Source organism: Squalius cephalus (genome assembly GCF_949319135.1).
Source record: "Squalius cephalus genome assembly, contig: scaffold_83, whole genome shotgun sequence".
NCBI classification, from domain to species: Eukaryota; Metazoa; Chordata; class Actinopteri; order Cypriniformes; family Leuciscidae; genus Squalius; species Squalius cephalus.
Window position 1 is genome coordinate 1 of NW_027645857.1, and position 137,448 is coordinate 137,448.

General features: G+C 40.4%; 2 protein-coding genes and 1 long non-coding RNA gene across 3 annotated transcripts; 2 read left to right on the top strand and 1 right to left on the bottom strand.

Annotated features, from left to right (window-relative positions):
* LOC307154079 (complement C3-like) lies at nucleotides 1-75,113 on the bottom strand. The gene is made up of 40 exons (XM_079898859.1): nucleotides 74,979-75,113; nucleotides 74,699-74,894; nucleotides 74,424-74,592; nucleotides 74,161-74,234; nucleotides 73,866-73,954; nucleotides 73,587-73,669; nucleotides 73,156-73,243; nucleotides 72,772-72,874; nucleotides 72,543-72,663; nucleotides 72,327-72,442; nucleotides 71,160-71,306; nucleotides 69,529-69,735; nucleotides 69,205-69,396; nucleotides 68,275-68,430; nucleotides 68,049-68,178; nucleotides 66,114-66,185; nucleotides 65,724-65,921; nucleotides 58,398-58,500; nucleotides 58,105-58,193; nucleotides 57,858-58,000; nucleotides 57,363-57,569; nucleotides 57,150-57,210; nucleotides 56,962-57,045; nucleotides 50,377-50,580; nucleotides 47,968-48,043; nucleotides 47,664-47,823; nucleotides 45,792-45,887; nucleotides 45,472-45,628; nucleotides 40,603-40,763; nucleotides 22,640-22,798; nucleotides 17,336-17,395; nucleotides 17,162-17,252; nucleotides 16,717-16,762; nucleotides 14,701-14,791; nucleotides 14,473-14,562; nucleotides 11,534-11,639; nucleotides 10,217-10,306; nucleotides 9,942-10,022; nucleotides 776-859; nucleotides 1-623 (listed from the first exon to the last, which is right to left on the bottom strand). Exons 1-40 carry the CDS (start codon nucleotides 75,047-75,049, stop codon nucleotides 484-486), a joined length of 4,791 nt encoding a protein of 1,596 aa, XP_079754985.1. The 5' UTR covers nucleotides 75,050-75,113; the 3' UTR covers nucleotides 1-483.
* A 16,044-nt stretch (nucleotides 75,114-91,157) lies between these two features.
* On the top strand, nucleotides 91,158-91,633 carry LOC307154081. Its single transcript, XR_013820266.1, has 3 exons — nucleotides 91,158-91,233; nucleotides 91,327-91,410; nucleotides 91,535-91,633. It is a non-coding gene; the product is annotated as an uncharacterized lncRNA (long non-coding RNA).
* A 16,998-nt stretch (nucleotides 91,634-108,631) lies between these two features.
* LOC307154080 (complement C3-like) lies at nucleotides 108,632-135,033 on the top strand (the record flags this gene model as incomplete). The annotated part of the gene is made up of 23 exons (XM_079898860.1): nucleotides 108,632-108,726; nucleotides 108,811-109,006; nucleotides 109,425-109,593; nucleotides 110,061-110,134; nucleotides 110,279-110,367; nucleotides 110,552-110,634; nucleotides 110,732-110,819; nucleotides 129,100-129,202; nucleotides 129,333-129,453; nucleotides 129,606-129,721; nucleotides 129,954-130,100; nucleotides 130,234-130,440; nucleotides 130,572-130,763; nucleotides 130,838-130,990; nucleotides 131,060-131,189; nucleotides 131,414-131,458; nucleotides 131,888-131,984; nucleotides 132,170-132,258; nucleotides 132,387-132,526; nucleotides 132,736-132,942; nucleotides 133,186-133,246; nucleotides 133,514-133,597; nucleotides 134,810-135,033. Coding segments are annotated over exons 1-23 (2,886 nt in total), but the record flags the coding sequence as incomplete, so codon positions are not given.
* Nucleotides 135,034-137,448: the final 2,415 nt, after the last annotated feature.

Genomic DNA, 137,448 nt, shown 5'->3' on the forward strand with positions numbered 1-137,448 from the left:
AAAAAAAATCGCTTTGGCGGGCGCTAAAACAAGTTCAATGCAGGAAAAACCCTGTTGTTGCTGAAGTAGTTATCCTTGAAGTGCGTTCGCGCACACAAAAATGACTTTATGGGTACATTTCCGTTAAAAATAAAACTCAACCAGGCACTTCGAGGAGGTTCTGATGCTGGGAGACGGTGTAATGAAGCGTGTGGGTTACTACATCCAACAACCGAACATTTTTTGTTTATATATATTGCATGTTCAGATATTTATTCAACAAAATATTCTGGGGGCATGAAATGTTTGTGAAAATGATCAAAAATGCTCGAGGGAACAGCCAACTTAAAAATTAAATAAATAAATAAAAACTGGAGGGGAAAGAGATAATTGTATGTCTTTATTTATTCAAGTTTATTGAAGTCTTACTTTGTTCCAAGTCTATTCTAGGTTATATAAAATGCATTTTGACAAAAAACAACTGTCCCAACACAGAGTGGACACTTACGTTCCTCCGAGCCTTGGCAGGTCTTCGGATTTGCCCATGATGAGGTACGACTTGCCTTCTACCAATCCCAAATGATCTCTGCAACCAGGACGACCCAAAAATTGTCTGACTTCCCCCTCAACATCATCGTCAGTGCCTACAGGGCAGAACAGTGTTTAGGACACACTTTCTCTGCAATTCAAATTAGCCTCATGCTGAATATGTATCTGAGAGAAAGAAATGCATTTAACAAGAATCAGACACATTTCATATGCATTTCATGAGCATGGAGAGAACATTGAACTGTACCTTCTTTCAGCACTTGCTCCACCTTCAAGTGATAGATGTCAGAGTCATGTTCCAGATCCATCTTATCCACTTTCACTTTATAAACTGTCAAGCATAAGTGTAATATTGTTACTGGCATAATAACTGATTAGAATGGATTTTGGTGCCAGAAATCAAACATTTTTTTTTTAAATTAATTTACACAGGGGTTAAATGAATAGTTCACTCAGGTAGGCACATTGTCATCATTTACATCATGTTGTTCCAGATATATTATAAGATATATTATAAGATATTTCCCATTTGAAAAAGAAAAACTCCATGTGATCAGACTGCTCACTGGATGAATTGGCTCCAATGGTTCTTGAGATAACAACTCACTTGAAGAGAATACTTACAGTGATTTAAAAGTGAAATTTGGGTCTGTTGCTCTCACAGAGTTTGCCATTTTTGGATCTTAACAGAAATTATCACTATGAAAAGTGAACACATCACATCTTTTTTGGTTAACTTGTTTGTGAGCAACAGTGTGCCGACTTTTTTTTACAAAAAATTCTGTCATTACTTATCCTCACACGTTACAAACCCGTAAGACTTTCGTTCATCATCGGAAGACAAATTAAGATATTTTTGATTAAATCTGAGAGCTTTCTGTCCCTCTGTTGACAGGCTACACAACTACCACTTGACGCTTAAAATTCATAAATAGATTGTAAAACTAATCCATATTAAATGAGCGGTTTAGTCCAAATTTTCTGAAGAGACTCAATCACTTTATATGCTGAAAAGATTTGAGTTAGGCTTTTATTCACATATAAACATCAATCAACACACACATTGCTACTGCCAATACACTCACAGACATTCCTGTGAGCATGTAAGACATAATACTGCTGCTGCACATGTAACATACATGAATGAACCCTCATAGTAGATCTGGAGAAGTGGAGCTGGGGAGGGTGGAGGGTTTCTGAAAGCGGGCTCTAGACTGGTAACAGCACCACAACCAGTATTTGTTTAAATGTTGAGCCACAGTTTAATGGCTACTGATGCAACAGCAACCAATCAGCTGCGCTATGTAGATAATGATGTGATTGCTACCAAATTAGTTAAAGATCTATTAGCCTGCGCCATCTATTGTTTAATGATGGAACTAGGTAATTTGTTATAATTAATTATACATATTTTCCTCTTGAGCTAATGTGCTACACGCAGCGGTCAATGGATGGACAGAAATCTCTCAGACTTTATTACAAATATTTTCATTTGTGTTCTGAAGATGAACAAGTCGTATGTGTTTGGAACAACATGATGGAGAGTAATTAATGACAGAATTTTTGGGTGAACTGACCCTTTGCTAGCCTGGCAAGCCAGACCTACATCAAGATGTTAGGTCTGGCAACTCACCATAGATGCGGCTCAATCCGAGGGGCGGGATAAACGGCTGTCTTTCAAATTCCCTCTGCACGCAATAGGACACCGCTTCAACCAACCAGAGCGTTTTCCCAACAGCGAAGCTAACGTTAGATGATACATCATTCAACTTTTGAATCTGGCCGGCAAAACTACGAACACATCTTCCTCTTTTTAATAATGACTTAAGTGCCGTTCTATGCTCTTTTCTCAAAGAAAAACCTAACTCCAAGTCCTCCAGAGTCGCGGCCAAAGCCGATTCGAAAGACTGTTCTCCAGCAGCAGCCATTCTTTGTTTTCAAGTAACGTTAGCAGGGACCGTCGCAACTCTGTCATCATTATGTTAAGCCCGCCCCACCTACTCTATACACGATGTGATTGGCCTGACCCAATTTAGGTTTTTGCAGCTCGAAAGTCAACGGAGAGTTGCTAGACTACCCTGGCTGCAAAATAATTTTTGCTGCCGCTAGGGTGCGTCTAGATTTCTAGGCTAACCCTTTGTAGTTGTTCACTATAAAAAGAGCAGAGTGGAAAACAATTCCCCATATAGCAACATTGTGTCGGCCCAGATCCGGCCCACATCTGGCACATGTGGAAAGATGATCTGGCCCACATGCAGCGTGGAATTACGCCACTTGGGTGGGCCGCTCCTGTTTGCCAGATCTGGGCCACAAGCAGGCCATAGCAATGCCACATCTCAGCCGAGAGCAAAGAAATAAACCAGAACTGGATCTTATCTGAGCCACAGATTCTGTGTATATTAAATATGGAGTCATCTCAGCCTTAATAAGCCTGTTAACAAGCAGAATCAAAGAAAGAAGAGAACAGAAAAAGAGACGAGCAGAAACACAAGAACTACAACTGACTTCAGACACTTGGATTGTTGGATCGCTGATCGATTGCTCCTGTCTGCCTCGCTGCCTGCTGTGAGTGTGTTTGTGTGCTTCAGTGCTGTAAGCTCCGTCTTAGCCTTATATTTCTTTGTTTTGAACCATCATTTTACTACCATTTCTAGTTGTTTATACTACTACATTTTACCCAACATCTCAGATTAACCTGACATCGCTAGCTTTTGTTATTAGTACTACTAGCACAAAACGCTAGTAATTCGCTAGCTTGTTAACGCGCCACCCGTGTGCTCAGCTATTTTTATTTATTTATTTTTCTCTCGCGCGTCCGCGCCTTTGAGTTCATAAAAAGCTCAGGTGAGTAAGAATCAGTCAACAAACACGGTGAGTAATGTCTTGTCCTGTTATTGTCAGCTGCACTTCATGTCACATGTTTAGCATAGCCTTCTCTGTCGACAATATAGGATTTATATGTGATAAATGTAAGGAGACAGTTAGGTTGACAGAGAAGATTTCAGAATTAGAAACACGCAATCCAAACTTTAATTGAGGATAGTAAGAGTGCTAGTGCTTTAGATGTTTTGGATGCGCATAGTATAGTGAACACTTTACATGGCGCGGTTCCGGCTGAAGTAGAGCCTGCGCAGCCGGGCAAATGGGTGACAGTGAGGGATCGCTCTAGTCGCGGATCTAAAAACCACTCTTCCGTTCCGATTACCATAGCAAATCGATTTGCCCCGCTCAGTGAAACACCCACTGAGAATGATTGTGCCCTAGTTATTGGCGATTCTATTACACGGAACGTGAAAATAGAGACACCAACCACCATAGTCACATGTTTGCCGGGAGCCAGAGCGCCTGACATCAAAGCAAATTTAAAAGTGCTGGCTAATGCTAATCGTAAATTCTCTAAGATCATTATTCATGTCGGCACTAATGATGTTCGACTCCGCCAGTCGGAGATCACCAAAATTAATATTAAAGAGGTGTGTGAACTTGCAAGTACGATGTCAAGGACTGTAATTTGCTCTGGCCCCCTTCCTGTTCGCAGGAGTGATGAGATAGTTAGTAGATTGTGTTCGCTTAACGGTTGGCTGTCTAGGTGGTGTCCGCTTAATAATATAGAATTCATAGACAATTGGAAAAGTTTTTGGGGCAAACCTGACCTGTTGAAAAGAGATGGTATTCATCCCTCCTGGGATGGTGCTGCTCTTCTCTCTAGTAATATGGCTCATAGTCTTAGAGCTCAAACATGACAATCTGGGGCTCAGGTCAGGAAGCAGACAGACTGGCTAAACCGACCGTCTGCTAGCGGCCTCGCGTCACCAAGGTCAGATAAATCCTATCACATAGAGCCTCTTTCACCTAGCGATCATCATATAGAGACTGTGTCTGTTCCCCGAATTTGGAAATCCAAAAAACGTTTAAACCCATCTAAGGTTAAAAATTTACTTGATGTTCAACAAATAAAAAACAGCTATATTACAGATGAGAAAATGCTAAAGCTTGGGTTGCTGAATATTCGATCGCTTACTTCAAAAGCACTCGTTGTTAACGATATGATTTCAGATAATAACCTAGATGTGTTGTGTTTGACAGAAACCTGGCTAAAACCAAACGATTACATTACTTTAAATGAATCAACCCCGCAAGATTACTGTTATAAACATGAGCCTCGTCTGAAACGCAAAGGGGGTGGTGTTGCTGTAATTTATAGTAATAGTTTCAAAACCACTAAGAAATCAAGTTTTAAATATAATTCTTTTGAAGCATTGGTGCTTAATGTAAAAATATATAGTGTAAACGATAAATCACGTTTGAGATTTGTGCTGGCTACTGTATACAGGCCACCAGGGCACCATACAGACTTTATCAAAGAATTTGCAGACTTTCTATCAGAATTAATATTGACTGCAGATAAAGTACTAATTGTTGGTGATTTTAATATACACATCGATAATGAAAAAGATGCATTGGGATTGGCATTTAAAGACATTGTAAATTCAATTGGAGTTAGACAACACGTGTCAGGACCTACTCATCGTCGTAATCATACTCTAGATCTAATATTATCACATGAAATAGATGTTGATGCCGTTGAAATTCTGCAGCAGAGCGATGACATCTCAGATCATTACCTAGTCTCGTGTAATTTGCATTTAGCCAAGGCTGCAAAGCCGACTCCGTGTTTCAAATATGTGAGACCTATCACTTCTGCTACTAAAGATTGCTTTATTAATAATCTTCCTAATCAGTTTCATCATCTCAGCATCTCAGATAGCTTAGAAGAACTAGATATTACAACAGAAACGTTTAACTCTCTCTTTTCCAGCACTTTAGACACAGTTGCTCCGTTGCGCTTAAAGAAGATTAAAGAAAATAGTCCAACGCCGTGGTACAATGAGCACACTCAGGCCCTTAAGAGAGCAGCTAGAAAAATGGAGCGCAACTGGAAGAAAACAAAACTAGAGGTATTTCGCATTTCATGGAAGGAGAGCTCTATTGCTTACAGAGAGGCTTTAAAAGCTGCTAGATCTGCTTATTTTTCAACCCTATTAGAAGAAAATAAACATAATCCTAGGTATTTATTTGAAACGGTGGCTAAACTAACGAAAAATAAAGCTTCAAGCCCAGAAGTTTCCAAGCAACACAGCAGTAATGACTTTATGAACTTCTTCAATTATAAGATTGATAATATCAGGGACAAAATTATAACTATGCAACCGTCTACTACAGTATCACATCAGGCAGTGCATTGTAGTCTCCCTGAGGAAAAATTTGATTAATTCGTTGCTATAGGAGAGGAAGAATTTACTAAACTCATTAAATCATCTAAATCTACAACATGTATGTTAGACCCTATACCGACTAAGCTACTGAAAGAAATACTTCCAGAGGTCATAGATCCTCTTCTTAATATCATTAATTCATCTTTGTCTCTAGGATACGTACCAAAAAACTTTAAGCTGCCTATGATTAAACCGCTTGTTAAAAAAACGCAACTTGATCCTACAGAATTAGTCAATTACAGGCCGATCTCGAATCTACCTTTTCTGTCAAAGATATTAGAAAAGGCAGTATCCTCACAACTGTGTTCCTTTCTTGAAAGAAATGATATCTGCGAGGATTTCCAGTCAGGATTTAGACCGTACCATAGTACCGAGACAGCTCTCGTTAGAGTCACAAATGATTTGCTCTTATCATCCGATCGTGGTTGTATCTCTCTATTAGTGTTACTCGATCTTAGTGCTGCATTTGACACCATTGACCACAACGTTCTTTTAAATAGATTAGAACATTATGTTGGCATTACGGGAAATGCACTAGCATGGTTTAAATCATACTTATCTGACCGTTATCCGTTTGTAGCAGTAAATGATGAGATGTCTCATCGATCACAAGTTCAGTATGGCGTACCACAAGGCTCAGTACTAGGACCGTTGCTGTTCACTCTGTACATGCTACCCTTAGGAGATATCATTAGGAAACATGGCATTAGCTTTCACTGTTATGCCGATGATACTCAGCTCTATATTTCTTCAAAACCTAACGAAACTTATCAATTCACAAAATTAACGGAATGCATAGCGGATATAAAAAATTGGATGACTTGTTGTCGCAAAGGACTGTCTTTGTGACTGCCCAAAGCCAGGTGTTGTAGTCCGAGAGTTAGAGAGGAGTTAGGAAGGTATTGCATGACAAGATGGTTTTCGGTGGAAAATAGGTAATTTATTAATTATCCAAGGATAATCCGTGCAAAGTACAAATTAATAATAAAAAAAAGAAAAAAAAATACATGATGAATGCTAATGAAGCAGCACTATAACCTCTGCACATTAAAGACAAAGGAAAATTGCTGAAACAGCGCTCTATCAACAATAGACCATAATGTTGTACTCTAGTAACAGAGCAAACCACCAACCCTCCTTCAGTAAAGGAACACTCTGGTTAAATACACAAACTTCCCGCCAAACGGAAATGGGAAGTACCATTTGCACAGGGTAACCTTTGTTTCAATAATGTCCATTACAACAATGACATTAAAACAACCTCATCTTACTCAGCCGAATAAATACAATTAGTGCAGCTTAAGCACAGTAACGTTACAAACATACATTAAACATTAAACAGAACAAACATCACAATCCCCACCTAGGTTGCCTCCCCCCAGCTGTGAAACATGGTATGACCGCTGCTATTATAAGCGCGTTCCGGGTTACGCGCGCTACCGGAACGAGCAGAGCAGAAATCAACGGGTAAGCACAAACAATACCACAGAGCTGTAACGTTTAACTTACTAATAAACCGTCTGTAAAAATCATTAGACTCCTTGTGATTTATTACACTTCAGCAAGCGCTAACAGTAAACAAAGAAATTGAACTTGCATGATGTTACTGAATATATGAACTGTGGCGTTGCAAACGTCCCTAGCTAATTATACGGGATGAAGAAATAAAATGTAAATAAAGCGCTTAAACAATGTACTTAACAGACTAAATATAGCAACATTTAACACTCACAGATACTGAAATGGTGATGACTTCAATCACATAGGTTCGTCATCACACTTGTAATTTCCTACTTCTAAATTCTGAAAAAACAGAGTTTCTAATTATTGGACAAAAAACTTCCTCACGTAATAACTTAGAATACTGTCTAACACTCGATGGCTGCTCTGTTAAGTCTTCGTCGTCGGTTAGGAACCTGGGTGTGCTCTTTGATACCAATCTTTCATTTGAAAGTCACGTGTCTAGTATCTGTAAAACTGCATTTTTCCATCTTAAAAATATATCTAAATTACGCCATATGCTCTCATTGACAAATGCGGAACAATTAGTTCATGCGTTCATGACCTCAAGGCTAGATTATTGTAATGCTCTACTGGGTGGTTGCCCTGCATGCTTAATAAACAAACTACAGCTGGTTCAAAACGCAGCAGCTCGAGTTCTTACCAGAACCAGGAAGTATGACCATATTAGCCCGGTTCTGTCAAAACTGCACTGGCTCCCTATTAAACATCGCATCAATTTTAAAATATTGCTGATCACTTACAAAGCACTAAATGGTTTAGCTCCGCAGTACTTGAGCGAGCTCTTAACGCATTATAGTCCGTCACGTCTATTGCGATCTCAAAATTCCGGCCAGTTGATAATACCTAGAATATCAAAATCGACTGCTGGCGGTAGATCCTTTTCCTATTTAGCACCAAAACTCTGGAACAGTCTTCCTACCATTGTCCGGGAAGCAGACACACTCTGTCAGTTCAAAGCCAGATTAAAGACACATCTCTTTGACCTAGCTTTCACATAATACATTATAGACTTCTATAATTTAATGTTAGGCTGCATATATTAGGTCAGCCGAAACCGGGAACACTTCCCAAAAATCCTGATGTACTCGTTACATCATGAGAAGAATGGCATCTACGCTAATTTTAGTGTCTGTGTTTATCCCGAGGTTTTCCTGCAGCCTGCTGGATCCAGGCCGTATCCAGATCTGACGAAGGACCTTCGCCTGGACTGATGACAACGCAGTGCTGAAGTGCCAACTAGTCTCTCCCTATGGAGGATCCCACTACCACTCTACAGATAAGGCTTTGTCGGGAAAATTCGTTTCGCGTTCCTACCCCAAAGCAACTAAATAAAATAAAATTCTTTATCAAAATTTATAAAGAAAGACAAGTACATTGTTTAGGCTTGGCTTGTAGGGAATTCCAAACCTGCGTATATTCAAACGCACATAACCATAGAACCCATTCTAAATGCTCATGTGAACGCCATCAGTGTTTCTCACAGGTTCGCGTTTAAAGTCTGTGTAGAGGGAATGGTGTCGTCTTAGCGGCCCCTAATTTAATAACAAATGATCATTGCGACGGAAGCAAATCAATCAAAACTAACTTTAGATGGAAATAACTTAACTCTGCTGTAAAGCCGAAACAATCTCTGTTACCTTAAATTATACGCTTATCTCTGTAAAGCTGCTTTGAAACAATCTACATTGTTAAAAGCGCTATATAAATGAAGATGACTTGACTTGACTTGACACAGTCTTAGATGAAATCAACTGAAGAGAAAAGAAGACATTAAATCTGTGAAGATCTCAGCAGAGGAGGATTAAACAACTCCACAAACAGCATTACCAGCTTCACTTATTACTAACCAGACTGACTTTATTTCTGTCAGACGTCTACAGCAGTTTTATTGAGAATTAACAGAGGTTTAACTCTAATGTGTTTAATTTGAAGTCACCATAACAGTGAATAGTGTTTCCATTAGTTGGGCTTTTAACTCTTCTAATTTCTTATGTCTTTTTTGGCCGCTGTGACAGTGTGTTTGTCAAATACATTTGCAGTAGCAAAGAACGTTAAAGTGTGATGATGGTTACCTGTTATGGTGACTTCAAATGAAATGCAGAGTTAAACCTCTGTTAATTCTCAATAACAACTTTTGTAGATTTAAGTCTTCTTTTCTCTTCAGTTGATTTCATCTGAGGCTGTGTCTGAAGTCAGTTGTAGTTCTTGTGTTTCTGCTCGTCTCTTTTTTCTGTCCTCTTCTTTCTTTCAGTGATTCTGCTTGTTAACAGGCTTATTAAGGCTGAGATGACTTCATATTTAATATACACAGATTTTGTGGCTCAGATAAGGTCCAGTTCTGGTTTATTTATTTGCTCTTGGCTGACATGTGGCATTGCTATGGCCTGCTTCTGGCCCAGATCTGGCAAACAGGAGTGAGCCGCCCAAGTGCCGTCATTCCACGCTGCATGTGGGCCAGATCATTTTTTCACGTGTGCCAGATGTGGGCCGGATCTGGGCCGACACAATGTTGCTATGTGGGACCTTTTGAGTTCCACTGAACAACATGGGGGGTGTAAATAATGAACTCTTGATTTATGAAAGTATAACAGTCATGACAATGAAGTAACCTACCATAATCCATGCCAGCTTCACAGGATTTATTCATACGAGCATTTTCATCGACTTGGTTTTTCTTCTGGAAAGTGCAGCTTTCTGCGTTCAGAGAAGTTATTAATGCACACTTGTAATCACACACACACATCAATAAATTGTTTTTTCATCGTTCACATACAAGAATAAAAAAAACATAACAATGTTTAAAATTACAAGTAGACTGAAGGTAACCAAATCAAATACTACAAAAGTTCAGGATATGGTCACCATACACTATTTGTGTGTGATTATACCTTCTGCACAAATGCACATGTCTCCCTTACACAGTCTGTATATAGCGCCATCTGCCCTTTCAGGGTGGTAGAACTTCATACAGCGTGCATCTGAGAGAGAGAGAGAGAGAGAGAGAGAGAGAGAGAGAGAGAGATTGATTTAATGCAGTGAGGTAAATTAATTAAAAATGCTAATTTCAAGAAATATTGGAAAGTCCAGGGGTCATAAAGTAAAAGTCCTGCCATATGTTTATTCCACCCATGAACTCACACAGCAAAAACTCCAGTGTTGAATGAACTCTCCTGGGAGTTTATTTGGCTCCAGACTCAAGAGTGTTAAAGTTAATGAGATAATTTAGTGATTGATTGAGTGATGATTGACCATTATTGAAGACACCTGATGTTAACAAGCAGAATTACTGAAGGAGAAAATCTCATTTTTAAAGTCACCATTATGGTGATCGGTGTTGGCTTTACTTGGGCTCTTGACCCTTAAACTAATAACGTTAGATTTTGTTTGGCTGTTGTATCTGAGTTATAACTGCCAGATGAATAAAGAGAAAAGTTGATCAAGTGGTGTTGGTTATGTTTTGACAAAATCATCATTTGACTTGAATCACAAAACTCATTTAGAGAGTTAGGTTTACCTTGTTGATTACAGCAGCCTGTGATTCTACAGTATACTATTTTCAGCATTTTCAATATAATCAAAATGATTTCTTTAAAGTTGTTCTGATCAAAAGACTTACATCAAGAATCAGCCTGTGAATCTCAACAATGGTGACAATAATAAAGCATGTTGCAGTGCATTCTGGGTGCCACCAATCAAAACTCATTCATGGCTCCCATCATGCATTGCGGTATGAATAAAGTATGATCTGAATTGTCGTAGTAATTTCCTTGTCCTAAGTGAATATTCTTTTTGTCACCATTGTTGAGATTCATACACTGAATAATGATGTGTGTGTGTGCCTTCAACAAATATTTCTTTCTATCTATCTATCTATCTATCTATCTATCTATCTATCTATCTATCTATCTATCTATCTATCTATCTATCTATCTATCTATCTATCTATCTATCTATCTATCTATCTATCTATCTATCTATCTATCGGATTATGTTGAAAAACATTATACCTTTTAAAACACGTTCCTCTAACGTCAAGAAAACGGCTTGTTCTGAGACAGTGCTTATGATTTATGGGGATTTTAAAAAAAAAGCACTGAGTGGATTTTTATCATTATAGCGCGGTTGTGTACACTACCAACACACATTTATTTTTAAACACCATGTAAAAGTGAATTTTGCATAATAGGTGGTCTTTAATATCTCACCTGGAGAGTAATATTCATATATTGTGACTGGAACAGGTTGAAGCAGACCCACATTAAACATCTTGTGCATTTTGAAGGCAATTCTTTCTGTCTCTTTATGAGAAACCTGATAAGCAAAAAAAAAATGATATTAAATTAGCCACATTAAAATTTGCACAGGTGACAAATAATAATAAGTAAGAACCAAATAAATAAAAATTGCACTCAAAATGATTAATTATTATGTTTCTTATGAATTGTGGTTGGTGTTTCTATCTTGCAGTCATTTGCAGTCGTTTTGAATAGCAGAAAACAAAATGCACATAAATTTTATAGTCATCGGCTCAATTTACAAATTCAATTAGCACATTTTCTTTTGCATAAATTTCTGCAAAATTCTAATATGCTGTCTGTAATGTACAAACAGGTGAATATCCAGGTACACAAAACTCCAGTGTTAAATTAACTCTCCTGGGAGTTTATTTGACTCCACACTCAAGAGTGTTAAATGAACACTGAAGCGGTGTTAAAGTTAATGAGTGATTGATTGACACCTGATGTTATTAAAGACATTCATCTGTCAACCAGACATTTCATTTTGAAACATGTGTCAACCAATCAGAATAAAAATAAATAAATCAACAAATGAGTGCACTAGGTTCCAGAATTATTATTTTTTTTTTTCATTATTTTCATTCGTTTAAGCGTTATAAGCAATGAACCAAGCCAACAAGCTACAAGGTGAATCAAACATTCATTAATAACAACTTTGATTTGAAAATCGGACAAAAATATATTTTAATATATTTTAAGTTTATTGCAAAATATGCAAATATATTTAAATATTTAAAGAGATCGTTTACTCAAAAATGAAAATTTGCCTATGATTTACTCCCTCTGAAGTCATCCTAGGTGTATATGACATTCTTCTTTCAGACGAATACAATAAGAGTTATATTAAAATATGTCCTGGCTCTTCCAAGCTTTATAATGGGAGTGAATGGGATTATTTTTTTGGAAGTCCATTAAAGCACATCCATCATAAAAGTGCTCCACACAGCTCTGGGGGTGAATAAAGGCCTTCTAAAGTGAAGTGATGCATTTGTGTAAAAAAAATATCCATATTTAAAACTTTATCGACTAAAATAACTAGCTTCCAGCAGACGGCCGTACGCAAGTCGACTTACGCCAAAAGAGTAACACTTGACAACAATCGAGTAAAAACGATTATTTTGCTCTTATTTTGTCTTGTGTTCTGAATGACACGCACACGTCCGCCCCTCCCGAAGCCGTAAACTCTTTCAGCTTGAATGTTTAAACTGATAAGACTTAAAGAAGTGAAAATGATCAACTTTAGTTACGATGCAATACTGGCCCGATTGTGCAAGTCACAATTCCGTCATGTCCCGACTCGTAAACACGAGAGTGCAGTTTCGACGCTTGCCTTATCAACCCATTTTGAGAGACAGAGAGAGAGAAGACGCAGCACTGCTGAACATTCACGCGGTTTGTGAAATTGCATCTTTGCAAAAGTTTTGAAATTATAGATTTGATTTTATAATCTGTGTGGCTTAATTTAGGCTACTCATACAATCTACTTGCTAAAGTGAATCAATGTTTGTGGGGGAATTTCCCGCATTATAAGTGGTAGACCTGCGGGAAAATTAAAATACTTGCTGAAGTATTATATGTTATATCATTTATTTTTATAGTTCAAAAAGTACAATAAATGTTCAAATTTCATTTTTTTAAGAATTGTTGAAAGGTGTCTTTTTAATAAATGCAACACATTCCCAAAGTCATGTGAAATAATCGTGTTACATAATCATGATTTCAATACTGACCAAAATAATCGTGATTATGATTTTTTCCATAATCGAGCAGCCCTAACGTAGATGTAGGAGTAGCGTAAGCTTTGACGCCTCTCGCGGTCCAAACAAACAGGGCTGGGCAACAAACTCAAGCTCCTCCCACATTTCTCTTTAAAAATTGTCATTTAGACTTTTAATTTGTGACTGGTGTTTTGTTTTGCTCTATCCTCTGCGCTTCCGCGTTCATCATTAAGTTGTGCGTCAAGGTCAAGGGTCACTCTGTAAGCACTAGTTTCCCATTCATGGTAGCTGTATTATGTAATATATCGCATTATATTTTGCAATATATTCCCATATATTTTTGTTCCGTAAGAGTTGTTAACCCTACTGTGGTGACACCACAGTAGGTACAGTGACTAGTACAGATTACTGGTCTGGATTGGTACAGATTACACTAATCAGATGGGCTCAGATAATCCACGGTACAGTAGTAGTGGGGGAAACCCAGATGGTCCTGATGACCAAATTTTTGCTCACCTTCTTCAATTGAGGTGAAAATTGTTATAAATGAAAATCCACAGAAGAATACTGACCATCATGGGGAAATCTATTATTTTGACTCTACACCAGTGTTTTGCCAGATGAGAAGTCATCTTAGATTAAAATCAGCTTTTCACTATTTTAATTCATTTTACTCTAATTAATTTTATAACTGTAACATTTATCTCTTTTAATTCCTTTTATAACTGTTTTAATTTCCCCTGCTTTTACTTTGTGTCTAATTTCTATGCAAAGCTCTATGAATTGCTATAGTGTGATTATTTTAATTCCTTTCTATGTAAATCTTAAGAATAACTGTTTGAATTTCCCTTGCTTTTATTTTGTGATTATTTGTATTCCTCTCTATGTAAAGCACTTTGAATTGCCATAGTGTATGAAATGTGCTATATAAATAAACTTGCCTTGCCTTAAAGGTTTATTAAAAGTTATTGTTAAAATTTAGTTTCCCTATGGAGAAATTGAATGGAGTTTTACTTCTGGAAGCCGACTGTGCACTCTATACTGTGATAAGCAAAACACATGGTTTCATGATAAAAAGAAAACAAATTTGTTTTTGACATCATCAGGCAACACAGTCTGCTGAAATACCTTATCCAAGTAGAGGATGAGGGATCCTCGCTCTGACAGCACTTTATTCTTTTCATATTTCTGAATGTATCTCTCCTTCCCCGTGGACAACTGAGGGCAAGAAAATGAGAAAAAATCTCAATGCATCACATGATGATCAACATGTTTTATGGCCTATCTGCAGATGTGTGAATTCCTCTTCTAAATACCAAAGTGAGGCATCACTGCATCAGTTTATCATCATAATACCTCTTTAAGATCATTTTCTTCAACATCAAATCCTGTCGGTATGCCAATATCCAGAATAGTCATAGTGGCATCGGTTTTATCACTTTTGTAGCTGTAAAGATGGAGATAAAGAGCAGATTTTATTAACAGGCTTCGTAGGCCTACTCAGGCTGCATTTAAGGCTGCTTTCATGAAGAGCTTTTGGTTTAAACCCGAGTCCGTTTGATGTCAAATCTCCAATATTGTTGTATAACACAGAGCTGCTCATCTCTGAATAAACAGTCTTTGAAGAGCAAGTTACATTGTCAGATGCAGTGAAACTGCATGTGAATGCAGTCACATTGGTAACCAGCTGTCACTAGTACTCACATTCATGAAGCAAACATACAACAGTCAACACGTTGATCTCTAATGTCACTATGTGGTCACACCGTCAGCAATCTGAGTTCACAGTGATCTAAAAGTGTAACCTCACAGCGCTCTCACTGTATGCATAAACTATGGCCACAATATGAGCTCATCCCAGCTAGAAATGTTGAGTGAGCATTATCTTATGGTCTTGTATTGTTTTCTGTATTGTTACCAGAATGTTCTCCTAAAAGGTAAGATAACACTCTCTAAAAACATTTTAAACATGTTTAGTGATAACATTGATAGAACATTATCCCCTAACAATCTTAAGTTTTAGCGGGAAGTTTCCCAGGACCGAACCTCTTAAAAGAGTTTGTTTGAAAGTAATAGTTTGGTTTGGTCATTGTGGAGGCAGTGTTTGCTTTAATTGGACTCTTTGGCCTTGACTATTTGATTTTAGTTTTTCACTAGATGCTATAAGTGTTTGTTGTAGCAAGAGAAAAGATCAAGTACATTGGCTACTAGTTGATAATAAAGATATTATCGTAATGTAGTGGCCTGAAAATCTGAAACATTCAATATAAAAAACTAAGTCTGTGTACATTAAGTTATAAACTACTTCATTGAGATAAACACAAACCTCAAGAATCAGAGCGTGAATCTCAATAATGGTGACATGTTGCAATGCATTCTGGGTGCATTATACAAAACTTATCAGTGACTCCCAGAATGCATTGCGGCATGAAGCATGTCACTATTATTGAGATTCACGCATTGATTCTTGAGGTTTGAGTGTGTCTAAGTGAAACAAGTTCAAAATGTGTTTTATATATATATATATATATATATATATATATATATATATATATATATACATATATATATACAGATTTTCTTTTTTATACATAGTTGAATGTCATGCTGTAAAAACATTACTAAAATCAATTAAATTAATAACACACATGACTGCCTAGAAGCTGATCAGGGCATTACATGATGATTATATCATTGTCGTTATCAACAAGTAGCTGACATCATTTGATCATATGTTCTCTTACTGTTTTTTGCCATAACAAACATTTAAAGCAGCCAGAGAAAAACTAACATTAGAACATTAGGAGTCAAACTGCCCAACTAAAACAAACACTGATCACCATAATGGTGACATCAAACCCAACTATTAATTTCAATAAACCATCAACATCTAAACCTCTGATAATCTCAATAAAGTATTTTGTGACAGAAATAAGGTCTGATTAGTAATAAGTGAAGCTGGTAATGCTGTTTGTGGAGTTGTTCAATGAAGTTGGAGCCTGACATCAGACGTTAAGACGTCAAACAAATTTTCATTTTAAACCAAAATTTGACGTCTGAGCGATGTTGAAGTCCATGTCCAATAACATTTCTAGCTGGGGTGATTAACATTGTGGCCATAATATGAGCACACAGTGAGTGCGCTGTGCGGTTACACGTTTAGCTCACTGTGAACTCACATTGTGATCATATGGAGAGATCATTGTGACATCAACGTGTTGACTGGGACAGCAACTGTGGGAAAATGTGGGGTGGGATCGAACTTAAGAAAACAAACCAAGTGTGAAAACAGCCTAAATGAGCACATGTTGATTAATTACAAATAAAATGTTTTCTTGACATAAAAATAAATGAGGGTATTTGTTCACATACAAGAAATCCATAATGAAGTTGTAACTTTCAGTGGCTCCTTGTTTTGCTAAAGGGAAACAAAAGTATTTGGTGGTTTTAGTTCAGGTCAGGTCTTCCCCTTCTAAAGGGAACATAAAAATTGAATTATAGTCATTTAAATGAAAAAGTAATAAAGCTTTTCACACTTTAACTAGTTAACCCTGGGTCATTCGAAACCCTGAGTAAACAGAATCCTGGGTTATCTTGTTTCATGTTTCACACTGCTCATAATGTAACAGGGGATAACAATTAATCCTGGGTATTCATTCGCTGGCGTTTCACACTGCAGTGTGAAACGCCAGCGAATGAATACCCAGGATTAATTGTTACCCATGGGGTTAAAAACAGGGTTTAGAGTGAAGATAACCCGGGGTTAAGCACAGTGTGAAAAGTGTTACAGAAATGCTCTGAACTCAGTCAGTCTTACTTTCAGGGGCTTTTTCCATTTTAACAGTCAGATCAAAGAGTGTACAGTCAGACTTCTTCTCAACAGGTCTGGCGTAGTACAGCGTCAGAACCTGAAAAGAGCAGCACGTCTCAAATTAGATGTTCAAACGCTTTAATCTTGCTGTTGACCGTATAAACGCTCATGAACACTCACTGAGAGAGTGGCTGTTCCAGTTCCTCTAGCCGTCACATTGAAGTCCTTGTTGATCTCCACCTGTTGAGTGAACACAGATATTATCAGAATAATCAAATCCATGATAGTAGAGATACCTGAAGGTTTCATTGACCAAACACAACACTTAGACATTCAATTTGACATAGACAATTAAAAATTATGTATGACAAACAAAAAAATCTCCCATAATACAACAAAAACCTATTGAAAAATTGAGCAGGAACCATTTGAACAATCTTAAAGGGGTCATATAATGGTACATGCACTTTTACAAGTTGATTGTACTGAAATGTGTGTTGGCAGTGCCTGTACACAACCATCATAAACTGATAAAAATCCATCCAGTGTTTTTTTTTTTTAACTCTTCTTATATGTTTTCCTCTCTCTCAAATCAAGCAGTTCGATTTTGTGACGTCACACAGTCAGACGCCCCTCCCACGATTGTTGATTGACAGCACCGTTTCAACACAGACCCGCCCTCGCTCGTGATCGAGCTGTCAATCATAGTCTGCGCGTCATTGTTGATACGCTGGAGCACTGTCTATGAGCAGAATGGCGTCTAAGCGATTGTGGTGTTCTGTTCTTGGGTGTAATAAGGAACACAGCAGTCATTTTGATGAACCGCTGAAGACGCAGTGGCTGAGTTTTGTTTTCGAAGGGAATATTCCCCACGATCAACGTCAGTGCTTTCATGTTTGCGCAAATCATTTCACACACCAGACTGCTTTACAAATGAGGGTCAGTAAAGCTGGTTTTGATAAGAAGCTGCTCCTGAAAAAAGGATCGGTACCAACTATTCGTGTTCCTGCTGCACCTCCAGAGAAGAAGTGAGTGTAACGTTTTATTAACCTTTATTTTAATATTTATATTAATCTTTGCAAATCGCTTGCTGCACGCTTCACGATGAATGCGGCTATTTACACTCAGGGTACATTACGGCATGTTTTCTATGTACGACGTTCTCAATATAATTCATAATCCCAAGTTTATATTTCCAGTAATTTTTCATTATTGCAGTAAACGAGCCTGTTTTAATACGTGCACGCCTGCAATCAAACGCCGTCACAAGACAAGATGAGGCTATCCGCTACCATTCTCCATGGCGCTCTCGCTCTGCTGGCCACCGCCTCCCTCCGCGTGAGCCCCGGCCTGAGATTGAGGTAAAGCCTGAGGCAAAGCCTTCCTAGCCCGCCTAGGAAAACGATGGTGTTCAAGTCCCGCTGCGGCCAGACTTCCACCAAAACTTCTCGCTCGTTCAGTTACAGAAAATGCGACCAGTGTATTTTGCAGAAAACAAGCCGGTTCCACAGCCCATTTGCCTGCACACAAACGCCGTTTTCACGTTGGCCCGGATAAATCTCATAAAGAGTGTATTTCTGGTATTCCGGCCATGGCCGATGGTGTTATGAGTGTAGTAAAATGCCCACGCCCAGTGCTCATTCCTACACACAAGCACAGCCCGCCACATTTCAGGGCTCGCACACATGAAATCGACTCATATCGATTGTGCATTAAATGTAGTGAATGTGCCCACGACCCAGTGCCCACAAACACTGCACACTGCATGTCTCACGGTTTCTGTAAAAACGAAACCAACGCACATACAGTCGGCTCAAGCCGACGGCGTCCTCAGTGTAGTAAATGTGCCCGCTGTCCCGCACCCACATTCACTCACAGACATGACAAGCCCAGGGCTCGTACAAATAAAATCGGCTCATGTCGATTGTGCATTAAATGTCCGGCCACGGCCGATGGTGTTATGAGTGTAGTAAAAATGCCCACTGCCCAGTGCTCATTTCTACACACAGGGACAGCCCGTCCCACAGGGCTCGTGCACATAAAATCGACTCATGTCGATTGTGCATTAAATGTAGTGAATGTGCCCACGACCCAGTGCCCACAAACACTACACACTGTGTGTCTCTCGGTTTCTGTAAAAACGAAACCAACACACATACAGTCAGCTCAAGCTGACGGTGTTTTCAGTGTAGTAAATGTGCCCGCTGTTCCGCGCCCACATTCACTCACAGACATGACAAGCCCCACGGGGTCCCCCCCGCTCGATCAGTGCGCCCCCCGCCTCGAACACTGCAAGCGCGGCGTCTATATTACAGCATACCGAAGCTCTCCGGCCGCCACTATGTCACGGCCAGAGCCCAGATCTCATTCAACCCCTAGTATTCATGCAAATGCGTGGGTAAAGCTTCCCGGGGTATCAGAATGGGTGCTGAACATCATAGAAAGAGGCTATTCACTACAGTTCGCTCGACGCCCCCGCCGTTGCGCGGCGCGAATCGAAACTACGGTAAAAAAGGAAGTAGCACATCTACTTCAAACCGAAATTGCGAAACTGTTGAGCAAATGGGCCATAGAGCCTTTATCTCAAGCTCAGAGCGAAGGGGGTCTGTACAGCAGATATTTTCTGGTACCGAAAAAAGACCGGGGTCTCAGACCCTTTCTAGATCTGAGATGGCTGAACAGAGCGCTTTCGAAACGCCTGTTCAGAATGCTCACAACCAGGAAAATCCTCTCGCAAATTCGCCAAGGGGACTGGTTTGTGTCAATAGATCTGAAGGACGCGTATTTCCAAATACAAATAGCGTCACATCACAGGTGATTTTTGATATTCGCCTTCGAGGGCCAGGCATATCAATACACAGTCCTACCGTTTGGCCTGTCCCTAGCACCCCGTACATTCACGATGTGCATGGACGTGGCCCTCGCTCCCCTGAAACTTCGGGGAATGCGAGTTTTGAACTGCTTGGACGATTGGCTGGTTCTAGCTCAGTCACACTCAGAGCTCATAGAACACAGGACCATATTACTCAAGCATCTCGAGAATCTGGGTCTCAAAGTCAATTGGGCGAAAAGTTCACTGTCTCCCAGTCAGAGAATATCTTTTCTGGGCACAGAACTGGACTCGCTGTCTATGACAGCTCAGCTATCGCCACAGCGCAGACTGGATATTCAGCGCATGACGGAAACCTTCCGCTGCGACGCTATAGTCCCGCTCAGAAAGTTTCAAAGGATGCTGGGTCTCATGGCCTCAGCATCATCAGTACTTCAGTTGGGTCTGCTTCTCTTGCGCCCACTGCAGTTCTGGCTAAAAGCGCGAGTACCGCACCGAGCGTGGACCTCCGGTCTTTTTCGCCTCAAGGCCGATCAGAAATGCATCTCAGCTCTGAAACCTTGGAAAGCGATCGACTGGTACCAGTCAGGTGTAAGCCTGGGGACTTCCTTGAGTGTGAAGGTGGTGTCGAGCGCTGCTCGAGGGCAGACCGTTCTTCAGCCAGTGGTCAGAACGGGAAAAGCTTCTACACATAAACTGCTTGGAAATGATGGCAGTCGACAACGCGCTGAAGCGCTTTTGTCCCCAGATGACAGGACACCACGTCTTGGTCCGTTCGGACAACATGTCAGTGGTGGCCTATATAAATCGCCTGGGAGGTATCAGGTTCCGAAACCTTTACAGGCTGACGGAACGCCTCCTGGTCTGGGCTCAGCACATCTTGCGCTCTTTGAGAACAGCGCACGTGCCTGGCCACTTGAATGTGGGACCAGACAGACTGTCCAGGAACTATGTTCCAGCAGGAGAATGGTCTCTACACCCGCAGACAGTCCAGCTGCTGTGGGAGACATTCAGCAGAGCGCAAGTAGACCTGTTTGCGTCTCAAGAAAACGCTCACTGTCCTGAGTTTTTCTCCAAAGAGCAGGGATGCGCTGGCCCACGTCTGGCCCCGCTGCCCGCTCTATGCTTTTCCCCCCGTCACGCTCCTACCTCAGGTGTTAGAGCGGATCAGGGAAGACGGATGCTCAGTGCTGCTAGTGGCTCCGTTCTGGAAGAACCACGCTTGGTTCCCAGTTCTGATGCAGCTAACAAGAACTGCCCCATGGCCGATACCAGTGAGGAGGGACCTCCTCTCTCAGGCCAAGGGCTCGATCTGGCATCCTCGCCTGGAGCTTTGGTCCCTAGATGCGTGGGCCATCAATGGGTACCTGTTAAACACGATCATGCAGGCTAGGGCCCCCTCTACGAGACGGCTCTATTCCTCAAAATGGTCTGTGTTCTCTAGCTGGTACACAGCCCGTGGCATATCACCCCAAATTGTGGGGTGACGGAGGTTTCTCCTTCCTGCAAGAGCTACTGGATAAGGGCAGAACCCCATCCACGCTCAAGGTTTACGTGGCGGCCATAGCAGCGTTTACTAAACCGACGCTTGGCCAGTCACTTGGAAGGAACGATCTGGTCATTCGCTTCCTTAGAGGAGCTAAGAGGTTAAATCCTCCCAGACCTCCCTCAGTTCCCATGTGGGACCTTTCTATGGTCTTGGAGGCCATGAAAGGTGCCCCATTCGAGCCGATCCAATCAATAGATATCAAACACTTGTCTTTCAAGACAGTGTTTCTTCTGGCTCTCGCTTCAGTAAAGCGTATAGGGGACTTACAAGCGCACTCAGTGAGCGCGACATGTATGGAGTTTGGGCCAAATGACTCGACAGTCATACTCAAACCGAGGCACGGATACGTTGGAACACTAGCTATATAATTATATAGACACTATCTATATAATAGTGTGGAACACTATCTATATAATTGCTCCTTATAGGATGCTATTTATTACAGGAATGATGCTATTCTAGCCTCTCTTCCTGGACTCTCTGTGAGTCCCTGATGATCGTGTACTATATGAGCCCTGGGCACTTCCCCTTGGGACTTTGGTATTGGATCTCAGCATGCACGGCGTTTTAAACTGTGTTGCCCATAGCGTAGGATATTACGCAGTACAAGAGAACCTCTCGTAAGAGAACGTACTCTGTTACTAACGTAACCTCGGTTCTCTCTGGTTCGCTTCGGCGATTAAAAACCAGTGGAATCAGCCTGTCGAGCTATGTTATAGGCTCACGCCATGTGAGTTTCGGCGGGACGTGACGCAGTGGCAGCGAAGCGCCCTCACTGGATCTGACGTCACGGGGGCCTCTCTCGATAGGCTGCTGCAGAGCCGTCTTGCCTATGCCTGCATGCTGCCGCAACGCGTTTTACATTATTTCAAAATTAAGGATAATTTTTGGTTTAAATATCTCGCGGAAAAGAGATTTCCCCATAGCTTAAGATATTACGCAGTACTTGTTCCCTCTTCTAGAGAGAACCGAGTACGTTTTCTTACAATACTAATGAGAATTTTTAATTAAAGTATATTACAAACTTTTAATTTAGACCCTAAAGAATCATATTAGCTTGTACAAAAATGGCATTAGATGACCCCTTTAATGAGTTTCTCCTCACCTTGTCTGACCGTGTAAGATGCACATTGTCTCTTTTAATGGTCCATTTGACAGGTTTGCTTCTTCCTGCCACTGACAGCTCCACGTCCAGATTGAAGTTTTGTCGGTCCTTCACCTGCGTGCGATACTCTGCCACGGCCTGGAACACCATGATGGTCGCCTGGAAAGTGCAGAACAGAATTCAAAGACAGAGCTCTGGACTGTGACTAAAATGTAATGATGGCAGAAACAAAGCTTTTAGAAACTTTGAATCAATTGCTTCGTAAAATGATTTGCTCTATCAAAGCACTCAAAACACGACACTGGTCAGAATGGTGTTAATGCAAAGATATCCCCAAACATGCATAAAAACATGCACATTTTTTATTGAAAGTGTTTTTAAGAAATCATCTAATACCATTAAATATTACCTGTCTTTATAATGTTATTTCATTTATTTGTAGGCCTTGTTTTGTTTGTTCCCTTTCAAGTTCGGTTTCACTCAACTCACTCAACTCAACTCTCCTTCTCAGAGAAATCCTAAAACCTTTTAGAATCACGCCAGTGCATTGACCAATGGCATTCAACTGCGTGAAATAAGGATGGTCTCGTTCGCTATAGGCACAGCTGAACGTAATTGCCTTTGAATCTTTCTCTACAGACAGCTACGTTGTCTTAGCCATCTACAGCTCGCCGTTGAATACGCCTTTTTCAGAGGATGCCGCTCAGCCAGCACTCCCCTGTAGCGCTCTGGTGAGTATGACATTTTTCTTCTAGAATTATGACATCTCTTTGATGCCCTCCTGCAACGGATGGACACAGCCGCTGAGCCACGCCCACACAGAAGAGGTTTTGCATGAGTCCGTCTGCCATTAATCAGAATGGCTAAGGTGACAAGCTAATGCCCGCATGTCCCTCTCTTCCCCCGAACCTACAAAGGATTGCTGTAAATAGTCCCACCCCTCTTATAGGCTACACTGTAAAAAAAAAGTGTAATTTTACAGGTAATTGTCTGTATTTTTTTACAGAATTTTACCTTTTTGTCATTATACAGCAAATATCTGTAAAATAAAAGGCATTTGCTGTAATTTAAAGGTCCATTGTTAAATTTACAGGTAATTGCTTGTATTTTGGTTTTACAGCAATTTTACGTTTTTTAAAAGGAACTTGTCTGTATTTTTACAGAGTTATGTGTAATTTTACAGAAATTATAAAGTAATATTTTACAGATTTTTTCTGTGAAATTAGAAAACAAAGAAAAGAAGGTATAACTATATAGGAAATCAGCATCTATTCAATATGTTTTCCTTACAGATTATTAAGCATGTGGGGGTTAATGTGAGCTTTTCAAAGGTTAAATAATAGTATTTGTACATACAGTACCCTACATAGGCTACAGTAGGCCTGTATTGAATTATTTTTTATTTCACATTTTATTTTATACTCATTTTGATCATTATTTCATTGTCTTATTCTCCCATAATTTCATGTATATTTTATGAATATTTTTCCAAATCTCCGTTGCTTCACATTCAGGGCTTTGTGTGTGTGAGTGCGCGCGCGCGCGATGACGCAGATTCAAATTCATTTCCGCTGTTTACTCCCGTCCACAACGGTTAACGTTAGCTGTAGCTGATCAGTCGAGTTTGGGCAAGCGGGAGATTTGAATTCAGTCTACTCTCGTGAAGTGGATTGTGAGATCAATAGTGGTTCAAAGCAATCGTATTCATCAAGAGCAGCCGTGGGCAGGAGCTGTTGTGAGTCAGTCCGTTTGGATTCTTCGGAAATAAACGCCCTTTTCAGTGAGCCTTTTTCGTCACGGCGGACATCATGCCAACCGATCACCGGCTGAGGTAAGAGTCTCATTATACTAAGTTACATATTTTACATTTGTGTTACGTTTACAGTTTTCAAGCTAACGTTAGCATTCTTAAATTATGTTCAGTTAACTGGCGAAAGCTGGAGGGCAAAACACTGAAAATGTAGCATGCGTCTTTACATTTTCCATCTGTTTTAAGAAAGATCAGTTGAACCCCACACCTCAAAAGACCTAAAACGAGCTTTCGTTGACTTGTTAGCAGTATACATATCAAAGTCCGTTTAATACAATCTTCGTTAATACGCGATAGTAGCCTAAGTTATCTGTCAGTAAATCAATCTCTTAAATGGCGGGACATTTTGAAAAACTGTCTGGAAGCTGAAAACTCTTCTCTTAAAAAATATCCTTGGTTTTAATTATAAAGTTAGTAAAATTATAGTAACCACGTTTTTGGCGGATTTTTATTACCATTTTTAATAACCACAGTTATACTACAAATAGGCCTACCATTTTTTTTTTTTTTTTTTTATTTATTTTTTTTCCTTCTTTGTGGTTAAACCATAGTTAATTTTCGTAAGGGTTAACGTGGCTATCAAGACTGTTAAGAAAACGAATTCAGTAAATACTGTACTTGATGATACAGGAATAGGGCTGAAACGATTAGTCGACATTGTCGACAAATATCTTTGTTGTCGAGTAGTCGTTTGATCCCACGTGACCTAATGTAAGGGCCTGCAATATCGCGATTTGACCGCTACGACGCTGTAGCGCTAGAGTGTAATGCAGCCGTTACAAATGCTATTGCGGTAGAAGAAAACACAGCGCGAATTATGACGGAGTGCAAACGAATCGAACTAGCAAGGTGTGTGAAAGTTTCACAAAACTTCAAACCAAGAATGCTGTCGTGTGCAATACATGCAAGGCGTAACTTGCTTTTCACGGGAGCACAACATGCATGTTAAAGCACTTAAAGAGGAAAAACCCGGCACGAGACGAGCCGGTGAGAGGTGAATGTTCTCCAGCTGGAGCTAACGTAAATAACTAGCAGTAAATCTCTTTTTAGAGAATGCAATACTACTAATAATAGCAATAATATTAACAATAATAATATAATTACAGTAATGTGATGGTTATTTTTGCATAGAATAAAGCTTGATCGAGCTTAGGAGTCAGGGCTGTTTTTATTATTGTAACTATTAGTTATTACAGTCTTATCACTTGCCTGTATTTTGTTCCATTTTCATGAAGACTTACAAAAAGATATGTTATGAAGAATATCATGTCAGTTATTTTTTTATACTGTAAATTAAAAGGTGAATGAGAATGTCTCTGTCAGCTCAGCTGTCAATTTTTTTTAAATTGTGTTCTTATAATAATTGTTTGCAGTTTAAGTTTGTCTGTAATGCAGCTGATAATTTTTTTTGTTTATTTTTTTCTATTGAAAGAGAACCGAATATTTAACCAATGCTTTTTGCATTTGTGTGTGATTTGAGTTGGACAGAAATCTGAAAACTTAAAGAGAATGACCGGTTTAGTTGGCTCAAAGTTCATTAAAACAACCATTTCAAAAGCTGAAGTGATTTTCTTTTTTTATATTATAGTTAGAATATGTATAACTCAGTGTTTTAACTAATTGAAAAGGCTGAATAATCGTTCCAAACTTAGTGATTAGTCGGCGAAATAATCGACGATTAGTCGATTAATCGTTCTAATAATCGTTAGATTAATCGATTATCAAAATAATCGTTTGTTGCAGCCCTATACAGGAAAGCACATGAGACTAGAATATGAACACATCATGATAAATTGCAAATTCTGGCTGCATCTGCTTGCCAACACGTAACGTTAACGTTAGCTATAGAATGCATGTGCATATATTAGGCTTATAAAATAAAAGTTGATAGAATGTTTGTGTTCTGATGAAGAAATGAACTTATCTACATTTTGGATGACCTGGGGTCATCATAGTAGCCTTTTTCATAGGATATTTTTGATCATTGGTTCTGAAAATTGCATTGATCCAGATCCAGAACATAAAGTTACACCCCTAGGTGTCTCAGCTCAAAACTTCACTGTTAGCCTTTCCTGCTCAGCTTCCAGATCATAGTCAGTTGAGGTTTTGCATTGTCTCAGTGGAACATATTCTGATATGTGTAAATGTAATACTGAGTTGTTAAAAAATATATATTTATATATTTTTTTGTGTGTGTGTGTGATTTCAGGTCAAGTGGAAAGCAGAATGATCATGGCAAACAAGGTATGGGAAAAAGTAATTTAAAATATTGTAATGGCAGAGTCTTCTGATTCCATATGATTGCACTAAAAGTGGCAGAAAATGTAATTTGTTTTACACTATATTTTCCCATGTGAATATTCATTTGATCCTTGTGAGGCCACTGGAGCTGCACAAGGTTTGGTTTTGCTACAGTAACTGTGCGTTCACACCGCCGGCGGCGAGAGCGTCAAAGTGGCCGGAAGCCATTTATTTTCAATGAGAGCTGGCGGCGAGCTCCGGCGAAGGCACCGCGTCTTGGACGGCAAGAGCGGCGAGAGGAGTTGAAATCAAGTCAACTCTATGGTAATAAGCTATGACGCGGTTCGGCGGCAACCAATCGGAATATAGAAGTCCTCCGGCTGAGAGGAAAATAATCACGCATTCTAATCTACGTTAGAGCGTCCCCGAATCTTTCTACAGCATCGGTGGCAGGGTGGCGAGAGCGAATTTTGCCGCTCTCGCCGGCGGCGGTGTGAACGTACAGTAAGACCACAATTGTGTTAGATTCCACCCATCTATGTACAATATTTTTTTTTTTTTTTTTTTTTGTAGTGTAACTAAGCTCTGTCATTTAGAAACATGACTTTCACTTAATGACACATATCTCTACCTTTCATTCCAGCCAGAGGATCTGACGTTTATCTCAGCCTACCTGATGGAAAATTCTTGCTGGATGAATGACCTTCACCTTTAAATCAACCTTGCCAAGACAGAACTGCTTATGGTTTCAGCTAAACCATCCTTGCTGTGTGATCCTGCTGATTTGCCTTCTACAACATCAGACATCATCACACCCTTCCTATCGGAGCCACACAACTCCTTGTCTAAGCTCTTGTTCTTTCCAGACTGGACTATTGTAATGCTCTCCAAGCAGGCCTTCCAGCATCAGTCAAACCTCTGCAACTGATCCAGATGCTGCAGCATGACCTAAACTTACTGCTTCAGATCTATGTGTCTCCAGAAGCTTGTGTTCTGCAAGTGAACGGCGCCTTGTGGTGCCATCATCCCAAAGAGATACAAAATCACTTTCACTGACCTTTCCCTGGACTGTTCCCTGCTGGTGGGATGACCTGCCCAACTCAACACATTTTCAAGAAACTGCTAAAGATCCATCTTTTCATAAACACTTGACCCAATAATACTAAATCTTTGTTTTAATAAAAAAAAGAAAAATTGTGCACTGTGCTACACTAACTGGGACTTGTCACTGCACTTGTTGCTTCTATTGTTCTCTTAATTTTAAGTCACTTTGGATAAAATGTAATTGTAAATGTTTAAAATAAGTTATATTAGAGTATAAAGGCATACAGCAATTGTCTTTTAATGTGGATATTTTTACTTGTTCTATTTTACATGTTCCTATCATTCACGTATCTTGATGTTCAGTGTTTAATGAGTAATACTGTAAATGTGCAGGAATTCCGTACTTGTACATTTAGTTATTTTAACAGAAACTGACTGTACATTTGCTATTATTAAGTACTTAATTAGAGATTGGTCAAAGTTGTGAAACTGGATCTGCAAAAAATAAAACTGTAAATATACAAACTTTGTATTTGAATTTATGTACTTATTACATTTTTATACATATATTCATAGTTATTTTACACAGAAAAACTATATATTAAAAGATAATTACTGTAGATAGACAGAGCATTATTATAAAATAACTTTATAAAACCCTAAATTTACAGTTTAACCTTAAAGTTAAATGTTCTTTTTATGTTATTTGACATAATTTATCTGTTTTTCCACGGTTTAATAAGCCATTATTAACAGTAATGTACTGTAATTTAATTAATTTTGACCGTAAAGTCAATTCTGTATTTTTACGGTTTTTGCCTGTAATTTTGTGAAATGGTTATTTGCTGTAATTTAACAGAACCCGTCTGGAAACTTTGCTGCCAGAGATTTACCGTTTTTTTACGGGATTTTTTTTTACAGTGTAGGCTACTATGTAGGCCTATAAAAATGTGAGTCAAATCTGTATCTTCCCCATGTTAAAATGCCCAACTTTACAACAGAAAAAAACATGTTTACAGCCTGGAGCAAAAAGTGGCTTTGGTCTATATAGCTAATTTTGCCCTTCATGATAACTGTGAGGGGGGTGAATTTTTTTATAACTCATCCGTTTAAATTATAAATTAAATTTCTGCATAATTAAGGGTGTTTTGAGTGACAGGTGGATTCCCGCTGCTGTGGTAATTAGTCATCATTAGCTCTTTGTCTGCTGTCTGTTAGCCATCACGTTACCTCAGTTCATTGTCTGACTGTAAAAATCAAGCGTGCCGCACAAGCCCTGAAAAGTGAAGCCAAAACGTCTCGATCGCCCCCCGGTGACTGGTCCTAGTATAGGTCATAAACCCCATCTCCCCGTGTTATTCAACGGGATGTGAGACCAACTAAACAATTAAATTACACTTCAAATATCTTTTTCCAAAGGTGGTTTCTTTCATTTGCTGTCATTTTTATCACGCTGATGTAAGTTCAAGTGTCTATAAGTTGGTTTTTAGTTAGTTACGTGATGCGGTGGTGTAACGTCATGATTGACAGCTGTGATTGACAGGTTCTCTCGAGCGAAGTAGTCACTGAAGCACCAACGGACATTTTTTTTCGGGATCTTCGGAGGACTGAGGAGATTGTATTTACTTTATTTTAACAAGACTCTTGTCGTACTGCAATCAATTTTTAAAAAAGTGTGCAGAATGCACTTTCCCTGCGAGAGTGAGGGCGGAGCGTTGATTTCGCGGCTTTACTTCCTGCTCACGACTGCGCAGGTCTTGTCCCGAGATCGCTACTGCGCAGACTCAAGTTCCAATATGTCAGCGCCATATCGGGACTCTGGCGGCTTCAGTTCTCACCAATGGAAGAGAGCGAAGGGGCGTCGTCCATCTTTTTTTACAGTCTATGGTAAAAATAAATAAATTCGGGAGTGACGCGCTACCAAGATGGTGACGGTCGGCCACGCCCACTTTAGGCTTCAAAAATAGTGTCACGGACAGTATATATGTCCATATTTTTTTATAGTCTATGGTCCCATCATGCGTTTTGACGGTTAAGACATAACCGACTGTGTTTAGTCGAAATCCGCGAAAAATAACTTTTGTTACTCGCGAGCTGTTTGTGAGCGCGTCGAGTATAAACGCCTCGTCCGTTTGGGGAGGTGTGTGCGCAGGCAGCGGAGACTCACGCTGCGGAGCCAGGCGAAAATATAAACAAGGCTTCACGCTCTTTGTGAAATTGCGTCTCGCAGAAAGTTTTAAAATGACTGATCTGATATATAGTCTGTGTGGATTAATTTACTCATACAATATACATGCTAAAGTGCAGGAATGATTAAAATTATGCGCAATACCCGCAATCCCGCACCGAAATTCGAGCCCTGAATTGGCTCATGACGATGTATCGTTGTATTTATTTTCTGAGCACAGCCCTGGTTCCCAGCATGCATTGCAGCAAGGTACTTTTGATTGTCACCATTGTTGAGATTCATAGACTGATTGTTGATGTCTGTGTGTGTCATATTAAATCGGACTTTTTCGTGCCCATGTTTGTTAAAGTCTTCTAACTTACTGTTATAATATTGCTGGATCTCATGCTGCAGTAACACAGGGTTTGTGTTGTGAATATATTAATGGATCAACACAATGGTTATATTCAAAATATATCAGTGAATCAGTTTATTTCATGATGATTATAAAACCATCAAGAGATAACCATCATCACCTGATCTCATTTCACTTTAGCTTTCTTTGCAGCTGCAAATGTGTTTGACTAACACACTGTCACAGCGGCCAAAGACGACAAAAGATTGAATAAGAGTTAAGAGCCCAACTAATGGAAACACTAATCACTCTTATGGTGACTTCAAATGAAACACATTATAGTTAAACCTCTGTTAATTCTCAATAAAAACTTTTGTAGACGTCTGACAGAAATAAAGTCAGTCTGGTTAGTAATAAGTGAAGCTGGTAATGCTGTTTGTGGAGTTGTTTAATCCTCCTCTGCTGAGATCTTCACAGATTTAATGTCTTCTTTATTCTTCAGTTGATTTCATCTGAGGCTGTGGCTGAAATTACTCCATATTTAATATACACAGATTTTTTTGGCTACGAAAAGGTCCAGTTCTGGTTTATTTCTTTACTCTTGGCTGACATGTGACATTGCTATGCAGAGGTGTGATTTTAAAACTTTCAGATCATTAAAATATTGCTGTATCTACTGTAGTATCTACTGTAGTGAAAAATTAATAAAACATGTGGATAATCAGTATATAATGATGGGTGCCATCATTGAATCAGGTCACTAGTAATTTCATCATCAAATCATAACCAGGGCTGCATTTCCAAAAGCATCTTAAGCCTTACTTGATCGCAGAACAACTACAACAAATGGTCTGTACGATCAAATTAGGCTTGCGATGTTTTCAGGAAACACAGCCCAAATCATAGTTTCTCTTGCCACAACACATATGCTTTATAAACACAGAGTTGGCACAACCAGAGAAATACAAATTTTACAAAAAGTAAAGGGTCAAGAGCCCAACTAAAGCAAACACTGACCACCATAATGGTGACATGAAACAAAGCATTCCATAAAACATTACCATCTAAACGTCTGTTAAATCTAAATAAGACCGTGTGTAGATGTATGACAGAAATAAAGTCAAACTGGTAAAATAATAAGTGCAATAATGGCTCGAAGTCAGTAGTTCGTGTGTTTCTCTTTTTTCTGTTCTTGTTTCTCTTTCCTTCAGTGATTCTGCTTGTTAACAGCAGGTGTTCATCTCTAATGCTCCATCATCACTCAATTATTCACTTAATTATCTCATTAACGTTAACACTGCTTTAGTGTTGCTTCAACACTCTGTTGGGACCATGGGACCATATGTGCTCTGAGCAGTGTTGATTTAACACTGGAGTTTTTGCTGTGTACTCACTTTCCCACTGATATGCCAGCGGTGGATCTGTATACGTACTCACTGTCCTCACACAGCGAGCGACTCACTCTCCTCACACAGCGAGTAATGTAAGGAGAGTGAGTCGCTCGCTGTGTGAGGAAAGGAGTCGCTGTGTGAGGAGAGTGAGTTGCTCGCTGAGGAAAGTGAGTCCCTGGCTGTGTGAGGAAAGTGAGTCGCTCGCTGTGTGAGGAGAATGAGTCGCTCGCTGTGTGAGGAGAGTGAGTCGCTCGCTGTGTGAGGAGAATGAGTCGCTCGCATAGACAGTATATAAAAGTCATTCGCTGTGTGAGGAGAGTGAGTCGCTCGCTGTGTGAGGAGAGTGAGTCGCTCGCTGTGTGAGGAGAGTGAGTCGCTCGCTGTGTGAGGAGAGTGAGTCGCTCGATGTGTGAGGAGAGTGAGTCGCTCGCTGTGTGAGGAAAGTGAGTCGCTCGATGTGTGAGGAGAGTGAGTCGCTCGCTGTGTGAGGAGAGTGAGTCGCTCACTGTGTGAGGAGAGTGAGTCGCTCGCTGTGTGAGGAAAGTGAGTCGCTCGATGTGTGAGGAGAGTGAGTCGCTCGCTGTGTGAGGAGAGTGAGTCGCTCGCTGTGTGAGGAGAGTGAGTCGCTCGCTGTGTGAGGAGAGTGAGTCGCTCGCTGTGTGAGGAAAGTGAGTCGCTCGATGTGTGAGGAGAGTGAGTCGCTCGCTGTGTGAGGAGAGTGAGTCGCTCGATGTGTGAGGAGAGTGAGTCGCTCGCTGTGTGAGGAGAGTGAGTCGCTCGCTGTGTGAGGAGAGTGAGTCGCTCGCTGTGTGAGGAGAGTGAGTCGCTCGCTGTGTGAGGAAAGTGAGTCGCTCGATGTGTGAGGAGAGTGAGTCGCTCGCTGTGTGAGGAGAGTGAGTCGCTCGCTGTGTGAGGAGAGTGAGTCGCTCGCTGTGTGAGGAGAGTGAGTCGCTCGATGTGTGAGAGGAGAGTGAGTCGCTCACTGTGTGAGGAGAGTGAGTTGCTCGCTGTGTGAGGAGAGTGAGTCACTCGCTGTGTGAGGAGAGTGAGTCGCTCGCTGTGTGAGGAGAGTGAGTCGCTCGATGTGTGAGGAGAGTGAGTCGCTCGCTGTGTGAGGAGAGTGAGTCGCTCGCTGTGTGAGAGGAGAGTGAGTCGCTCGCTGTGTGAGGAGAGTGAGTCGTGAGGAGAGTGAGTTGCTCGCTGTGTGAGGAGAGTGAGTCGCTCGATGTGTGAGGAAAGTGAGTCGCTCGCTGTGTGAGGAAAGTGAGTCGCTCGATGTGTGAGGAGAGTGAGTCGCTCGCTGTGTGAGGAGAGTGAGTCGCTCGCTGTGTGAGGAGAGTGAGTCGCTCGCTGTGTGAGGAGAGTGAGTCGCTCGCTGTGTGAGGAAAGTGAGTCGCTCGATGTGTGAGGAGAGTGAGTCGCTCGCTGTGTGAGGAGAGTGAGTCGCTCGCTGTGTGAGGAGAGTGAGTCGCTCGCTGTGTGAGGAAAGTGAGTCGCTCGCTGTGTGAGGAGAGTGAGTCGCTCGCTGTGTGAGGAAAGTGAGTCGCTCGATGTGTGAGGAGAGTGAGTCGCTCGCTGTGTGAGGAGAGTGAGTCGCTCGCTGTGTGAGGAGAGTGAGTCGCTCGCTGTGTGAGGAAAGTGAGTCGCTCGCTGTGTGAGGAGAGTGAGTCGCTCGCTGTGTGAGGAGAGTGAGTCGCTCGCTGTGTGAGGAGAGTGAGTCGCTCGATGTGTGAGGAGAGTGAGTCGCTCGCTGTGTGAGGAGAGTGAGTCGCTCGATGTGTGAGAGGAGAGTGAGTCGCTCACTGTGTGAGGAGAGTGAGTCGCTCGATGTGTGAGGAGAGTGAGTCGCTCGCTGTGTGAGGAGAGTGAGTCGCTCGATGTGTGAGGAGAGTGAGTCGCTCGCTGTGTGAGGAGAGTGAGTCGCTCGATGTGTGAGGAGAGTGAGTCGCTCGCTGTGTGAGGAGAGTGAGTCGCTCGCTGTGTGAGGAGAGTGAGTCACTCGCTGTGTGAGGAGAGTGAGTCGCTCGCTGTGTGAGGAGAGTGAGTCGCTCGCTGTGTGAGGAGAGTGAGTCACTCGCTGTGTGAGGAGAGTGAGTCGCTCGCTGTGTGAGGAGAGTGAGTCGCTCGATGTGTGAGGAGAGTGAGTCGCTCGCTGTGTGAGGAGAGTGTGTGAGGAGAGTGAGTCGCTCGCTGTGTGAGGAGAGTGTGTGAGGAGAGTGAGTCGCTCGCTGTGTGAGGAGAGTCGCTCGCTGTGTGAGGAGAGTGAGTCGCTCGCTGTGTGAGGAGAGTGAGTCGCTCGCTGTGTGAGGAGAGTGAGTCGCTCGATGTGTGAGGAGAGTGAGTCACTCGCTGTGTGAGGAGAGTGAGTCGCTCGATGTGTGAGGAGAGTGAGTCGCTCGCTGTGTGAGGAGAGTGTGTGAGGAGAGTGAGTCGCTCGCTGTGTGAGGAGAGTGAGTCACTCGCTGTGTGAGGAGAGTGAGTCGCTCGCTGTGTGAGGAGAGTGAGTCGCTCGATGTGTGAGGAGAGTGAGTCGCTCGCTGTGTGAGGAGAGTGTGTGAGGAGAGTGAGTCGCTCGCTGTGTGAGGAGAGTGTGTGAGGAGAGTGAGTCGCTCGCTGTGTGAGGAGAGTCGCTCGCTGTGTGAGGAGAGTGAGTCGCTCGCTGTGTGAGGAGAGTGAGTCGCTCGCTGTGTGAGGAGAGTGAGTCGCTCGATGTGTGAGGAGAGTGAGTCACTCGCTGTGTGAGGAGAGTGAGTCGCTCGATGTGTGAGGAGAGTGAGTCGCTCGCTGTGTGAGGAGAGTGTGTGAGGAGAGTGAGTCACTCGCTGTGTGAGGAGAGTGAGTCGCTCGCTGTGTGAGGAAAGTGAGTCGCTCGCTGTGTGAGGAGAGTGAGTCGCTCGCTGTGTGAGGAGAGTGAGTCGCTCGCTGTGTGAGGAGAGTGAGTCGCTCGCTGTGTGAGGAAAGTGAGTCGCTCGCTGTGTGAGGAGAGTGAGTCGCTCGCTGTGTGAGGAGAGTGAGTCGCTCGCTGTGTGAGGAGAGTGAGTCGCTCGCTGTGTGAGGAGAGTGAGTCGCTCGCTGTGTGAGGAAAGTGAGTCGCTCGCTGTGTGAGGAGAGTGAGTCGCTCGCTGTGTGAGGAGAGTGAGTCGCTCGCTGTGTGAGGAGAGTGAGTCGCTCGCTGTGTGAGGAGAGTGTGTGAGGAGAGTGAGTCACTCGCTGTGTGAGGAGAGTGAGTCACTCGCTGTGTGAGGAGAGTGTGTGAGGAGAGTGAGTCACTCGCTGTGTGAGGAGAGTGTGTGAGGAGAGTGAGTCGCTCGCTGTGTGAGGAGAGTGAGTCGCTCGCTGTGTGAGGAGAGTGAGTCGCTCGCTGTGTGAGGAGAGTGAGTCGCTCGATGTGTGAGGAGAGTGAGTCGCTCGCTGTGTTAGGAGAGTGAGTTGCTCGCTGTGTGAGGAGAGTGAGTCACTCGCTGTGTGAGGAGAGTGAGTCGCTCGCTGTGTGAGGAAAGTGAGTCGCTCGATGTGTGAGGAGAGTGAGTCGCTCGCTGTGTGAGGAGAGTGAGTCGCTCGCTGTGTGAGGAGAGTGAGTCGCTCGCTGTGTGAGGAGAGTGAGTCGCTCGCTGTGTGAGGAGAGTGAGTCGCTCGCTGTGTGAGGAGAGTGAGTCACTCGCTGTGTGAGGAGAGTGTGTGAGGAGAGTGAGTCACTCGCTGTGTGAGGAGAGTGTGTGAGGAGAGTGAGTCACTCGCTGTGTGAGGAGAGTGAGTCGCTCGCTGTGTGAGGAGAGTGAGTCGCTCGCTGTGTGAGGAGAGTGAGTCGCTCGCTGTGTGAGGAGAGTGAGTCGCTCGCTGTGTGAGGAGAGTGAGTCGCTCGCTGTGTGAGGAGAGTGAGTCGCTCGCTGCGTGAGGAGAGTGAGTCGCTCGCTGCGTGAGGAAAGTGAGTCGCTCGCTGTGTGAGGAAAGTGAGTCGCTCGCTGTGTGAGGAGAGTGAGTCGCTCGATGTGTGTGAGGAGAGTGAGTCGCTCGCTGCGTGAGGAAAGTGAGTCGCTCGCTGTGTGAGGAGAGTGAGTCGCTCGATGTGTGAGAGGAGAGTGAGTCGCTCGCTGTGTGAGGAGAGTGAGTCGCTCGCTGTGTGAGGAAAGTGAGTCGCTCGCTGTGTGAGGAGAGTCGCTCGCTGTGTGAGGAGAGTGTGTGAGGAGAGTGAGTCGCTCGCTGTGTGAGGAGAGTGTGTGAGGAGAGTGAGTCGCTCGCTGTGTGAGGAGAGTGAGTCGCTCGCTGTGTGAGGAGAGTGAGTCGCTCGATGTGTGAGGAGAGTGAGTCGCTCGCTGTGTGAGGAGAGTGAGTAACTCGCTGTGTGAGGAGAGTGAGTCGCTCGCTGTGTGAGGAGAGTGAGTCGCTCGCTGTGTGAGGAGAGTGAGTCGCTCGCTGTGTGAGGAGAGTGAGTCGCTCGCTGTGTGAGGAGAGTGAGTCGCTCGCTGTGTGAGGAGAGTGAGTCGCTCGCTGTGTGAGGAGAGTGAGTCGCTCGCTGTGTGAGGAGAGTGAGTCGCTCGCTGTGTGAGGAGAGTGAGTCACTCGCTGTGTGAGGAGAGTGAGTCGCTCGATGTGTGAGGAGAGTGAGTCGCTCGCTGTGTGAGGAGAGTGTGTGAGGAGAGTGAGTCGCTCGCTGTGTGAGGAGAGTGAGTCGCTCGCTGTGTGAGGAGAGTGAGTCGCTCGCTGTGTGAGGAGAGTGAGTCGCTCGATGTGTGAGGAGAGTGAGTCGCTCGCTGTGTGAGGAGAGTGAGTCGCTCGCTGTGTGAGGAGAGTGAGTCGCTCGCTGTGTGAGGAGAGTGAGTCGCTCGCTGTGTGAGGAGAGTGAGTCGCTCGCTGTGTGAGGAAAGTGAGTCGCTCGATGTGTGAGGAGAGTGAGTCGCTCGCTGTGTGAGGAGAGTGAGTCGCTCGCTGTGTGAGGAAAGTGAGTCGCTCGATGTGTGAGGAGAGTGAGTCGCTCGCTGTGTGAGGAGAGTGAGTCGCTCGCTGTGTGAGGAGAGTGAGTCGCTCGCTGTGTGAGGAGAGTGAGTCGCTCGCTGTGTGAGGAGAGTGAGTCGCTCGCTGTGTGAGGAGAGTGAGTCACTCGCTGTGTGAGGAGAGTGAGTCGCTCGCTGTGTGAGGAGAGTGAGTCGCTCGCTGTGTGAGGAGAGTGAGTCACTCGCTGTGTGAGGAGAGTGAGTCGCTCGCTGTGTGAGGAGAGTGAGTCGCTCGATGTGTGAGGAGAGTGTGTGAGGAGAGTGAGTCACTCGCTGTGTGAGGAGAGTCGCTCGCTGTGTGAGGAGAGTGAGTCGCTCGCTGTGTGAGGAGAGTCGCTCGCTGTGTGAGGAAAGTGAGTCGCTCGCTGTGTGAGGAGAGTGAGTCGCTCGCTGTGTGAGGAGAGTGAGTCGCTCGCTGTGTGAGGAGAGTGTGTGAGGAGAGTGAGTCGCTCGCTGTGTGAGGAGAGTGTGTGAGGAGAGTGAGTCGCTCGCTGTGTGAGGAGAGTCGCTCGCTGTGTGAGGAGAGTGAGTCGCTCGCTGTGTGAGGAGAGTGAGTCGCTCGCTGTGTGAGGAGAGTGAGTCGCTCGATGTGTGAGGAGAGTGAGTCACTCGCTGTGTGAGGAGAGTGAGTCGCTCGATGTGTGAGGAGAGTGAGTCGCTCGCTGTGTGAGGAGAGTGTGTGAGGAGAGTGAGTCACTCGCTGTGTGAGGAGAGTGAGTCGCTCGCTGTGTGAGGAAAGTGAGTCGCTCGCTGTGTGAGGAGAGTGAGTCGCTCGCTGTGTGAGGAGAGTGAGTCGCTCGCTGTGTGAGGAGAGTGAGTCGCTCGCTGTGTGAGGAAAGTGAGTCGCTCGCTGTGTGAGGAGAGTGAGTCGCTCGCTGTGTGAGGAGAGTGAGTCGCTCGCTGTGTGAGGAGAGTGAGTCGCTCGCTGTGTGAGGAGAGTGAGTCGCTCGCTGTGTGAGGAAAGTGAGTCGCTCGCTGTGTGAGGAGAGTGAGTCGCTCGCTGTGTGAGGAGAGTGAGTCGCTCGCTGTGTGAGGAAAGTGAGTCGCTCGCTGTGTGAGGAGAGTGAGTCGCTCGCTGTGTGAGGAGAGTGAGTCGCTCGCTGTGTGAGGAGAGTGAGTCGCTCGCTGTGTGAGGAGAGTGTGTGAGGAGAGTGAGTCACTCGCTGTGTGAGGAGAGTGAGTCACTCGCTGTGTGAGGAGAGTGTGTGAGGAGAGTGAGTCACTCGCTGTGTGAGGAGAGTGTGTGAGGAGAGTGAGTCGCTCGCTGTGTGAGGAGAGTGAGTCGCTCGCTGTGTGAGGAGAGTGAGTCGCTCGCTGTGTGAGGAGAGTGAGTCGCTCGATGTGTGAGGAGAGTGAGTCGCTCGCTGTGTTAGGAGAGTGAGTTGCTCGCTGTGTGAGGAGAGTGAGTCACTCGCTGTGTGAGGAGAGTGAGTCGCTCGCTGTGTGAGGAAAGTGAGTCGCTCGATGTGTGAGGAGAGTGAGTCGCTCGCTGTGTGAGGAGAGTGAGTCGCTCGCTGTGTGAGGAGAGTGAGTCGCTCGCTGTGTGAGGAGAGTGAGTCGCTCGCTGTGTGAGGAGAGTGAGTCGCTCGCTGTGTGAGGAGAGTGAGTCACTCGCTGTGTGAGGAGAGTGTGTGAGGAGAGTGAGTCACTCGCTGTGTGAGGAGAGTGTGTGAGGAGAGTGAGTCACTCGCTGTGTGAGGAGAGTGAGTCGCTCGCTGTGTGAGGAGAGTGAGTCGCTCGCTGTGTGAGGAGAGTGAGTCGCTCGCTGTGTGAGGAGAGTGAGTCGCTCGCTGTGTGAGGAGAGTGAGTCGCTCGCTGTGTGAGGAGAGTGAGTCGCTCGCTGTGTGAGGAAAGTGAGTCGCTCGATGTGTGAGGAGAGTGAGTCGCTCGATGTGTGAGAGGAGAGTGAGTCGCTCGCTGTGTGAGGAGAGTGAGTCGCTCGCTGTGTGAGGAGAGTGAGTCGCTCGCTGTGTGAGGAGAGTGAGTCGCTCGCTGTGTGAGGAGAGTGAGTCGCTCGCTGCGTGAGGAGAGTGAGTCGCTCGCTGCGTGAGGAAAGTGAGTCGCTCGCTGTGTGAGGAAAGTGAGTCGCTCGCTGTGTGAGGAGAGTGAGTCGCTCGATGTGTGTGAGGAGAGTGAGTCGCTCGCTGCGTGAGGAAAGTGAGTCGCTCGCTGTGTGAGGAGAGTGAGTCACTCGATGTGTGAGAGGAGAGTGAGTCGCTCGCTGTGTGAGGAGAGTGAGTCGCTCGCTGTGTGAGGAAAGTGAGTCGCTCGCTGTGTGAGGAGAGTCGCTCGCTGTGTGAGGAGAGTGTGTGAGGAGAGTGAGTCGCTCGCTGTGTGAGGAGAGTGTGTGAGGAGAGTGAGTCGCTCGCTGTGTGAGGAGAGTGAGTCGCTCGCTGTGTGAGGAGAGTGAGTCGCTCGATGTGTGAGGAGAGTGAGTCGCTCGCTGTGTGAGGAGAGTGAGTAACTCGCTGTGTGAGGAGAGTGAGTCGCTCGCTGTGTGAGGAGAGTGAGTCGCTCGCTGTGTGAGGAGAGTGAGTCGCTCGCTGTGTGAGGAGAGTGAGTCGCTCGCTGTGTGAGGAGAGTGAGTCGCTCGCTGTGTGAGGAGAGTGAGTCGCTCGCTGTGTGAGGAGAGTGAGTCGCTCGCTGTGTGAGGAGAGTGAGTCGCTCGCTGTGTGAGGAGAGTGAGTCGCTCGCTGTGTGAGGAGAGTGAGTCGCTCGATGTGTGAGGAGAGTGAGTCGCTCGCTGTGTGAGGAGAGTGTGTGAGGAGAGTGAGTCGCTCGCTGTGTGAGGAGAGTGAGTCGCTCGCTGTGTGAGGAGAGTGAGTCGCTCGCTGTGTGAGGAGAGTGAGTCGCTCGATGTGTGAGGAGAGTGAGTCGCTCGCTGTGTGAGGAGAGTGAGTCGCTCGCTGTGTGAGGAGAGTGAGTCGCTCGCTGTGTGAGGAAAGTGAGTCGCTCGATGTGTGAGGAGAGTGAGTCGCTCGCTGTGTGAGGAGAGTGAGTCGCTCGCTGTGTGAGGAAAGTGAGTCGCTCGATGTGTGAGGAGAGTGAGTCGCTCACTGTGTGAGGAGAGTGAGTCGCTCGATGTGTGAGGAAAGTGAGTCGCTCGCTGTGTGAGGAGAGTGAGTCGCTCGCTGTGTGAGGAAAGTGAGTCGCTCGATGTGTGAGGAGAGTGAGTCGCTCACTGTGTGAGGAGAGTGAGTCGCTCGATGTGTGAGGAGAGTACGTATACAGATCCACCGCTGGCATATCAGTGGGAAAGTGAGTAGCTAGGGGCTATAGCATAGTGACTTCCCACGACAAATCATTAGTCCTATTTTTGGACCTTCCGGCCCGCCATAGGACTTTTACTTTCTGACCCCTGGAATACCCACCTCTGCCCCCGACAGGGTGATGAGGTCTTCTATCAGCATGAAGGGGGTTATTTTGAGAGAACCACCAGCTTGATGTACATTATCCCGCTTATTACACGGCTACTTGCCACATAAGTAAATAATTAGACACAAAATATTGATTTGAGTCTAAATATTTTATTAGCTCTTTAAACGCAAAGCTTCCTCAGAGAGTACAGTTGCAGTACTACTGCTATATAATGCAGACACTGCCACCATCATTATATCCTTTCTATGAAAACACTTGGGCTGTGTTGCTGTTCTCATTCAGGCTGCAAGAACCCCATTTTTTTGTGTTTGTAAGAATAGTCATTACTGCTATTTTTGGCATTATATTGATAAAGAGTCTTCAGTCACAGTGCTCAACCAGGTCCAGTAACTCGGTGTTGCTGAGACAGACGGTGGTGCAGCTGCCTTGCTCTCATTTTTTTAATAAAAGCAGAGTTTTAACTCAGTCAGACAGAATATTTAAATTTCATCCTATGAAGTTTTTACAGATGTCCCTGTTTTTATTAAGCTCAAGCTACTGCTATTGTCAACTCAAGCTACAGTGAAATGATGAGATGATAGTGTACCTGTGTGGTGCCATAACCATAATGGGACGGTTGTCTGCCCAGCCAGTGCACTGCCTCTCCTGCTTTATCAAAGTCTTTGGCCTTCACAAGTGCCAGCACAGCATAGGCCGTCGCCTCCAGTGAGTGATGACGCTCTCCAGGGAAAGTCCAGAACCTACCGGCTGTTTCAAACACAAAACAAGAATAGAAACAAGTGTGGAGATGAAGCGTGAAGGGAAATATGTCGCTCTGCTCACATATGCTGATCCAGACCATCAAGATTGTTGCTTTGGCTTATAATAATAATAATAATAATAATAATAATAATAATATGTTTTATTTATATAGCGCCTTTCAAGAACCCAAGGACTGAAATGCTAAAAGCCCTACCACCCACACTAGAAGGTCAGAACTTGGCTACTGCAAGCGAATTCTCAGAACTCGATCTCAGAGCACGGACAGGGACATAGAGCTGAATTAAATCAGAAAGTAAAGAAGGTGCCGAGCAATGATGAGCCTTGAAAACTAAGACAAGTATCTTAAACTGATTATGATAAATAACACAATGCCAATGCTTCTGCTGTTGCTGTAGGACAGGAGTGATGTGGGCTGATATTTTAGTATATGCACAGCAAAAACTCCAGTGTTAAATTAACTCTCCTGGGAGTTTATTTGACTCCACACTCAAGAGTGTTAAAGTGTTAAAATATGAGTGTTAAATGAACACTGAAGCAGTGTTGAAGTTAATGAGATTATTAAGTGATTAATTGAGTGTTGATTGAGCATTATTTAAGACACCTGATATTAACAAGCAGAATCACTGAAGGATAAAAGCAAAAACCATTATGGTGATCAGTGTCTGCTTTAGTTGGGCTCTTGACCCTTAAACTATTAACATTAGATTTAGTTTGGCTGCTGTAGAGCATAATCTCTGTCTTATATTTATATTGTTAATTAGAGCACCACTGTGATTCTACATCATAAGATCCAGAATTTTCAATATAATCCAAAGGATTTCTTAAAAGTTGTTCTGTTAATAAAAAGATAAATAAAAAAAGTTTCTGTTAGGCACACACAGACATCAAGGCCACATCCACACGAAGCCAGAGCTTTCCCTATCCAATGTTTTCTTTCCCCGTTCAAAAAAAAAAAAAACACAGGGTCGTCTCAAGAAATATCTGCGTACACACGAAACCACTGAAACCGACTCAATACGATGTAGTATACATGCCAGACCAGTATGTGGTGCTGTAATTCTGCCACATACATACACTAAAAACGGAGAAGAAGACTTGTGCGCATAAACCTTGCGCGCTGTATACAATAATATTAGGTACAGTAGCTTTTTTTTTTCTTTTCTTTTTTTCTTTTTTACCAAGAACTTTATTGAACAATATGAACAACCATAAATGGCCTACAAAATATGAGTCACGATATTCGATAGTTAGCAGATGCATAAAGCTTGCCACAAAGAACCGGCAAAAGTAATCATTATGAATGTGTCAAATATAGCAAGGAGATATTTTAATTGTTTATTAATAAACTAGTGTTTGTGTCTGTGTCTCGGCTAAAGATGTTGACAATGTGAACGTGCCTATAGAGAGAAATGCACACTTCATACAGATTACATAAGAGAGTTGTCTGTTTCTTTTCGTTTGGAATTGTTTTGTTTAAAAGTAGACATTTCAAGCTTTCTATACATTTCTGAGTTTCGGTTCATTTATGAGACGAGCTCTAGTTCATGAGCAATGCAAGTTATATCGCGCCGGTGCCTCCATGTCCTGATTAAATTGTCTGCTGTATTTGCTTCTTATTTATTAAATCCAGCCAATTGGTTGATGAAACACTGATTAAAATTAAGATACCATTTATGCAAAACAAAATTCACTTTAAAGAAAGGCTTTATACAAAACAAAACTAAATGTGGTCAAAATTAAGCGTTCTGGCAGGCTGACGTTCCCTAATGCTGCTGCTGTCCTCTGACTCTCTGCTATTTCATGGTGCTCATGAAAGGTCAGAGGACTCCCTGAACAGAGCCATATTAATTCAGCATTTATCAACAAATTTAATTCAACAAATTTAATTCAGCATTTATCACTTGAAATGCAATTTATTCAATATAAATTTTCCTAAATCTTTTATTGTCATGTGTGTTCTTGACTTAATGGACCTGACAGAAATGATGTCTCCCGATATATTGTGCATCTTATGATTACTCATGCTGTTCACTTTTCATATAATCAACATAAATGAAATTAAAAAATAACATTATTTACACATAAATATGGAACTAAATACATTTTCTTTAATGGCTACAACATGTAGGCCTACAGTACAGAGAAATTTAATGTCAGAGTGGAATATGAGCGAACGCCGTTTTACCGGTGATCATGTGGGGCAGGGGTGCGTTTTTTGTGTATTGTTTCGTGTTGTACCTGTCTTCACCATGCCCTTTTTTCATTTACTGAGTTATTCATTTCTCGTTGTTGATTTATATATTGTAAAATACTCAAACAAGACCAGTAACCATGTTATATGTTTATTGATTTCAATTAACCTCTTACATAATAATAAATTGTCATACTTACGTATAGGAACATTTTACTTTACCAAACAGACGAAACCCGGTCACAGGAACTGCCACCATTTTGAATGTCTCTTTCCCGCCAATAGGCACAGTTAATTGTTGTCATGTGTGAGGGGGAGATTGGAGTTCTGTTTGATTCTTTGATAAACGTTGTTCAACATTAATAATTAATTGAGTTGTTTTGTTTTAAATGTTTATATATTTTTATATTATTCAAACTGTTTATCTCTTTGTTACTGTTAAATCTATTTTGATTTGTCTTCTTTAAATGTCTTTTATTATCTTTAATTACCAAATGGTTTGGTCCAAGTAGGAGGGGCTTAGCCTTTTTAAGAAGGCGCCTCAGTGTGGTTAAAAAAGCTCATAGATTGAGTGTTTGGGAGTTATTGCTCTGTTTTTGGGCCGATTTACTGGTATAGCCAAATTTTGTGTGCAGATAACTTTAAACAGTTTATTTTATTTATTTTTGTTTGATTAGTTTTTTTTTTCCTTCTTTGGATTTTCACTGTAAATACCAATTGCACCTATTGGATTAAACACTGAACTTTTGACCTCATCATCACGTCTAGGGCTGAACGATATTCTGTTTTAACATCGACATCGCGATGTGCGAATGAGCGATAGTCACATCGCCGGAACATGCGATGTGAAGGGTAACGTTAGTAGTACCCATAAGAGAACGGTAGCACACAGTAAACACGAGTTTGTTGTATGGCTTTTTGCTGGGGTGACATACGCGTTCTGCGTGCCTGCACAGTGATTGGTTCGCTGTGCCGCAGCTCACCGCGCTCACAGCCAACATTCAAAAATGCGCGACGAAGAGGATCCGCCGCAAAAAAAAAAGTCAAAATCAGCTATTTGGGACTAGCCTATTTCGTCTACAAAAAGGAGGATGTTGACCAAAAAGAGGTAGGCTACTTTGCTGGAGTGTTATAAAGTTGTGGATGGTTGTCTTTTTTAAACATTCGTTTATTTTTCGTGTTCGCATTTATGAGGAAAAAACAATGTTACGTGATATTACGGACGCGACCGTTATGAAAGCGACACTAAAAGACTGCTTTAAAACTTTCACAGAGACCTCAAACAGAAAGCACAAAGCCTTTCTTTAAAACGAATTTCGTTTTGTATTAATTGTATCTTAATTTTAATCAGTATTTCATTATTCAATTTCCTGGATTTAATAATGATTAGCCTAATAATAATTAAATATAGCAGCCAGCGCCTGAACCCGAGATTAAGCTATGATCCATGAACCGAAACTCAGCGTAAAAGGTAGCCTACTCGCCTCACACACCTAAAAAAAAAAAAAAAAGAAAGAAAGAAATATATCTATTATCTACAGAAATCTCTACTTTTAAACAGAACCATTAAAAAAAATATAGCTATATTTAATCTGTATGAAAAGTGCATTTCTCCCGATCACTGCTGCGAAGATCGCGAGTCAGTATATTGTCAACTTCATCTTTACAGAAAACACTTGTTTATTAATAAACAATTAAAATGTCTCATTGTAATATTTTACATATTATTAATCATTACTTTTGCTGGGTCTAGGTGCCGTTTACATGAACACGTCACTGAATCAGCACAGAAAACATAATTTTTCAGGTCCTAGAACCCGAAGAACGTTAGGTCCTGCGTAGAACGTTCACCGAATTCTGAGAGAAATATGTTTCTGGAATAAAATATTAAGTGGCCTTTTTGTTACTTGTAATGAAGCTTGCTTATTAGTGAAATTATTAATAACATGGAATGGTAATTATTGACTTTAGCCTGGATTGATGGCTCGCAATATCGCGATATATATCGTTGGGAAAAAAATATCGCAATGTAATTTTTTTTCCAATATCGTGCAGCCCTAATCACGTCACTTCATTTTTTCGCCTCCATCTGCCGGTACATTCAGAGCAGTGCTGTTGGGGCCTTTTTGTGGCACCCCTGTCTCTGTTACAGTATCGTTTTTAATAGCAGGGTATCGCGATACTTTTCTAGTACTGATATATCATGCAACACTACTCCCAGAAGAGTTGATTTAACACTGGAGTTTTTGCTGTGCAGCTGATTTCACTAATTAGTTCTCTCTCCTGCTGAATTAGCAAATCCAGGTGATTGGAACAAAATACTGAGGAGGACTTTTACTTTCTTAACCTGGACTTTCCACCTCTGTAAAAAGGCTCGGCAAGCTTTGATATGGGGTATATATTTCATTACATTGCTGTTATTGATACGGTCAAGCAGCTATCATAACACCACAATTTTATTTTGTAATTTCCACATTTTGATGACTTGTTGGTGTGACTGACCTTCTTCTTTGGTGGAATGCCTCATCAAGATGTCTTTATTGAGTTTGTCAGCATTGGCCATGGCGTAAGACGTCAACGCAACAGCGTAAGGATTGGTCAGATGTGGAAGTCGACCTTCTAAGAATACAACACCCCTCTTGATACTTTCACGCAGACTCTATAAAGTGTGTGTGCAATGTTTAAATCAAGAGGAAGACTAGGAAAATTCAACTGTTAATTTTTAATGTTTTTGGTAAACAAAACAGTGGAAGAGGTTTAACCAACTATTAATCTAGAATTTAATGTTTTAATGAACAAAACCGTGGAAGACCTGTACTTACACCAACTGATCCAGCACAGATCTCTCTGCCCTCTTGCATGGCAATCACAACAAAGGCCGTCAGAGAGGCATCGGCATTTCTGCCCTTTACGCCACCCTGGAAAAATGCACAAATAAACAAATCTCAAAAAAAAAAAAAAAAAAAAAAAATGCTTTTTATAATAAATCAGCAAATCTAGCCCTTTTTATAGGGTTATTAATCAGTGGCCAACAAATAAATCCATTCAGGAGTTTAAAATATTGTAAGATATACAGAATAGACATTACTAATGTATCTTTCTATGGTTCAAAGGTTTATATGGAGATTATTTGAGGTTGTATGCAACCGTATTTTCCCCATAAAACACAAACATTTTATTATCAAAATATCAAATCCGTTTGTTTTTTCAAATATCTAAAATATATGATGATCACAGGCTGTTCGGGTTCCCTTCTGAAGACGACACTTTGGAGAACGCCTCAAGCGTGATTGCGTCTGAGCACATGTGGAACTAGTCCAATCTCGATTAGTGTTGCGTCATGACGTCACATGTGACGCTGTAAGCGGAAGCTACAAACAGCTTCTGCTCTTCAACAGATTCTGTGTTGACTTGTTTTTCCTAAAAAAAGATCCAAAGCATTAGAAATGCATAGCTGTACACTAAAAAAAATGCTATGTTGGCTTTAATTAACTTTTTTAGTTACGTGGAACCTGTTGACATAAAGTTAATTAAAGCCAACATAGCATTTTTTTGAGAGTAGGAAGGGTTCTCCTGCCTCTAAGCAAACGATTAGCAGGAGGATTGTGGAGGCTATTTCTTCAGCGTATGAAGAGTGCAGCCTGCCCTCGTCTCTCCTGATAAGAGCCCATTTGACTAGAGGAGTGGCTTCCTCCAAAGCCCTGCTATCTGGGATTTCCCTTTAAGAGGTCTGTGATGCTGCTGGCGGGTACACACTTTTACAGAGGTGGAAACATAGATATCCATATAAAGGCTAGATGTCTTAAGGCGGAGTCACTCCCGGCATCACCAGTGGCCATCTTACCACAGGGCTCTGTGAATTAAGGTGAGTGATCAGCACGCACACAAATCCATATATATAACATTTTTACAGCACACACATACATCAGGATTCAGTCTATGAATCTCAACAATGGTAACAAAAAGAATATTCAATTAGGAAAAGGAAATTACTAATACAATTTAGATCATAATTTATTCATACCGCAATGCATGATGGGAGCCACGGGTTATTGCTAATATTCTGGTTTTGAACGGGTTATTGGCTGCATGTAAACATAGTCAATGAGAAGTCCTATTACAACGACCATCATTTGAAGTGTCACACAGTTCTGAAATTATCGTACATTATAGGATTTTTTCCATTATTGATCGTACATCGTACAGAGGTCAAAATTATCGTACAAATACGATAATTATCGTACATCTGGCAACACTGCTCCTGAGTGCCTGAGAAAGACTTGCTTCGTAGCTTCCGCTTACACCGTAACTGTGATGTCATGACGCAATAACAATCAAGATTGGACTAGTTTCACATGTGCTCAGACGCTATCACGCTGGACATGTTCCCAAAAGTGTCATCTTTGACGCGGCGCGAGCTCCCTTCTCACGGAGCAAGGGTTACAAATGTAACACAAGACGTTTTCTTGCTTAATAAAAACCATGGAAACATGTTCTGTGAAATAGCTTATTCAGTACAGTAATAAAAACAATGCAATTGTAATAGTCCCTTTTTTTTTAAACGGTAAACATGCTGCAGATTCTGCAAGGGTTATGAAAACTTAATTGCATCTTACAAATTAATTGTAGGTCACTGCAATTTCTCCTCCACAGATGAGTTCAAATACAGTCAGTCATAGCCACATTTAACTTACCGCCATCGAACTCGTAAATACAGGTGAATCCTCTCTGAAGGAGCCGTCTGGCTGTTGTTTGTGGAGAACCAGCCACTTGAGGGCGCTGCAGATCACATTTTCCTCTATAACAATTAAGTTACTGGCTATGGCGAAGACTTTAGCCACATATGCTGTCAGCCTTTAACAAACAGAAACAAGAGCTAATAAATAACAAGTAATAATATGCTACTATTAATCTAAATGTTATTAAATAATAACTTGACAGGAGAAAGTGGGCATGAAAATAAAAACAAATAGAATTGATTGATTGAAATGAAAATACCATGTGCTGCTCTTCGAGGATGAATAGGCATGGTAGGATCCATCTGATTGACGATACTTCAGCTGCTGTTGATAACCTTAATACAAAAACGAAATAAAGATATTATATTGATATGTTTATTATTATGACCGCCGCTAGCGAAAGCGGTCATATAGGGATTGTCAAAGTTTTTTTTTTTTTTTTTTTTCGTCACCTTACTGAATTTTTCGTCAACGATACCAGGGACACCGAAGCACCGGGGAACATGAAATTTGGTGGGCATGTAGCCCCACTAGACTTCTAAGGAAAAATTTCGTTTGGTCCCCGGGGGCCACTCCCCCCCCGCGCTGGGCCCCCCCAAACCCCAAAAAATGCAGTTTTTCCTAAATAACTACCTGAACCGTGGCACCGAGGATGAAGAAATTTTTATGGTATGTTGGTCTACTAGACTTTTACGGAAAAATTTCGTTTGGTCCCCGGGGGCCACTCCCCCCCCCCCGCGCTGGGGCCCCCGTAAATTTTTCGTCAACGATACCAGGGACACCGAAGCACCGGGGAACATGAAATTTGGTGGGCATGTAGCCCCACTACACTTCTACGGAAAAATTTCGTTTGGTCCCCGGGGGCCACTCCCCCCCCGCGCTGGGCCCCCCCAAAACCAAAAAAATTCAGTTTTTCCTAAATAACTACCTGAACCGTGGCACCGAGGATGAAGAAATTTTTATGGTATGTTGGTCTACTAGACTTTTACGGAAAAATTTCGTTTGGTCCCCGGGGGCCACTTCCCCCCCCCCCCCCCCCCCCCCCGCGCTGGGGCCCCTGTAAATTTTTCGTCAACGATACCAGGGACACCGAAGCACCGGGGAACATGAAATTTGGTGGGCATGTAGCCCCACTACACTTCTACGGAAAAATTTCGTTTGGTCCCGGGGGCCACTCCCCCCCCGCGCTGGGCCCCCCCAAACCCAAAAAAATGCAGTTTTTCCTAAATAACTACCTGAACCGTGGCACCGAGGATGAAGAAATTTTTATGGTATGTTGGTCTACTAGACTTTTACGGAAAAATTTCGTTTGGTCCCCGGGGGCCACTTCCCCCCCCCCGCGCTGGGGCCCCTGTAAATTTTTCGTCAACGATACCAGGGACACCGAAGCACCGGGGAACATGAAATTTGGTGGGCATGTAGCCCCACTACACTTCTACGGAAAAATTTCGTTTGGTCCCCGGGGGCCACTCCCCCCCCGCGCTGGGCCCCCCCAAACCCCAAAAAATGCAGTTTTTCCTAAATAACTACCTGAACCGTGGCACCGAGGATGAAGAAATTTTTATGGTATGTTGGTCTACTAGACTTTTACGGAAAAATTTTGTTTGGTCCCCGGGGGCCACTTCCCCCCCTGCGCTGGGGCCCCCGTAAATTTTTCGTCAACGATACCAGGGACACCGAAACACCGGGGAACATGAAATTTGGTGGGCATGTAGCCCCACTAGACTTCTACGGAAAAATTTCGTTTGGTCCCCGGGGGCCACAACCCCCACCCCCCCCCCCCCCCGCGCTGGGCCGCCCCAAACCCAAAAAAATGCAGTTTTTCCTAAATAACTACCTGAACCGTGGCACCGAGGATGAAGAAATTTTTATGGTATGTTGCTATTAAGGGCACACATCAACCTAGCCCATAATCACTCATTTGTGATTTGCGCCCCTCCCATAAAAAATGAAAATGCAATATTATTCTGCTTTAATCGCCCCTATCTTCAGTGGAGATGTTCAGAACTGCACCATATTTCATGTGTATGATTAACTTGACATCCTCTGGGGGTATCCTCTGCTAAGTTTCGTAGAATTTCATCCATGGGGGGGGTATAAAATAAATTCATTTATGTGCACATTTAGTGACTGTACACTCATCGGCCTGTAGATGGTGCTGTTGAGCGAAGGGTTGCTGGTTTAGGATGATACTGTCACACACACACACATGCAGGAATACAAACAAACGCAAGCATGCACACACACTGACATCCACACGCACAGACACACACCCATACACACACATACAAATCCACATGCACAGACACACACTCACAAACACACACGCGCACACATGTACGCACACATACATACACGCACAGACACACACACACACACACACACACAGACACACACATACACAAACACACACACATACACACACACACACACACACACACACAGACAGACATGCACATACTACTACTTTTTTTAGGTATATACATAAACACGCAATACAGCCAAATTACTCCACGTCATTTATTTTTGTGGAAAGCCAGTGCAGGCCTGAGCGGCGGTCATATTTTGTACCGCGATGTGGTACATCTAGTTTGCTTTGTTTTTTTATTCCTTTTTTTTTCTTTTCAAATCCTAGTCAGATTCTGTGTATCTGTTGTATCCTGCTGACCTGTGTAGATGTGTTTAATGGCTTCACTACGGCGGTCTATTCCAACAGCCGCCCACTGATTGGTGCTGTCCAGATAATGAGTGGCAGTGACAGGTAGAGTCATACTGGCCATGTTCTGCTCTGCACATCCCCAGGGCTGTTTAATAAGGCTACCCATGAAGTCTCCACTGATGGCCTTCTCGACTGTCTGAGAGATCTCTTCACCTGGAAGGAGGAAAGAGGAAATGGAGGCTGAGAATTCAGTTTTTAAATTATATTTACGATGAGCTGTAATTTATGCAACACTTTCAACACTATCCAACATAGCAAAATTGTGACGTCCCAGCTAACAGACTGTTGTTTTATAAGAACGTTCTCCAAATATTCAGTGTTAGTTCTGGGAACGTGAAAAATGTCCAGTTTTCTTGACGTTAGAGGAGCGTGTTTTAAAAGGTATAATGTTCCTCAAACGTTCTTTCAACTTAATTTTGATGTAAAATTCAACATTATAGGAACGTTGATTTCTAACATTCCAAGAACATAAAAATGTCCAGTTTCCTTAAAGGAGAACTCCGGTCAATTTTAACATTGAGCTCATTTTTTTGTAAATTTGGAGTGCTGTCAGTACAGAGAACAACGACAAAAATCAGTGTTGCCTACACCGTGTTATCCTATTTTTAAAATTTGCACCCTGTTGACTTCAATGGGGCAAGTTTTAAACCTGCTTTTAGCCTCTTAACATCCTTGATGTGTCATTACAAGTGCCCAGCCATGTGAGTGATTCCTTTAGAGTGAACGCGGGTGAATCTGACTGCAGTAGATGTGAAAGATATGAATAAAAATGATGTTTATTCAGCCAGCGCTCATACCTGTACTTACATCCTGTTTTTGGTTGAAGTCCACAGTAGTCGATTGTCGAGTTCACACGCATAGGTTTAGTACGTACGATCATGCGCCCGAACTCTAAAAATCGACTAATGTGGACTTCAACCGAAAACAGGATGTACACTCTCAGAAATAAGGGTACAGTAGGAGTCCATTTCTGTCCCCCAAGGTACATATATGTACCTTTTTGAGGGTCAAAAAGGTACATATATGTCCCCAAGCATTAAAAGGTTCATATATATACCGTTTCTTTTAAAGGTTAAGGTACAATATCAAAAGACAGCCTTTTTTTTTAAAAGGTTTTAATGATACCTTAATCATTTAAGGTAGATTTTAACTTATCACTATATTTGAGTATAATAAATAAAAGTTTTGTAAGTCAATTTACTGATATTAAATCATTATAACACAGTAAAAACTCCAGTGTTAATTGAACTCTCCTGGGAGTTTATTTGGCTCCAGACTCAAGAGTGTTAAAGTGTTAAAATATGAATGTTAAATTCAATCAAGATTGTTAAAGTTAATGAGCTAATTAAGTGATTCATTGAGTGATGATTGACCATTATTGAAGACACCTGATGTTAACAAGCAGAATCACTGATTCTTGATGTCTGTGTGTGCCTAAAATAAATATTTGTTTTATCAGAACAACTTTTAAGAAATACTTTAGATTATTTTGAATAGTCTGGATCTTATGCTGCAGAATCACAGTGATGCTGTAATTAACAATATACATTTAAGTCAGAGATTAGACTTTAAATGAGTTCAGTGATTCAGGCAAATTATGATTATGTCAAAACATAACCAATACCACCTGATCAACTTTTATCTTTGTTCATCTGGTAGTTATAACTCAGATACAACAGCCAAACAAAATCTAAAGTTAATGATTTAAGGGTCAAGAGCCCAACTAAAGCAAACACTGATCTCCATAACGGTGTCTTAAAAAATAATATTTTCTCCTTCAGTGATTCTGCTTGCTAACATCAGGTGTCTTCAATAATGGTCTATCATCACTCAATGAATCACTTAATTTTCTCATTAACTTTAACACTCTTGAGTGTTAATTTAACACTCATATTTTAACACTTTAACACTCTTCTGGAGTCATATAAACTCCCAGGAGAGTTCAATTAACACTGGAGTTTTTGTTGTTGGACCTCAAGGTACATATATGTACCTTTTTGAGGGTCAAAAAGCATTAAAAGGTACATATATGCACCGTTTCTTTTAAAGGTTAAGGTACAATATTGTACCCTTGAGGGTACAGACCCAGTGACAAGCCATTGTTCCCCTAAAGGTACAATTATGTACTTTATTTTCTGAGAGTGTATGTAGAGCCAGCCCTGATTGGCTGCTTGAATCTCAATTTAAAAGAACGCCCAGTTTGCGGTCTTTCTTTCTTTTGGCCATCGGTGGAGAAGAAGTCATAGCACGGTTACTCATGGTTCAACCGAGGAGGTCCTTCAGAAAATATCAGAAGCAGGCATTGAAGTAACCGTCGTCGAGATGAAAGGAGATAAAATGGACTTTCAGGCAAATGACAATTACTCAGATGATAATAATTTATATGTCACAGTTAGACATTGAGTTTAAAATGAAATGTTGGAAAATGTGAAAATAAAAAGGATTTAACAAACTCTGATTTTAATTCAGCGTGTGTGTAATATATACATATCATTATAGTCAACGATTGTACCCTGTCAAAGCTAATTTTGTACCATTTTTGAAGGGTCCATTTTTGTACTGTTAAATAAAGGTACAAAATTGTCACCACAGGTACAAGACTGGTCTCTTAAGGTACAAATCACAAGGGTACAAATATGTACCCTATGCCAAGGGTACAATATTGTACCCTTGAGGGTACAGCCCCAGTGACAAGCCATTGTACCCCTAAAGGTACAATTATGTACTATATTTTATGAGAGTGTAAATACAGGTATGTGCGCTGGCTGAAATAACATAATTTTTATTAATATCTTTCACATCTACTGCAGTCAGATTCACTGTGTTCACTCTAAAGGAATCACTCACATTTTCTGTGCACTTGTAATGACACATCAAGGATGTTAAGAGGCTAAAAGCAGGTTTAAAACTTGCCCCATTGAAGTCAACAGGGTGCAAATTTTAAAAAGAGGATAACTCTGTGTAGGCAACACCGATTTTTGTCGTTGTTCTCTGTACTGACAGCACTCCAAATTTACAAAAAAATGAGCTCAATGTTAAAATTGTTAAAAGTTCTCCTTTAATGTTACTAGAATGTTATTTAAAGGTGTGATGTTGCTGAAACATTATTTCAATCATCTTTCGAAAGAGTAATAAGAACACAAACTACAATTTTATTCAGTCACAGCCTAAAGCTGCGTTCACACTACAAGCGACTTTGTCGCTGCATGTCGCCAGTGGCTGGTGGTGAGGTCGCTAGTGGGCGTTCCCACTACTGGTTGCCTAGTAATGTTTGTGAGTGACATTCACAGTTGTAGACAACAAATCTGTTTTCTTGCCACTACAAGCTAACATTTTGGAAATTAAAGTCTAAATATAAAAGGAATCAGTACATAAAATGCATAATATTAAAGATGAATGAGAAACAGAGAGTGCTGTTTGCTATCGCGGCTATTTAACTGCAGCAAATGGGCAAATACTGGTCTTTCTGAGTTTACGAAACCATACTCGGAGTCAGCACGGCGAGTACCACTGTATGTATGTACACGGAGACATATCATAAATTATTGGACAGTTTCTGACTGCTAAAATAAACTTCTCATTCATCTTGCCTCAGCCGGACTCGGCACTGAAGAGTGACGGATCACGCGAGCCCTAGTGACTTCACTCCTATTGGTTGTCGCTCCCGAAAGTCGCTCTTCATTTGCATAAAGTTGAACAGATCTCAACTTTGTTGCGTCGCTGGACACGCCCCATCCAGTCGCCAACGGTCACTATCGTGTGTGTCGCCGGAAATCGCCCACTCCCCATTGAAATGAATGGTATCGTGTCACTTTGTCGCTTGTAGTGTGAACGGGACTTTAGATGAATTGTAGATAAAATACATTAACTTTCAGAAGATCTGATTAAACAACTCCACAAACAGCATTACCAGCTTCACTTATTACTAAGCAGACTTTACTTTTATAAATAATTAACAGCAGTTGTTAATTTAAAGAAAATTTAAAGCAATTTAAAGAAAGTCAAGGGTCAAGAGCCCAACTAAAGCAAACACTGATCTCCATGATGGTGACCTCAAACAAAACATTTTCAATAAGACATCAACATCTAAACCTTTGTTAATTCTCAATAATAACTTCTGTACAGAGGTGGAAAGTCCAGGTTCAGATAGTAAAAGTCCTCCTCAGTATTTTGTTCCAATCACCTGGATTTGTTAATTCAGCAGGAGAGAGAACTAATTAGTGAAATCAGCTAAAACGTTAAATGAACTCTCCTGGGAGTTAATATGGCTCCAGACTAGTGTTGTCACGGTACCAAAATTTCAGTATTCGGCAGTTAAAATCCACAGTTCTCTGTACCAATTTCGGTACCAAAGCTTAATTTACATTAAGTTTACATTAAAGTGTATATCACGGTTACAAAGATGGACACTGTAGTATTAAAAACACTTTACAATAAGATTCCATTTGTTAGATAACATTAGATAAAATGACCTAACAATAAACAATAGCTATATACTGTCGCAATTATTCTCCTTGGGGTTAATTTAAAAATACATTTAAACATTAATTAATGCACAATGAATGAAGTGAACAAACATGACCAAACAAGTGTTTGTATTAAATAACATTCACAAACATTAATTAATGTTGTAAAAATATATTGTTCACTCAATGTGTTGATGTTAGATAACGCATTAAGTAATATACGTCATAACGGTAACTCACAATTTGTGATTTTCTCCTTCAGTGATTCTGCTTGTTAACATCAGGTGTCTTCAATAATGCTCAATCATCACTAAATTAATCACTTAATTATCTCATTAACTTTAACACTCTTGAGTGTTAATTTAACACTGGAGTTTTTTGCTGTGTAGTAAATGCCGCTCCATCTGAAAGCAGGTGATGGCGATTTACTACTATGCAAGGAACCGGCTTTACTGACGAGATGCGCATAACAATGTGATGCGATATATCGCCCAGCCCAACTAACCGGAATGACTTTATTTATTTTTTCATATATGTCTACAGAAATTCCTATCGAGAATTAAGGTGGTTTAGAGGTTTAGATGTTGTTTTGTTTCATTTGATGTTACCATTATGGAGATCGGTGTTTGCTTTAGTTGGGCTCTTGACCCTTGACTTTAACATTAGTTTCTCTTTGGCTGCTGTAACTGTGATTTTAAGACACATTTGTTATAGCAGAAACAAAGCCAACAAAAATTAGATCAGGTGTTGCTGGTTATGTTTTGAATATTTCAACATCACATAATGTTTGGATCACCGATCTCATCCAGAGTCTATTTACTTATCAAAAATGTGTTTTTTAATACAGCTTAATTTTATATTTCTGCACTGTGAAACTACAGCAAAAGATCAAGCAGCCTGCACAATCAGTTATGAAAGATTTGTAAATTCATCATTCACTGTGCTTGTCATCAAAAATGTTTTTTGGTCTATTAAAGTCAAATGAGAAGACCAATGAAAACTTGCATTTGCTGTAGATCAAATGCAGTATACATGGGAACGAATGCCACAGGGCCTTCACAACAGCCCAACAGCCCAACCATTTTTCATCAAGCTGTGGCAGATGTGCTCAGTCCCTTATAGGAACTGGCAAAGTAGTTCACTATGTAGACGACATACTGATAGCCACAGAGGAACCACTTGAGAACTACTTGCAGTTGGTTGACGAAGTGTTACAGATGCTAGGTGACGCAGGCTTTAAAATGACCAAAAATTAATTATGATCTTTTTCCTTCATAGGACAGTCACTGCAATTCCATGGAGGCCAGATGGACAGTATCTGGACCCACCTGCATGAAATTGGGACAACGAGTCACACTCACACACAACCTAGGATGCAGTAGATGGGTATGGAAATATACTAAGGGACCATCCACATCATACATTCCAGTCACATACAAAAAAAATAGTCACATGGCCCCCCCGGATTAGCACTGGAACCAAATTGTGTAACAAAAATATGCTGTAAGACAGGTTCTACCCATCTTCCAGACAAAAACATCACAAGCTACACACGCACATCGCAATATCACCATAACATTACCGCCTGGTACCAACTTAAAGAATTCACAGATTCAAATATTGGTAGCATGCACACACTATATGAAAATAACAACAATGGCATAGATTAAAAAAAATGTCATTCCACTAAGGATCTCGAACCAAACACATATAGGTGCACACATACTACAACGCATAACAATACACATTTTAAGTTGACTAAACTTCTTTTAATCTAACAAATAAGGTATCTAACAATAATTTAAAAACATTTGTTTGGACTGGCCGAAAAGAAGGAACATACTGTGTGGGAAAATGTGAGGCAAATATAGATAATTATACTAGCCCTCACAATTGTTCATGGACTTTACATCATTGCTTTAATTTAACCACCTGCGATTACCAAAAACCCATACAGTGTCCAAAATTGTATACCACCCCAGGTTTCAGCTTTCTTTAAACAACAAATGCACAACTATACATGCCAGAAATAATCACTACATATTCTTAAAAACATATTTTTCCTTACCAGCAATCGAGATGTAGGTGTTAGCAGGTGTGTCTGGAACCCGATCCTTTGGTATTGCAGATCTAATAAGTATAGGTTTTTCCCCTGTTTCATTTGGGATAAAGAACAGAAAGATGAAGGAAGAGTCATGAGTCATGTGCTGATCAGATGTTGTACAGTTTTGGTGAGTCTTGAGTAGGGAATCTCACCTTTCTTAGCAGGATTGAGTTCCACAATTTCGCTGTGTAATGGAATCAGCACACCCTCAGACTGAGAGAGAGAGAGTAAGTTAACTACCTGTGGTTATCTAGTTTATCTATTCAAAAAAATAGCACAAACATCTATTAATCATTATATTAACAAATGACCAAATCAAATAAAACAGAATTACTGAAAACTGACAGAAATGCCATCAAACGTACCACCACCTTCAGGGTCTTTCTCACTCCATCCTCATACTCAGATAATGAAGCTTTCACCTCAATATCATGATCTCCCAGTGTCATGGGAATAATCACATATGAAACCGCTATGCTGGAGTCTTTGTCAATGTTTACTGTTGTTCTGTATTTGCCTTTCTTACTGGCAGAGCTGCAAACATGTTCTGTCTCCATAAACTCCACACGCACCTGTGAAAACAGGAGAGTGAGACAAAAATCACTTAAATATCTAGAGGAAACGGCCTCCAAAATAAATTAGAATCAGAAATGAAATATGTGATGATGGAGGACATTTCTGTTTCAGCACAGTTCAGTATTCTACACTTTTCTTCAGTTTGAGTCACAAGCAGCTCAAAAAACCTGAAATGCTTTTCAGGATAAATGATTTGACTCATGCAGAAAAGGTTATTACGATGCACATGGTTTTAATGTATAACATAAATTCTTAATGCATTTTCAATATTAAATCCGATCTACCCTCTTCAGATTCCTTGGTGTGTAGTTGTGAATAATGGCCTTGATTTCCAGTTGTTCACCGCGCACAGCTGAATAAGGGATCTTTAGGTCAATGAAAAATGGTTTAAAAACTATAATCTCCTCAGGTTCTGCCACACAGATGCCTTTGAGGAGGAACACAGACACACAGAAGGGTTTAAAGCAGCAGCTCCTGGATGATGATGATGATTTTCAGACCATGTATCCTGTGTTTGCAGCTTCATCTTACCAAGTGTTGGTGACACACTGACAGCCAAGATCTGCCAGGTAGTAATAGAGTCTTTCAGGTAGATCACTTTATCTCTGACTGGTTCTGGACTGGGATATGAGGAAAAATAAAATAAAAATAAAAATAAAAACTCCTCAAATGGTTGTTTACTATCAGACTCACACACACACACACACACACACACACGCGCATTGTCACCAACAGCTCAAGTTGAATTAGATCATTTGCTATGAGTCACTAGTGGTGTGAACGGGGCTAAACTCACAGCTTTTGTCTAAAAGTCTCCTACTCACCAATTCTCACATAAATCAATCTCTTCCCAAAGCCAACTCTCAGGAAACTGAGTACGTGACACGATCTCATCAGAGTCTGTATAATATTCATCATCATCATCACCTGTTGTAATAGATAAAAATAAGACAGAAAATACATTTTAGAGCAAAAGGACACATCAAACAAGTCAAGTAAAAATGTATCAGGGACCCTATTGTATTTGTACGGCTTTACAATTTTTTTTTCTGCCCTAAAAGGATCTGGGCGTCAGAGACTGTTAAGTCGTAGGGATCTCAAAATTATTGGAATGTTTCCAAATGGCACGCTCAGATCTCTGCACTTTTATGGCTGTGCAGTGGCACTGCTTTTTTGAATTAAATTCCTTCCTGTGACAGCATGCCCATCTCAGTGCTTTGTTCCAGGCTCGCTCTCGCTACGTCAGAGGGCGAGCCCGCCCATCTTCCGTCTCCGGTGGCCCTCGAGCCCCGAAGGAAGAAGCGGCGCGAGCAACGACTCCACGAGCGCGGTGATATGAGCGCATGCCTCGCCCACACCAGAATCTGACACTTCACCGGTGCTGTTTGTCAAGAGCGATCAACGCCGATCAACGCACTTGTGTCCTCCCACTGCTGGCAGTTGGAGAGCAAAGGCTGCGCACCCATCTAAGCCGTGCAGAACGTCCTCAGCACTCAAGGACCGTGCATACTCCGCCGCTGGCCAGGCTGCTTTTGCTTTACACACCATGGCTGTTCTTCAGGTGTTTCAGGCTAAACTCCTCCATGCTATGGATGAGTCAGGACCTGACCCAGACGCCTTCAGAGACCTCCGCAGTGCCACAGACCTGGCCCTGCGGCCTACCAAGACCACTGCTCAGGCCGTCGGCCGCAACATGGCCAGCCTAGTGGTGCTGGAGTGCCGGTTATGGCTTAATCTGACAGAGATCAGGGACGCGGACAGAACCGCCTTCCTCGACTCACCAGTCTCCACTTTAGGTCTCTTCGGCCCTTCTGTTAGGGGGTTTGCGGAACGTTTCACGGAAGCTCAAAAGGCATCCACTGCCATGAAACACTTCCTCCCCAAGTGCTCCAGCTCTGCTTCACGGCGCCCCAAGAGCACGCCGCAGCCAGAGAAACCAGCGCCTCAGGTCCCCCAGCCCCGCCCAGCGGCTGAGACCAATCAGTGCTTCAAACCAGCAAAGCGCTACCCGCTCCCCAAACGCCAGGGCCCGCGGCCAAAGCTCACGCTGGACCATGAGCCTAGGAAGTCGTCACTGGACCACCCCTGAAGATCGCTCGAGTGCCTCTCACAGCCCCCTCTTCAGTTCAGGCGGCTGGAGATGTGTTAATTGCAGAACATGGGCCCGTCCTTCGTTACGCACCCCTGCACCCAAACGCTGTTTTAACAGCGACCCACACAGAGCACAAATCGAGCAAATTTCTTCACAAAAACATCTGGCAGGTCGGGGCCCAGAGTCTTGGCGTTCCGCCTCCAGATGCAATCCAACCCCTGGCCTCTCGGGCCCAGGCCTGGCAGGCCCTCCCCGAAGTGTCAGGCTGGGTTATGAATATCATAAAGCAGGGTTACTCGCTTCAGTTCGCCCGCAGACCCCCGTGCTTTCATGATATAATCTACACTTCGGTAAGGAGCAGTGTGTCTAACGTCCTCCGCACCGAAGTGTTAAGTCTGCTGGCGAAAGGGGCTATCGAGATAGTTCCCACTTCCCAAAGCGAGTCAGGCTTCTACAGCCGTTATTTTCTTGTTACGGAGAAAGACGGCGGCCTGAGTATGGCGTTATATATGTGCCTCATTCCTGAGCGAGTAATTGTAAGTTTTGAGCACAGAGAACTATATTTTGCAAGCACATTACATTATATTTTGAACAGAAATTAACAAATCGCAAAAAAAAAAATGTGTTTGAGCAAAGGAAAAAAACGATTCCGTGCTCAATAAATGCTTGTTTGCTATTATCCATATTAACATGCAATAATAACCCCTCTCACGCAGTTTACTCAGGTGCTCTCTCACAAACTTATTCTCTGCGCTCCTGTTAAGTCCCTCTCTCTCTCTCTCTCTCAACCTCTTAATTCTGTGCGCGCTCAACTCTTGACACACACACTCGCTCAACTCGCAACAGCGTTACAAGTGTGCCACAAAATCAACCAATCGGAAAATTAAAGGTCAATTGTGATTGGCTGTTGGTCTCCAATCAAATCGCTAGTAGAACCAAAGCCCGTCTGGTAGAACTATCCATATATATCCATATATCCATATATAATCCTTTATTATATGATATCTGGAACTATCTACAGCATCCCGGAAGCTGACTGAAAAAAAAAATCAAAAAAAAGAACTGACTACAGCGAGACTAGTCTCGCGTAGCCAGACCTTCAGACTGACGGCTGAAGGTCTGGAATTCATAGCAGCTTTCTTTGGCCAAGGCCCGCCCATAAGGCCGTTTGACTGACATGTCAAACAACCAATTACAGTTCGTTTCGTTCAGCGTCACGTTTCGGGGCGTGGAAATGTCCCCACAACAACAGACCGGCGTGCAACAAGTCAGTCAGCATAGAAAATCAAAGAACATCTCTTAAAGAGTCTATGCCGTGAACCTCGCATACTTTTGAGAATCCTATGTTTAGCTGATCTTGATAAATGCTCATTGTCACTCATGTAAACACAACAGTTTTTCTTCCGCAATCACACGTCTGCGCTTTGTTTCCCGGCTGACCGAAAATAAACGCGACACTCGCGCCCCCCGGAAATCCGATAAAATTCAACCAATCAGATGACGACTTCGACATTCCTGAAGTGTTTCCAGTTAAGTGTACCATATGCATCAGACGTTTAGCCAACGTTCCGTGGGCGTGACGTCTGAGGCTAAGACTACAGCGAGACTAATGGATTAAAACACATTTTGGTAAGTATTTTTTTAATTATTATTAACTTAAAAGTGCCTTGTTAGTTTTGTGTATTATAAATTATAATACACAAAAATAATTATTAAAATAATTATTTGAATGGTGGTTTTCTTTAGATCACAGACATTACAGACATTAGCCTAATAGCTGGAGGGCACATTTTGTTTAATTGTTCGGAAAATGTCAGTTTTAAGAGTGAGGTCATTGTGTGAGGTGATTGACAGCTATATGTGACAGAGGAATATTATGACACTCCTCCAGAGATTCAGCTTATAATTTATAATGCTGTTGTGTTGTTTAACTTACAATATTATATCTCCTATTGTGACTAAAGTGGTGTGACATTTAGGTGTTGCTGTTCTGATGACATTGTCTGCGGCTGTGCTAGCGTTAGAATGCTTGAAAAGGATAAGTCAAACTAACTTTAGTCACAATAGGAGATATAATATTGTAAGTTAAACAACACAACAGCATTATAATACACAAAACTAACAAGGCACTTTTAAGTTAATATTAAAAAATATATACTTACCAAAATGTGTTTTAATCCATTAGTCTCGCTGTAGTCAGTTATTTTTTTCTATTTTTTTTCTTTTTTTTTCAGTAAGCTTCCGGGATGCTGTAGATAGTTCCAAATATCATATAATAAAGGATTATATATGGATATATGGATATCTATGGATATCTATGGATAGTTCTACAAGACGGGCTTTGGTTCTACTAGCGATTTGATTGGAGACCAACAGCCAATCACAATTGACCTTTAATTTTCCGATTGGTTGATTTTGTGGCACACTTGTAACGCTGTTGCGAGTTGAGCGAGCGTGTGTGTCAAGAGTTGAGCACGCACAGAATTAAGAGGTTGAGAGAGAGAGAGGGACTTGACAGGAGCGCAGAGAATAAGTTTGTGAGAGAGCACCTGAGTAAACTGCGTGAGAGGGGTTATTATTGCATGTTAATATGGATAATAGCAAACAAGCATTTATTGAGCACGGAATCGTTTTTTCCTTTGCTCAAACACATTTTTTTTTTGCGATTCTTAATTTCTGTTCAAAATATAATGTAATGTGCTTGCAAAATATAGTTCTCTGTGCTCAAAACTTACAATTACTCGCTCAGGAATGAGGCACATATATCACGCCATACCTGAGACCCATTTTAGATCTCAGACACCTGAACAAGGCCCTCATGGTACGGCCATTCAGGATGCTCACGACCAGACATATCCTGGTGCAAATCTGCCCAGGAGACTGGTTCTTCTCAGTAGATCTGAAAGATGCTTACTTTCATATCCAAGTGAACCCCAGTTACAGGCCATTCTTGAGATTCGCCTTCGAGGGGCAGACATATCAATACACAGTCCTACCATTCAGACTGTCTCTAGCGCCTCGTACATTCACAAAGTGCATGGATGCGGCTCTCTCCCCCCTGAGACAGCGGGGAATGTGAATTCTGAATTACCTCGACGACTGGCTCATACTGGCCCAGTCGGAGGCGGAATCTCTTACTCACAAAACCTGGCTCCTCGGCCATCTAGATCGCCTTGGGCTCAGAGTGAACTTTTCCAAGAGTATGCTGTCCCCCAGCCAACGGATCACATTCCTGGGAACAGTTCTCGACTCCGTGCATATGAAAGCATGGCCCACACCAGACCGGGCTCTCTCAATCCAGCGTCTCGCTGCTTCATTCAAAGTGGGCTCTCTCACGCCCCTCAGAACGTTTCAAAGGGCTCTGGGCCTTATGGCCTCTGCATCGTCAGTACTCCAACTAGGCCTACTGCGTATGCACCCCCTTCAGCTGTGGCTAAAACTACAGGTTCCAGCTCATGTGTGGCACTCGGGCCACTGGTACCAGCAGGGTGTGAGTATGGGCCTGGTTTCGAAAAGGAAGGCTATTTCAACAGACGCTTCCAACCTCGGTTGGGAAGCCCTGTACGAGGGCAGGCCTGACTCCGGCCTCTGGTCGAGCTCGGAGAAACGCCTACACATCAACTGTCTCGAATTAAGTGCGGTTTTTCTAGCCCTAAAAACCTTCCTTCCACATCTGGTGGGACACCACGTCTTGGTCCGGACGGTCAACATGGCAGTGGTGTCCCACATAAATCGCCAGGGCGGTCTCAGGTCTCGCAACCTGTACACCATGGCCGAGCAGCTCCTGTTATGGGCTCATGCCAACCTGCGCTCACTCAGGGTGGCTCATGTGCCGGGCACGCTGAACCAAGGGGCAGATATGTTATCTCAAGGCAACGTTCCCCCAGAGGAATGGTCTCTCCTCCCCCAGGCGTTTCTCCTATTGTGGAAAGTCTTCGGCAGGGCAGAGGTCGACCTCTTCGCCTCAGAAGACAACTCTCACTGCCCAATCTTCTTCTCGAAGAGCAGGGATGCGCTTTCCCACGAGTGGCCCAGCCACCCCCCTTATGCATTCCCTCCGGTCTCTATGCTCCCTCAGATCATCGAACGGATCAGGGACACCAAGTGTGCAGTCCTTCTTGTAGCCCCCCTCTGGCGGACCCAGATCTGGTTCCCAGAGCTGATGCAGCTGTCAGCGACAGATCTGTGGCCTATCCCTCTGAGGAAGGATCTCCTCACGCAAGCAAACAGGACAATCTGGCACCCCCGACCTCCCTTCGAGCCACTCCAGTTGGCTGATCTGAAGCCCCTCTCTCTCAAAACCGCTCTCATGCTAGCACTAGCATCGATTAAAAGAGTTGGGGACTTACAAGCTCTCTCCACGAGCACTTCCTGTCTTGAGTTTGGGCCTAATGGCTCCAGGGTCGTCCTTAAACCAAGACATGGATATGTACCTAAAGTGCTCTCAACTCAGACTCGTTCAGAGCCCAGGTTATCTCCCTATCTGCTCTTCCCTCTTCAGAAGACGATAGTGATGCATACATGATCTGCCCCGTTAGGGCTTTGAGAATTTATCTGGAGCATTCTGCCACGTTCAGGCAGTCAGAACAGCTCTTTGTCTGTTTTGGTGGCCACACCAAGGGTTCTCCGGTCACGAAACACAGACTGTCAAGATGGATAGTTGATGCTATCTCTCTGGCCTACGCTTCTATGGGCCTTCCGTGCCCCATAGGTCTAAGAGCCCACTCCACAAGAGGTATGGCTTCCTCTTAGGCATGGTCCAGTGGAGTTCCTTTAGAAGACATTTGTGCGGCGGCCGGTAGGTCTGCTCCGTCCACATTTGCAAAATTCTATAAATTAGAGGTTACTGCCTTGCAGGCATGAGTCCTTTCCATCCAGGACCCTGGCCCCTATGGGTCCAGACCTATATATCTGAGGCTCCCCCACGGTGGCCCTCTGCACTTATTGCTATATGCAGAATTTATACCCTTCAGCCATGTCCATATTGGCGCACTCAAGTCGAGCAAGGCGGCAAGCGCTCTGATTGGCTCGCGCCTCCTTGCTGGATCGCCATAGGTTTGTGCAGTTGCCGCCAATCAGCATACTTCAGCCAGCTATAATGTGCTTGCTGTGCAGCTGCACCGAGTTTTAAAATAAAGGCTTCAATATTCTTGAGAAAAGGAGTTTTCCCATAGTGTTTGCAACGCAATACTGGTTCCCTTATCTCTCAGGGAACAGAGGTTGCGTAAGTAACCGAGTACGTTAGTTTACTTCAGAGGTGTTCAGCGCATGCGTGCCCTATTGATGAGGCTCCAGTGGGCGTGAAAGATTGTGCACAATATTTTATATATAGTAATACAGATATATAAAGGCTATTAAAAACTAGGAAATAGTCATTTTATTATATTATATAGCTATATAATTCTCATCTCACACATCATTGATCTGCATTCAGAGGTTTTCTATGCTATAATGTATTTCTATAATAAAAGACAGAGGTGGAAAGTCCAGGGGTCAGAAAGTAAAAGTCCTGCCATATGTTTATTCCACCCATGAACTCACACAGCAAAAACTCCAGTGTTAAATGAACTCTCCTGTGAGTTTATTTGGCTCCAGACTCAAGAGCGTTAAAGTTAATTCGATAATTTAGTGATTGACTGAGTGATGATTGACCATTACTGAAAACACCTGATGTTAACAAGCAGAATCACCAAAGGAGGTGTGTTAACCATGAATATACTCTGATTTGGATGAACTTACTCCTGGACATGTTTTTGGAACCAGCATACCTCGAGTAAGCAAGGTTTGTTTAATCAACCGAGAGTTCAGGGTCTGTTTGACAGTAAGATAACCTTGCTTTCTGGAACACTCCTCAGTTTTTGTTCTTGTGTTTCTCTTTTTTCTCTTTAGTTGTTTCTCTTTCCTTCAGTGATTCACCACAAATTATCACTTTATTAATCACTTAATTATCTAATTAACTTTAACACTGCTTCAGTGTTACTTTAACGCTCTGTAGAGTGGGACCATATGTGCTCTGAGCAGTGTAGATTTGACACTGGGGATTTTGCTGTGTACTTACTGCGAGCCAGAATCATTTCTTCTTCTTCTGTCTTCATGCTTTTGCGTGTTTTCATCTCTTTGCAGCATTGCAGGAAGGCCTGGACACACTCTGGCCCATCTACAATATATGTGGCTCTTCGTTCACAGGTGTAGCCGAGTTTATTATCCCTCATCCCATCAAAGCAACACTGCTTCAATTCACCAGAGTATTGACCAGCTGAGAAGACAATGAACAATGTAGGAGAACATGGTGAGAACTACTATGGGGAAAGACAAAGTTTCCATAAAACATGAACCGTGAAGAGAAAGGTTCGGGATCTTTAACCGTAAAAAAAAAAACAAAAAAAAAAACAATCCCTTTCTGATTTACATTGCAAAAGTAAAATCTGAGTAAATTTCAGTTCCTCACCCAGTGTACCAGTGATTTGCAGGAGACTCTCAGCTCTTCGTTTTCTCTTTGCAGTGGCGGGACACTCAGGCTCTAGAGGACAATTCATTTGAATGAATTAGTATATTTTAAAAATCACTTGGCAAGGTTAAAAAAAAAAGTTATTGATTTTTAATTTTCAGCCGTTTTAAAAACTTACTTCTATGTACTGGTATTGCAAAACCACCTGTTTTTTTTTGTTTTATTTGACATGGATTAACTACATCTTTATCTACAACTAACTACGTCTTTGTGTCGTCACCAGTGTCGGCTCCACGAGTAGACCCTAGGGGGCCTGTCCCGGCCACTTCAGTTACTATGCTCCTTACATTGATGCTTTCCCCTGGACCGCGGTTTCAACCCTGATTCCTCCTCTGTGGTCTCTGCATCCTTTCCCCCCACTAAACACTTCTCTTCTCTTGATGTCAATGAAGCAACTGACATTCTATGTTCGGCCTCAACTTCCTGCCTTGATAATATCTGTCTTCTCATCTCCAGGCCAGCATGTGCAACACCCTTCAGCCCCTAAACCCCTCCCACCTAATACAGGAGATCTCACTGACTTTGCTCGCTCTGACTCCCATAATCCACACACCTCTCACTACTACCAGCTTTGATTCCCTGTTTGTCATGTGATCCTGTCATGTGTTTTGTCATTGGTTAATTGTCTGGTTCATTGTTCACAGGTGTCCCTTGTCTAGTAATTAATCTGTGTATTTAAGCCATCATGTTTGCCCTGTGTCTTTGTTGAGTATTGTATGAATGTTTCGAGTTGTCCTGGTTCTTGTCCTTGTAATGAGTTACCAGTTTCCAGCCTTTGTTTTATGTTTGATAATTAAAGTTGCATTTGGGTTCTCTACATCTTGCTTCCAGTGGATTTCGTTACAGAATACTCTACCAAAATATGGACCCAGCAATCCGTCTCAGCCAAGGTGACTGTCCGATTGATAAGTATGTGGAGGAGTTTTGTGGACTTTGCAATGGGGTGGATTTCAATGATTAGTTCTTAAAAGGCATGTTTTGCCATGGACTTAATGAATCCATTTATTATCTCATGCCTGCCAATACCCCTCACTGCACTCTGGTGCAGTTTATGGACTTTGCACTTTTAAACGGTTCTTCATTTACTGTGGGTTTTGCGGAAGAGCAGCCCCACAAAACCACAGTACCCTCCAAGCCTGAGACTCTTCACGTCATGCCCGCCAAGTCTGAGTTTCTTCACGTCAGACCTGCAGAGCATGAGCTTCTTCTCATCAGGCCTGCCGAGCCTCAGCTTCTTCACGTCAAGCCTGCTGAGCCTGAGCTTCTTCACGTCAGGCCTGCTGAGCCTGAGCTTCTTCACGTCAGGCCTGCCGAGCCTGAGCTTCTTCACGTCAGGCTTGCCGAGCCTGAGCCGCTTCACGTCGTCAGTCCTGCCGAGCATGAGCCCGTTCACTTCACGTCTGCCGAGCCAGAGACTGTTCACACCACGCTGTCTGTTCCTGAACCAGTGTCTGTTCCTGAGCATAACCCCATAGCTGCCCCAAGAAAATTTTGGGAGGGGGCAGTGGGTCCCTTGATAGGACCATGGAGGCCACGCCGCCATGCCTGGTCCTCCCCGGCCACCTGAACTGCCTGCTCCGCCCTGGCCACCTGAACTGCCTGCTCCGCCCTGGCCACCTGAACTGCCTGCTCCGCCCTGGCCACCTGCACTGCCTGCTCCGCCCTGGCGGATATGAATGTTTCCAACAGGAAATTGTATGAATGTTTTGAGTTGTGAAAGTTTCTTGTTCAGGTTCTTGTTCTTGTTTTGAGTTACCAGTTTCCAGCCTTTGTTTTATGTTTGATAATTAAAGTTGCATTTGGGTTCTCTACATCTTGCCTTGCGTTGCAAATATAATATTTTCATTAGCTGAAATTAAAAGGAAAAAAAAAAACCTGTTCTGGTGTTGGTTCCTCCTGCAGTGTTTGACTCAAACATCAGACCTGCATCACTGAAAACCCCCATACACTCCCTTCCACCTCCTGCTGTACAGCCGGTGTCATGCTTCTCTATGACATCCCAGATCTAAAGGTGCAAAAAAGACACCAGTTATGTGCGTTTTTATGCCAGAATTGGGGAGATTGGATGTTTTGGCCATGATGTCTGAAGAAGGTCCTTCACCTGAGTCTGAGTGAGTCTGTTCTTGTTAAGGACATGCACAGCCTTGTCAACCACCACCAGCCCAACTCTAGCTCCAGGATCTCCAGTTATCTGCAGCTTGACCTCATCTCCTGTGCCATAGGTATTCATCTTTTTGCCCTTCACCTGAAGCTTGAGCTGTCATTAAAATGAGAGATGCTGTGTCAGTAAAACAGACTTAAGGGTAAGTTCACCCAAAAATGAAAATTCTGTCATTAATTGATGAAATCCGAGAGCTTTCAAGGCAACTGTAAAGGCCCAGAAAGGTAGTAGAGACATAGTTAAAATAGTCCTAAATGTGACTACAGTGGTTCAAACTTAATGTTATGAAATGACGAGAATACTTTTTGTGCACAACACCAACCACAAACCCCCCCCCCCCCCCCCCCCCCCCCCGACGATTATTTTTCCTCTCCTGTGTCAGTCTCTGACGTTGTTCACGTGAGCACCACGACGCATGTGTGTGATGCTGTCGCAGGAGCTGGCCAATACTGAGCCGCCGTTCTGACATCAAACCCGGAAGCGCTCCACTGTGTTTACTACGTGAACAGCGTCAGAGGCTGACACAGAATAGAAGAAATTGTTTGTCGTTATTTTTTTGTTTTGTCTTAGCGCACAAGAAGTATTCTCGTCGCTTCATAAGATTAAGGTTGAACCACTGTAGTCATATTTACGAATATTTTATTGTCTTTACTACCTTTCTGGGCCTTGAAAGTTGCAATGACGTTGAAGTCTATGGAGAGATCAGAAAGATCTCAGATTTCATCAAAAATATCTTCATTTGATTGCTGAGGGTCTTACGGGCCTGGAACGACATGAAGGGGAGTAATTAATGACAGAATTTAAATTTTTGGGTAAACTATCCCTTTAGTTGCTTGGCATATCAATAATTTCTTGTGATGGTTGACCCACCGTTCCCATGCACGTGTCCTTCACGTCGACCCAGACTGAATCAGACACCACCTCAGACGAGCCCACATGGTAATAAGCCACAAAGCGGAAGGACGGCACCATGTCTCTGGTTACAGGTAGAGACAGCGTCACTAGAGCTTGTCCTCTCCTCTTAAACCTGTCTGCTTTAACAATCTGACCTTTACTTAAGATCTGAAAATGAGGAAGATGATTTAACAGTATTTATGTCATTCATATGATTTCAAACACAAGCTGTGGAATATTGACAAAATAAAATTAATACATTTGTGGTGCAGCTGAATAAGAAATAACTATAATATTTACCATGTATGTGTAATCTTGATCTTTGACTCCTGGACTTTGTCCAGTATTGAGATTGACTGTCATTTGACCACCGATCTGAAGCTCTGCAGCATCAATGCCGATGTGCAAGTAGTTTTTGGAGATGGATACTTTGGGAATGTAGTTCAGAGCTGTCATTGTCTTCACTGCCTGCTGTTCATCTGTTAATTGTGGATCTTTGGTCTTTGCCTGGAAAGAATACATTTATTTTCTAATGTGCTGTGTACTATATGCTCCATTTCTTGTTCAACATATGTTAAAAGGTTAGTTCACCCAAAAATGAACATTCTGTCAGTAATTACTCACCCTCATGTTGTTCCAACCCCGTAAGACCTTCGTTCATCTTCGGAACACAAATGAAGATATTTTTGATTAAATCTGAGAGCTGGATCACTCCTCCATAGGCTTCTAAGACATTATAACTAGCTGGCCCAGAAAATGCATTAAAGACATCGTTAATATAGTCCAAGTGACTACAGTGGCTCAATCTTAAGTTTATAAAGCTTCTGGGTTGTACGTCACACGCATCACACACATGACCAGCGTCGGCCAATAGTGAGCCTACGTGTGACGTATAACCCAGAAGCGCTACGCAGTTATACTACGTGAAAAAACTCGAGGCCCAGAGAAAAGGAAATGAATAGTGGAATAAAGTCGTTATTTTTGTTGTAGTTTTTTGAGCACAAAAACTATTCTCGTCGCTTTATAAACTTGTCAATGTCTTTAATGCATTTTCTGGGCCAGCAAGTTATAATGTCTTAGAAGCCTATGGAGGAGTGATCCAGCTCTCAGATTTAATCAAAATATCTTAATTTGTGTTCCGAAGATGAACAAAGGTCTTACGGGGTTGGAACAACATGAGGGTGAGTAATTATTGACATAATTTTCATTTTTGGGTGAATAACCCTTTAACTGGCATATGTTAACATGTGTGACCCTGGATGACAAAACCAGTCACAAGTAGCACGGGTATATTTGTGGCAATACACTGTATGCAGAAGTGTAAAGTCCAGGTTCAGAAAGTAAAAGTCCTCCTCAGTATTTTGTTCCAATCACCTGCATTTGCTAATTCAGCCAGGAGAGAGAACTAATTAGTGAAATCAGCTGGCTAAGTTCATGGGTGGAATAAACATATCTGCCATATATGAACAGACTTCTACTTTCTGACCCCTGGACTATACACCTCTGATTGTATGGGTCAGAATTATTGATTTTTCTTTTATGCCAAAAATCATTAGGATATTAAGTAAAGATCATGTTCCATGAAAATATTTTGTACATTTCTTACCATAAATATATAAAATATTTATTTTTGTGAGTAAATGCAGCACAATCGCAAACATAAATGAACAACTTAAAAGGTGATTTTCTCAACGTTTAGATTTTTTTGCACCCTCAGATTCCAGATTTCAAATAGTTGTATCCCAACCAAATGTTGCCCTAACAAACCATACATCAATAGAAATCTTATTTATTCAGCTTTCAGTTGATGTATAAATCTCAATTTTGAAAAACTGACCCATGTGATTTTGTGGTCCAGGGTCACATATGTTAATTCTCCACTAGTTCACCAGTGAAAGTGACTGAACATTAGTTGAGTTTGCAGGTCTTACAGTGATCTGCAGTGTAGAAGATTCTCCTGGAGTGTTGATGGTAACCTTCCCAATGCCATTTGCTCTTGTTTGACCTCTGACCCCTCCAGGATTGACCTCCACTTCCACATTTTCAGCAGGAGTTTGGTCAGGATTTGTTACGTAAACCTTTTATAGAACCCAGAGCAAAAATTAATGAAATTCTTCTATAGTTTCTACAACCATTCAGGTTCTTAATTTTATAGTTAACAGCTTTCAATTGTAAATCAGTGTAGATTTCTGGGATGAGATGTTGTAACATTGCCGGCAACTTAGCGTTACAAGCGATGGCATTGAGTGTGTCATTAATTTGAGAACTGCTCAATTTTATGCAAATGACAGGTGAAAAATGCCAATTGCTAAAAGGTTCGAATAGTGAGATCTGTCATGAGTGTTTCAAAATCTGCCAATTGTTCAGTATATTGGTGCTGATGAGTGAATGTTATCTTATATGGAATTAAAATAATGCCAGATGTTTTTGAAACAAAAAAGCCTGTTGAATTGCACTACTTGAAAAAAAAATATGCATTGCATTAAACATGCTTGTATTTTAATGCATTGTATTTTTAGGGCTTGCATTTCTATGGGCTGAAATTCAGCATGGTTGAATATTTAAGCTGTGAATATTTCAATTCAAAACATTTCAAACACATTGTCATTATTAAAAATTCAATAATCCATATTACCCTTTCATATTTCACTTCCAAAATAGTCAAACTGTTTAAAAATACAACCTATAATATTCAACAGGCAATTTTCGGTCCATTTATTTTGCTTTGCAAATTCGCTTCCACAAATTCAGTGGTTGAAATTCGACAGTAAATTCAACATTGACATCCAGGAACTGCAGGAAAAGCAGTAGATTGCCGAGCATACTCTCCATCTGCTGTTAGTCAATCTCACCAGCAGGGGGTGCAGGGGTGCAGCACCAGCACGTGTTTGCAAGTAGTGCAATTCAACAGGCTTTTTTGTTTCAAAAACATTTGGCATTATTTTACTTCCATAATCTTATCTTAACAGTATCCCAATGATATCATAAAAGCAATTGCTTGTGTGAACAGCAGTGGTGTGCTTTACCAGAATAGCAAGTCTGCAAATTTTATACTAATTTACAGAGTTTAATGTGTAAAATCAGCTACTGTTTCATACCGAGACACTGAAGGGCATCCCAGGTTTGAAGAATTGTGGTGTTCTTTTGAAGTGGATGGTGTACGGTGACGTCACAATCTGAATGCCTCTCCTTTCTGCTTCCACCATTTCACTGCCTGAAACACACACACACACACACACACAGGATTAGCCTCTCATATACAATCACACACAGGCATGTAAACATACAGATGTACAGTATCTGGTGAGTCTTACCACTTTCTGTTAAAAGACTGGCTGAAGCATAGATTGATCGTCCAACCAGCTGGTTAATGTCTGGAAAGGTCTTAATGATCATCTCCCTGGTCAGTTCTGCTGTACCTTCTCCTTCCCTAATCTATTCATATCAGAAAGACAATAACAGTTTAAGATGCAGTAAAAATGTAACTTCTTGTAAATTCTAGGTAAAGAGAAATGAGATCCTAGATGATTTAATGTCTCCCACCTGAACTCTTTGAAGAGAAGAAGGAATACTTGTTTTCTTCTCACCGTCCATCACACCAAACTCCACAAATGCATGTCCTTCCACCTTCTGTCCAAACAGGTACCTATAAAAGCACAGACAATTTCTGCTGTAAAAACTGAATGTGACGACGACTGTCCCAGATCCACATCTGCGTTCATTACATAGAAAAATTAACTTGGACATTTTCTGTTCCTCAGAAGAAGGAAATGAGACATTTTATACCATTTAATTTCGATCTGACCATTAAAATTACATTAGCTGGTGTAACCCAATGACAATTACATACAAATCTTTTTTAATCAGTGTTCACTCACGTTATAGATTTATTTTCAATACAATAAAGCAGAACATATGTTGTCTTACATGGCTTCAATGTCGACTGTCAGGCTCTCGTCACCCACATAGAAGAATGACTTACTGGGTTTTAATTTCACTTCAAATGTTGGAAGCACTATAAACCAAACCAGAGAAAAGACACAAATAAATAGATATTTTTGAAACAACATAACTTCCAAGGCACTCGCATGGTTAAGACTCACATGGTTAAGGGTAAAAAGTTATTAATAAATAAATAAAAATTCAAAGCATTCTGGTTAACACAGCCTTTCTCTATACTGTATCCTCAGTAGTGCCTTGTAATATTTTGTTGTTTCATTCTCTCATATCCAATGAGAACCAATGGCTTCACATGAGCTTATACCCCGTTTAGCACACTCAGTTGTCTTGTTTTAAAATAAATATTTTTCAGTTGTTATTCATACACAACATACATTTTTTGTTGACACACATCTTACCATATTCTTTGACCTCAAAGTCTGCAGTAAACTTCTTCTGAGGAGTGTTTGTGTACCGAGTAACAACCTTCCAGATCCCAGTACTGAAACGTACAGAACACAAACATGAACATGTCCGATTTTTATGATTATTTTATTATTATATTTTTATGATCATGAACAGGGTCATTTTTTTTCTTATACAGTAATATATTGTCCTGAATTATACACTATAGACAATCAAAATTAAGTTTTGTCAGTTCACTCAGGTTGAATAGCCACTGTCAGCGTTTCACACACCTGGCAACCTCAGGAATGGGGTAGTTTCCAGACTTAATCCCTTTCACTGGATATATCTTCTGTGATGAAACTGTGATGCCTTGTGGATTCTTCAGAAACACAGAAATCAGCAATAACACTGTGTGTTTACTGAGATCAGCAGTGCAATGATGCTCATCACAGCTGAAATGTCACGAATATATGTGTGTGTGTGTGTGTGTGTGTGTGTGTGTGTGTGTGTGTGTGTGTGTGTGTGTGTGTGTATGTGTGTGTGTGTGTGTGTGTTATAACAGTGTGCTTTTATTAAACTGTATACCATGATCTCCACCGTGACTCCAGTCTGACTGAGTGGTTTCAGGTTGGGCGTCAGAGAGAAAATCCTATATTGAACTGCAAAAGAGGTCAAAGCAAAAAAGGAAATATGATTTGTTTGTTTGGTTTTCAGTAGATTCAAACCCTGATAAAAGCAGCAGTCAGTTTAAGAAAAAACATGAAAAATCATGATAATGTAACATGTTTTAAGTTCACACTATGCATTAATTCACTCTATATTTGTCATGTTTCAGCACATAATCGTACCTGTGCTAGCAGGCGTGTAGATGGGCTTGTCTGTCTGTACAAATATATATCCAGTCTGGAATGAGACCATGACCACTTTTTCCAGGGTTTTGGATGGAAACTGAGCTTGTAGATACACATACTGCTTCTCCAGAGGATCATCAGAGAACAAGTTCTGACCATCAGGGATCTAGAGAACAGATAATGAATTAGTCCTTTGCAAATTTTGAATAAAAGAAAAAGCATTTTTTACAAACAAAATTGTACATACTGTAAATTACATAAGGTGGCATCACCTTTATATCAGTAAGGATCTGGTAATTGTTTTCTGCAGTCAGTGTCACTGTTTTGTCTAATATCTCCCTGTCTTTCTTTGGGAAGTTCTTCACTGAGATCCTCACGTTCAGGTTTCCTCCAGTGTGATCCTGAGCCTCCACAAACACATTCTCTGAGGAACCCACTCTCAGCAAATTAGGAGCTGACAGAACAAACCTGAGGAGATCAAATCACAGCGTTTGAAATCTTAAAAACTGATTATTAGTAACTCTATGAGCAAACGGTGTGTTTAATACTTACAGCGGGGCACACAGTGTGAGGAGGGGTGAGGAGAGAAGAACAACAGTCAGACACAGCAGCGTCACGTCCATCGTGTCTGTCTGTGTGTGTGTGTGTGTGTGTGTGGACCTGCAGCAGCTCAGATTTATACCTGCCTCCGTCACCCTCAAAGTCCAAACTGCTATTTATTTATCTATCTATTTGCTTGCTTTTTTGTTTGCAGTTTGTTTTACTGGAAATTACACAAGGGAGTATTTAAGGTCACCCATGTAGAATTAAACAGTATAGCACGTATCGCTATGTTTAAAATAACCTTTTTGAATTTTTATTTTGTAAATGGATACTTTGATTTCTCTCAGGGAACTGAATTTATTTAACACAAAAATTCAGAATCAAAGACCAATAGTTCAGATTTGTCCACTAGACTTCGTTTAGTGACTCCTCCTGTAAGCTTGTCATTGTTACTCCAGCAAATGGAGATCATTTCATGATCGGCAGGCTTGAAAACCACATAAAGATGTCTATCATGAAAGAACACTTTTGCTGTTGTCAGTCAAATTGAGGGCAGTTTTCCCGTAAATGACCTGCAAATAACAGTAATGTGAATGTAACCTTTGGTAAATTGGCAGCTGCTCTGTTGATTTTTTAGGGGTCATGAAATGTGTAAACTGCAGACCTGCAATGATGTCTGAAAGTTAGATTTTTTTTTTCAGCAATGTCAAACAGGATTCCGTGAAATGTCCACGGGCCCTTAACTCAAAATCCGTGCAGCCATCACGGAATCACCCCAAATTCCGTGATGCGGCCACGGATATTACTCCAACACAAGTCACTGACCTTCCGTGGTCCACACACGGATACCCGTTTCAATGACGGAAGTACAGAACTCACTCAACGGACGTGCTTTCTCATTTGGAAACGCAACATTTGAAGTATTTGTTTCTTTTCCAACATCAAATGCCATAATAACGTTAACCTGACTGTTATTGTAGCTATTGCATTGTCCTGTCATCATAAAATTTCAGTTTGTTTCAGTTAGCCTAACCAAAGTCCCATGATGGCACCACGGACCTCAACAACCTGACCTCACTCATGGACGTTGTAATGTTGCTGGCTTGTTTAGGAACTTCTAAGCTTTAGGTCGACTGTGTTGCAATGGCTTGTAATTAAGTTGACATTTTGTCTCGTCCTGTCATCATAAAATCCAGTTTGATGGCGTTTTACACCTATTGCTCGCTTGGCTCTAGTCAGAACTAAAATCTGTGGTAGGAGCACGGAGTGAGTCTGTGGTGAGACCACGGATAACTCCAACGCGCAAGTCAATGACACTCATCTTCCGTGGTCCACACACGGATATCCGTTTCAATGACAGAGAACAGATCTCACTCAATGGACGTGCTTTCTCATTTGGAAAACACAACATTTTAAGTATTTATTTCTTTTCCCGATACCAAATACCATAAAGACGTTAACCTCTCTGTTATTGTAGCTATTGCATTGTCCTGCCATCATAAAAATTCAGTCTGATTCTGTTAGCCTAACTGAAGTCCCGTGATGGCACCACGGACCTCAACAACCTGACCTCACTCATGGATGTTGTAATGTTGCTGACTTGTTTAGACACTTAAAAGCTTTATGTCGACTGTGTTGCAATGGCATGTAATTAAGTTGACATTTTGTCTTGTCCTGTCATCATAAAATCCAGTTTGATGGCGTTTTACACCTATTGCTCGCTTGGCTATAGTCAGATCTAAAATCTGTGATAGGAGCACGGATTGAGTCTGTGGTGAGACCACGGATAACTCCAACGCAAGTCGTCTCACGTCAGTTCGTGATATGGTCACGTAATTTAATCTATTGATTCGTGTCACGGACACGTTTATTTCGTTTTTAAACTAATGTATTTTCAATGGGAAGCGTCTTTCGTGATCACAGCACGATTCTTTCTGCCTGTCGGCTGCAGCAGAGAAGCTGTAATCAACATTTATTCACGAGATCTTATCTTATCATGGTTTATGTATTTTTTTTTAATGTTATTATTTCGGTCTTTTTGCCAGGAAAGCTGGATTGCTTTGCTGTTTATTGAAATTTTTAAAATGATATTTTATCAGTAGGAAATCACGCTGAAGAAGTCTTGTTCCGAACACCGCGATATTTGGCATCAGTTCACGTGTGTCAGATGTTGGTAAGTAGTAAAAATACCTTAATACGCTGTCCTAATAATGTGTGATATAATGTATTTTCTGTTTGTCGATATTAATCTGCCATTATATCTGCCATCTCCACGGAGACTTTGCGTTTCATTGCTTTCTAATTCAAAATAGGGTGATAAAACACTGCCTGTCACGTGACGTGCTATAGGCCTAGATCAGGGTTCACCAATCTCGGTCCTGGAGGGCCGCTGTCCTGCAGAGTTTAGCTTCAACCAGCTCCAACACACCTCTTTGAAAGTTTCTAGTATGCCTAGTGAGACCTTGATTAGCTGGTTCAGGTGTGTTTAATTGGGGTTGGAGCTAAACTTGTTGAAGATTTTATTATTTAGAAAATAAGTAATTTAACTACACATTGTACACTATTATTTCCTTTCTGTCTGTGTATGACTTTGGGTAACTTTGGAACCTGAGAGATGTGTTGTTACAGCAGAGAATTCTATTTCAGTAATGTCACATGGTACAAAACTATTTCTCAAAATACCTATAGAATGTATTACCATGTTTGGGACAAGGAGAGGGTATATACGTTTGCTGGGAAATCTTTCTGGAGGCGTCTTTCTGCAGAAGGGCACTCGGCTTTGTTTGTTAATAAAGTCTAATATTTCTGGTATCGAAAATCTCTGAAGTCATTTCCCTGAAAATAATTAAACCACAACAAATGGCACCCCAGATGGGACTTGGCTTAGGAGCTGAAGGAGCCACGAAAGGATCGCTGGTGACTGACACAGACAACAGTGGCCGCTGTACTTTGAGGTGAGCAGTTTTTGCTTTTGAATAAGGTATGTGTTAGTCACCAGTGGCCCGGATGTGGTAAGACAAGCTTCTCCAAATTTAAAGAACTTAAAAAGTGGGATGTTTGATATCAGAAAAAATTACATGTATTGTCTTTGTATGTCAAGTAGTTGGTAAAAGCGCGGGGGAGCTCCCAATAGTGTTTGCTAGTGCTTGTTTAATCCTGAGTGGATTCTATAACTACTGGTGATGATGATTTAGCGCAAAGAGTTTTGACGTACGTACGTAAGGTTCTGTGTTTGTTCATCAAGAGGGCCTTGAAGGATGATGAGCAAAAAGCATGCACACAGAGGGTTTGAATTCACTGATAAGGATATCAGTTAAGTTTTGTATTTACTTGTCAAGAGGGCCTTGAGGATGGCAAGTGTACTGATATAAGGATATCAGTTATTGATGTTTTATACCTGTAAGTGGGCATTGATTGATACAGGTGTAGTTTAGTTTATATAGATGGTTGATCTGCAGACATTTGTAAGAGGGCCTTGAAGGATACAAATGAGCATGATTGCAGATAAAGTCAATTTCCGGGTACCTTATTAATCTAATAAGAGTCTGCTCAGGGGAATTAAGGTCTTATTTCACTCTGTTGTGTTGAGGAAGTGAATCACAGAGGTTTATGGAATAGGATAGTTAAAAGTGTCACTGTGTTGATTAGTGAATCTGTTAATGTATTGTTCTGATCTGACAGGGAGTACAGAATAGTGTGTGTGTGAGTGTTTATGGGATCCTGTGTCTTGTGTGACTGTGGTTGAAAATAAGTGACCTCTGACCCTGGTTGCTTGAAGGGACAGAGAATGTGTGACTGACCTGTGAATGAAGGGACTGAAATGGTGTGTATTATAAAAAAAAAAAAAAAAAGAAAAGTTAGGGAAAACAATTGTTTCAAGACATTAACTATAAAGAATATTGTAGTATAAAATAAGTTAAAATAATAAGATATATAGTTAATCAATAAATGTAATGATAAATATTAATAGATGAATACAAATATGATTGCACGTGCTTAATATATTATATATTATATCTGAAGACGTCTAAAATTTGTATCTCATTATCCCTGACGACAGAGTGGAAAAAGTATTCCATTGCAGATTAATAAGTTTGTGTTAAGAGAAAAATAACTGGTGCAGTGTGCTGAAGGTTAGCAAGATTGAGTGACCAAGTTTCAAAAGTCAAAAATACTTTACAGAAGTTGATGAGAGTAAAAAATAAGAAGAATTCCTTGATGATTGTTGAGAAACATACTAGATTATTGTGAACGCAGCATGCAAATATAGAAGAAAGATTGAAGCCTAAATTTATGATAGGGAAAATTATTCAACTGTATTATTCTCAGATAATCAAAGTTAGAATTATTGCTGATATTGCTTTTTTCCTGCAATGAAGAACTGCTTACTAATAGAATGAGGGAAATGCTATGGTCAACCAGTGAGATTTTTATATAAAAGAAATAGTGAAAAGATGCAGGTTAAAAAGTGGAATGTAGATAAAGAGCTAATAGCTTATATGTAAAAGTTCAATTTGACTCATGCAGATCTCTGAGTGTTCAAATTACAGATGGCTTCAGTGTCCTGTGGAAGCAACAAGAGGGCAAAGGGCAAAGACATGAATGCAGAGACATGAATGCAGAAAGAAGAACAGAGAAGTAGGTGAGGGGTTCTCAGCTCCCCTCCTGAAGTTCAAAAAGACCCAGAAAGACTGAGTTAATGCAAAGACTGGAAAAGGTGAATCTTTCACTTGAGACTTTTCCTAAGGACAAAGAAAATCCTGAGATGCAAAACTGTTACAGGATTGATCAAAATCCCAAACTGAGAAGAGACAGAAAAACAGCGGAGGATACTCCGCACTGCAAGGGCCTTTGAGTGACAGCCTGACAAAACACGCAGAGCGACAGCCAAGCTAAAAGAAGAACAGACCCTTACGGGCACCACAGGTGTGACAAACCTTATGAACACTCTAGAGACTGTTTCAAATTTAGTTCATTATTATTAACTTAATTCATTCTGATTATTCACTGGTCTCATAGCAATTCTTTATATTCTCTGCTAAACTAACCCTCTCTGCTCTTTCAATAGGTAAGTCCAGCTCTATAAGAAAAAGAAAATACAGAAAAGTGGGTGCTCAACTCACAAAATAGTTAAAACTAAGGCTGGATTTGGAATAGTGAGGGCTATTAGACAACAATAGGGATAAACACATGATAGAATTATTCTCTGGCAAAGGAAAAAATAGACAAAAAATGTCAAAGAATTGTTAGTTTTGCTTGCAAAACAAAAACACTGGTCACTCCATCTTGTTTTAATAATTTTATAGAGATCATTGGAGAAGGACACCTAACTCCAAAAGTCCAAAAATTCTGAAATTAAAAATGCTGTTGAATCTGGGATAATGAGATGGAAATATTATTGGCCATGGATCCAAGATTAAGTAATATCTCCAATGTTCTTCTTAAAGCAGCTCATGAGCAAAAACCAAAAGAATATGAAAAAAGTAGACCAAACAAATTACAAAATGCATTTGAGAAATTACAATTGGCTGTCTTACTCTCAACTGCACCATGTTAAGGCCTATTATTCTGAAATATTTAATCTATTAGGGTTTGAGAAAAAAAAAAAAGGGATTATAACAACGGTGGTAAACTAAGCATTAAGATCACTGACACTTCTGAATAGTGTTTGCATAGCTGTGTTGTGGTGTTGTCTGTCAGACCTTTGGAATTCCACAGCTAAAATTATAAGTTCCGCATTTAGAGCACAACCTGCGGAAGAAGAATGTGTGATGGCCGATGAGTGACTGAGTATGAATGAGTGAGAGATGGTGTACACCAAGGCAAATCAATTATTTTGCCTACAGCTGTATCTAAATTTCATATGTGGGCCCACAGGGCATATTCTGCCCAATAAAATAATGACCAAGGAATGGATTTGGTTAATTTCCTGGTCGAAACTGTAGTAACAATAGAAAAAGAAAATGGGAAAAAAAAAATTGTAAAAGAAAACAAAACAGTACTATATTTTGCGCAGCGCCTAACACATCTGACTTTCCTTTCAGAATATCATGATGGAGCATAACACATCTGACTTTCTTTTCAGCATATCATGAAGGAGCTGACGTTTTGTCAAAAGTATGAAATATTGTCTTGTAACTTTTGTCTTTTAGTAAAGTGGGTTGAGTGTTGTCTAAGATGTCTAATAACTAGTATGCTTATAGTGGGACTCAAAACAATGAGAAAACTGAGCTGAATTGAATAATTGTAAAAAGTAGTATAGGGGTAAAGCCCTACTGCTAATGAGCAGAAAACACACAAAAGGGGACAGAACACCACTCAGCCCACATGATCATTTTACAGGTGACACCAAGAAGGACAATGGAGCAGATGAGCAGATAATCTAATATATGTTGTTGTCACTAACAGAACTAAAAAGAAATAATGAAGGTTGCATTCGCAGATGAGAGCAATTCAATTCCAAGAAGAGTTCTGAGACGATTCAAACAACAACAACAAAAAAGAGCCAGTGACTGTGCTTTGTCATCTCAGAAGAGACTTGAACATTGATCAGCAAAGTGACATTTGAGTCCATGCCTCTCAATTTAAAATACACCAACAAGCCTCTACTCTCCACAACAGGAAGTGAGGGATCAAGAGGGTTTGTGCTAGTAACAGCCCCCTCACCTCCGAGGGAAGTCCATGCAACGGCTCGTAAAGAGTCACCCTGGTGAAACATGTAATGACTGTTAAGACGGCTAACAGAATGATCAACATGAATGGAAAAAGAAGCAATAACAAGAAGAACTTTAAATTAAAAGTTGAAATATGTGGGAAGCTCACAGAAGTTGTGCAAAGAAGAGAGAATCAACAGAGATGAGTACAAGTTCAAACAATGGTCAACATCTATCAAACTGTCTATAAATTTAATGTTAAAGCCCTTGAATATACTAGTAGCAACTTAATAATAACCCCACAGGAAGAAAAAATATTGAATTAAAGAATATATCAAAAACAACGTAGAAACGATAATGAAAAATCAGAAAAGAAATAAAAGTAATGAATGAATAAGCGACTAACTCTAGAAATTGTCATAGCACAGTAAGAATTAAGACAAGTCATGAAGGAAAATAGAACTAAATGACATTTTAAAATAGATCATAATGGGTACTCGAATGTAATTTGTCAATAAACGGGTATACATAATTAATTTAAGACTACAGTTGAAAATTAAAGAAAAGATTAACACTGACTATTAACAAATATTTGAATTTAATTTCTAAGATTATGCTTTGATTCAATATGCTATGGTGCTAATGGAACGACCTTATTCGAATTCAGTAACAAACAGGCCCTATCAACAATTTATATGGCACCAGAGGGGGGTAAGAATGACAGGTTATTGCACAAAAACATACTTTTTGAATGCGCATAGTTTTCAACTAGTGCGCAAGGGGGGAGTAAGGAGGGATTAAAAGAATAAGGAAGGAGAATAATTAAAAGGCTAGATTAAGAATAAGGAAAAAGAATAAGGAAAATTAAATAAAAGGCATTTTTTGCAATTTTTGGCCATATACAAGAGAAATTTGCGACAAAAATAAAGGTAGGAAAGGAACAGTGACAAAAATAGGCCATATATCAGTACCAGAAGGACTAATAAAACTCTTGGTAATGGATTATATGAACAAGATAGAGATGGGTAAAAGCAATGAGATCAACAGAGGAGGGTCAAGAGAAGTAATTAAATTTAAGACCAAAGAATTATTCCTTAGATTTGAAATTCTATCAGAAATAAGTTTAGATAATGGTTTAGCAGTCATTCTAGAAAAATTGAAGATTAACATTAATTGTATGCAGAAACTTAAATTACAGAAAAGGAAGTTTTAACAATAATTAAGTTATAATGCTTTATGTTTGAAAAGGTTAAGGAAAAAACTTAGATATACAGAAAAAAGAAATGACCGTACGATGATTATGTAAGATAGTATAAAAAGTTATTTTCGAGAGTTATTTTTTCTAATTGTCTAATGAGTTCATTGAATGACTTTTATGAAGTAAATGTAACATTGCTCTTAAAGCTTTCTTAGTTTGAGTGATTACATGTGACATAATTAAGTTAATTCATGATAGTTCATTTAGAAATTAGTAGGAAGGAAGAAAAGGTATTCAGTTAAGGTATGCTTGAACTGAGGAGCTATAATGAGAAAAAGCTGCAACACGTGAGATTAAACATTTTAAAATGGTATTTATTGTTAAATTTGTAATAAAGTAGACAGAATCTGAAATGTAAAACGCTATAACAAAGAATATTGCGATTTAATGGATAGAAGATGCACTACAGTGTTATGGTTGTTCATCAACTAAAACATGACTGACTAAAAGATTGATTCTTCAAATTTAAGAATTGATATTCCTTCATAAAAATAATAAGCGAATAAAAATGAGGAAAAATTATTTTTACCCAGCCCTATTTTAAATCGAAATTCATATGGATTATGCGAAATAAACATGCAAACTAAATCATTTATTCTTCTATAATCAGCAGAGATTTTTATAATGATTTGCCTTTATTGTAATGAAAACAATTACATGAAAAAAGTAGAATGACTTATGTTTGGAGATTTATTTAGCAAATACAATTGAATAAAAAAAGTTAAGGAAAGCTTGATTTAAAAAATTACAAATGTTTTTTGGAGTTGCAATATTGAAAGAGGGTTATTATTCTGTTGTGTACTTCCCATATTAAAAAGATAATGAAAACCAATTTGAGAGGGCAACTAAATCATATATTATTAAGACTGGGCTTATAACCCAAATTGAGATTTACAATCATTGGACATTGATTGAAGTACCTCGAATAAGGATGAAGAAGAAAATGAATAAGCCAGATCCTGGGTGTCTGGGTCGAAGAGGATATCTACACCACAAGAGAACTTTTAACTGTATAAGGGATTTTTGTGTTTGACATGTTCTACATAACTGTGACAATAAGACAATGCTGAACCAATTTCATCCACACACTTGTAACAATGTTTGATGTTTGATTGGGGAGGATTCGAGTCTTTTACTTTCTCCATTGAAAACGAAAAAACAACTGAAAGAAAGAAAAATGTATGGAGAAAGATGTTTGGCTCGATTGCTCCACCGGAGTGTGGTGGCATAATTTCAGTCATTGGAAATAAGAATGAGTGACTTAATTTAGTCACTAAGGTAGTATAACGGAGGGGACTGGATTTTGAAACTACACTCTGGAAAAGGATAGCGAATGTGGGGCTTAAATAAGCCCCAGAGGAGGGAATGTTGAAGATTTTATTATTTAGAAAATAAGTAATTTAACTACACATTGTACACTATTATTTCCTTTCTGTCTGTGTATGACTTTGGGTAACTTTGGAACCTGAGAGATGTGTTGTTACAGCAGAGAATTCTATTTCAGTAATGTCACATGGTACAAAACTATTTCTCAAAATACCTATAGAATGTATTACCATGTTTGGGACAAGGAGAGGGTATATACGTTTGCTGGGAAATCTTTCTGGAGGCGTCTTTCTGCAGAAGGGCACTCGGCTTTGTTTGTTAATAAAGTCTAATATTTCTGGTATCGAAAATCTCTGAAGTCATTTCCCTGAAAATAATTAAACCACAACAAACTCTGCAGGACAGCGGCCCTCCAGGACCGAGATTGGTGAACCCTGGCCTAGATATTCATATCAGATTAAAAATAGTACAATTAGTTCCAAAGTTGTATTTGTAGTAGAAACACAGTAAAAACAACACTTACCATGCTTTTACCACAGTAACCCTAGTTGATAAGTGTAGTAAAAAGACAGTAATCACAAAACTTAACATGCTTTTACCACACTATTGGTAGTTTTAATGTGATACTTATTGTAAATGCACAGTAACCACAACACTTACCATGCTTTTACCACAGTAACCCTAGTTGTAATGTGATAGGTGTGGTAAAAGGACAGTAACCACAAAACTTACCATGCTTTAAACCTCAGTAACCTTAGTTTTACTGTGATTGGTGTAGCAAAGGACAGTAATCACAAAACTGACCATGCTTTTACCTCAGTATTGATAGTTTTCAAGGGCGTAGATTTGGTTTGAACATTGGGGGGGTTGAAGTTTGGGTCTGCATATTTTTCATGTGATCATGGTATAAATATTGGGGGGGTTTTAATGCATAGATTTAAATATTGGGGGGGTTATCTCCCCCCCAACCCCCCCACAAACTACGCCCCTGGCGTCAGTGTTACTTTTACTCTTTGTAGTGTGGATTTCGCTGTGGGGTTGAAAGGGTTAACAGTGTAAGATAAAAAAAAGTCACACCCACAAAATGTATTTGAACAGTAATAAACTGTAAGTTATAAAACAGGTATATACTGGCAACACTGTTGCCAGTAGTTTACTGTAAAATCTAGTTTTTTGGGTCACCATTGTGCAGAAGAGTAGAGCCTGTGCTTCAGTCCAGGAGAAGATCTTCAAACATTGATGATTTGCTGCATGTTGCTTTATTTAAAAAGCAGTGACTGTGTAGTTGCTGGTCCAGTGGAAATCTCTTTATTTACAAAAGTTTTGTTGTAGTTTCAAATGAAATAAGTTCACAGTAATACTTTGCTCATGTTAGTAATGCTTTATACATTTTAGTTAATACATTTAAAAGACAGTTGGTCAATTTAAGGTAGTCGGTTTCTGTAAGTGAAATTAGTTAACTCGAGTTTTAGTGCACTTTTACAGTAACATACTGTAGATTACAGTAAAGAACTGTACAATTAACAGTAAATTACTGGTAACAGTGTTGCCAGTATTTTACTGTAAAAAACCCGGTAAGGTCTAACAGTGTAGAGTTAAACCTCTGTTAATTCTCAATAAGCACTTCTGTAGACGTCTGACAGAAATAAAGTCAGTCTGGTTAGTAATAAGTGAAGCTGGTAATGCTGTTTGTGGAGTTGTTTAATCCTCCTCTGCTGAGATCTTCACAGATTTAATGTCTTCTTTTCTCTTCAGTTGATTTCATCTAAGACTGTGGCTGAAGTCAGTTGTAGTTCTTGTGTTTCTGCTCGTCTCTTTTTTCTGGTCTCTTCTTTCTTTCAGTGATTCTTTTTGTTAACAGGCTTATTAAGGCTGAGATGACTTCATATTTAATATACACAGACTTTGTGGCTCAGATAAGGTCCAGTTGTGGTTTATTTCTTTGCTCTTGGCTGACATGTGGCATTGCTATGGCCTGCTTGTGGCCCAGATCTGGCAAACAGGAGTGGCCCACCCAAGTGCCGTAATTCCACGCTGCATGTGGGCCAGATCATCTTTCCACGTGTGCCAGATGTGGGCCGGATCTGGGCCGACACAATGTTGCTTTGTGGGGACCCTATAGTCTACCGAGCTGGGGGCTATTTTCAGGCTATTTTTTATTTCTTAGTACACGATGTAACTACAGAAGAGTCAAGTTTGAAATTTTTTTGAGAGAGATGCTAATGGTCTTTTGGAGTTTCCAAAAAAAATAAAGTGGAGTATCCCTTTACTTGAATTCAAATCTCCTGTGATGAACATGAGTTTAAGTTATTTTGATTATTTTTGTGGGGTTTAAAGTAAAAAGTGTCTCGGTGGTGTAACTACCCAGAGATAAACTCTTTCCCCCGCCATTGATGGAATTTTCCTGCAATCCATGTTTTCACTGTTATACAGTAGGGGGGCGCTATTATGCATCTGAAAGAGTAAATAATATCTTGATCAAAACACAGACAAAGAAGAAGGAAAAACAAGCAAAAGAAGAATTGCTCACGCACATAAGCTAACGTGATAATTAAGCTTTGCATATAACTTCAAACTGCCTAACATTACTGAATGTACTGTAATGTCTACCCAGGATGAGCTCTAGGTCTGTGAAGCATTAGGGGTGTTGATGAGCTCGATCTATTGCATCTGTGTTTTGATCATCGTTCTGAATCTGATCTAGATGTAGTCTTTGACAAAACACAATCAAAATGTTGCTTTTTATTAACCTTTTCGCATGTACGATCACACCAGTGTGATTAGAACGGTCAGTGCATCAGATGATGCTAAATTTAAAGGGTTAGTTCACCCAAAAATGAAAATTCTGTCAGTAATTACTCACCCTCATGTTGTTCCAACACCGTAAGACCTTCGTTCATCTTCGGAACACAAATTAAGATATTTTTGATTAAATCTGAGAGCTGTCTCACTCCTCCATAGACTTCTAAGGGACTGAAACTTGCTGGCCCAGAAAAGTTATTAAAGAGATCGTTAATATAGTCCAAGTGACTACAGTGGCTTAATGTTAAGTTTATCAAGCGACGAGAATACTTTTTGTGCGCTAAAAAAAACTAAAATAACGACTTTATTCCACTATTCATTTCCTTCTCTCTGGGCCTCCAGTGAGTTAACGTAGTGTTTTTTATATGAATTTTCATTTTTGGGGGAACTATCCCTTTAAACTTGCTTTTGCGCATTGGCATGTGCCTAGCCCGAGACAGATCATATATCTGTCATATATCACAACTATTCAGTGTGTCACGTGACAAGCAATGACCCGTGACCATGGAAACAATAAAGTGACACGTTCTAAATAACGGTCGTCTTGAAATACTCACGCTGGGGGGGTCAGCCAAAATATTTTAAACTTATGTGTGCAAAGGTTAAACTTACCCACATTCTGGTGTTGATAATAAAAAAAGATTGTATGAAGCTTTTCTCCTCTGTAAGCATTATGGAGGAGGCAATTACCTTTGACAAGAAAAACAAATAAAAACCAACACGAATACAAATATTGTTAAAATAATTCTCCTTTTTATCATCTTGGACATCCTTTTTGTTCATTGACCCTTACACAAATGTATAGAGTGTAGTAGCTAAGTCAGTAATTGTGTCTGTTTTGTCTTCACTTTTCTGTTGTTTTAGTCTGCAGTACGTCTTTGGAGAGCACACCTGGGTTGAATACTGGCCGACAAGAGAGGAAAGCCAAACTCGAGAATACAGGGAGCAGTACATCGGCATCTCTACGCTCCAGAATAGCCTCCTCAGAAGAGGATGTGCTACATAATTATATATAAACAACATTTGTTAGAAATTAAACATCATCTCTTGCATAATCTTAATACATCTAAAATAATATTGTTTGAGCTGAAATACTTTATTGGTTTTTTTTAAAGAAAGAAAAGAAAAAATGGTGACTTTAATTTTCAAAAAGTTCAATTTAGAATCCTGACTAACTAATACCCTGCAAGAATTTTCTTATAACTTTTTCAATTCTGAATCACAAATCCAACATTATCATTTGTTTTGTGTGATATTTCAAATCTGTATCTCATTTTAATAATCATAAGAAACTTTAAAGGAGAATTTCTGTATGTCTGAATAGACTAAACATTATACAAAAGAAAAAAATAATAAATGCGTTCAGATGATTATTCCTGGCATTTGCTTTCTGACAGGAGTTGATGTGGATGATAAAAGATATGGAAGAGGTATTGGGATAAATTACTTTCTAGAACATTCAAAAAGCAAAACCTCAAGAGGCCTGATGTGGAGCATCTCAAGTCTGGAAGCTTGTAGAAGAGGAATCTAACATCACACAGACGGGAAATTGATGTAGTCTATTGATTTTTTACTTACTGCCATCAGTCAACAGGGAAGGAAGGAGAGATACATTTTTTAATTTAAAATGGACAAAGTTCTCTTGCAGATATTAATAAACTGACTTAACGTTTTTTTGGGCACGCATCACCACCAACAACGCTAAATCAAGACAGAATTTCATTTATAGTGATAATTGGTCATTCTGAATGGATGAATGAGGCATTTTGGCAAGATTTTTAAAAATGGACTGTTCGTCGGATTGGTCCAAGACCTTGGGAGATTTGTCGCACTTGAACTTTGACTGGATTCGAGGAGTTTATGTGGTTGTAATAAAAATTGTAACAAATACTTCCCTCGCGGGTCAATTTGACTCCCATGTGAATGGGCAATGGGATTTTTTTTATTGGTCAAAAAACAAAAAAAAATCTGGCATAATCCAGAACACACACACACACACACAAATGAAGAAATTATACTAGAGAGCATCCCCAATGCAGAACACACACACACACACACACACACACATCAGTTTTTTTTCAATCAGTCACAATGCAGACTGCACTGCACATATATGAAGTTTACAATGCAGAACATGGTTTCATTGTTTGTATATATATATTTTATTGAGCAGATTATTGCCCAGTCAACACGTTGATCTCACAGTGATTTCTCCATATGACCACAATGTGAGTTCATAGTGAGCTAAAAGTGTAACCTCACAGCGCACTCGCTGTGTGCTCATTTTATGGCCACAATATGAGGTCACCCCAGCTATAAATGTTATTGGATTTGAACATTTTAGTTGAAAATGAAAATTAGGTTGACGTCTAAACATTTGATGTCAGGCTCCAACTTCATTAAACAACTCCACAAACAGCATTACCAGCTTCACTTATTACTAACCAGACTGACTTTATTTCTGTCAGACGTCTACAAAAGTTTTTATTGAGAATTAACAGAGGTTTAACTCTATAACAGTGATTAGTGTTTCCATTAGTTGGGCTCTTAACTCTTATTATATATTTTGTCTTTTTTGGCTGCTCTGACAGTGTGTTAGTCAAACACATTTGCAGCTGCAAAGAAAGCTAAAGTGAACTGAAATCAGGTGATGATGGTTACCTGGTGATGGTTTTATAATCATCATGAAATAACCTGTTTCACTGATGTCTTTTGAATCTAACAACTGTGTTGTACCATTAATATATTCTCATCACAAACCCTGTGTTACTGCAGCGTGAGGTCCAACAATATTATAACAATCAGTTAGAAGATTTTAACAAACATGAACATGAAAAATGAATCCACGGTGACACACAAAGATATCAAAAATCAGCACATGAATCTCAACAAGGGTGACAATATATATATATATATATTTTTAGATAAACAGATTAATTCATAACATCACTGAAAAGCTACTAAATGTCACAAAAAAAAAACAACAGCAAAAAATAAAAGCACATATTTAGAATTAAAATAATAGGACAATTCAGCTGAATAATTTATTCATGTTGCAATGCATGCTGGGAGTTTTGTACAACGATGGTACCCAGCATGCATTGCAGCAAGGTACTCTAGATTGTCACCATTGTTGAGATTCATACGTTGATTATTGATGTCTGTGTTTGTTATCTAACAGTAATTGTTCGTGCTCATGTTTGTTAAAATCTTCTAATTGATTGTTATAATATTGCTGGACCTCATGCTGCAGTAACACAGGGTTTGTGATGAGAATATATTATTGGTACTGTACAACACAATTGTTAGATTCAAACTACCTCAGTGAAACAGGTTATTTCATGATGATTATAAAACCATCAACAGGTAACCATCATCACCTGACCTCATTTCACTTTAGCTTTCTTTGCTGCTGCAAATGTGTTTGACAAACACACTGTCACTGCGGCCAAAAAAGATATAATACGAGTTAAGAGCCCAACTAATGGAAACACTAATCACTGTTATGGTGACTTCAAATGAAACACATTAGAGTTAAACCTCTGTTAATTCTCAATAAAACTTCTGTAGACGTCTGCCAGAAATAAAGTCAGTCTGGTTAGTAATAAGTGAAGCTGGTAATGCTGTTTGTGGAGTTGTTTAATCCTCCTCTGCTGAGATCTTCACAGATTTAATGTCTTCTTTTCTCTTCAGTTGATTTCATCTTAGGCTGTGTCTGAAGTCAGTTGTAGTTCTTGTGTTTCTGCTCGTCTTTTTTTCTGTTCTCTTCTTTCTTTCAGTGATTCTGCTTGTTAACAGGCTTATTAAGACTGATGACTTCATATTTAATATACACAGGTTTTGTGGCTCAGATAAGGTCCAGTTGTGGTTTATTTCTTTGCTCTCGGCTGACATGTGGCATTGCTATGGCCTGCTTGTGGCCCAGATCTGGCAAACAGGAGCGGCCCACCCAAGTGCCGTAATTCCACACTGCATGTGGGCCAGATCATCTTTCCACGTGTGCCAGATGTGGGCCGGATCTGGGCCGAAACAATGTTGCTATGTGGGTATATATATGTGTGTGTGTGTGTGTGTGTGTGTGTGTGTGTGTGTGTGTGTGTGTGTAATGTATAAATATAAAAAAAATTCAAATCTCTCAACATAGAAAATTGCAGTTTCCAGAAGAAGAATCGGGTCAGTGAACAGGAGCGTTTTGATAGAGCCTGTGAATCTGACATGGATTATGGTAAACGCACGTTCTCCTTTCTCAGCCATTGAGATCAAGTCTCACAGATCATGATGACAGTGACAATAATGATATAGCACATATGCTTGACAGTTTATAAAGTCAGAGTAGTGAAGATGGATCTGGCACTGGACACTGACAGTTACGACATGAAGGTGGAGCAGGTGCTGAAAGAAGGTACGGTTCAATATTCACTTGTGTCCATCAAAGTTTGAAGTACATGTTTTTAGAGCATGTAACTCTTGAACTGTGGTTGATGTATGGATGTCCCAGACTAATCTTTTCCTGTTCTGTCCTGTAGGCACTGATGATGATGCTGAGGGGAGAGTCAGACCGTTTTTGGCTCGTCCCAGTTGCAGAGAATATTTGGGATTGGTAGAAGGCAAGTCGTACCTCATCATGGGCCATGATGAGGTACGACTTTCATGGGCAATGTTGAACTGACAAACCAAGGAGAAAGGTAAGTGTCCACTGTGTGTCTGTGAATATCATGATTTGCCTGAGCTTAATTTATTTAATGTCTGTAGAATATTGTTCTCGGCTCAATGAAGGGGCAGTTGTTTTTTTTGTCAAAATGCATTTTAAATAACCTAGAATAGACTTGAATAAATTAAGAAATGCAGTTGATACCAAATGACTTGAATAGACAGCAAAATCCCCAGTGTTAAATTAACACTCCTCAGTGTACATATGTGTCAAGTCAAGTCAAGTCTAGTTTATTTATATAGCGCTTTTCACAATACAGATTGTATCAAAGCAGCTTCACAGTATTAAATTAAAATAATACATCAATGTTTGTTTCTAGTGGAAAACGTCCACGTTTGGTAATGCTGATCAATAGTATACCACACTACAGGGTGTTAAAATGAACACTGAAGCAGTGTTGAAGTTAATGAGATAATTAAGTGATTAAGTGATGTTTGAGCATTATTGAAGATACCTGATGTTAATCAGCAGAATCATTGAAAGAAAGAGACACAACAAGAACAGAAATAAGAGAAACAAGAACTACTGACTTCGAGCCATTACACATTATTGCACTTATTATTTTATCAGTTTGGCTTTATTTCTGTCATACATCTACACACGTTCTTATTTAGATTTAACAGAAGTTTAGATGGTAATGTTTTATGGAATGTTTCGTTTCAGGTCACCATTATGGTGATCGGTGTTTGCTTTAGTTGGGCTCTTGACCCTTTCCTTTTTTAACATTAGTTCTTCTCAAAAAACAAAAACAATTGGTTTCACCACCACTCAAAACCAAAATAAATAGTGTTCCAACCAATCACCGACAGGGGCGTTGTGAGGTTTTGCGCTCGTCCACGGCTGCCTATGACGGCTGCACGCGAAAACCTCACAACACCCTCCCCTGTCGGTGATTGGTTGGAACACTATTTATTTTGGTTTTGAGTGGTGGTGAAACCAACTGTTTTTGTGTGCAGATCTCAGAGCCTAGGCTGCCTACAGAGAAGCGTTTTTTTGCCGCCATGCTTATGGGGCGGGCAGCTAGCGGATCGTTAGGATTAGATGAATGTGATCATTTATGTTTGGGCCTGAAATCGCTGATACAACCTTTAACTTCAGTAAATCAGAGAAAAAGGAGTTTTCCCATTGCGTCTAGTGACGCAGTACCCGTTCCCGTTATCTCAGAGAACCAAGGTTACGTTAGTAACCAAGTGCGTTTTTGGACTAACAAGGAAGTTATCAGTTCTGAAACTTACAGAAAATTCTTATTGTATGATGTCAAAACCTCAAGTAAAATTCGATTTTTCAGTTCATGACCCATTTAAAGGAGGAAATATTCTGATAATAAGGCTGTAATTCTTAGAAAATGAAATATTGGCATAAGTGAACTTTGATATTTTGTAAAAGACAAAAAAAAGCTATTTTGTTTCTAAAATATTAATATATGAAAAACTATTGTCTGCCAAAACAAAGTTAGTGACGTAAGCATTATGCAGGAAGCTATTTGTGAAATCATAAAACTGAGAACACCCTATTAGACACCTGACAAAATATCACGTATTTTGACCTGTTATTAAAATGTTTTGTACAAGTGAAACTGAATTTGTGTTAAATGTTTGTCAAAAATGTATAAAAACCAACATGTATACAAAGGATTCTCCTTTTTTATCACTGTCGACATGCGTATAGTTCATTGACCCTTATACTAAAATGATGCATGTGCTTCGTAAATGCATACAGTGTAGTTAAGTTGGTAATTGTGTCTGTTTTGACTTGTTTTTAGTCTGCAGTACATCTTTGGAGAGCGCACCTGGGTTGAATACTGGCCGACAAGAGAGGAAAGCCAAACTCGAGAATACAGGGATCAGTACATCGGCATCTCTTTGCTCCAGAATAGCCTCCTCAGAAGAGGATGTGTTGTATAATTATCCCTGTCAACAACCTCACAGCTCATACTATGGTCACAATGTGAGTCACCCCAGCTAGAAATATTATTGGACGTGGGCTCCAACATCGCTCAGACGTCAAACGTTTGTTGAAAATTAAAATTGGGTTGACGTATAAACATTTGTTTGAAGTCAGGCTCCAACATCATTAAACAACTCCAAAAACACCATTATCAATGTAACGCTTTAATCCAATAGATCAAACTAGACAGCCAAAATGCAAAACCACGTGTACATATAAACACAAACAAATGATCATGCAAAATTGATACCAGAGATTAAACCCTGAAATGTGACTGGCTGGTATATGATAATAAAAACTTTATTATCAAAAAGTAGCCAACATACTTGATCACTGTATCTCTTGCTGTTCTCACCATAACAAACAGTTACAGCTGACAGAGAAAAACTAACATTAAAAAGTCAAGGCCAACGATCCCAACTAAAGCAAACATCTTAATGGTGACCATAGTGAGTGCGCTGTGAAGTTACACTTTTAGATCATTGTGACCACATCATGAGTATCCTGGGAGCTCAAATTGTTGACTGGGATATAAACAGCATTTGTTGATTACAGGAAATTAAACATAATCTCTTGCATGTTTGAGCTAAAATACTTGTAATTCTGTATTTTAAAAAAGGGGTGACTGAATGAAACGTGAAAATGTTTATTTTAGACTCCTGACTAATTAATCATGGTGTGATATACAGTGCCTTGCAAGAATATTCTAATAACACAAATCCAACATTATAATTTGTTTTGTGTGGTATTTTAAATCTGTATCTAATTTTTATAATCATAAGACAATGGGGTCGGAGCGCAAAAGAGACTCAAAATACTCTGTTGACTTTGATATTACATACAAGTGTCAAACATCATTCGATCCTGTTAAGTGTCTATTTTTTGTGTATACTCGCAATAAAAACAAAGTGTTGTGCTTTTTGCCAAATAAAGAAAAATAAACATGATGCAAGTTCTGCTTTCTCTCTGCCAGTGAAGTCCATTCTGAAACACGTCCGAAAATGAACTATAACTAAGCCAGTCAAACAGGCATACAGGCATGAAGCTTGAATTATATTCTTTTAAATGAAGTAATTTATATAAAAAAAACAAATATTCTCAGTTTATGTAATATGTATGAAAAGAGAGAGATGTCAGTCGTTCTCATCTCAGCTCATTATGTTTTAATGTGACCCTGCCCACGGAGAGCACAGTTATTCAAACGCAAATGATCTGAGGCATTCATGCAAACCTGTGAACACCCACAATCAGCTGGATAACACACACCGCCTGTAATCAGAGTCATGTACTTTACGACACTGTGAGGAATAATACTATCTTAATAATAATCCTGGAAAATTTACCTCAGAAGTGCTGCAAGTTTCATTTCGAGGAGCAACGGATCCAGCTGAGGAATAGGTCAGTTCTATATTTGCTTTGTTCTAATCGCAATAGTGTCTGTACACGCAAAAAGACTGTTTAAATATGAATCGCGTTTCTGTGTGTGAATGAATGAACAGCTTTTACCAAACTCTATTGCTATACTGAGATGAGTAAAAATCGACTAGAAAAATCGGATAGCAAACACTATGGAAAAACTCCTTTTCTCAAGAATATTGAAGCCTTTATTTTAAAACGTAGTGCAGCTGCACAGCGAGCACAGTGTAGGCTGTCTAAGTGCACTGATTGGCTGGGCTGCGGAAACTGCACAAACCTATGGTGAAGCAGAATGGGCATGGCCAAACCGCCAAAGCGTGCCAGAATGGGCATGGCCGCTGACTATATAAGCGACCCATTCTCGCCATAGAATCAGATTTAATCTCCTTCAGCGACGACCCATCTCTCTGCATCTCATCGCTGACTTCTCCAGAAAAGAAGCGGTAACACTTTATAATAACTGCACGCTATTAATCATTAGTTAAGCATTAGTAAACAGTTAATTCGTAATTTATAAAGCATTAATAGACATTAATAAGCAGTTTATAAATACAGTTATAAATGATTTGTTCTTGATTTTTAAGCATATCTATAATGTGTTTAATAATTGTATTTTCATACTTTATTAATGATCAATTTATCATTTCTAAATGAAGTATAGCATTTTTTACAAAGCGGTTATTTAGGAGTTGTCAGTGGTTCATAAGATCACTTAGAAAGTGTAAGTAAATGATTAATAAACTGTTTAAATATATTATTATTCAGACATATAGTAATAGTTACTTAGTGTGTTAATAAATGTTTTATTAACATATATTTCTACTGTAATTCAGGGTTAATTCAGGTAGTTATAATGCATTTAGTAGTGGTCAGTTAACTATTTTTGTGAGCTCATCTAAAGTGAGGACTAGTTATGCCTTGTAAAGCATTTATAAAGGAGATTTAAAGGCTGTTAAATATTTCTATGTTCTGTATCGCTGTGTGTGTTTGTTTCCTTTTTCTGTTTAGAAGAAAACTGAGCCTTTAAATCTCCTTTATAAATGATTTATAAGGCATAAATAGTCCTCACTTTAGATGAGCTCACAAAATAGTTAACTGACCACTACTAAATGTTTTATAACTCCCTGAATCTACTACATTTACTTACACTTTCCAAGTGATCTTATTAATCACTGACAACACCTAGTTTGTAAATAATGGTAAATAATGTAACTGGTTTGTAAATAATGCAATACTTCATTTAGAAATGATAAATTGATCATTAATAAAGTATGAAAATACAATTATTAAACACATTATAGATATGCTTATAAATTAAGAATAAAGCATTTATAGCTGTATTTATAAACTGCTTATTAATGTCTATTAATGCTTTATAAATGAATAAATAACTGTTCAGTAATGCTTAACTAATGATTAATAGCATGCAGTTATTATAAAGTGTTACCAAAGAAGCTTCTCTCATCGTTGATCCAGCCCAGCAGTGGAACGCAGAGACCTGCAACAGCAGCTCAGCGACCGGCGGCTCCTGATCAGTTCCTGACTGCAGTTCCCTGTAGCAATCCGGCAGAGTATCCTTTTTCTAAACAAGCATTCACAAAAAGAGCAAGCGGCATTGATTCAAATGCGGTGTCCGGTCTGTAATTCATGTGGGGCCCTCCTGCATTCATCCAATTCATCCTGCCTCGGCTCTGAGCACGCCAAAGCAGCGCTCACTAAGGGCGGCTGTTCTTACTGCGAGAATATGCCGCTCTGCGCTCGCGGCTAGCTCTCTTTACGTTGGAGAGCGACCTCGCCCCTTGCGCCCTCCCATTTCCAGCCCTCCTCGAGCCACGGAGGATGAAACGGCGGGGTCAGAGGATTAACGAGCGTCCTGAGGCAAGCAAACTCATGCCGGGTCCGTCCCCGCATGCCTTGCTCCCTCCAGAGAGCGAGTCTTCACCAGTTCTGTTCACGAAGACGGACCAGCGCCTAGGGCTGGGCGATATATCGCATGACATTGTTATGCGCATCTCGTCAGTAAAGCCGGTTCCTTGATTAGTAGTAAATCGCCTTCACCTGCTTTCAGATGGAGCGGCATTTACTACAAAGAGCCGTAGTTAACTGACAAGCTGAGCCATATCGCATTAATTATCACGGACGTATCGCTGCGATAATTAATGCGATATGGCTCAGCTTGTCAGTTAACTACAGCTCTGTGTAGTAAATGCCGCTCCATCTGAAAGCAGGTGATGGCGATTTACTACTAATCAAGGAACCGGCTTTACTGACGAGATGCGCATAACAATGTCATGCGATATATCGCCCAGCCCTATCAGCGCCCCTCACTCGAAGCGGGCGGCCTCATCTCGTTCGGCAGATTGGTGGAAGATATGGATGACAGTGTGTCAGTGGCGGCGTCTGAGGTCGAGGAGTGGTCGGACTCAACCGTTAATTTGAGCAAATTAGCAAATTTCCTCTTCCAAACACCTGGGCGGCCAGGTCCCCGAGTCACGGCAGCCCGCCTCCAGACTTCATTCACATCCCCAATGTGTCAAAACGGGTAGTGAACATAATAAACCAAGGTTACTCGCAAAAACAGGTGACCGGGTCCCCATCAACAGCGGCCCGTCCCCAGACTTCATTCAGCCCCTAGCCACTCGGGCCGATGCCTGGCAAGCCATCCCCGATGTGTCAGGATGGGTAATGAACACAATAAAGCAAGCAATCAATTGGTTCGCAGACCCCCACTCTTTCATGCAGTGGTCAAGACACGCCAGACCGCGCTCTCTCTATTCAACAGTTAGCTGCTTCATTCAAAGCTGGCTCCCTCGCACCCCTCATAACATTTCAAAGGGCACTGGGCCTCATGGCCTCTGGTTAGCGCGTCCTCGCTGCTTCGCCATAGGTTTGTGCAGTTGCCGCAGCCCAGCCAATCAGCGCGCTTAGACAGCCTGCACTGTGCTCGCTGTGCAGCTGCACTGCATTTTAAAATAAAGCCTCAATATTCTCGAGAAAAGGAGTTTTCCCATAGCGTTTACAACGCAATACTCGTTCCCTTATCTTTCAGAGAACCGAGGTTACACTAGTAACCGAGTACATTCTCCCACCAATCAAAAAAAATCAATGCACTATAGCTTCCGAAGCCGATTTTTCCCCCCTTGTATTATTATTTTTTATTTTTTTATTTTTTTACTCAGTATGATTTAAAATGTAGCGAAGTACAATACTTCAAACAAAAGTAAGTAAAAGTAAAATTACTGATTTAAAAAAAACTAGCCTAAACTGTTAGACCTTACCAGTTTTTTGTTTTGTTTTTTTTTACAGTAAAATACTGGCAACACTGTTCTGATATTGTCCGAAATTGGCCTTTTTTTACAGCAAGGGTTAACAGTGTACTTTAAAACAAAAGTACACAAAAAAATACTCAATTACGTAACGCGTGTAAATGTAATTTGTTACTTTCCACCTCTGCTGATCACCAAACATTAAACAGCATATAAATCAAAACATGGCTAACATGAAATTTTGGCCTATGAAAAGGAAACAACTAAAGCATTAGGGTTGTTGATGGACTCGATCTACTGCATCTGTTTTGATCATCGGTCTGAAGTCTTCAAAAATGTGATTTTATCCGATTTTTGTTCAAAATGTTGCTTTTTTAAATGAAACTTACCCACATTCAAATGTTGATTAAAAAAACAGGATACATGAAGCTATTTTTGATTTATTTATTTTTTTAAAGCAAGCTCTGTTATTTTGATGCAGACTGCACATATATGAAGTTTACAATGCAGAACATGGTTTCATTATCCTGGCAAGCCAGACCTACATCAAGATGTTGGGTCTGGCAACTCACCATAGACACGGCTCAATCCGAGGGGCGGGATAAACGGCTGTCTTTCAAATTCCCTCTGCACGCAATAGGACAGCGCTTCAACCAACCAGAACGTTTTCCCAACAGCGGAGCTAGTTGATAGATTCAACTTTTGCCATATCTGGCCGGCAAAACTACGAACACATCTTCCTTTTTTTAAGAATGACTTAAGTGCCGTTCTTTGCTCTTTTCTCAAAGAAAAACTTAACTCCAAGTCCTCCAGAGTCGCGGACAAAGCTGATTCGAAAGATGTTCGCCAGCAGCAGCCGTCATGCTTTGTTTTCAAGTAGCAGGGAACCGTTGCAAGTCTGTCGTCATATGTTAAGCCCGCCCCACCTACTCTCTACACGACGTGATTGGCCTGACCCAATTTAGGTTTTTGCAGCTCGAAAGTCAATGGAGAGTTGCTAGACTGCCCTGGCTGCAAAATACATTTTGCTGCCGCTAGGGTGCGTCTAGATTTCTAGGCTATGGTTTCATTGTTTGTATATATGTATGTATATATATATATATATATATATATATATATTTATATATATATATATATATATATATATATATATATATATATTTTTTTTTTTTTTTTGTTTGTTTGTTTTTTTTTTTTTTTTTTTTTTTGAGCAGATTATTAAATGACAATATATATGCATGACATACATGGAGAACATCACAACCTACTGTTTTCTTTTTTAACATCCATAGAAATTAATGAATAAAAATTATATAAAAATAACCGGAACATCATCCTTATCCCTATACCCATCCTAAAGTACCCCACAAAAAAATAAAGGGAAAAAAATCCAAAGAAGGGACAGTCTCAACAAAGGAGTCTCTGAGAGGAGTGTTACTTTTTTTCCAGGAGTAGAAAGGACATCAAGTCCTTCAACCAAGAAAAATTTGGAGGGGGCAAGAGGATTTGCAATGCAACAATATTCCTCTTCTGGCTGCCAATGAAGCAAAAGCAACAGTATCTGCATGGCGCTTGTTGTACAATCCATTAACAGGTTACTCCAAAAATTGCAATTATTGGGCAGGGTTTCACAGAAACATTAAGAGCCTTTGACAAAAAAGAAGACCAGAATGAATACAATTTCGGACAAGTATGAAATGCATGAGTATGATCTTCTGGGGACAGTGAACATTTGCACCTCTCAACTGAATATGATTTAAACGAGCACAGATGCGGACAGAATTCATTTTAGCTGGAGCATTATTCCACAGCTCCTCATCAAGGTTTAGTCCTAGCTCTCTCTCCCAGGTTTCCATGAGTGCAAAAAGAAGAGGAACTGCGAAGAGCGTAACCGGCCATAAATTGAGGCAATATGTGATTTTGGAAGTGACATTATATATTCAATTAAAGTTTTCTTTGGCTGGTGAGGGAAGGTAGCAATGTGTGTTTTAGCAAAGTCATGTAATTGCAAATAGTGGAATAAATTGGATTTATAAGTTTTATAAATTGAATCTACTCAGCAAATCTTTAAATGACACAAATGTGTGATGAGAAAACAAATCATGAAACAATACTAGAGCCTTCTCCCTGAGCTGTGCAAAAGTTGAATCCAAAGTAGAGGGTATGAAGAGAAGATTACCACAAATACACTGTAAAAAATGTTCGTAATTTTAACAGTAAAAAACTGTAAAAAAGCAACAGAATTTTTTTTTTAATTCCTTAACGGTATGTACCCTTACTATATACAGTGAAAAACTGTAATAGCTCTCACGGGACATTTCATGTCATTTTACATTAATATACTGTTAAATGTACGGATTTTGGAAGTACACTGTAAAAAAAAACTTACCGTTGCATTTACCATACCTTACCGTAAAAAATACGGTAGCAAATGTTTACTAATTTTACAAAGTTTTACATCATTGAACTAAAAATTACAGTGAAAAACTGCCAGCTGGTTGCCAGTACTTTACCGTAAAAAATACGGTATAAATATTTATGTTTTACGGCATTGAACTAAAGTTTACGGTAAAAAACTGGCAGCTGGTTGAAAGCGATTTACCGTAAAAAATATGGTAGTAATATTTTAGGTTTTACGGCAGTGATCTAAATATTACGGAAAAAAACTGGCAGCTGTGGTTGCCAGTACTTTACCGTAAAAAATACGGTAGAATTTTTTTTTGCTTTTACGGCACTGAACTAAAGTTTACGGTAAAAAACTAGCAGCTTGCAAGTGCTTCACCGTAAAAAAATACGGTAGTAATATTTTAGGTTTTATGGCATTGAACATTGAACTGAACTTTTATATAAAAAAAATAAAAATAAAAACCTGCCAGCTGTGGTTTCCTGTAATCTAATTATTGAGAATTACCAGAGGTTTAGACGTTGATGTTTTATTGAAAATAATAAAGTTTGAAGTTACCATTATGGAGATGAGTGTTTGCTTTAGTTGGGCTCTTGACGCTTGAATTTTTAACTTTAGATTTACTCTGCCTGCCTTAACTGTGTGGTTATATAACACAAATGTTATGGCATGAAAATCAGAGCGAAAATGTGACCAGATGATGATGGCAGGTTAATGATGAAATAATCGTCATATTGTGGCCTGATTCGCTGACCTCCTAAAGAGTCTTATCTCTCACTTTGAGCAAAGTGATAATATTGATTATAATATTAAAAATAAATCTTTCATATTATTGAGTATAATATTTCTGTAAATGAGCTACAGATAATCTGAAGAACTTTAAAAATACATGGTGTAGAAAATAGGTTTTGAACTACTGCTTGATTTAAACCAACACAGACATCAAGATTCAGCGTATGAATCTCAACAACGGTGACAATCAACACAATAATCAGATAAAACTCTGAACATCACAAAACAAGCTACTAAAAAGCTGCAACAAAAACAACATCAAAAATAAAAGCAGAAATAATAATAAAAGAAAATACTAAGGCAATTCAGCATAATGTATTCCTGCTGCAATGCATGCTGGGAGATACTGATGAGTTTTGATTGGAGGCTCAATTAGGGCTGGGCGATTTAAATCGCGATATTGTTATGCGCATCTCGTCAGTAAAGCCGGTTCCTTGATTAGTAGTAAATCGCCATCACCTGCTTTCAGATGAAGCGGCATTTAGGGCTGAGGAGATAATTAAGTGATTAATTTAGTGATGATTGAGCATTATTGAAGACACCTGATGTTAAAGGCAGGGTAGGTAGAAATGGTCTAAAAATTTTATTTTTCAAATTTGTTTAAACTTTATGTACATATCAATACATAATTAAAATGTAAGTACTCTGAAAAAGAAAGTATCAAAATCGAGTGTCTGTAGACCTCTCACGACTGTTTTAAAGACATCTCATTATTTCCATTCACTCCACCGCCTCATTTCTGTGCTTCTTCCAAAGCCACGCCCCCAAAACACATGAACGCGCGACTCCGACCGCTGAGCTAGAGGACACATTATTTACCTGAGACAAGCGGAGGGGAAGGGGCATTTTTTTGCCTGGTTTGCCTTCACTAACTGCATATGCTGGTACTGTAAATTTAGATTGCTCTTTCTCTGCCATTGTTTTGGTATTCCTAGGTTCAGTGCCTTCTTCTTCTTCGATAGATTTTATTGGCAGCTTGCAAACATAGTGCATTACCGCCATCTACTGGACGGAGGTGTGATCAGGTTCCGTGCCTCTCGCACTCCTCAAATCAAACGGTCGCGCGCAAGTGGGCAGGTGCTGTGTGGCAAAAGGGTGGTTGCCATGGTTGCGAGAGAGTGACAGTCGCCTAAGCCAATCCTTTGATTCGTCCCGAATCGAAATAATGAGCTGTGTTTAATACAGATTAAACGGTCTAGAGTCACTTGATTTTTATACTCTTTTTTTCAGAGTTCTTACATTTTAATTATGTATTGATATATATAGAAAGTTTTAACAAATTTGGATCTTTAATTTTTAATAAATCCTACCTACCCTGCCTTTAACAAGCAGAATCACTAAAGAAGAAAATCACAAATTGTAAGTTACCATTAAGGTGATGGGTGTTTGCTTTAGTTGGGCTCTAGACCATTATATGTTTACTTTAATATTTACTGTTGTTTGTCTGCTGTTATTAATTTATAACAGTTAAATGAACAAAGTAAAATGTTATCTTATAGTGTTGGTTATGTTTTGACATAATCATGCTGTGATCTGATACAGGAAATATATTGAGGTAGTCTGGTTTAACTTGTTAGCTGCAATTTATGATTCTTCAGCCTATAATTATCAGTACTTTACTTATAATTCAAAATATTTAATAAACGTTGTTCTGATAAAAAGACTTTCAGATAAATTCATTTAAAACACAGACATCAATAATCAGCCTGTGAATCTCAACAATGGTGACAATAATAAAGCATGTTGCAGTGGCTGCCACCAATCACAACTCATTAATGGCTCCCATCATGCATTGCGGTATGAATAAATTATGATCTGAATTGTCTATGTAATTTACTTTTCCTAATTGAATATTCTGCTCCTCACCATTGTTGAGATGCATAGACTGAATCTTGACATCTGTGTGTGCCTAAAAGAATGATTTTTTTTTAAACAACTTTTAAGAAATCCTTTATATTATATCAAAAATTCTGGGCATTTATGCAGATTCACTAACCAACAACATAAATCGAAGTCAGAAAGAAGAATTTTAATGAGTTCAGTGACATCTGTGTGTGCCATCATTGATTCACAACTGCCATCACACGATTCATTTTCTCTCTGATTTACTAGCCATAATCAACATGTCTTATAAACACAGAGTTACAGCAGTCAGAGCAAAACTAGTGTCAGAAAGTCAAGAGCCCAACTAAAGCAGTCACTGATCTCCATCATGGTGACTTCAAATGAAACAATAAATCATCAACATCTAAACCTCTGTTAATTCTCAAACAGAACTGTAGACGTCTGACAGAAATAAAGTCAGTCTGGTTAGTAATAAGTGAAGCTGGTAATGCTGTTTGTGGAGTTGTTTAATCCTCCTCTGCTGAGATCTTCACAGTTTAATGTTTTTTATCTTCAGTTGATTTCATCTAAGACTGTGGCTGAAGTCAGTTGTAGTTCTTGTGTTTCTGCTCGTCTCTTTTTTCTGTTCCTGTTGTTTCTCTAAATGGACATTCCCAGAATTCCCTGTGTGACACTTCACATTTGATGCTATTTCATTTAAATAATTATGTTTCTTCTTGGTTTTTGTTATCAGTTTTATACATTTGGGGTTTATATTACATCATATATTGTTTAATGAATGTTTATGGCATTATTTGGAGTCATGTGTGTGTGTCACCATGATGGTGTTTTGTGTTTGTGTGTATGACACTGTGCACCTTCTCAATATTACCATGTGCTTCAGTTTGTGAAAAACTGATGGTATACTTAGATCGTCGTGATTTTTTTTTTTTTTTTTTTTTTTTTTTGCCATTTGTGTTATTATGATGGTTATTAGTATATTACAAAGATATAAAGTTTAATGATACTTTAATGATAACATTTATCGGTTTATGTAATATAACGGTTGTCCCGTGAAAACTAAAAGGTTCCTACTGTATTTTTTATGGTAAAGTACTGGGAACCACAGCTGATGTTTTTTTTACCACACATTTAAATCCTGCTGAAGGTTTTTTTTTTTTTTTTTTTCAAAGTAAGGTTGCTACCATATTTTTTACGGTAAAATACTGGCAACAAAGCTAATGTTTTTTACCGTAAATTTCACAGTTTTTTTTTTTTTACATTGTGTTTTTTTGCCCGTAAATTTAAATCCCGTAAAACATAAAAGGTTGCTACCTTATTTTTTACGGTAAAATACTGGCAACCACAGCTGCCGGTTTTTTACCGTAAATTTCACGGGTTTTTTTTAACAGTGTAGGTATAAAGGTGGATTTTGAGACTTTCTTTTCGCAGTTTTTAAGCATTTCACAACCTACACACAAACTACAAATGAATAGGCCTGGTGCTAATTATTAATGTGTGCACATTTACCCATCTATTTGACAAATTCACAAATGTGCATCACTACATTTAAACTAATACAATACAACTTGTGTGTGAAAAATCCAGAAACGCATGAATGTGCAGCATTTTGTACAAATAGAGACATAGTTGTTAATACAAAACCTCAATTTTGTATTAATGTAGGCCAGAATTTGTGCATGCAACAAGTAAGATGTGCATTTGTGGATTAGGTGACACGCTTGCATTAATTGACTCGTTTCTGGGTCAATCCTATTTGATTCATTTGGATTTTTGAGACTTTCATTTCGCCGGTTTAGACTTGCACGATCCACTCACACAGTCTGAGAAAACCTGCTACCACTAGATGGCAGTAGTCTGCTAAAACAGACAACGGCACCGTAATCAAGCGTTCTTCCCCATATAATACTACACTCAATGTGGATTAAGAAAGTGATATTGAAGCACCGAATTTAGTACACAATATAGGCCTACCTTATTAATAAAGCATATGTAGAAGCAAACAGATTAAATCAGATTATGAACAACACCCATAGAAAACCATTATAAAACGCTTTACGTGCAATAGCGCGTTGCATGTTCAATAACCCACTAAGCAAAATGATGTCAGAAAGACGTCTTTTCAACGTCAAATCGGACGTTGAAAAGACGTCCACTGAGGGTCTAGAATGAAAGTTGATATGACGTCTTTTTTCGACGTGTTCTGCACGTCCGATATAGACGTTCATCGAACCTTCGTACAAGGTTAAACACTAGTTCAGATGTGGGCATTGTGGACATATTTCAACATCATTTATTGTCTCATTTAGACATAATTACTTTGACTATTGCTGTCGGATGATCTTAGTGAGAATTAACAGAGGTTTAGATGTTGATATTTGTTTAATTTGAAGTGTCACCATTGTGGTGATCAATGTTTGCTTTAGTTGGGCTCTTGGTCCCCTTTCTTTATACTTTAACTTTTCTTTGGCTGCTGTAACAGTGTGTTTGTGTAACACAATTGTTGTGGCAGAGAAAGCCTAGAAAAAGTTTGAGTGTTATCAGCTCAATGTTGATGATGACATAATCATCATAAAATGGGCATCTAATATTGTTTAAAGTTTTGTGTTTATATTTGGGATTAATAACCACCATCCTTGTGGAACTGCAATATTGGTGCCAAAAGCATTAAAATTATCACTTATTTGAAGGTGGATAAAAATCATGTGCACATGATGTTTTGAGCAAATGTATCAAATAGTCACACACAGACATCAAGATTTTGGATATGAATCACAACAACGGTGACAATCAAAACAAAAAAGCTTGAGAATCAAGAATGAGTTTTGTACTATGAAAGCTACCCATCATGCATTGCAGGATGAAGCTTTTTTTTTTGTTTTTTTTTGTCACCGTTGTTGTGATTCATATCCAAAATCTTGATGTCTGTGTGTGACTATATGATACATTTGCTGAAAACATCAGGTGCACATGATTTTTATCCACCTTCAAATAAGTGATAATTTTAATGCTTTTGGCACCAATATTGCAGTTCCACAAGGATGGTGGTTATTAATCCCAAATATAAACACAAAACTTTAAACAATATTAGATGCCCATTTTGTGATGATTATGTCATCATCAACATTGAGCTGATAACACTCAAACTTTTTATAGGCTTTCTCTGCCACAACAATTGTGTTACACAAACACACTGTTACAGCAGCCAAAGAAAAGTTAAAGTATAAAGAAAGGGGACCAAGAGCCCAACTAAAGCAATCACTGATCACCACAATGGTGACACTTCAAATTAAACAAATATCAACATCTAAACCTCTGTTAATTCTCACTAAGATCATCTGACAGCAATAGTCAAAGTAATTATGTCTAAATGAGACAATAAATGATGTTGAAATATGTCCACAATGCCCACATCTGAACTAGTGTTTAACCTTGTACGAAGGTTCGATGAACGTCTATATCGGACGTGCAGAACACGTCGAAAAAAGACGTCATATCAACTTTCATTCTAGACCCTCAGTGGACGTCTTTTCAACGTCCGATTTGACGTTGAAAAGACGTCTTTCGGACATCATTTTGCTTAGTGGGAAGGTGTATGGCTACTGACTTTTAACATCACCGTTTTACTGCATTCACGTTAAGCTTTTTCTTTATAATAGGCTCTATGGGAGGAAAACTACAGACAATAGCCTGAACGCGATGCGTAATAAAAAGAAAATCAATCTGATCAAAGTGCTCGTTGCCGCTGCGATCAGTGGCGCGGATACTGTGTTTGATTGTGGCTCGCGCACAGTCTTCACTCGGACGTGCGCTTCAATGTGGAGAGACTCTCTATTCGTTCCGGTGAAATTACAAAACAAACTGCACACAAACGTGTCCCTGCCTGATATACAACCACTGATAAACATGATCGGTTTTGATGAGAAAAAAAAACTATGAGTGCGGATTAGAACCCAGAACCTCTGACACGGTTGGCAAAAGTTCTGCCCCTGAACCATTTAAATACACACTTAAAATAGTAGGATCAACATATAATATCATTGAATGCCAGGATTGGTAGTTCGGTAGCAGCGGACAGAGGTTGGAAGTACGCAACATTGTGTAAGGATCACACCCTAACGATATTATTTTTTGAAAGTAGCGTTTCTTTTCATGGCAGTCGAGGTGCGAAATGTTGTCTTTCGTAGCCATTTACTGTATCTGTACGAAGCTGTAAATAGTAGCAAGCTAGCTAATGCTTGTCAGTACCATAGACAGTACTCGGTAGGTAGTCAAGATGGCGGCAGTCAACTGGAAAAAGAGCGGATGACGTAAGCGGTCACGTGACTTATATTCATGTATAGATGGGTAGCTGTGCACACATTAATAATTAGCACCAGGTCTATTCATTTGTAGTTGTTTGTGTGTGGGTTGTGAAATGCTTAAAAACACAGCAAAATGAAAGTCTCAAAATCCAAATGAATTAAATGAGATCGACTCAGAAAAGACGTCAATGAATGCATGCGTGTCACCTGATCCACAAACGCATGTCTTCTTTGTTGCATGCGCAAATTATGACCCACTAATACAAAGAAAACATTTGTATTCACAAAAATGTCTCTATTTGTACAAATCTACACATTCATTCAATTTTGAATTTTGCACACGCAAGTTGAAAGGCATTTGGTTGTGAATAGTAAAACCTATCTGCAACATTTATCAAGTTCATGGATAATTGTGCTTGCACACGTTAATCATTTTGATATTCGTCCCATACTCAAAGATCAACAGAGCGGCTGCCAGTTTACCAAAGGTTGAATTTACACAACAGGTTTTTGCAGGTCATTTACGGGAAATCTGAATTTGACTGCTGCTACTCTTCATATTTATGAGATCTTTATGAATCTCCTGCACTAAATTTGCATTTGTGTTTTTCATTAGGCACTGATTCAAAAGACTCAAGATTCAGATTTATTCAGAGTCTATATGTTAAATGAACTTAAAATATATATTTGATTTAGAAAATGTATGAAAAGTTATTTGTGTATCACACAGGAGATTCATAAAGATCTCATAAGGATTTGAAAAGTGAATGACAGTCAAACATAAATATTACTTGCTATACTGTTAGATTGTAGATTGCTGAACTGAAGTGTCAGTTTACTTACAAAACAAATGCAAAAAAACAGAGAGAGAGCAGTTTGGACTTTGAGGGTGACGGAGGCAGGTATAAATCTGAGCTGCTGCAGGTTCACACACACACACACACACACACACAGAGAGAGACATGATGGACGTGAAGCTGCTGTGTCTGACTGTTCTTCTCTCCTCACCCCTCCTCACACTGTGTGACCCGCTGTGAGTATTAAACACACCGTTTGCTCATAGAGTTACTAATAATCAGTTTTTAAGATTTCAAACGCTGTGATTTGATCTCCTCAGGTTTGTTCTGTCAGCTCCTAATTTGCTGAGAGTGGATTCCTCAGAGAACGTGTTTGTGGAGGCTCAGGATTACTCTGGAGGACACCTGAACGTGAGGATCTCAGTGAAGACCTTCCCAAAGAAAGACAGGGAGATACTGTCCAAAACAGTGACACTGACTGCAGAAAACAATTACCAGATCCTTACAGATATAAAGGTGAGAGCTCCATAAATACAGTGATGTTTCATTCTGTAACATGTTGAGAGTCAGGAGCAGGCTGGGAAGCAGATCCACATCCAGGTTTATTCAAATAATCCACAAGGTCATAATCCACAAGGTAACTAGCATAAACAAATAAAAATACGATAAACCAGAGAATGTGATTTCAGCGACTGATAGAGAACAAGGGCTATATATACACAGGCATGATAACAAGGGGCCGTAGATAATAAGAAACACCTGGAGACTAATCAACTTGAAAACCTACAAAGAACTACAAAACATGGTGTAAGACAGGAAATAACATAAGAGACCAGGAACACACAAGACAGGGGAACACAGGCTGGGATCATAACACATTCTCATTATTTTATTATCACATAAAATTCAGGCTGACTGATTATCTGTTCTCTAGATCCCTGATGATCATAACTATTTCTCTGATGATCCTCTGGAGAAGCAGTATGTGTATCTACAAGCTTGGTTTCCATCTCACACCCTGGAGAAAGTGGTCATGGTCTCATTCCAGTCTGGATATATATTTGTACAGACAGACAAGCCCATCTACACGCCTGCTAGCAGAGGTACGATTATGTGCTAAGTAAAGTTCACAACGTAATTTCGGGAGGAATATCTAATCTTTCAATTAACTGCTGGAGCATAAGCAGCCGCTCACCTTCATCAGCTGTTTTGGCGTCCCTCCACCTCCCCAACTCCACCAACATCATTTAAATAACATAATTATAACATCTTGCTACCATACTCATCATGTAAGCATCAGTAGTCCCACTGGAGGGTATATCTAAGCTCGAGTTGAAGCTGCTTCATTGAGCCCTCCATTGTGGACACCAATCCAAATATACTTAACCTTTTTAGCTTAAAGATTATATGGGCAAAGGATCTCATGAAATACTTGGAAAATATAACGCACAATGTGAACTTTATACATAAGCATGACATAATTGTTTATTATTAAACTGACCGCTGCATGTATTCAGGGTTTGAATCTGAGTAAAAAAAAAAATTTTTTTTGCTTTGACCTCTTTTGCAGTTCGATACAGGATTTTCTCTCTGACACCCAACATGAAACCATTCAGTCAGACTAGAGTCACGGTGGAGATCATGGTACACACTTATATAAGTGCACACTGTTAACACACACACACACACACACACACACACACTCGAGACATTTTAGCTGTAATGTGCATGTACACTGCTGATCTCAGTAAACACACAGTGTTAATGCTGATTTCTGTGTTTCTGAAGAATCCACAAGGCATCACATTTTCATCAGAGAAGATATATCCAGTGAAAGGGATGAAGTCTGGAAACTATGACATTCCTGAGGTTGCCAGGTGTGTTTGTGTGTGAAACACTGTGAAGACTGAACTTGCTCAACCCGAGTTAATTTAGTTTAGTGATTCATTATGTCTATCTTACAACGCAGCTAATACTCATAAATGTGATCTGTGTTATGAGGTTTGTTTCATCTGTTGTATAATGCTTATTTAAAAATGTTTTGAAATGTTTTTGTTTCAGTCTTGGGATCTGGAAGGTTGTCACTCGGTACACACACACTCCTCAGAAGACGTTTACTGCAGACTTTGAGGTCAAAGAATATGGTAAGATGTGTGTCAACAAAATGTGTGTTGTGTAAATGCAATGAAACTAAAAGAATGTATTTATTTATTTGTGTCTGTTCTCTGGATTGATTTATAGTGCCGCCAACATTTGGAGTCAGATTAAGACCCAGTAAGTCATTCTTCTATGTGGGTGACGAGAGCCTGATAGTCGACATTGAAGCCAAGTAAGACAACATATGTTCTGCTTCTCTGTATTCAAAATTAATCTTTAATTTGTGCACACACTGATTTAAAATTGATCTCTATGTAAACTACAAAATAATGTGCTATGAGAGCATCCAAAACTTTTCATGAGTGTTTGAGATAGTATAAATTTCAAAAGCAACAAAGACATTTATCTTAGTCTCAAAAGGCATATTTTTTTGAGTTGTGGTTATTCTGTATTTTACTGGTAGTATGAATATTGTTGTGTATCCGCTCTCATGACTGAAGTTTCCTCGCTCATCGTTCCTCGCCTCCTCGCAGTGCAGTTAGAGGACTGAGATGCTCTTCTAGATGACTGAGATCCAGCGTTTACGGGTCATGGGCTGGAGGGCGGAGGAGCGAGGAAACAAGAAAGCATCAGTTTGAGCATTGAGAAGCACCCACAGATTTTGGGGATGCTAGTGTGCAATGAACATGATGGATTATGGACAATATATTGATGTATGCTGTGTCTGAAAGAAACTCTGTGTGTTCATGTTTATAAGCATGAAGGGATGAGGAGTCCCAGGAAGTGGATTTGAGGCAATGTTTGGTTTGCAACATTTGTTTGCATAAATCTGAATGCATGGACTCTGTTTGCATTTGTTAAATGTTGTCAACAACAACAGCTTAAGGGAAAGTCGTAACAGGTTTTATATATCATTTAATATGACTGAATCAACCTGACATCAGTTGGTTACACCAGGGGTTTTGAAAGTGTGTGGCACAGAGAGCAGCTCCAGTAGCCTGGCAAGCCAGACCTACATCAAGATGTTGGGTCTGGCAACTCACCATAGACACGGCTCAATCCAAGGAGAGGGATAAACGGCTGTCTTTTCAAATTCGCTCTGCATGCAACAGGACAGCACTACAACCAACCAGAGCGTTTTCCCACCAGCGGAGCTAGTTGATGATAGATTAAACTTTTGCCAGATCTGGCCGGCAAAACTATGAACACATCTTCCTGTTTTAAGAATGCCTTAAATGCCGTTCTTTGCTCTTTTCTCAAAGAAATGCTTAACTCCAAGTCCTCCAGAGTAGGGCTGGGCGATATATATCGTGAGATTGTTATGCGCATCTCGTCAGTAAAGCCGGTTCCTTGATTAGTAGTAAATCGCCATCACCTGCTTTCAGATGGAGCGGCATTTACTACAAAGAGCCGTAGTTAACTGACAAGCTGAGCCATATCGCATTAACCCTCTGGGGTCTGGGGTGTTTTTGGGGTCCTTGAGATGTTCTGACATGCCCTGACATTTGTGCTTTTTTCAGTTGCTTATAAACATATCAATGGCAAAAAAAAATTACACTCTATTTAGCACAAACAGGACTACCATGATATGTGAGCCACATGTATGTACATGTTTTCATTTTTGAGAGAATAATTTTTATGCATGGTTATTGAAAAAACTAAAAATGAAAGTTTCTGAAATAAGGCCACAAAACACATACTAAATATATGTCAATAAGACTTTTGACTAATGGATGTCGTCGCCTAGAGTTTTTTCTTCAAAATGATGTGAAAATCATCCTGCCTAATCATTCACATAAAACGATACATTGATTTAAGTTTTGCAAAACACTTTTAGTTTGGAAAGGCAATATGCGGATGGGGCGTAAATGATCATGCATATTTAGTAGTTCACACCTGATGAGTCAATGCCCCTGCATACTTAATGAGCCATTCATTCAGGTGTGTCACCTATAGCTAACTTAAATATACAAGCTTCATAAAAATGATCATTCTAGAAGAAAATTTCAGATGGCATTTAGAGGCTTTTGCATCTGAACTCTTCATATATACACACACACACACACACACACACACACACACATATATATATATATATACACACACATATATATATATATATATATATATATATGCATACACACACACATATATATATATATATATATATATATATATATATATATATATATATATATATATATATATATATATATGCATACACACACACATATATATATATATATATGTGTATATATTTATACACAAATATTTTATATACATTTTTTTTTTTTTTTTTTTTTTTCACACATTGTGCTTGCAAATTGTATAATATCCAAGGTAAACATGTCTAGTAATTGTGCAGTTAATTCTCATACTGTATTTTCAGTTTTGGAATATTTATCCTCTCCCCAAATTTGTTACTAATAAAACACAATACAAATTATTTAAAGAAAAAAATTATATTTACCTTTTAATAGTTTGTTTACATCTACCTTGTAAATATATATTTTTTATTAAAAAGGTTACAATTACAACAACAGTTCAAGTGTAATCTTACAGTATATTCTACAGTAAAAACTGTACCCAAATTTAGTCAACAAAATGTTGTCTTTCATATTTCGCCTGACTGTAACGTTGTCTTTATGAAATATTAGGGCATATAAATGTTAATTTGCAGTTTAATACGTTGCTTATACAAATAGCCTACATTTTATTTCAACATATTTCAGTCGATTTTTACTCATCTCAGTATAGCAATACAGTTTGCTAAAACATCATCATTCATTCACACACGCGATTTAAATTTAAACTGTCTTTTGCGAGCTGTGGTAAACAGCGCGCATCTCTGCCGTTCATTCATTCATAAACAGAAACCCGATTCACGTGAGAAGGGAAAAAAAACTTACTACTGTATTCCTCAGCTCAGTCTGATCCTTGCTCCTCGAAATACCCGCACTTCTGAGGAACATTTTCCATTATTATTATTCCTCACAGCGCTGCGAGACGGTGTAAACAAGTAATGATCTGAATAAACTTATGTTTTCTCGAGCTGATATGGGGGCGTTCACAGGATTACGCCGTGGATTGCCTCAGCCATTTGCATTTGAATAGCGCACGCTCTCCGTGGGCGTGTCACATTACATTTGAATCAGCTGTAATGAGCTCGACTGGAATCGCTCTCTTTTAATACAGATTTCACAAGATGAGAATATTTGTTTTTTATATAAATTACTTCATTTAAAAGAAGAGAATTCAAGCTTCATGCCTGTGTGTCTGTATGCCTGTTTGACTGAGTATTCGCTGAGTTATGGTTCATTTTCGGACGCGTTTCAGAATGGACTACACTGACAGAGAGAAGGCAGAACTCGCTTCGTGTTTATTTTTCTTTATTTGGCAAAAAGCACAACACTTTGTTTTTATTGTGACTATACACAAAAATAATACACATTTAACAGAATCGATTGATGTATGAAACTCCAATGAAAAATCAAAGTCAACAGAGTATTTATGAGTTTCTTTTACACTGATAAAAAAAAAGCGAGCTGGTATCGCCGGCGATACCGCCGACCTCAGGGGGTTAAAATCGCGGACGTATCGCCAGCGATAATTAATGCGATATGGCTCAGCTTGTCAGTTAACTACGGCTCTTTCACAGCAAAAACTCCAGTGTTAAATGAACACTCCTGGGAGTGTATATGAGTCCACACTCAAGAGTGTTAAAGTTAATGAGATAATTAAGTGATTAATTTAGTGATGATTGATCATTATTGAAGACACCTGATGTTAACAAGCAGAATCTCTGAAGGAGAAAATCTCAAATTGTAAGCCACCGTTATGGTGATGGGTGTTTGCTTTAGTTGGGCTCTTTTAAAATTCTCTCACTAAATTAATCACTTAATTATCTCATTAACTTCTCTAACTTCTTTCTTAATTTAAGTTTTTGCTGTGTAGTAAATGCCGCTCCATCTGAAAGCAGGTGATGGCGATTTACTACTAATCAAGGAACCGGCTTTACTGATGAGATGCGCATAACAATCTCACGATATATATCGCCCAGCCCTACTCCAGAGTCGCAGCCAAAGCCGATTCGAAAGACTGTTCTCCAGCAGCCGCCATTCTTTGTTTTCAAGTAGCAGGGAATTCACGTGAAACCGTCACACTCACAACTCTGTCGTCATTATGTACAGGGTTCTCAAGTTTTATCAAAAGCTTGGAGTGAGATCACATGCATTTGGGGGAGGAGCCATAATGGAGCCACGCCCCATCTGTCCCCGCCCCCCAATTTTACCCAAATTAACCAGCACAAATTGAAATTATAACAATTGGTAAATCTGATAAATGACAGAGCAATTCATTACATCAAATATACTCTTTAATGTTATATTTCAAAACTACAAATAAGTTATACAAAAATTACAAAAATATAACAAATTTCTGAGAGTTTTTGAAAAACAAATCTTTTTGCATTTTGAATGTGTCTAGTCGAAATGGTATAATGATTTATTGTGTGGTGGGACATTGTGAACAAATGACATATTAGAGTATTATTAAGGTGTGTGTGTGTGGGGGGGGTGTGTGTGTGTGTTTGTGTGTGTACACAAGAGTACACACTCCAGCTTATGAAATGTGTTTTGTGTTGTAAGTGTTTGAAAAATACAAATGCAATGGCAATGATTAATGTATGTTTTGACAGGATATAAAATATTACCCAGAGCACTCTGCTTTAATACATGTAGCCTTAATGTAACTAGAAAGATTAATACAGTATTGTAGCGTTCGCTACTAAAAAGTAAACAGACGGATTCTTCCTCCTTCTAAGGCTTTATTCAGAAACTGCAGGGTTACTGTTGTGGCCGTAACCCACGCCGTACAATATGAAGGGGAGAGATATAACGTGCTGTCTCTGCTATTAAACTCACTCTGTCTTCCCGCTTCCAGCTCTTCACTCGCTCTAGACACTTGACCCCGCTAAAACCCCGCCCCTTAAAGAACCAGGGACTAACAGATAGAACCACTTGTGAGTCGATTAACACTGTCGAACAACATAACACTAACTAACTAGTGTCTTCCATTTATACTGACATTACACTGCCCCCCCTTTAATAAGAAGAACCCTCGTCCACGAGGGGGCAAACAAAGTCTTTAAGGTGCCCAGGCCGACGTCTCTGCCTCCTTGGCTGCATCTCAGGTTGAATGTCTGAGCTTGCAAGGGGATGAGGGGTTGGGGCATGGGGATCAGTGGAAAGTCCATGGGAAGTGGCCGGATGTGGGGTGTTTAGGGCGGAGGATTCAGGAGCCACTGGGGTGTGGGGCACGGGTGTGGGGTCAATGTTGTTTTGTGAGGCAGGGGGGGTACCTTTCTGCCTCTAGGCGGCATCTGCACCCTATACACTACCTCTCCCACCTTCTCTAGAACCAAACAGGGGCCCACCCAATGGCAATCAAGCTTCGGGGAGCGTCCTCTTTTCTTCCTCGGGCTGTACACCCAAACCGACTTGCCAGCCTTGAAGTCTCTTCCCTTGCTCTTAACATCATAGTTCCTTTTCTGTTTCATGCCAGCCTTTTCCAACTGATCTCTGGCAAACACATGGGCTGTCTCCATTCGATCCTGCAACCTCCTTGCATACTCTGGTCCGGCAGGTATACCCGGCATGTCCGGGGGCTTCCCGAACAACAACTCTGGGGGGGTCCTAATCTCACGCCCCAGCATAAGCAAAGCAGGGGTACACAGTGTGGAGTCCTGTACCGCAGATCTGTAGGCCATAAGAATGAAAGGGAGGTGAGTGTCCCAATCCCGTTGATGGTCAGCTGTAAGGATAGCTAGCTGTTGACCCAAGGTCCTATTAAATCTTTCAACCAGGCCATCGCTTTGGGGGTGCAGGGGCGTTGTGCGAGTTTTTTCCATGCCAAGCCGTTCACACAGGGCTGCAAACAGCTTGGATTCAAAATTTCTCCCCTGATCACTATGAATGACCTCCGCCACACCGAACCTGCTGAACATCCCCTCCACCAGTGCATCCGAAACCGTCTCTGCTTCCTGGTTCGGTATTGCATAGGCCTCAGGCCACTTTGTGAAGTAGTCCATGGCAGTGAGGACGAACCGGTTACCTCTTTCAGTGACAGGGAAGGGGCCCATGATGTCCACAGCTACTCTTTCCATTGGTGCTCCTACAGCCTGCTGTTGAAGTTTGGCATGAGACTGATCGAGAGGGCCCTTATAAGCTGCACAGGCATCACATCTGCGGCAGAAATCCTCCACGTCCCTTCTATGCTGGCCCCAGTAGAACCCCTGGCGAAGGCGGCGGAGCGTTTTGGACACCCCGAAATGGCCGGACCCCGTACTCCCATGACAAGCGGTTAACACTGCTTCCCTCAGCGTTTTGGGCACTATTACTTGCCATCTGTCCTCCCCAGTGGCAGGCTCCTTCCATGCTTGCTGGAGCACTCCCTCACTTAGCCTCAGTGTGTTAAATTTGGACCACAGTCCCTTTGTGCCCAACGAGCAGCCCGTAATATCCCCCCAATCGGGTCTCTGCTGTGCCTCCAGCCAACGTAGAACAGGCCTCAGATCCTCATCTTTCTCCTGCTCCAACTTCCACTCTGGTGTATCAAACACCCTCAATGCTCCACATGCAGGCTGTGCTGGCTCGTTTCCCAGACACAGTTCCCTCTCCTGCGTCTCTCTCTTCTCACAGTGATGCTGATGGCTTACACCCAAGCAGATTCGGATCGGATCTTCTGTCAGATAACATCTCCAAAATGTTAAATACCTTTTGACTAGTAACCAAAAGTCCAAATCATAGTCTCTGCTGCACCAATTTAACTGATATAAATACTAGTGTAGAACATTGCATAGAAACTGTGTCTATTCCTTGTTTAGTGAGATCAAATAATAAATCTACTGCAGGATCTAGAAAAAATCTAATTGTTATTAAAACAGAAAATGTTGCTATTAGTAATCAAAAACAATTTCTAAAGCTAGGTCTTCTAAACATTAGATCACTCACACCTAAGGCAGTTATTGTAAATGAAATAGTCACAGATAATAGCTTTGATGTACTTTGTCTTACTGAAACCTGGCTTAAACCAAATGATTATTTCGGTCTAAATGAGTCTACTCCATCAGGATACTCCTATAAGCACGAGCCCCGTCTGATTGGTCGTGGCGGCGGTGTTGCAACAATCTATAGAGATATTCTCAATGTTACTCAGAAAACGGGCTATAAGTTTATTTCGTTTGAAGTACTTGTACTAAATGTTATGCTCTTAGATGTTCGAAAAACATCCCTATTATCTCTAGCCTTGGCTACCGTATATAGACCGCCTGGGCCTTACGCTGATTTCCTAAAAGAGTTTGCAGATTTTCTCTCAGACCTATTAGTTAATTTCGTTAAAGCATTAATTGTTGGAGACTTTAATATCCACGGAGATAATTCAAATGATGCGCTAGGGGCTGCGTTTACAGATTTATTAAACTCCTTTGGGGTCAAAACGTTACCGGACCAACTCATCGTTTTAATCATACACTCAATTTAATTATATCACATGGAACCGATCCAACCGATATAGATATCATTCCACAAAGTGACGATGTCACTGACCATTACATGGTAACTTGCATATTACGTACTCCTGTAATATATCATGCTGCACCGCGTTATCGATTAGGCAGAACAATCCTTCCATCCACCATAGATAATTTTTCAAATAGCTTATCTGATTTGTCTCAGCTGCTCAGTGAACCCAAACAAACAGATGAACTTGAGGAATTAACTAGCACTATGAGCACCATTCTCTCTGGAACATTCGATATTGTTGCACCCATTAGATTAAAAAAGGTCAGAGAGAAAAGTAAAGCACCATGGTACAACAATACTACACATGTTCTAAAGAGAGAAACCCGTAATTTTAGAGCGTAAATGGAAAAAAAAATAACTTAGAGGTCTTTAGAATCGCATGGAAAGACAGTATGTCACGTTATAAAAAGGCCCTAAAAGCGGCCAGGGCTGAGCACCTCCGCAAACTAATAGAAAACAACCAAAACAATCCTAGGTTCTTATTTAACACCGTGGCTAGACTAACAAATAAACAGATGTCTCCTGAACAAAATATTCCGTTACAGTTTAGTAGTAATGATTTCATGAACTTCTTCACTGAGAAAATAGAAAACATCAGAACCACAATTGTAAACGTTCAATCCTCAATCGCGCCTTATAATTCAGCCTCAATTATCACCCCGCAAGAACAATTACAATGCTTTACAACTATAGAACAAAAAGAGTTAAATAAACTTATCACTTCATCTAAAACAACAACATGTTTATTAGATCCTATACCAACTAAACTATTGAAAGAAGTGTTACCTATAGTGGAAGAGCCTCTCCTCAATATTATTAACTCATCTATATCTTTAGGTCATGTTCCAAGAACATTTAAACTGGCAGTTATAAAACCTCTCATTAAGAAACCACAATTAGATCCACATAATCTAGCAAATTATAGACCCATTTCAAATCTACCTTTTATGTCTAAAATACTAGAAAAAGTTGTGTCCGCTCAACTGGGCTCTTTCTTGCAAGAAAATGACATCTATGAAAAGTTTCAGTCTGGATTCAGGCCGCATCATAGCACTGAAACTGCGCTCGTTAAAATCACAAATGATTTACTTTTAGCTTCTGACCAAGGCTGTATCTCAATATTAGTTTTACTTGATCTTAGTGCTGCGTTCGATACTATAGATCATACAATACTCTTAGATCGACTACAAAATTATACTGGTGTTCAAGGACAAGCATTAAGCTGGTTTAGATCGTATTTATCTGACCGCTACCATTTTGTTTATTTAAATAGAGAAAAATCGATTATAACTCCAGTAAACTATGGAGTGCCGCAGGGATCTGTGTTAGGCCCTCTATTATTCTCAATATATATGCTGCCACTTGGAAATATTATAAGGAAACATGGAATTAGTTTCCATTGTTATGCTGATGACACTCAAATCTATATTTCATCACGGCCAGATGAAAACGCTAAATTATCCAAATTGACAGAGTGTGTTAAAGATATAAAAGATTGGATGACGCGTAATTTTCTTTTATTAAATCCAGACAAGACAGAGGTACTAATCATCGGTTCAAAAAACCACCCACAAAACCTCTCACAATACAACTTTAACATAGTAGGATGTCCTGTTACTTTATCCTCTACAGTAAAAGACCTGGGTGTTATACTTGACTGCAACCTGTCTTTTAAAAATCATATTTCATATGTTACAAGAACAGCCTTTTTCCACCTTAGAAACATTGCTAAGCTACATAATATGCTATCTGTTTCTGATGCAGAAAAGTCAGTTCATGCATTCATGACCTCGAGACTAGATTACTGTAATGCTTTATTAGCTGGTTGTCCTGCATCCTCAATAAACAAGCTACAGTTAGTTCAAAATGCCGCCGCTAGAGTTCTAACTAGATCAAGAAAATTTGACCATATAACACCAATTTTATCATCACTACATTGGTTACCTATAAAGTTCTGTATTAATTACAAGGTATTGCTACTGACTTATAAAGCCCTAAACGGCTTAGCCTCCAGTCTATTTAACGGATCTTCTATCGCCCTATAATCCATCGCGCTCTTTAAGGTCACTAAATTCGAGGCTTTTGGTCATACCTAGGATATCCAGATCCACCAAAGGAGGGAGAGCATTTTCACATTTAGCTCCAAAACTCTGGAATAGTCTTCCGGATACTGTTCGTTGCTCAGACTCGCTCTCCCAGTTTAAAACTAGATTAAAGACGCATCTCTTCAGCCAGGCATTCATATAATACTTTTAATCTTACAGTTAAATCCGACCTCTAGTTCATAAACGCCAGAGGAGAACTGGCCCCCGACTGAGCCTGGGTTCTCCCAAGGTTTTTTTTTTCTCCATTAGGTCACCTGATGGAGTTTTTCGGTTCCTTGCCACTGTTGCCTTTGGCTTGCTCAGTTGGGGACATTTGGGGATATTTAATTTATTTAATCAATCAACGATACTATTGATCAGCATTACCAAACGTGGACGTTCCACTAGAAACAAACATTGATGTATTGTTTTAATTTATTACTGTGAAGCTGCTTTGATACAACCTATGTTGTAAAAAGCGCTATATAAATAAACTTGACTTGACTTGACTTGACAGTGACGGCACCCCTCGGCGGCACAGGGGTGACGAGACAAAGCATCGGCATTGGCGTGGTTAGACCCGGGTCTATGAACTACTGCGAAGTCATATGACTGGAGTTCTTCTAGCCATCGGGCCACTTGACCTTCAGGCTCTTTGAAAGACATCAACCATTGAAGAGCAGCATGGTCTGTCCTTATTGTGAATGGTGTGCCGCACAGGTAGTATTTGAAGTGTCTCACTGCCATTACCACTGCAAGGAGCTCACGTCTGGTTACACAATAGCTTTTCTCACACTTGTTAAAGACCCTGCTAAAGTATGCCACTACCTTCTCCCCATCTGGTCTGTTCTGCGATAACACTGCCCCCATGCCGACGTTGCTTGCGTCCGTGTCTAAAACAAACGGCAGTGAGGTGTCAGGTGGAACAAGGACTGGAGCTTCGATCAATGCTTGCCGTAGGGTATCGAATGCCTTCTGGCACTCGTCAGTCCAGACGAAAACATGGTCTTTCTGCTGGAGGCGGAAGAGCGGTGCCCCTATGCATGAAAACCCCCTTACAAACCTCCTATAGTAAGAGGCGAGCCCCAGGAAACTCTTCAGTTGTCTCAGGTCTGTAGGGATTGGCCAGTCTCTAATGGTGTGTATTTTGTCCTCCAGGGTGCCTATGCCCTCCCTCCCCAACTTGTGTCCAAGGAATTCAACTTCCCGCCTCATAAAGTGGCATTTATCTGGATGCAGTTTCAGGCCTGCTGCTGCCACTTTTTCCAGCACCCGTCGGAGGGAATCGAGTGCTACCTCAAACGAATCACCATGGACTAAGAGATCATCCAGGTATACAAGACATTCATGGCGAGGCACTCCTGCCAACACTTTGTCCATGAGCCATTCGAACGTGGCAGGAGCGTTGCAGAGTCCGAACGGAAGGACCTTGAACTGCCAGAGGCCTCTATTTGTGCGGAACGCGGTTTTGGGAGCAGACTCAGGGGACAAAGGCACTTGCCAGTAGCCGCTCCTCAAATCAAGGGTTGAGAACCATGATGAACCAGCTACCAAGTCGAGGGACTTGTCCACTCTAGGCAGAGGATATGAATCCTTTTTCGTGACTTTGTTGAGCTGCCTATAGTCTATGCAAAACCGCCATCTGGAACTGTTTTTCCGTGGTACCATGACGACTGCTGAAGCCCATGGGCTCTCTGAGGGCTATACCCGCATGCAGCATTTCTTCCAATTCCTTATCCGCCGCTTCCTGTCGGGCCAGGGGGAGACGACGTGGCCTTACTCTTATCGGGCGGGCATCTGCAGTGTCAATAACATGGTGCATCAAGTGGGTTAGGCCCACTTCCTTCTCATTGAGAGCAAAAATGTCGATGAAGTCCTCCATGACTTCCCATAAGCACTCTTTTTGTTGCTCACTTAAGCCCTCACAGTTTTTGGACCAAATGTCTCTCACAGCCGAGATCCGAGTCTCTCTCTCACCATCGCATAGCCCATTGTTCACACCACAGCCATTCCGTGCTGACGGAAAAATGGGGGGAGGGGATGTGGCGTCACAATTGGGGCTGTAGTGTGTGTGACAATTTGAACTAATGGCAGGCGATTCCACTGTGTGAGGTGGTGCCCCAAGGGCTGGGCATTCAGCGCTAAGGGCATGCCTGGATGTGTATGCTGAATACACAGATAGGGAAACCTGGGTCAAGTTTGGAGTAGGATGGGTCAGTTGCACCGAACGTCCATCAGGGAGGGTAAGTGAGTCTCTACATAGGTCCAGCACACAGCCAACGGCCCTCAAAAAATCCAGTCCCAGAATGCATGGGTCCTGCACTTTAGCCACCCACGCCTGGAACGACACGGACAGACCCCTTATGTCAAACAGGAAGAGACCTTTCCCTTTTATTGGCGCAAAATCACCAGTCACAGTTTTCAGACGAGCAGACGTCGATTCCAAAGTTGTCCCCACTGGGACCAGGTCAGGACGAACAAGGGTTGCATTCGATCCAGTGTCAACAAGGGCTGTGCAAGCGACTCCCACCACTACAATGGGTATGTGGCAAAAATTTCCAACATAAGACCAGCCCACTACCATAACAGTCTCTGCAGGTTGCAGTTTAACCCCTTTCTCCACCCGCTGCTCCTCATCCTCAGCTTGGGGCGAGGTATGGGAAATATTATCACGGGCCCGTGTCCCCCTGTCTACACGGGCCCCTGGGCGTTTCCCTGCATTTGACCGATCCTAGGGCAATGTCTGATCAGATGGCCTGGCTGGCCACAGCCCCAGCAAACTGAAGGTCGGCGGAGTGAACGGGGCTCTGAGGTGGAGCGGCTCGGGCGCATCGTTGCAGCATTTGCATAATTATCCACCCACGTGGGCGTCCTGGGACACGATTCAGTCATTTCCACGGCCCTCACTATTGGAGTAACTTCAACTGCATCCATTTCAGTCCCCAGCATCTCCCTTTCAATAGCCAGTTCCAGCGCTTCACTCAGTGTGGTCGGGTGAGCTAGCTGCGTTTGTACACGGAGCTCTCTTGGGCTGAGTGCCTGGATAAATCTGTCTCTAGTGAGCTCATTCTGGACTGATGGTGGCATTTCAGCATAGGCGCGTTTACATAAGCATTCAATGTCATTGGCCAAAATACGGAGGGGTTCACCTTGTCTTCTGTGTCTGTTATTAAATTCTGTCCTTAAAAGGACAGGCTGGCTACAATGTCCAAACCGCCTATGAAGAGCCCCAACCAATGCATTATAATCATTTCTTTCTGCAGGACTCAACAACAACAGACAGGCAGCTGCATCATCAGTCAGGCACAGCGCTAACTGCAGGGCTTTATGATTTTCAGGCCAGCCTGCAGCATCAGCTAACAGTTCAAACTGGGCTTTGAATGCATCCCAATCCGTTTTACCAGAGAACCGCGGTGTTTTAATAGCGAGCGTGTCTGAATCTCTGATGTATTCGCTGCAGGCCTGGGCGCCGCCATGTTTGTTTACATCCCGCGTCTTCACGTCATCGCGAGAGTGTGTCTTGCCGCGCTGCACATGCGCTGTCACGTCGGCGCCTTTCTGCTGATGTGCAAACTCACTGTGCGGGGTAAAGGGAGGCACGAAGCCAGCTTCAGCAGCTTGTAACATGATAGCCTCTCTCATCCTAGCCGCCTCGCTCGAAACCCAGCGCGGATCTGCCGCCGGCCCGTGTGTCCACAAGCACTCGCTTTTCCCCCTTACTGTCTCCTGCATCTCTTGCTTCACTTTCGGCCGCGCCCCGTAGTCCATCTCGGCGGCGAATGCTCAGCTCGTGCGTTAAAGTCCGTCACTTCTGACACCAAATGTAGTGTTCGCTACTAAAAAGTAAACAGACGGATTCTTCCTCCTTCTAAGGCTTTATTCAGAAACTGCAGGGTTACTGTTGTGGCCGTAACCCACGCCGTACAACATGAAGGGGAGAGATATAACGTGACCCCGCTAAAACCCCGCCCCTTAAAGAACCAGGGACTAACAGATAGAACCACTTGTGAGTCGATTAACACTGTCGAACAACATAACACTAACTAACTAGTGTCTTCCATTTATACTGACATTACAGTATAATATATAATTTAAAATAAAATAAATACATTTAAATTTATTTAAAATAAAATGAAGAAATACATCTTCATTCCTTCCCATACCCACTAACATTTCCCCTTAGTTTCAGATAACGTAAGCTAGCCAAACTGAGCCAAAGCTTCTGGCCTGGTTGCAAAGTAGTTGTAGAGTTTTTGACTGCATCAATAATAATGTATACGATGGGCTATATATTAAATGTTCTAGCCTAAAAATGTTAGACAAGCTTTCTTCCAACTTACCTTCTCCATCATTCACGAGTGTTCGCGCGATGTTGTTGGTTACCTAGTAACGAACGTACGGCGGCCGAGAATGTTACGTCAACTTCCGTGTGTTCGCGCATCTGTGTTGCTTATTAACGAACGCAATCTGGCCGAAATACGTGCTGGCGGCAGAAAACTTCACTTTGTGTGCCCGCGCCTCGTATACAACGTTATATATAAAGCTTGCAGGACAACTTGGTTGACATTGCCTTTTTAGCGTGAGAAATACACGGTGTGGCGTGTGAGCGTGTGAACTGGTTGAATTGCGTGTGTCTCACGGCCAATGCGTGAGACTTGAGAACCCTGTATGTAAAGCCCGCCCATCGACTCTATACATGATTTGATTGGCCTGACTACACTGTTAACCCTTGCTGTAAAAAAAGGCCAGATTCTGACAATATCATACCATTTTCCATTAAAACAGTAATATACCGTAGAAAATAAAACTAGCCTACAGGAATATACTGTGAATTAACAGCGCTCAACATCGACACTCAGAGGCTGTTTTCACAATCACACCCTATACCCTCATTCACTATTCCCTACATTAGTTCACTAATATAGTCCACTTGACTGAAAAGAAGTGAGTGAATTGAGACACTGATGAACACCTGATAAGCAGAATCACTGAAGGACAGAGAAACAAGAACAGAAAAAAGAGAAACACAAGAACTACAACTGACTTCCAGCAACACTGAGTGTGAAACCAGTTTAACATTATTTCTATCATACATGTACAAAAGTTCTTGTTGAGAATTAACAGAGATTTAGTTAATAATAAAGTTTGTTGTAACCATAATGGAGATCAGTATTTGCTTTAATTGGTCTCTTGTCCCTTGACTTTTTACCATTCATCTCTCTCTGGCTGCTGTAACAGTGAGTTTATAAAACACATTTGTTGTGGGAAGAAAAAGTCAAGAGGAAGATGATCAGATGTTTTAGGCTTTTGTGATGATGTCACAATCATCCTGGACATGATTCTTTGATCTTTTCTGTATATATTCTTTGAATTTATGGGTATTTCATATTTATCATATATCTGTGAATCTATAACATGAGGTCAATATTTCTATAAGGTTTTCTGAAGAATATTGTTATCATATAGTGCATTAAAACATGTTTAAATCCTGCTTGACTCAGACACACACAGACATCAACAATCAGCACATGAATCTCAACAATGGTGACAATCAAAAGTTTCATGTCGCAATTAGGGCTGTGCGATATATATCGTGAGATTGTTATGCGCATCTCGTCAGTAAAGCCGGTTCCTTGATTAGTAGTAAATCACCATCACCTGCTTTCAGATGGAGCGGCATTTAGGGCTGAGGAAATAATTAAGTGATTAATTTAGTGATGATTGAGCATTATTGAAGACACCTGATGTTAACAAGCAGAATCACTGAAGAAGAAAATCACAAATTGTAAGTTACCATTAAGGTGATGGGTGTTTGCTTTAGTTGGGCTCTAGACCATTATATGTTTACTTTAATATTTACTGTTGTTTGTCTGCTGTTATTGATTAATAACAGTTAAATGAACAAAGTAAAATGTTATCTATCTTATAGTGTTGGTTATGTTTTGACATAATCATGCTGTGATCTGAAAAGGAAACTTATTGAGATAGTTTGGTTTAACTTGTTAGCAGCAGTTTAGTGATTCTTCAGCCTGTGATTATCAGTACTTTACTTATAATTCAAAATATTTAATAAACATTGTTCTGATCAATAGATGTTCAGATTACTTCATTTAAAACACAGACATCAATAATCAGCCTGTGAATCTCAACAATGGTGACAATAATAAAGCATGTTGCAGTGGCTGCCACCAATCACAACTCATTAATGGCTCCCATCATGCATTGCGGTATGAATAAATTATGATCTGAATTGTCTATGTAATTTACTTTTCCTAATTGAATATTCTGCTCCTCACCATTGTTGAGATGCATAGACTGAATCTTGAAATCTGTGTGTGCCTAAAAGAATGATTTTTTTTTTAAGCAACTTTTAAGAAATCCTTTATATTATATCAATAATGCTGGGCATTTATGCAGATTCACTAACCAACAATATAAATCGAAGTCAGAAAGAAGGATTTTAATGAGTTCAGTGATCAAGTTCAAATGATGATTGTCATAATATAACCTACACCATCAGACCACTTTTTTTTTCTTTGTTTATCTGTCAGTTATAACTCAGATACAGCAGCCAAATAAAATCTAAAGTACATATATAATGGTCTAGAGCCCAACTAAAGCAAACACCCATCACCTTAATGGTAACTTACAATTTGTGATTTTCTCCTTCAGTGATTCTGCTTGTTAACATCAGGTGTCTTCAATAATGTTCAATCATCACTAAATTAATCACTTAATTATCTCATTAACTTAAACACTCTTGAGTGTGGACTCATACACTCCCAGGAGTGTTAATTTAACACTGGAGTTTTTGCTGTGAAAGAGCCGTAGTTAACTGACAAGCTGAGCCATATCGCATTAAGTATCGCTGGCGATACGTCCGCGATATTAATGCGATATGGCTCAGCTTGTCAGTTAATTACGGCTCTTTGTAGTAAATGCCGCTTCATCTGAAAGCAGGTGATGGTGATTTACTACTAATCAAGGAACCGGCTTTACTGACGAGATGCGCATAACAATCTCACGATATATATCGCACAGCCCTAGTCGCAATGCATGCTGGGTTCCAGGATAATATAAAACTCCCAGCATGCACTGCTGCATGAATAAAAAAAATATATATACATTAAAAAAAAATATTGCCACCATTGTTGAGATTCATGTGCTAAATTGTGATATCTCTGTGTTTCTAATAGACAGTGTAGCTCTGTTTCTCTGGTTATGCATGATGTGTTAAAAAAAAATTAGTCATTGTAATTTATTGCTGTGGTTTCACAGCGGGGGTAATGTAACACTTTTGATTAAGGATTAAACTCTGAATGAGTGAGAATGAATTTCCTTAGTGAATGAACAGGCAATATGATGATTTTATCACCATAATCAACATAACCACAATCATTCATAAACTGTGTGTGTGCACAAGTGTGATTTGCACAAAAATAGCTGAAGCAGCAAAAGAAACACTTATGTTTTAGCATCAGCATCCCAACTAAAGCAAGCACTTAACTCTATAATGGTAACTTCAAACCAAACATTTTCAATTAAACATCTCAATAACAACTTCTGGAGATGTACAGTATGACAGAAATAAAGTCATAGTGGTTAATAATAAGTGTAATAATGTGTAATGGCTGGAGGTCAGTTGTATTTCTTGTGTTTCTCTATTTTCTGTTCTAACAGCAGGTGTTCATCACTAATGCTCAACAATCATTAACATATTCCCTTAATTATCTCACTGCAACACTGCGTCAATGTCACTTTTTACTCTTTGTAGTGTGGATTTCCCTGTGGAGTTGAAAGGGTTAACAGTGTAAGATAAAAAAGTCACACCCACAAAATGTATTTTACAGTAATAAACTGTAAGTTATAAAACAGGTATATACTGGCAACACTGTTGCCAGTATGTAACTGTAAAATCTTGTTTTTTGGGTCACCATTGTGCAGAAGAGTAGAGCCTGTGCTTCAGTCCAGGAGAAGATCTTCAAACATTGATGATTTGCTGCATGTTGCTTTATTTAACAGTGGAAATTATTTCCAGTGGAAATCTCTTTATTTACAAAAGTTTTTTTGTGGTTTCAAAATAAATAAGTTCACAATAATACTTTGCTCACGTTGTTAATGCTTTATAAATTCTAGTTAATACATTTAAATGACAGTTGGTCAATTTAAGCCAGTCGATTTCTGCAAGTGAAATTAGTTAACTCAAATTTTAGTGCATTTTTACAGTAACATACTGTAGATTACAGTAAATAACTGTACAATTAACAGTAAATTACTGGCAACAGTGTTGCCAGTATTTTACTGTGAAAAAAAAAAAAAACGGTAAGGTCTAACAGTGTAGAGTTTGCTTTTTCCAGCTCGAAAGTCAACGGAGAGTTGCTAGACTACCCTGGCTGCAAAATTAATTTTACTGCCAATTTTACTAAATGAACAACATACTGCCGCTAGGGTGCGTCTAGATTTCTAGGCTAAAATGTATGACTTTTGGAAGTGCAATTTGAGGTGTCCCGAAGACACCATAAATGTCGTTTTCTAAGGTAACTGTGAAGTAATTTGGGGCTACAGCTCCAGAGTATATTGGCTACACTGTAAAATCCAACAGTTGTTCTTCTAACTAACAGTTTTTAGATAACTATATATATACAAAATGAGTAGTGTACATGCTCATATAAAAAAAAAATGAAACCCTCATGTTGTTCAAAACCTGTATGACTGTGGAGAAAGAAAAGAAGGTTGTTAGACAAACGTTCAAGCTGCTTTTTTTCTATGTAATGAAAGTGGATGTGGATCAGGGACAGTTGTCGTCACTGTTCAGTTTTTACAGCAGAAATTGTCTGTGCTTTTATAGGTACCTGTTTGGACAGAGGGTGGAAGGAAATGCGTTTGTGATGTTTGGTGTGATGGACGATGAGAAGAAAACAAGTATTGCTTCTTCTCTTCAAAAAGTTCAGGTGGGAGACATTAAACTGTTTACAAGCTGGGATCAATCTCATTTCTCCTCACCTAAAGAGTGACTTAAAACATTAAATACCTTTTATCTTGTCTTGTAGACTGATGTTAAAGTCTTTCTCGTATGAATAGATTAGGGAAGGAGAAGGTACAGCAGAACTGACCAGGGAGATGATCACTAAGACCTTTCCAAACATTATCCAGCTGGTTGGACGATCAATCTATGTTTCAGCCAGTCTTTTAACAGAAAGTGGTAAGACTCAACAGATACTGTACATCTGTATGTTTACATGCCTGTGTGTGATAATATGAGAGGCTAATCCTGTGCGTGCGTGTGTGTGTGTGTGTGTGTGTGTGTGTGTGTGTGTGTGTGTGTGTGTGTGTGTGTGTGTGTGTGTGTTTCAGGCAATGAAATGGTGGAAGCAGAAAGGAGAGGCATTCAGATTGTGACGTCACCGTACACCATCCACTTCAAGAAAACACCACAATTCTTCAAACCTGGGATGCCCTTCAGTGTCTCGGTATAAAACATTAGAAAGTAGGGGTGTGCAATATGACAATAAAGTCTGCGTGAAACGAAATTTGCGATAGTCTTTTTTTTTTCCTTTTGTGGCATTTATATATATATAGAAATAAAGATATATTTTGCCATATCGCCTATCCCTACTAGAAAGTTGCAAACCTGAAGGGTTGCAGGAACTGAGGAACAATTTCATAAATATATTATTTATTTTGCTCTGGGTTCTATAACAGGTTTACGTAACAAATCCTGACCAGACTCCTGCTGAGAATGTGGAAGTGGAGGTCAATCCTGGAGGGGTCAGAGGTCAAACAAGAGCCAATGGCATTGCAAAGGTTACCGTCAACACTCCAGGAGGATCTTTTACACTGCAGATCACTGTAAGACCTGCAAAATCAACTAATGTTCAGTCACTTTCACTGAAGAACTGGTGGAAAATATATCAGTTAACATATGTTGAACAAGCAATGGAGTATATACTACATAGCACATCAGAAAACAAATTTATTCCAGGCAAAGACCAAAGATCCACAATTAAGAGATGAACAGCAGGCAGTGAAGACAATGACAGCTCTGAACTACATTCCCAAAGTATCCAGCTCCAAAAACTACTTGCACATCGGCATTTGTGGTGCAGAGCTTCAGATCGGTGATCAAATGTCAGTCAATCTCAATACTGGACAAAGTCCAGGAGTCAAAGATCAAGATTACACATACATGGTAAAGATTATGGTTATTTCTAAATAAAGCTGCACCACAAATGTATTTATTATGTCGATTAACTTCCACAGCTAGTGTTTGAAACCATATGAATGTCATAAATACTGTTAACTCATCTGCCTCATTTTCAGATCTTGAGTAAAGGTCAGATTGTTCAAGCAGACAGGTTCAAGAGGAGAGGACAAGCTCTAGTGACTCTGTCTCTACCTGTAACCAAAGACATGGTGCCGTCCTTCCGCTTTGTGGCTTATTACCATGTGGGCTCGTCTGAGGTGGTGTCTGATTCAGTCTGGGTCGACGTGAAGGACACGTGCATGGGAACGGTGGGTCAACCATCACAAGAAATTATTGACATGCTCATCAACTAGATCTGATTCAGTGTCTCTCGTTTTAACAGCTCAAGCTTCAGGTGAAGGACAAGATGAATACCTATGGCACAGGAGATGAGGTCAAGCTGCAGATAACTGGAGATCCTGGAGCTAGAGTTGGGCTGGTGATGGTTGACAAGGCTGTGCATGTCCTTAACAAGAACAGACTCACTCAGACTCAGGTGAAGGACCTTCTTAAGCATCTCAACAGCTTGTAATTTAGTTAATAAATTATATCTTTGTTGCTTCAGATCTGGGACGTCATAGAGAAGCATGACACCGGCTGTACGGCAGGAGGTGGAAGGGACAGTATGGGGGTTTTCAGTGATGCAGGTCTGATGTTTGAGTCACACACTGCAGGAGGAACCAACACCAGAACAAGTATATATGTATATTTGTAATTTCTTCAATTTGAATAAATACCAGCATATTTTATTTTATATTTCACTAAAATGAATCCATAGGGGCAGTGTCTATTATGTTAACTAATCTAAGTTGGTATAATCAGCGCTGGAAAAGCACTGCACCAAGTTCAATTGTAGTGAATTCCCTCTCACACATTAGAGCGCCATATGCTAATTTCATTCTAATTAAATTCCCTCTAGCGCCGGAGTGTCCCTTCCTTTCAAAGAGAAGACGGAGATCACTGGGTGAGAATCTGCTCTTATGATTCGACCCTTTAAAGATTAAACATGTTTTAAAGTTCATCTCTGCTGTTAAATATGTTGTTTATCTGTCATTGTGGCTTGAATGATCCCTGTATTGGAAAAGTTAACATAATCTTGAGGATTATCAGAACATGCTAGTATTGATCCAGCTATGATGTCTACAGAGCCCCTAACAGACAAAAATATGAGATGGGAAGAAAAATAATATGATAATGCTTTTGCTTTCTCTCACAAATGTGTGGCATTCCCCCGAGAAACTTTCAGAAAATAAATAATTGATTAAACAGTGCAAATACGATATCTCTAGCACCAATCAGGGCTTTCGAACCCTGACACATTTTTACTTGACTTGATTGTTTGTCCTTTTGCTCTAAAATGTATATTCTGTCACATTTTTATCTGTTACAACAGGTGATGATGACTATTATACAGACTCTGATGAGATCGTGTCACGTACTCAGTTCCCTGAGAGTTGGCTTTGGGAAGAGATTGATCTATGTGAGAATTGGTGAGTAGGAGAGCCGTCAGTTGAGCATCCTTAGCAAATAATGTCATTCAACATGAGCCGTTGGTGACATTGTGTGCGTGTGTGCGTGTGTGTGTGTGTGTGTGTGTGTGTGAGTCTGATAGTGATAGTAAACAACCAATAAAAGAGTACTTCATCAGTCTTCTTGTATTTTCCTCATATCCCAGTCCAGCACCAGTCAGAGATAAAGTGATCTACCTGAAAGACTCTATTACTACTTGGCAGATCTTGGCTGTCAGTCTGTCACCAACACTTGGTAAGATGAAGCTGCAAACACAGGATACATGGTCTGAAAATCATCATCATCATCTTCATCATCATCATCATCATCATCCAGGAGCTGCTGCTTTAAACCCTTCTGTGTGTCTGTGTTCCTCCTCAAAGGCATCTGTGTGGCAGAACCTGAGGAGATTATAGTTTTTAATAGATTTTTCATTGACCTCAAGATCCCTTATTCAGCTGTGCGCGGTGAACAACTGGAAATCAAGGCCATTATTCACAACTACACACCAAAGAAGCAGAAGGTAGATTTGGTTTGCTATTAAAAAATATTTTTTAATTTATGTTATACATTAAAATGTTCATCATAATAACTATTTCTGCAGGAGTCAAATCATAGACATATCAGAAATATCTTCTGTCATCACACATGTCATGTTCAGTTGCATTTACTTTGGAGGAAGTTTCCTCTAGATATTGAAGTGATTTGTGTCTCGCTCTCCTGTTTTCACAGGTGCGTGTGGAGTTTATGGAGACAGAAAATGTTTGCAGCTTTGCCAGTAAGAAAGGCAAATACAGAACAACAGTAAACGTTGACAAAGACTCCAGCATAGCGGTTTCATATGTGATTATTCCCATGACGCTGGGAAATCACATGATTGAGGTGAAAGCATATGATTCTGTCCACACTGATGGAGTGAGAAAGACCCTGAAGGTGGTGGTACGTCTGATGGCATTTCTGTCAATTTTGATTTGGTCATTCATTAATATAATCAATAGATGTTCATCATATTTTGAATAGATAAACTCTCTCTCTCTCTCTCTCTCTCTCTCTCTCTCTCTCTCTCTCTCTCTCTCTCTCTCTCTCTCTCTCTCTCTCTCTCTCTCTCTCTCTCTCTCTCTCTCTCTCTCTCTCTCTCTCTCTCTCTCTCTCTCTCTCTCTCTCTCTCTCTCTCTCTCTCAGTCTGAGGGTGTGCTGATTCCATTACATAGACTAAACGTGGAGCTCAATCCTATTAAGAATGGTGAGATTTACTGTGAACCATACAATTACATTACTGTTATACTTCCATTATACAACATTACACACATTATACTTTCAGCCAATTATGAAAAAAAAAAAAATGTCTAAATATCATTATAGTTCGAGTTAATCAAGAGATCTGAATGAACTCCAACACTTTTTGTAATTACTCCTACTCTTACTCACCAGAAGCATACAAAAATTCACCAACTCATTACTCTTCCTCCATCTTCCTCTTTGTCTCTGTGTCTCATCCCAAATGGAACAGGGGAGAAACCTATAGTTATTAAAGCTGAAACACCAAAGGATCGGGTTCCAGACACACCTGCTAACACCTACATCTCAATTACTGGTGAGGAAAAATGTTTTCATGAATGTGCAACATCCATTTACTCCTCTGGGAGTTTTAGCACTTGTATGAAGATTGTTCCACAGTCCTTAATGCTGGGACTGGTTTGTAATTGGGGCTGAACGACTTCAGACTTTTTAAAGTCGACTTTTATGTGAATTAATTTTACCTGGCAGCGTCTCTCTACTAATACTGAAGCTGTGGGTTTTAGTTACTAAGAAATATATGGCAGGATATTTTTTAGTTTCTAAGCTATTTTATTGATAAATCACAGAACAGAGTTTACAATACATTACAGCACTACAGAAAGATTCTGTACGCGCGATCATCACGTGATATGTGCGCTATTATGTGTGTGTGTGTGTGTGTGTGTGTGTGTGTGTGTGTGTGTGTGTGTGTGTGTGTGTGTGTGTGTGTGCGCGAAATGCAGCAGCAGCAGAATTCCAGATAGTATACATATCCGGGCCTCATCTGGGCCAACTATGGCACATTTGACTCAGTTCTGGCAGTGGGAAAGGTCAAATGGGCCGTGTCTGGCCCACACACATCAAACTGGTTCTCAAGCAGATCGCCTGTCAATCAAACTCCCTATGAAGGGTGAATTTTCCAGCTTTCCGTGTTTTCACTGTTATACGGTAGAGCTATTACACATCTTCTGAAAGAGTACAGAATCTCCAGACCAAAACACATGCGAGAAAGATGCAGAAACATGCAAACTCATATCATGTGCATATTTAAAATAATATGATCATCAACATGAAACAGCATATAAATCAAAACTGCCTAATCTTACTGAATGAAATGTCGACCCAGGATGAGCTACAGGACTGTGAAGCTTTAGGGGTGTTGATGGACTCAATCTACTCCATCTGTGTTTTGATCATTGTACTGAATCCAATCTGGATGTAGTCTTTGACAAAAAAAAAAAAAAAAAAAAAAAAAAAAAAAGCTTTTCTTAGCTTTTTGATCAAATGATGGCTTTTTATTAAACTTACCCTCATTCAAATGTTGATAAAAAAAAAAGAATGCATGAAGCTAGAATTAAAACGTTTTCTATTTTTGGGAAAATGCTCAAAAACGCTGTGTTAAACTTTAAGAATCTGAAACTCTGCAGATACAAAACCAAAATGTAACTGTCAAAATGTTGCATAAATATTCCATCCTGACAAAGATAATAAAAAACTGAATTCTCATCCTGCTCTTTCCTCCTTCCAGGTGAAGAGATCTCTCAGACAGTCGAGCAGGCCATCAGTGGAGACTTCATGGGTCGCCTTATTGTCCAGCCCGGTGGTGATGGAGAGGCAAACATTATCTTAATGACTCTACCTGTCATTGCCACTCATTATCTGGACAGCACCAATCAGTGGGAGACTGTTGGCATGAACCGCCGTAGTGAAGCCATTAACCAGATCTACACAGGTCAGCAGGACAAATATAAGGTCAATTCAGGTTGTTTGGGACACATTTTGCCATTAAAGGGACACTCCACCCATTTGCATTAAGCTTTGCATTGTTAGAAACCCAGTCATACTATTGAATGGTCGTGCAATACTCTCTCATTTTCCCCTGAGACGGGAGAAATCCGTTATTTACCTCTTACACTTCCTCCTACAATGACGCAAAAATCGTCATTTTGAGTCATTGTAGGAGGAAGTGTAAGAGGGGGGGATTTCTGTTGAGACTACAACACTCGTTCCTCATCTTTCCCAGGGGGCGGGACCCGCTCACGCTACAGACCTATTACAGATCAGTGGGTGGGACTTTACTCTCTGAAACTGAAAGCAATATCCTCCATCTTGTTTGAAGCTAAGCTAACACACTCTAAAAACTGCTGGGTTGTGTTAACCCAATTTTGGGTCAAATATGGACTAACCCAACGTTGGGTTAAAAAATGCAATTTAAAAATGGACAAATTGCATTGGTTACATTAAAAATGTAAACCAACGGCTGGGTTTGTCCATTTTTAAATTGAATTTTTAACCCAACGTTGGGTTAGTCCATATTTGACCCAACATTGGGTTAACACAACCCAGCATTTTTTAGAGTGCAGGCGCTGTGGAGACAGATGTAAAGTAATGACAATAGCGGAGGAGAGTGCTCAATATGATATAGAAGAAGAGGATTTCGGAAGTCTGATGCTTGAATCAGGTGTTTGTGGCTACCTTTACAAGCCGTATTATAGCGAAGAGCAGCCGAGGCAGAAGACCGGGGAGCCGGGACTGGCTCGAGTTAGGGCTGTGCGATATATATCGTGAGATTGTTATGCGCATCTCGTCAGTAAAGCCGGTTCCTTGATTAGTAGTAAATCACCATCACCTGCTTTCAGATGGAGCGGCATTTACTACAAAGAGCCGTAATTAACTGACAAGCTGAGCCATATCGCATTAATATCGCGGACGTATCGCCAGCGATACTTAATGCGATATGGCTCAGCTTGTCAGTTAACTACGGCTCTTTCACAGCAAAAACTCCAGTGTTAAATTAACACTCCTGGGAGTGTATGAGTCCACACTCAAGAGTGTTTAAGTTAATGAGATAATTAAGTGATTAATTTAGTGATGATTGAACATTATTGAAGACACCTGATGTTAACAAGCAGAATCACTGAAGGAGAAAATCACAAATTGTAAGTTACCATTAAGGTGATGGGTGTTTGCTTTAGTTGGGCTCTAGACCATTATATGTGTACTTTAGATTTTATTTGGCTGCTGTATCTGAGTTATAACTGACAGATAAACAAAGAAAAAAAAGTGATCTGATGGTGTTGGTTATATTATGACAATCATCATTTGAACTTGATCACTGAACTCATTAAAATCCTTCTTTCTGACTTCGATTTATGTTGTTGGTTAGTGAATCTGCATAAATGCCCAGCATTTTTTATATAATATAAAGGATTTCTTAAAAGTTGCTTAAAAAAAAAGAATCATTCTTTTAGGCACACACAGATGTCAAGATTCAGTCTATGCATCTCAACAATGGTGAGGAGCAGATTATTCAATTAGGAAAAGTAAATTACATAGACAATTCAGATCATAATTTATTCATACCGCAATGCATGATGGGAGCCATTAATGAGTTGTGATTGGTGGCAGCCACTGCAACATGCTTTATTATTGTCACCATTGTTGAGATTCACAGGCTGATTATTGATGTCTGTGTTTTAAATGAATTTATCTGAATGTCTTTTGATCAGAACAATGTTTATTAAATATTTAGAATTATAAGTAAAATACTGATAATCATAGGCTGAAGAATCACTAAACTGCAGCTAACAAGTTAAACCAAACTATCAACTATCAAGGAACCGGCTTTACTGACGAGATGCGCATAACAATCTCACGATATATATCGCACAGCCCTAGCTCGAGTTAGGGCGGACTGGTGGCGCCGGTGATCTCACTATGCGACTACGAACCGCTACGAACACAGAGATAGAGTCCGTCTGCAGCAAAGAATTTCAACGATGACAATTTCTCCTGGACGAAATCTCTGAATCAGACGAGGACACGGACGTTTGTGTTGAGAACTATCCTAGTTTCGCACCGCATATGTTCTGACTGAACATCCAGGTACCATGCAATAATTCACCTTTTCAAAAGAAATACAAACGAGGAGTAATGCACTAATGAGTTCGCCAACTAACTAGGGCTGTGCGATATATATCGTGAGATTGTTATGCGCATCTCGTCAGTAAAGCCGGTTCCTTGATTAGTAGTAAATCGCCATCACCTGCTTTCAGATGAAGCGGCATTTAGGGCTGAGGAGATAATTAAGTGATTAATTTAGTGATGATTGAGCATTATTGAAGACACCTGATGTTAACAAGCAGACTCACTGAAGAAGAAAATCAC

What these genes read in the sequence shown, in the direction of transcription:
- LOC307154079 (XM_079898859.1), bottom strand. Translation starts at nt 75,049, where the DNA reads ATGGACGTGACGCTGCTGTGTCTGACTGTTGTTCTTCTCTCCTCACCC. An exon ending in GAGTCACGGTGGAGATCATG is followed by an intron (nt 73,955 to 74,160) that starts GTATACAGTTTA and finishes GTGTTTCTGAAG; the next exon opens with AATCCACAAGGCATCACAGT. An exon ending in TCATCCTCTACTTGGATAAG is followed by an intron (nt 11,640 to 14,472) that starts GTATTTCAGCAG and finishes TTTGCTTATCAG; the next exon opens with GTTTCTCATAAAGAGACAGA.